This window comes from Elephas maximus, chromosome 15 (assembly GCF_024166365.1).
Source record: "Elephas maximus indicus isolate mEleMax1 chromosome 15, mEleMax1 primary haplotype, whole genome shotgun sequence".
Lineage (NCBI taxonomy): Eukaryota > Metazoa > Chordata > Mammalia > Proboscidea > Elephantidae > Elephas > Elephas maximus.
In genome coordinates this window covers 73,139,263-73,283,441 of record NC_064833.1, presented here as the reverse complement: position 1 = coordinate 73,283,441, position 144,179 = coordinate 73,139,263, and positions in this window count along the sequence as shown.

The following is a 144,179-nucleotide window of genomic DNA, read 5'->3' as shown; positions in this document are numbered from 1 at the left end:
TAAGTCTTCAGGTAATTGGAAATTAAAACAACAATGAGATATCACTGCACATGCATTGGAATGGCTAAAATCCAAAACATGGACAACACCAAATGCTGACAAGGATATGGAACATCAGGAAATCTCATTCATTGCTGGTACGAATGTAAAATGGGACAGCCACTTTGAAAGAGTTTGGCTATTTCTTACAAAGCTAGATGTAGGCTTACCATATATTCCAGCATTCATACTCCTTGGTATGTACCCAAATGAGTTGAAATCTTATATACACACAAGAACCTTCACAAGAATGTTTATTACAGCTTATTCATAACTGGCGAAAATGGGAAGCAACCAAGATGTTCTTCAACAGGTGAAAGAATAAACAAACTTTGGTTCATCCAACAGGTGAATAAATAAACTTTGGTTCATCCACACAAGGGCATATTATTCATCAATAAAATGAATCAATAAAATGAAATGAGTTATGAAACTACAAAAAGACATGGAGGAAACTTAAATGCGTATTGTGTGAAAAAAGCCAGTCTGAAAATGCTACACATGCTATGACTCCAACCATATGACATTCTGGAAAAGGCAAAACTGTAGAGACAGTAAAAATAGCAATGGTTTCCAGAGGTGCAGGAGGAATTAATAGGTGAGGCACAGGGTATTTTAAGGGCAGTGAAACTACTCTGCATGGAACTATAATGATAAATATATGACATTACGTGTTTGTCAAAATCCATAAATATGTAAACATGAAGAAAGAACTCTAATGTAAACTACGGACTTCCATTAATGATAATGTATCAATATTGGTTCATCAATTGTAATGAAATACCATGCTGATATAAAACGTTAATAACAGGGAAAAAAAAAAAAAGAGGTGCAGGGGATAGAGGGATATATGGAAGATCTCTGTACTCCGATCATTTTTATGTAAACTTAAAACTGCTCTGAAAAATAAAGTGTATTTCTGTTAATTCTGGTGAAGGGAAAGGCTATACACAATATGGGGGAAGTCAACACAATGTGACCAAGGCAAACGAAGACACTGAGAGGTATGCAACTATGGTAAGTGCTATAACTATGGTAAATAAAAAAAGGACAACTATGGGAAATGCTATAACCTATCCATTTCTGCAATAACAGTAACAGCAACAAAAATTTGTGAGGGCTTACACAGGAAGATATGTATGCTATATAAGTGTGGGAAGGAGTATGGGAGTACAGGTGCTTGCATGTATAGGTATGGTTGTGGGTATTTGTACGTACATATTTGCATAGCCGCACATATATATTCATGTATATAACAGAGTACATGGGGGCACAGTTGTGTAAACTTCTTAGACATCCAAACACCCTGTGGGACTGAGTTACAGGCCTTGAAGGCTAAGGACCATAATCTCGGGGGACAACATAATTCCTAAAGATAATGTTCTGCATCCTAGTTTAGTGAGTAGTGTCTGGGGTCTTAAAATCTTGAGAATGGCTATCTGAGATATAACTCTTCATCTCTTCCCATCTGGAGCAAAGAAAAGTTAAGGAAACCAAAGACCTAAGGAAGCGATTAGTCCACAAGACTAATGGCCCACACAAACCACAGCTTTCTCTAGCCTGAGACCAGTACAACTAGATGGTGCCTGGCCACCACTAATGACCACTCTGGCCAGGGACACAATAGTAGGTCTCAGAATGAGGGAAAAAAGTAAAACAAAACTCAAATCCATAAAAAAGTTCAGACTTACTGGACTGATAGAGACTGAAGGAACTACCGGGATTATTGCCCTAAGACACCCTTTTAACCTGGAATTGAAGCCACTCCCAAAGACCACCTTCAACCGAATAATAGATTGACCTATAGGGTTGCTATGAGCCTTTGACTTGACAGCAGTGGGTTTTATTTATTTATTTATTTTTGGTTAAGAGGTAAACAATTACACCCATGATGAGGAACGTCCTCCTTAGAACAATCAACTATATGAGACCAAATGGGCAACATTTGCCCCAAAGCAAAGATGAGAAACAAGGAGGAGCAGGGAAATTGAAGGGATAGAAACGGGGAAGGCAGAGTGGAAATGGAGAGAGTGCTGACACATTGTGGGTATAGCAACCAATATCAAGGAAACAATTGTATACAAATTGCTGAATGGGAAACTAATTTGTTGCGTAAACTTTCATCTAAAAAGCAATGAAATGTTAAAAAAAAACTGTACTTAACACAAATAACTACATATGTTTAAGAAGAGAACTCATATTGAAGTATTTAATTGAATATCCGAATAGAGATATTTACCAAGTTAATGAACAGGAAGTCTCATTGTCATTAAAATATTAATTTCCCCCAAATTGGTCTATAAATTCAATGCCGCTCCATTAAGATCCCAAAAGAGTTTTCATTGTAACTTCACAAAATAATTTTTAGAAGTCACATGGAAGGAAGGGGAGATAAGGAGAACTAAACGAATCTTAATGAAAAAGAACAAGTGATTTCTCTACCAAATGTTAAATTTTGTTATGAAATTATAAAAATTCAAAGAGCATAATAATGTCAATAAACATAGAAGTAGTACAATTGGAGAGAAAAGAACCTGATCCATGCATGGATAGAAACTTAAAATATACCAGATAAGGCTTTACACATGAGCGGTGAGAATGTGGATTACTTAATACATTTTTTGAAATTCTGTACAACTCCCTGTACAAAAAAATGAGACAAAATCAGATTACTGCTTCCACACTTCATGTGATATTGTTTGATATTTTCTGCATTGCATTGGATCACCTTTCTTCGGAATGGGCACAAATATGTATCTCTTCCAGTCAATTAGCCAGGTGGCTGTCTTTCAAATTTTGGGCATAAACAATTGAGCACTTCCAGCATCCATTTGTTGAATCATCTCAGTTGGTATTTCGTCAGTTCTGGAGCCTTGTTTTTCACCAATGCCTTCAGTGCAGCTTGGACTTCTTCCTTCAACACCATCGGTTCTTCATCATATGCTACCTCCTGAAATGGTTAAATGGTGGTCAATTATTTTTGTTACAGTGACTCTGTGTATTCCTTCTATCTTCTTTTTATGCTTCCTGAGTCATTCAATATGTTGCCCGTAGAATCTTTCAATATTGCAACTTGAGGCTTGAATTTTTTCTTCAGTTCTTTCAGCTTGAGAAAGAAATCTTCTGTTCAGCTCTTTTACGTCATCATTTATTCCATTTGCTTTAGCTTCTACATTCAAGAGCAAGTTTCCTAGTCTCTTCTAACATCCATTTTGGTCTTTTTTTCCTTCCTGTCTTTTAATGACCATTTGCTTTCTTCAGTACATTGACTGGGAACTGCCAGAAATTTAAATTGGATTCAAAAGAGAATGTGGAACACGGGATTTCTTTGCTGATGTCAGATGGATCTTTGCTGAAAGCAGAGAGTACTAGAAAGATGTTTATTTGTATTTTATTGACTTTGCAAAGGCATTTGACTGTGTTAATCATAACAAATTAAGAGTAACATTTTGAAGAATGGGAATGCCAGAACACTTAATGTGCTCATGAGGAGCCTATACAGAGACCAAAAGACAGTTCATTTGAACAGAACAAGAGGATACTGCATGACTTCAAATCAGGAAAGCTGTGCATCAAGTGTGTATCCATTCATCATAATTATTCAATCTGTGTGCTGAGCAAATAATCAAAAAGATGGACTAAATGAAGAAAAATGTGGCATCAGGATTGAAGGAAGATTCGTTAAACTATGATATTCAGATGACACGACCATGCTTGCTGAAAGTAAAGAGGACTTGAAGCACTTAACTGTTGAAGATCAAAGGCTATGGCTGCCATTACACCTCAACAAAAAGAAAACAAAAATCCTCACAACTGGGCCAATAAGCAACACCATGTTAAATGGAGAAAATATTTAAGTTGTCAAGGGTTTCATTTTACCTGGATCCAAAATCAATGCCCACAGAAGCAGCAGTCAAGAAATCAATGTATTGCACTGCGGGAAATCTGCTGCTAAGTACCTCTTTAAAGCAAAGATGTCACTTTGAGGACTAAGGTGTGCTTCCCCTAAGCCATGGTATTTCTAATCACGTCATATGCATGTGAAATCTGGACAATGAATAAGTAAGACCAATGAAGAAGTATTGATGCTTTTGAATTATGTGGTTCGTAAAGAATGCTGAATGTACCATGGACTGCCAGAAGAACAAATAAATCTGTCCCGGAAGAAGTACAACCAGAATACTCCTTAGAAGTGAGAATGGCGAGACTTCATCTCCTTTACTTTGAACATGTTATCAGGAGGACTAGCTCCTGGAGAAGGATATAATGCTAGGTAAAGTACAGGGTTAGTAAAAAAAAGAAGAGGACCCTCAATGAGATGGATTGACATATTGGCTGCAAAAACGGGCTTGAACCAGGGCTTTGAGCCAGTTCGTTCCAGTTTGACCCCCTGCATTTGGGGTGCATTTCCACCCCCAAATATACTGAATCAGAATCAGCAGTTTAACAAAATATGGTATGTATATATAATCACCACCTGGGGATCTTGCTAAAATTCTTGTGTGTGCTTTAGAATTACCTGGGGGTCTTGCTATAATTCTTGTGTATACATAAAAGTCACTTGGGGGTTTTGTTAAAATGTAGATTCTGATTCAGTACATCTGGGGTGAAAATGCCAGGTACTTTTATCAGTAGTGGCAAAGATCATTGAATAAAACAGGTAAAAATCTTTGACTTAGGAGTGTACATTCCATTGGGGGGGGGCAGAAAATAAAAGAGTAAAATATTATACACACACATAAGTAAAAGATATGTTGTGTGTGTACATACAATATATGAATTATTAGGTGAAGATAAGTGCTATGTAGAAAAAATTAAGTAGGTTGGGGAATACTGGGAAGATAAACATACCTTATGAACTAGTAATTTACATAAGGTATATATTAAAAAAAAAAAACCCACTGCCATCAAGTCGATTCCGACTCATAGCAACTCTATAGGACAGAGTAGAACTGCCCCATAGAGTTTCCAAGGAGCACCTGGTGGATTCAAACTGCCGACCTCTTGGTTAGCAGCTGTAGCACTTAACCACTATACCACCAGGGTTTATAGTTTGGATAAAACTCTCAATATATGCTAATTAAGACATACCAAGTGATGCTTGTTACAGTAATATTTGAAGTGGCAAAAAAACTGGAAAGCTCTTAGTGTCCATCAAAGAGAGGTCCTTTGGTGGTGATCCTCCTACAGGAAGATCACCAGAGTGAGTCACGGAGAACGGATGGAAGAGAGGCAAGATTGGCATCAGGGAGAGTTGGTAGAAGACCATTGAGGTTGTTTACACAAAAATAATAATGACAGCTAACATTCAATGGGTGCTTGTCGTCTGCTGGGTAACGTTCCAAGTACTTAGCATAACTCATTTAATCTTCACAACGACTCTGTGTACTATTATTGTCTGTATTTCAGATGAGAACACTAACAGAGAGTTTGAGGAACCTCCCTAGATCCCTTCAGTGGTGAAGACAAGCATCAATCCCAGGCAGCCTGAGCTCAGAATCACTGTTTTAACCAATATGCCCCATGCCGTATGTTCCCACTAACCAGGGAGTGAAGAGTTTGTGCGAAAGAATCTTCCCAGGAAAAATTGTATTTCCTTCTACCTAGTTACTATTTGTTTTATGTTCTATCATCCCTGAGAAATGGTGCTGTATTAGAATAATTTAAGTATCTTAGAAGTTGGTATTTTACTTCCCCACACGCAGCTGAAAGAGCAAAGCTCCATCTTCATCGATCTCCTCTTAGGGCTGTGTGTGGTCTTTCCTAATTAAGTTCACAAATGTTTGGAGAAAAAGAACAGGAACTTTATATATTTCATAGAAATGTAATTGTCTCTAATCTAGTCCGAGAAAGAAATTTCACAGAGTGCTGCCTTACGAGGCTTAAAATTATACACGGTATTTTTCCTTTTGTGCTGTCTCATGTATACGCTTTGATGTTATTGTTATTTTATGTAATCTAGTGTCGTTTTAAGGAGGCTTGGTGGTGCAGTGGTTAAAGCAAGAGTGCTAACCAAAAGATTGGTGGTTCGAACCCACCAGCTTCTCCACAGGAGAAAGATGTGGCAGTCTGCTTCCCTAAAGATTTAAACCTTGGAAACCATAAGGGGCTGTTATGAACTAGAATTGACTTGACAGCAAAGGTTTTGGGTTTTGGTTTAGTATCATTTTAGATGTACACTACAAATTTAACATTTTAATGAGATGGCAATGACTTAAAATTAGGCATTAAATATCCCAAATTATGATAGCCCTAGATTTTTTTTTTTTTTAGTTGCAACCATCCTTTTCCACTCCATGTGAGTTAAAATGTGTTCTGTCTAATTAGGGTGGTTAGCTCCAAGACTTCAAAAATGGCCATCTTTCTTATACAAAAAACATCAAAAATCATTTTGTACAATGTCTAGCCAAGGCCATTGATAAATTTGAACATGATAAGTCTTCTCTTAGCTTCCCCTTGAGAATGCTACAAACTACTTTTAACACATTTATCTGTAGATAGAGTTAATTTCACTCTTTGGCTATAAAAGAAAATAAAAGTCTTTTAGATAGATTATTGGATTTATTAGGAGAAGCAAATCCACTTTGGAGTAGTAAAAATCTTACTGGATCATTAAAGTCTGAAATATTAAGCATGGTGTATTTGTTTTTACAATTTTGCCTCATGTGCTTCATGCTACACTGAAATTTGTAGAACTTCATAAATTTTCTTACCTTGTAATAACTAAGTTATTAGGCTATAAAATAACTTTACTTCTTTCCAGAATGTTTCAAGCATGGGGATAACTCTAAATTCCTGTGACATTGCCCTTGCTGTAAGAAAAAAATTAATTATAACTCAACTGCATTCTCAACCCAACTTGGTTATGGGGAAAATTTAAAAACTCACTCTTTTTATATAGAATAGATGCCAAAATCTCCAGTTACCATGAGAAGGCACTGTGATTATTTTTTTATGCTTCTGTGTAGTTTTTTTTTTTCTTTTGGTTTTTTTTCTGTGTAGTCAGTTAGAGGGAAGAACAGACCTTGGTGACAGAAAGACCTGGATTCAAGTGCCACCCCTACTCCTTATTTTGTGGTTTTGGGCAAGGTTTTTTGTTCTGTTTTGTTTTGAAACTCTCTTTAGGCTCAATATCCTTGTCAATGGGATAAAAATAGTACCTACCTCAGAGAGTTGTGAGAATTAAATGAAATAATGTGTTTAGTGTGGTGTCTGGAATATATTAAAAATATATATATATTAAAAAAAAATAAATAAGAGTTCCATAAATGGCAGCTTTATCATTATTTCCACTCCATGATACCCTTTCATCCTCCAAGTTATCCATATCAATATAACACACAATTTCAATATACAAACATTGCATAGAGTGGTTTTGAGTGTATGTCACATTAAAAACTAACCTTGCCCCTAGAATACACATATCTGATGGCATTTTCTATAATAATAAAACCCTTTTTTTTTTTTTTTATAAGAATCAGCATCCTCCACACATCTGAAGAAAACTCTAGTCAGTGCAGCTAGGTGCATGATCACTTCCAGTCTTCCCCAGATTATAGGGGTCCCTGGAGGTACCTTGAAGGGCAGCTCTGAAGCACCTTGAAAATTTGAGTTCACTTAGGCAATTGCCCAAAGTCCCCAATTTCTTCTCTTGCACATACCTTCCGAATCCCCACCACCACTTCCAGAGACAACAGTGATTAAGTATTGCATCCTGTCCTCTTAGTCTAGGTCCCCAGTATTAAAACAGGTGCATGAATGAAAATAAGTTACTCTAGGTCACCTCTCCACATCCATTTGGAAGCCTCTCCTGCCCAGGATTCCCTCCACAGTCCAGCCAGAGAAGCTGATGTACTCAATTAGGGTTTTTGATTCCAAAAGCTAAATTTACTCAACTAGATTATGTGGCTTTACAGATCTGTTCCTAAGCAATAATTCTTTTTGAGATGGAATACATTATTAGCATTATTTAAAACCTACTTGGCTTAAGTTAGGAGCCCTGGCGGCGCACTGCTTAAAGCCCTAACCAAAAGGTTGGCGGTTCAAACCCACCAGCCACCCCACAGGAAGAAGATGTGGCAGCCTGCTTCTGTAAAGATTACAGCCTTAGAAACTCTATGGGACAGCTCTATTCTGTCCTGTAGGGTCACTATGAGTCGGAATTGACTCAAAGGCAGTGGCTGGATGGCTTAGTTTCTGGTCCTCTTCTGAGTTTGTGGCCTTGAGCTTTCATTAATTCTATGCTGAGAATGTTAAACCCTGTCCTTATCATCCTCCCTTTCATAGTATTTTTTTTAAATAAGCTTAAAAATGCTGCATACACTCAGCCACTTCAATCCAATAGCATTATGTCTGTGTCCAAATATTTGGTTTGTAAGAAGGGCAAGAGAAAGGGCTACAGAAAGGAAAGGCATGAGCTTTCAATGCTGTGAAAAAAATTACTGAAATGTAACACTGAAAATTATTCTGAAGGTGAACACTTTTTGGTTCAGAAATTTGGGGCCAATATTTGGTAAAATGTGTTAGCAGAAAATTGTAAGCATTATTCAGTCTTCAAGGAGCAAACATCACCACCTCTCAGAGGCCTTTACTTTGGAGAGATTTTTGCAAGATGAAGAAAATGTATAAACTCTATCCATATACTAAATCCCTTCAGCCTTTCCATTTTTTATTCCCCCTCTAAACTTATTTAAACATGCAACTCCTAATTTAAACACGCGACTCCTAGGACTCATAAATTTCCAGCAGACAGTTGCTTCTCTAGTAATAACCAGCATTTAGGTGATTACAGAACAATTTTACATACTGTTTTATTTGACAGAGTAGAAAACATAATTGTTATCATCTTCATTTTAGATATTAGGAAACATGAAATCAAAGAGTTGAAATGATAAACTGATAAGCCACAGATCTGGAAGTCAAATTCAGATTCTCTGATTCTAAATTCCCTGCCTCTTTAATCCCACTATGCTTTTTCTCAAATAACATGTTGTATCTGACTTTCCAGAATATCTGTTTGTCTTTATGTTTTTTTCATGTCTTCTTTTTGTTGTTGTTGTAGGACTTATGGAACATACAAAATGGATACCCCATGTATGATAAATCAATTTATAGAAAACATTGGACAAGACAGGATTGAAGACTTAGAACAAAATAAATGAATATGACTGTCATGGGTTGAATTATGTCCCCCCACAAATATGTGTATCAATTTGGCTGTGCCATAATTCCCAGTATTGTGTGGTTGTCCTCCATTTTGTGATTGTAATTTTATGTTAAAGAGGATTAGGGTGGAATTGTAACACCCTTACACAGGTCACATCCCTGATCCAATGTAAAGGGAGTTTCCCCGAGGTGTGGCATGTACCACCTTTTATCGCTCAAGAGATAACGAGGAAAGGGAAGCAAGCAGAGAGTGGGGGACCTCAAACTACCAAGAAAGCAGAGCTGGGAGCAGAGTGCGTCCTTTGGACCCCGGGTCCTTGGGTGGAGAAGCTCCTAGTCCTGTGAAGACTGATGAGAAGGCCAACAGAGAGAGAAAGCCTTCCCTTGATGCTGACACTCTGAATTTGGACTTTTAGCTTACTTTAGTATGAAGAAATAAATTTCTCTTTAGTAAAGCCATCCACTTGTATTTCTGTTACAGCAGCACTAGATGACTAAGACAATGACATTGAAATGAATCTAGCAGGGGATAGCACTTACATAAATAACTAAAATAAACATTAGCAGTGTTTTCCAAACACTTCCTACCATATGACTCACCTAGAGGCATTTATCAAACCTATAAATAGACTCTCCCCTGATGATTCTCATTCAGTATCTGTAGGTTGAACAAACATTCCAGGTGATTCCCATGATGGAACAAGTTTGAGAAACTCTGAATTGCATAAAATTAATGGTAATAACAAGAATCATTAAAGTTCCTATGGAATCTCTAAAAAGGTAGAGTTTATCTCCACTTGTGGAAATCTGAAAAGACTACATGGAAGAAGTGATATATATTTGTGTTAAGTCTTTATAGCCGGGTTGGATTTCAGTAGCAGAGGAGCTTCAGGGGCAAAGACAAAATATCATGAATACATATGGTAAATTTCAGAATGGAAATTATTTCAGCATAACTAAAACCTGCAATATGCGTAAAGAAGGATAAGCCCATGTTGGAGGAGGGCTTTAGGTACTTATACTGGAGAATTTTAAATTAAATCAGTGTGTAATTACAAGCAATGACAAGTTTTTTTTTTTTAAGCTAAACCAATTGATTAAATCTAAAAGTTCTCCATGTTATTTTTCACTGACTCCAAAGTAAGCTAAAAGTAATCACAGATTTTGATTTCCCTAAAAGCCAAAATAATGATTTTTTTAAAAAGCAAGGGAAAAAAGAAGCTTATGTACTTTGTTATACACATGAAAAAATCATTTGTATAAATGCAAGGTTTTGTGTTTATATATAAAAAGTAATCCTTATACATTATATGTGTATATTTTTATAGATACCTGTCTTTCTGGTTGACCTAAGCTAAGTTTGTCACACTCATCTTTGCAAGCTTTATTTATTTATTTATTTTGCATTTCCACTATCTAGTGCAATTATTTCTTTAGAGTACAGATGAAAAAGTCAAATCAAAGTATTTTAATTAAATAAAACTATTATTTATTTATTTATTTTTATTTGGGATTCTAGGTTTGTTTGTCCCATATTAGACTCATATGACTGCATTTAAGGAGCTCCAATTATGGGAAGAAAACCTACAGTGAAAACCCTTTTATTTATCTAAATATTTATTGATTGTACCAAAGCAAGAGATGGCAGGTGATGTTGATTCAATGAGCCATATTGACTGCTATCACTATGGCAATAGCCTAACTGGCAAGAGCAATAATGCCTTCTGTTGGCAACAGGGGATGTTAATGTGGCATTTTTTAGCATGTCCAGTGACACATGAATTCTAACCCTAGGCAGTCACTTCTCCCAGAAGAGTTAAGTGTGAGAAAGCAATAGCAGGCAAAGAAACATTTACAGGGATTTTACCTCCCAAGGGAAACTAAATCTATACAGAAGTAGTCTGGTTTGTGGAAAGCCAAAAATCTTCCCTTTGCCTAAGTGACCTCCTTTCTTCCAGACTTCTCTCTGGTTGCATCTTGACTTAGAGTTAGGTGTTAGGTGGCGTTACTGGATGTGTAGGACTGTGTGTGTGTGTGTGTGTGTGTGTGTGTGTGTGTGGGTATGTGTCTTGGGCACTTATTCCCAAATGAGTTTCTGAGTCTCTATTGCCTCTACTCTGGTGAAAGATGGCAATAGTGATAGTGAGCATTCACTTCAGTGGCTTAAGTATAATACATGAACTAACTCTTCAGTTCTTACAACAACCATGTATTTATATCCCCATGCTACAAAGGAGGAAACTAAAGCACAAAGAATTTAAGTAAATTAACGAAAGTTGTACATCTAGTACGGTTGTGTAAGTGGCAGAGTCAAGACTGCAGCCCAGGCAGTCTGGCTCTATAGCCCAGTTACGTAACCATCATATCACACTGCTTCTTAGTAGAAGCTCTCTTAATCAATTAAGCCACTGGCCGGAAAGATCAATGCCCTCCACTCCCTCTGTAAAGCTTAACGGTGGACTAATGCTCTCTATCTCCTGGGAAGTACAGGGAAGTATCCCAACTAGCAAGCCATTCCCTGAAATTACCAGCTTCTGTTCACACAATGAAGTACGTGCTTGCCGAGAATCAGTTGTTTTTGTCCTCAAATCTCTGTATGCCAATCAAGCTCTGTGTTGTAATGACGTAATATATTTTTTTTACTACATTAACTGATGAAGTATGGGTGGAAAAGGAAAGATAAATAGACAAAACTGAAAGGAATACTTGATTTTATAAAATGAATGCTAATTTCCTTAAATAGATAAACAAAAGTAATTTTTAAAGCATTAATGTTGAATTAGATATGGAGAGTCAATCATAAAAAAATTACAAAAGTTTAGAAGCATTTTGCACTTAGGCTGCTTTGAAAGCGTCTTTAACTCATAGCTCTTCTTCAAATAAATTTATACTGGAATTTGTAGACTGTATGAATTTGGTTTCTACAAAAAAGACAAATTCTGGTCAAAGAACATGTAGTCAAAGAAAATCTTTGTTCCTACATTAAAATATTGGTGAATGAGAGTATAATTTTGTTATAAATTAAAATAAGAATTTTATGGTATGATTACACAGTTTTTAATATGCCTTGCTATTTTTTAAATTTTACAGTTAATAGAAAAATCACCATTGCTGTATTTATCAGGTTAAGATTTCTACTAAATGTCCAGAGGGAGGGAGACATCAGTCCCCTAGGTAAACTCGAGTTTTAATTGATCTCTCCAGCCCCAGGAAAGTGACTCAATGCAATATTTTGGGCCTGCACACCCCATGTCAACACTCCTCCTCCTTGAGGGATGAACAAGTTTAGGATATTGGTTGAGAAAAGACAATAGCTGAGAGCTCCTTTAGCCAGAATACATGTAAAATAATTTTTTTCAAGGGGGAGAGGTCCATGTCTCTGACTTAAGACATCTGCTATGACCTCAGGTAAAGAGACTAGTTGTTTAAATGCCTTTGGGATGCTAATGACAACATGAACTTAGACAAGGAACATTTGTCAGGACTGATCCTCATTTGTCCAGTTTGACTTCATATGAGTGCCTGTACCTTGACAGGAAATATTTTATAGGGATAGAATCATGAATACCTGCCCATCTGAACACTTCCTATCAAAGGGTAGGCTGAAAACAGACAGAACGCTGCTTGAAATAGAACATAATCCAGTCTTTTCCTTGACTTTTGAGTTTGATTTCCTTGTAGTCTGTCGACTGCAGGTTTATAACATGGATAGTTATGTCTACGTTAAGATTTCATCCATTTTACATGCCCTTTCACTAGAATGAGAGGATAAAAGGAATACCAATGTAAGCGGTAGGGACTTGAGTGAGGTAAGGTGAGCTCTGGGTTGACTGGCTTCTGTGTGATGTGTCCCTTGTACACATGCTTTCTGAGTCTGTGGCGGGAACTCCATGATGGTAGGCAGAGAATGTGGCTTCCTACAGCTTCCTTTTCCATCCTAAGTTTACTGCTTGAGCTACGTGGAGTAGAATCTCTTCTTTTTCCGCATAACTCCGAATCAAACTCATACATGATTCCACGAAGATTAAAATTCACTTATATAGAAAAAAGCTTGGTGTGTGGTTTAAACATCTGCTAGGAAAATGGAAGACATCACTCAATCAGAAAATATGCTAAATCGTCTGGCAACTGAAGGACACAATAGCTGACAATTCCATTTCTAACCACTTCTAAAAATACGGATTTTTGTGTTCTTAATATTGAAAGGTACTGCTTTAAAATTCCACATGCACACAGATCCTTTAGAGGTCGAGATGAGCCTATTTAGCTATGAATGCTGAGATCTAGTTACTAGCGCTGAGCAGTGGGGAAACACCTCCCAGTTTGGTAACATGGTGTGTAATCTGCCTCTGATCTGGTTTCGACCCTTGCATTTTTGCCCATTTCAGTTGGGAAAAAAGCAAAAGTATTTAGTTGTTGTTTGATTTGTTTTCTTTAAAATTGGGAAAAGATCTCAAACTTTGTCAAAAGTTTCTTCAGGCTTTTGGAAAAAAAAAACTGTTACTACTGAAATTTAGTTGAAACTTGATCTTTTCATCTGTCTCTCCATTGTAGAACATCTGTGGAGCTAAGGTCCCTGTTCGGTAAACATCTACAAACTCAAATGTAATGATGGGTTGATATCACGGGGATCATACTGAAGAAGATAATGCCATTTTAGAAACTCTCAGAACTTTCCCTTCCTTCCACATTTCATTCTTTCTTTCATTAATTTATTTACTTAAAATTTCTTTTGAAAATATATTTTATGATAAGCACCACAGGTATAGCAGAACAAAACAAACACCACCTGTTTCCTCAGAGACCTTTTTGTTTAGTCATTTTAGACAGTTTAGACATTTTAGCTCACCACTGATTAATGGAGAGTCAGAAAAGAGATCCATACACACTATAAAGTGATATAATCAGATAGCCTATTTGGAAAAAGCACTCTGGCTGCAATGTAGGGAATGGATAGGAATGAGCCAAAACTGAAGAAAGGAAGCCAGTTAGAAAGTAAAGATGAGGTATGCTTGTGTGTTAATGGTGTAAACCTCATCAGTTGCCAGGTCGACTCCGATTCATGGTTACCTCATGTGTTGCAGAGTAAAACTGTGCTCCATAGGGTTTTAAATGACTGATTTTTCAGAATTAGATCATCAGGAATTCTTCCAAGGCAACTCGGGAACCTCCAGCCTTTTGGTTAGTAGCCAGACTCATTAAACTTTTGCACCACCCAGGGACTCTGTAGCAGAATGTTAATAGGCTTTAAAAAAAGTTAGTAAATTTAAATAGTATTTAGGAGATAAAAGTACCAGGCTGAGGAAGGTAACCTAGCTTTTTTTTTTTTTTTGCCCAAGAAAATGTATTAATGATGATACAGAACACAGGAGGAAACCCTGGTGGCATAGTGGTTAAGAGCTATGGCTGCTAACCCAAAATCAGCAGTTCGAATCCACCAGGAATTGTTGGAAACTTTATGGGGCAGTTCTACTCTGTCCTATAGGGTGGGTCACTATGAGCTGGAATCGACTGGATGGCAATGGGTTTGGGTTGGTTTTTTTAGAACACAGAAAAAGCAAAGTTTAGGGGGTGGATTTCACAGGGAGATCATGTGGTGTGTTCCAGAAGTAGAGTACTTGAGATGTTACTTGTTTTTAGTTACTGCGCAGTCAATTCTGACTCATGGCAACCACATGTGTGGCAGAATAGAACTGCCCCATAGGGTTTTCTTGACCGTAATCTTTACAGAAGCAGATTCCCAGGCTTTTTCTTCTGCAATACCACTGGGTGAGTTTATACCACCAACCTTTAGTTACTGGGACTCCCATATTGAAGTGTTCAGTAAGGGGCAGGTGTAGCAGCCATGGGAATGCTCCATTATCCCATGAGGAGAGAACCAACTGGAGGAATGCAGTAAGCTGACAGACTCCAGGTGCCACACCTGCACATCCACCTCCCCTGTCCCAAGGCCACGCTGTCCCCAGCTACTCCCAGCCAATAACTGAGAATGGTGGGATAGTAGGGCCGGGCATTTCCACCCTAGGCAGACCCCCTACGATAGTCAGTCTCTGCTTTCGAGCTGGCACTGGCCTGGCCAAGACTTTCTAAGAGATTTGGTATCTATTTCTCAGAGGACCCAAAAGGACAGCTATGTTTTCATCTGTATGAGCTCAAGGCAGATCCAGACTAGGCTGTACACATTTGAGAATCATTAGCAGGAAGAGGCTAGCTGAGATCTGAGAATGACTGCCTTCACTTCACAGGAGGGTGTGGAATTAGAGGGGACAAGGGCCTGTGACAGAAGCCTGAGGAGCACCACCAGATAAGGGACTGGAAGAAGAATGACAAAAAGGAAACTGTGGAATGGGCAGAGAGCTAGGAGAAAGGTAGGCAGGGTAGGAGGAAAACTAGGAAATTTCAATATTATGGAAGCCAGTGGGGAAAGACAAATATTTTAAGAAATGGCTGTTTGATTCAACAATAAAGAGGTCATGTGTATATTTGGCAAAAGCCTTTTTGTTGGCGTAACAGTGAAAGAAGCTAAAAATTGGAAGAGGTCAAGTGGAGATGATTACCAAAAAAACAAAAAAAAATCTGTTGCCTTTGAGTTGATTCCAATACATGGCGGCCCTCCGTGTCACAGAGTAGAACTACTCCATAGGGTTTTCTCGGCTGTAATCTTTACAGAAGCAGATCACCAGGCCTTTCTTCTTTGGCACTACTGGTTGGGTTCAAACCAGCAACTTTTAGGTTAGTAGCCAATGGGGAAGATAAGTGAAGAAAAAGACCAAGAAGTTTGGCTGTGAGTGGAAATGAAGAAAGCGAAACAGGGAAGCAGGTGAAGGAAGGCTGGGGTTGAGGAAATGTGTGTCCATGTTTAAGACGGGAAGATTGAGCATGTCACGTTATTCTTCAAGCTCTCATGTCCATTTGCCTCATACTTAATGGTATTTTGTCCTCTCCTTTCCCCTTATTTAATTTAAGTCATCCTGTGCTCTACTATCAGATCAGCCTTCCTGAAGCACAGGCTGTTTGAAATTCATTAGTTGCTTCTCTCATCCTACAGAACCAAGTCCAAGCTCCTTACTTAGTATGGCATGAGAGACCCTCCACTCTTCCAAATGAGCTTACTTGCCTCCATTCATCAGAAAATCTTTGCTTCCCTCAAACTAGCTTCCTGTCACTTCTTTCACAAGCCCTGAATGTTTCATGCCTCTGCACGCTTGCTCCTGCTGTGCAATCTTTCTGAGATTCCTTCTCCTCATTGCTGCCTCTTTCAAGAGGCAGATCTCCAATACCGGTCTGAAATGCCACCTCTTCTCAGTGACCCCATCTGGAAGGAGCCCTTTCTCCCCTCTGTCCTCATCACACACTGACCCTCCATTACACATTATTGTTCTAACCCTTATTAGATTCTAAGCTCTGGGGAAAAGGGACAAACTCTCATTCTTTATAGAACCCATAGTGCCCTGCATGGAGCCTCATCTACAGCAAATGTTCAACAGGTGTTCATCGGGAATTGAATTAAAATTAATTTAAAAATCCATAAATATTTAGCAAGGTTTTTGTACTATCTAAAAAGTACCCTTTTTTATCACTTCTCAGCCTTTTAGCTAAGATCAAGTGTAAAAAGCACCAGCTGAGGCTTACGAGCCTTAGGAACCTTATCGGGGGGAAAAAAAAAAATGTGAAATGGTCCTGAGAGGTACTGGAAAGAGAGAGAGAAAAAAAAGAAAAATCATAGACATTTATAAAACAACTTATTTCATTGTGAATTTATTTCCAGTGGGGTCAAACCTCAGACTTTTAAAGATCCAAAGACTCCATAATACTGCAGAAACAGAACAAAAAACAATTACTGAGCAGTGTTATATAGGAAGAACTACAATTTTGTGTAGCACAATAACTAGTAATTCTAATTTATCTTCTTCTCCAGCCTATAATGTAATAGAATGTTAGATGTATTTAACAAATGTTTAAGAATTTTTGAAGGTTTAATCTGGAAAACTTGTATCACAAGGATTTGTGAGCTAAGGATCTTTGAGAGCAAATCTAAAGCATGTATCAAAATAAGGCACTGATTTCAGAGGTCAGAGTTTTTCTACTTTTGTCATGATAGTATGCTTTTGGGGTCCATTTTTTTTCCTTTAATTTTCTCCATTCATAAATATGAATTATATTTCATTCACAGGAATGTTGGAATGTTAAGGAGCTTAAAATGAAAGACACACAGTGTTGAAAAGCCCTTTCAGTCATTACCTGTTCAGCCTCCATGAAGAATGTGAAGTATGTCTAGAATGTCTTTGTGTGTGGCCTAGACATCCTGCCTCTGCCGTGATATTTCCGTAAAAAACAAAGAATCTCCAATATGTAACAACATGGCAACAAGAGCCAAAGACTGCAAGTCAAGGTTCAGGTACTGTTCTTCCAAAGAGTTAATTCTCAGGTGGATTATCACATTTGAGTTTGTCAGAGAAAAAATGGGTGCAAAAACCTTGGAAAGGGTTCCTACCTATCTTTTCGGTTGTTTCATGAATGCTACTCATGGGCAAAAGAGGTTTGTTCTCTTCTAAGTAGTAACCCTATATTTTAGATTACCAAGATATAAACACTTTCAGAATCAATCTTAGCTGATGTTTGTTCTTTTGGAAATAGTTGCAGGAAACCATCAGATCATTTTGTGAGAAATCAGAAAACAAAAACATGTAAGCAATTAAAATTAAGGATTCTAAAAAACCCAACACTTGGCTAAATAAGAAAGTAAAATAAACTACCTCTCCACACCAAAACACATTCTTTCTATAGAAATGCTATAACCAAAATCAAGCCCATTGCCAACAAGTCAATTCTGACTTATAGTGACCCTACAAGACAGTGTAGAACTGCCCCATAGGGTGTCCAAGGAGTGGCTGGTGGATTCAAACTGTTGACCTTTTGGTTAGCAGCCAAGCTCTCAACCACTGAACAACGAGGACTACTACAGACACTAATAATTGAAAGCTTATTTAAAATGGAGGGTAAGTGATAAATTTGCCCCACCAAGGGTAGGCTAGACCATGGAGAGAAATTACAAAGTATCTTTTTGTAGGGTATGGGAGTAGCTCACAGATATTCTCATCCTATGACTGGTCTCTGACACTCAGAATAGCAGCTTTTTGGTCAGCCACATTACATTTATATGGATATAAAACTGTGTTTTCTTCTTACTCCAAGTTTCCAAACAGTGGACTGAATCACGCTTTGAAATGTTTCCCCTCTCACCAAACTTACTGAAGAAATCTTAATAGGCTCCCAATGCAGAAGTCAAAGAGAAGAAGGTTTTTGTGGTAAGGGAACAAGGTCGTTATTTTGAAGCGTCGCAAAATAGGGCACATAAAGTTTTCAGTGATTTTTGGATGGGAAATTCTGTTCCACCCATTCCTTCACATAAAAATATCTACACCACAGTATTATAATACACCGAGAAGGGGAAAATCAAGCATATCCTCTCAGAACACATTCGTGTATTCGCAGGACACAATTTTCCACTTTTCTTGAAGTCCAGTAAGGAAAAACAGACTATGACTACATTATTTTTGTTTCTTTTTTTTTTTGGTGTTGGCCAAATAATAAGCTGAACAAAAACTGGGATTATCAACATAACGTTTCTTCATCTTTCCAAGCTGAATCTGATATAGCAAAGTGGAATCAACCTCTCCTGATATTTTCTTCCTTCCTTCTTTCCTGTCTTACTTCTTTCTTTTCATTCTTTTTTCCCCCAGAGGATTTGTTTCTACTTTTTTGCATTTCAGTGAACACTTAAGAAATGTCTATTAAAATTTGGTTTTTCAGGATCCGTATTCTAAGATGGTATTCACAGGATTCTCTTATCCTGCTAAAGTGTTGGGGTTCATAAGTCTTCTTTGCATTTGTCTAGAAGTGGGCTATTCCAAAGCAAAGCTAAAAGGAAGGTCATACCAACAAAAGACCCATTGCTGTTGAGTCAATTCCAACTCAGCCAACCCGGGTGGCATGGTGGTTGATAGCTACGGCTGCTAACCGAAAGGTTGACAGTTTGAATCCACCAGGGGTTTTTTGGAAACCCTATGGGACAGTTCTACTCCTTCCTTTAGGGTCGCTTTGAGTATGAGCTATGTATGAGGATGATCATAGTCGAGACGGAAGGAAGAATTCTAAATCAGCACAGATGATAGGATCTTCTTTAAATGAAATCCTAAGAGAAGAAGAGTGTGGATTTTTTTTTTCTTTTTCATTGTTGCTATTGTGTTTTATGTTAGTAATGGGATAAATTTGAAATATCACTATTACAAGTGCAAGGGCCTTTTTCTTGTCTCATTGGGCTTAAAAAAAAAAAAAAAGCATTTCTCCAAATAGCAAAGCTCTCTTTCAAAGGATTGAAAGATAGTTCCTTATTTTTAAACGATGAAAACATGGAAGAGAAAGTGGGGCTGTCAAACATATACAATTAATACTAAAACTAAACAGTTAAAAAATTATTTTTTTTAAGATGATAAAGCCTGTAGGCATTTTAGACGAATCTGGTAAAATAAGCTTTCCAGAAATTCAGCTTCATGTGGAATAGAGCATACCCTTCTAGAGTAAATTTTTCTGAAAGGTCAGATTTATTTAAAATCAAATTAGGGAGGACTGACAGCAAAATTTTGTTTATGTAATATGGATTTACTCCTACTTTGGGCACAACCATGCCTGATTATGTCTCTGGAGTCTTACTTCCAAGTGTCACGTGCCCTCCTGAACATCAGCTGCTCAATGGAGCCTCCTCTTTCTATAGCTGATTCTAAGAATTTAAGAACTGACTCAGAAAGTACATCTGACTCTTTTATAAAATGAAATTGTGTGGACCAGGAAAAAAATCCACCAAATCTATAGCATTTATTAAAGTTATCCCATTTTTAACTAATACTCAATTATCACTTAACTCTGAAAATAAAACTTTTTTTTTTTAAGAGAACTGGAAAGAAAGACGCCTGGCTAATAAACAGTTAAGCTTTATCAACCTACGGTCTTATCGGAAACCCTGGTGGCATAGTGGTTAAGTGCTATGGCTGCTAACCAAAGGGTCGGCAGTTCGAATCCACCAGGTGCTCCTTGGAAGCTCTGTGGAGCAGTTCTACTCTGTCCTATAGGGTCGCTATGAGTTGCAATTGACTCAATGGCACCGGGTTTGGTTTCTTTTGGTCCCTCTATCTTCCCAGCTGTGTACTAGATGTTGAGACAGTGTTTTTTTCTTCCTTCTTTCCTTGCTTCCTTTCTTCCTTCTTTTCTTTTTTCTCTTTCTCATTACCAACGGACTTTTTTTTTTTCAAGCATGAAGTATTCCAATATGGAAAACAGAAAAAAATGAAGCATCTTGGGTTGAACCTGGAGTGAAGGCCTAGAGCCCAAGACTCCGTTCTCCCCTTTCTTATCCCTACAAACAACTGCTATGGGCTGTACAAGAAAAATAAGTTAAAGTCCCTGAGTTCAGAATGCATACAATTCAGTCAAAGAAGTAAAACTAACACATATGAAGCAATTACAGAATGACTGACATATAAAATGTGTTACTTTAGGCCACACAGCTTATGCCATTTGTAAAATAGTGTGTTGGAACCTTTCATCTGGTTTGTATTTTGCTCCATCCTTCATGGCAAATTTGTTTAATGTGTTACCTTCCGTCAGGATGAGAACTGTTTTTTTTTAAAAAAAATTTAAGAGTGTGAATTACTAATTGCTTTTGAAATCTTAGAGACCTGAGGTGAGGCAGCACTGGGATTCCTGGTGATCAGGGAGGCAGTCAACAATTTCACCAAGTAAGTAAGTAACCAGCCTAATATTTTGGCCAAAGGAAGGTTCCTGTAAGGCGTGCGTTTCCAGAGATAAAGTGGGATGAAAGAGATTTGATATTTTTAAAGAGACATTCAGTACACACCAACTTTTACTTTATTTTTTTTTTAGGAAGTTCTGTTCTACATGGCTTGTTCAAACACGAATATATGCATTTGCACTTACACAATCAGTTAAAATCTATGTCAGATTTCTGAGCACTGGTAGAAAAAGTTTGTTAATTCATTATGATTATTTTCTAATGTGAACATGAATATCTGTGTTTTTTAGACTGCTAAAAAAGTACAAATAATTATTTCTAAGTTTCTGTGTCCTTTCACTTAAGAATTTATTTAGCTTCTAATATGTGCATACTTACCAGAAAAGCAGATATCCCAGCAACCCAGTGGGTATAGAAATTTCATGAAACTAGAACAAACATTTCTTCACATATCTTTATGTTGAAACTTATTATACTCCATTAACATGATAATAACTAATTTCTGCAGTAGTTCGTTTTCAGGGTAAACACAAGATTATTTAAAAGAAGCTGTTTAGTTTTTTTTAGTGTAGCGGTAGCTGTGGCTTAGTTGGCTAAAGAGCCTCTCTAGGAAACAGTAGTCCTGGGTTTGATTCCCTTTGGTGCCTCTGCTGTAACGTCTGATTTTGGAAACCCTGGTGGCATAGTGGTTAAGAGCTACAGCTGCTAACCAAAGGGCTGGCAGTTCAATCCACCAGGCATTTCTTGGAAACCCTATGGGACAGTTGTACTCTGTCCTACAGGGTCTCTACGAGTCGGAATCATCTCAACGGCAATGGATTTTTTTTGTTTGGTTTAGTGTAGCAATCAGCAATTATATATACAGTTTTTTTTTTTTTCTGTTATTAACTCAAATAGAAAATACAGTGGGGTTTCTTCCCTCTGTTATAATAGTGGACATAAAGTTAAAATGTTTTAGTACAGAGTTGAGCCTAATTGTTGCTGTTTTGAAGTTTTGTATCCTACTACAATTGTTAAAATATCCCAGATTCCTGACTTGACCGTCTTGTGAGATTACTTACTCATGATACTAACTGGCTGCCTCAATGTAGCCTTTTAAACATTCTGCCTCCAAAGAAGAAATCTTACATCAAAATCAGATTTCTTCTGCTCTAAAAGGAATTACCAGTATACACGAACAACTGAAATAGTTTTCTAATCATATAAAACTGCTATTTAAATGTCCTAACCTAAAAAAAACCAAAAAACAAAAAACTTGCTAATGTATCTTACCAAAAGTAATCAAATTAAAGTACTTGCAGTAGTCTATAGATGCCATCTTTTTTTTTTCATAAGACGTAAGGTTTACTGCCACATTAATCCTTACAAACTTACTCTGCAACGTTAAGTTTACCTGTCTGTATTCCTAACGTGATAGGAGCTTCTAGAAAGCAGAAGCCTGTCTTCTTCTGTCTTTCATCAGTAGTTAGCATAGGACCTAGAATATTAGATAATATCTGACAAGTGGAATTTGAAGTGAAAGTCATTAAATGGGACAATGAGTATCATTTACTTTTTAAGGATGTACAATTCACAATGAAAATATAATAAGCAAGAACATTCTGTGCAAAATAACGTCATTGAAGCCTTCAAAGTAAAGCCATTAGAAACATACGGGAGATTGCCGGAAATATAAAAGTAGGAGAGGCATTGAAATGCCATTCTTAGTCTTGGAAATATTGATGATGACATTATCATTAATATCTGACATTTATTGCCTGACACTGTGCTAAGCTCTTTATGTGAATTATTTAATCCTTACAACAACCTCGGAGGAGCTGTGATTACTAACCTCATTTTTTAAATGAGAGATCCTAGATTTAGAGAGGTTAAATAACTTGCCCAAAGAGATAAAGCATGGTAGAGCTGGGATTCAAACCCAGGCAGAATGACTCCAGGGCCTGTCCCTGTAACAAGTATATGATTTAACTCCTCTAAATCCAAGGGCTCAGTTTTGTAAACTGCTTTTGTATCTTCTGACTTTTGAGTCAGATTTAATAAATTATATTTTTCTAGGAATATATTTTACCTACATTTTCAAAATCATTAGTACAGAATTATTCTTGATATCTATTTTATTTACTACCTTTAAAGGTCTGTAGTATTTAGGTCATATCTTCTTTGTTCCTCTGATATTTATCTGTGCCTTCTCTTGGATAATCTCACCATGAATTTAATTTTGTTTGTCTTTTCAAGGAAATCACTTTTGGCTTTGTTTATTCTATTAATTCTTCGTTTTCTACTCCATTAATGTCTTTTTTTACCTTTATTATTTTCTTCCTTCTACACTCTGGGTATATTTTTCTATTCCTTTTTTAGCTTTCTGAGGTGGATGTATATTACTAAAATTTTGAGTATTTCTTATTTTCTAATATATAGCATTTCTATATATACAGCAAGGAGCCCTGGTGGCACAGTGGTTAAAACATTTGGCTGCTAACCAAAAGGTTCGGCAGTTAGAACCCACCAGTGTGAGAAAGATGTGGCAGTCTACTTCCATAAAGATTTATAGCCTTGGAAACCTTATGAGGCATTTCTACTCTGTCCTACAGGATTGCTATGAGTTGGAATCTACTCGACGGCCCTGGGTACTGGTTTGGTAGCATTTCTAATATATAACATTTAAGACTAAGCATTTCTTTTATATTGCTTTAGCTATATCCTACAAGTTTTGTGTCTTAGTTATCTAGTGTTGCTATAGCAGAAATACCACAAGTGGATGGCTTTGACAAAGAGAAATTTATTTCGTCACAGTAAAGTAGGTTAAAAGTCCAAATTCAGGGTGTCAGTTACAGGGGAAGGCTTTCTCTATCAGCCTTCTTGTCAATATTCCCCAGAATAGGAGCATCTCCACGCTAGGATCCCAGGTCCAAAGGACACGTTCTGCTCCCAGCACTGCTTTCTTGGTGGTACTTGGTGCTTACTTCCGTTTCCTTTTATCTCTTAAGAGATAAAAGGTGGTGCAGGCCACTCCCCAGGGGAAAAACAATACCAAATCCAGTGCCATCGAGTCGACTCCAACTCATAGCGACCCTATAGGACAGAGTAGAACTACCCCATAGAGTTACTGGGGAGTGCCTGGTGGATTTGAACTGCCAACTCTTTAGTTAGCAGCCGTAGCACTTAACCACTACGCCACCAAGGTAACTCCCTTTATATTTGATCAGGGCTGTGACCTGGGTAAGGGTGCTACAATTCCATCGTAATCCTCTTTAACATAAAATCACAATCACAGAGGCGGGGCCAAGATGGCGGACTAGGTAGACTCTACCTCGGATCCCTCTTGCAACAAAGACTCGGAAAAACAAGTGAATCAATCACATACATAACAATCTACAAACCCTGAACAACAAACACAGATTTAGAGACGGAGAACGAACAAATACGGGGAAGCAGCGATTGTTTTCAGAGCCTGGAGCCAGTGTACCAGTCAGGTAACCTTCGGCGCCCGATTTGGGGCAGAGCCCAGGGGAGCAGACGGCACAAACAAGGGGCCCAGCCCTAGCCCCTGAACTCACTCCGGGAGGAGGCCCAGCCAGTTCACGCGGGCGGCGTGGCGACGCAGCCGGTGGGAGAAGTCCCCGGGAGGCAGTGACTGGTCTTGGAGCGGGGAGAGCAGCGTCCCAACCGGGGAACTGTCCTGCCGAAATTTTGACTGGGCGCAGGCACGGCATAAGGACGGAGAGCTGCTCCACCCTCCTGAACTAACCCCGGGAGGGGGCCCAGCCAGTTTGCGAGGATGGCGTGGCGACGCAGCCGGTGGGAGAAGTCCCCGGGAGGCAGCGACTGGTCTTGGAGCGGGGAGAGCAGCGTCCCAGCTGGGACACGCGGTCACGGCACAAGCACGGGGAGCTGCTCCACTCACATGAACTAACCCTGGGAGGGGGCCCAGCCGGTTCGCGGGAGCGGCACGGTGACGCGGCTGGCGGGACGAGAAGTCCCCGGGAGGCAGCGACTGATTTTGGAGTCGAGAGTGCACCGTCGCAGCAGGGGATACTTAACGTTGGGCGTGGGGCTGGCAGCAGAGGATCTGACCGTGACTCCAGCGGGCCAGACCCCCCGGGGGCAATCTCCACACAGCCAGCACACATAGGCGACGCGCCCTGTGGGAATCTCAGATATAATAGTCATTCCAAGCAAGACAAGCAACTCTGGCTATATTCTGAGGTGCTACTCTCCTAGCTCTCTGATCCCTCCCCCACCCTCCCCAGGTGGCTTCCTTAACATCCGAATAGCCTGAGCCAGAGGGAGAACTCTGATAGGGATCTGACTGCATTTTTTTTTCAACCGGATTTTCTGGAAAAACTAGTTTCCCAGTGATGGCCGGAGACAACAGTCCATATCAAACCACATAAAGAAGCAGACCATGACAGCTTCTCCAACCCCCTAAACAAAAGAATCAAAATCTTTCCCAAATGAAGATACAATCCTGGAATTATCAGATACAGAATATAAAAAACTAATTTACAGAATGCTTCAAGACATCACAAACGAAATAAGGCAAACTGCAGAAAAAGCCAAGGAACACACTGATAAAACTGTTGAAGAACTCAAAAAGATTATTCAAGAACATAGTGGAAAAATTAATAAGTTGCAAGAATCCATAGAGAGACAGCATGTAGAAATCCAAAAGATTAACAATAAAATTACAGAATTAGACAACGCAATAGGAAGTCAGAGGAGCAGACTCGAGCAATTAGAATGCAGACTGGGACATCTGGAGGACCAGAGAATTAACACCAACATAGCTGAAAAAAAATCAGATAAAAGAATTTAAAAAAATGAAGAAACCCTAAGAATCATGTGGGACTCTATCAAGAAGGATAACTTGCGAGTGATTGGAGTCCCAGAACAGGGAGAGGGGACAGAAAACCCAGAGAAAATAGTTGAAGAACTCCTGACACAAAACTTCCCTGACATCATGAAAGACGAAAGGATATCTATCCAAGATGCTCATCGAACCCCATTTAAGATTGATACAAAAAGAAAAACACCAAGACATATTATCATCAAACTCGCCAAAACCAGAGATAAACAGAAAATTTTAAAAGCAGCCAGGGAGAAAAGAAAGGTTTCCTTCAAGGGAGAATCTATAAGAATAAATTCAGACTACTCAGCAGAAACCATGCAGGCAAGAAGGGAATGGGACGACATATACAGAACACTGAAGGAGAAAAACTGCCAGCCAAGGATCATATATCCAGCAAAACTCTCTCTGAAATATGAAGGGGAAATTAAGATATTTACAGATAAACACAAGTTTAGAGAATTTGCAAAAACCAAACCAAAGCTACAAGAAATACTAAAGGTTATTGTTTGGTCAGAGAACCAATAATATCAGATATCAGCACAACACAAGGTCACAAAACAGTACGTCCTGATATCAACTCAAATAGGGAAATCACAAAAACAAACAAATTAAGATTAATTAAAATAATAATAATAATAATACACATAACAGGGAAACATGGAAGTCAATAGGTAAAAGATCACAATAATCAAAAAGAGGGACTAAATACAGGAGGCATTGAACTGCCATATGGAGAGTGATACAAGGCGATATAGAACGATACAAGTTAGGTTTTTACTTAGAAAAATAGGGGTAAATAATAAGGTAACCACAAAAATGTATAACAACTCCATAACTCAAGATAAAAGCCAAGAAAAACGTAACGACTCAACTAACATAAAGTCAAACACTACGAAAATGAGGATCTCACAATTTACTAAGAAAAACGTCTCAACACAAAAAAGTGTGTGGAAAAATGCAGTTGCCAAAAACACACATGAAAAGGCATCAAAATGACAACACTAAAAACTTATTTATCTATAATTACGCTGAATGTAAATGGACTAAATGCACCAATAAAGAGACAGAGAGTCTCGGACTGGATAAAGAAACACGATCCATCTATATGCTGCCTACAAGAGACACACCTTAGACTTAGAGACACAAACAAACTAAAACTCAAAGGATGGAAAAAAATATATCAAGCAAACAATAAGCAAAAAAGAAGAGGAGTAGCAATATTAATTTCTGACAAAATAGACTTTAGACTTAAATCCACCACAAAGGATAAAGAAGGACACTATATAATGATAAAAGGGACAACTGATCAGGAAGACATAACCATATTAAATATTTATGCACCCAATGACAGGGCGGCAAGATACATAAATCAAATTTTAACAGAATTGAAAAGTGAGATAGACACCTCCACAATTATAGTAGGAGACTTCAACACACCACTTTCGGAGAAGGACAGGACATCCAGTAAGAAGCTCAATAGAGATACGGAAGACCTACTTACAACAATCAACCAACTTGACCTCACTGACTTATACAGAACTCTCCACCCAACTGCTGCAAAGTATACTTTTTTTTCTAGCGCACATGGAACATTCTCTAGAATAGACCACATATTAGGTCATAAAACAAACCTTTGCAGAGTCCAAAACATCGAAATATTACAAAGCATCTTCTCAGACCACAAGGCAATAAAACTAGAAATCAATAACAGAAAAACTAGGGAAAAGAAATCAAATACTTGGAAAATGAACAATACCCTCCTGAAAAAAGACTGGGTTATAGAAGACATTAAGGAGGGAATAAGGAAATTCATAGAAAGCAAAGAGAATGAAAACATTTCCTATCAAAACCTCTGGGACACAGCAAAAGCAGTGCTCAGAGGCCAATTTACATCGATAAATGCACACATCCAAAAAGAAGAAAGAGCCAAAAGCAGAGAACTGTCCCTACAACTTGAACAAATAGAAAGTGAGCAACAAAAGAACACATCAGGCACCAGAAGAAAACAAATAATAAAAATTAGAGCTGAACTAAATGAATTAGAGAACAGAAAAACAATTGAAAGAATTAACAAAGCCAAAAGCTGGTTCTTTGAAAAAATTAACAAAATTGATAAACCATTGGCTAGACTGACTAAAGAAATACAGGAAAGGAAACAAATAACCCGAATAAGAAACGAGAAGGACCACATCACAACAGAACCAAATGAAATTAAAAGAATCATTTCAGATTACTATGAAAAATTGTACTCTAACAAATTTGAAAACCTAGAAGAAATGGATGAATTCCTGGAAAAACACTACCTACCTAAACTAACACATTCAGAAGTAGAACAACTAAATAGACCCATAACAAAAAAAGAGATTGAAACGGTAATCAAAAAACTTCCAACAAAAAAAAGCCCTGGCCCGGATGGCTTCACTGCAGAGTTCTACCAAACTTTCAGAGAAGAGTTAACGTCACTACTACTGAAGGTATTTCAAAGCATAGAAAATGACGGAATACTACCCAACTCATTCTATGAAGCCACCATCTCCCTGATACCAAAACCAGGTAAAGACATCACAAAAAAAGAAAATTATAGACCTATATCCCACATGAACATAGATGCAAAAATCCTCAACAAAATTCTAGCCAATAGAATCCAACAACACATCAAAAAAATAATCCACCATGACCAAGTGGGATTTATACCAGGTATGCAAGGCTGGTTTAATATCAGAAAAACCATTAATGTAATCCATCACATAAATAAAACAAAAGATAAAAACCACATGATCTTATCAACTGATGCAGAAAAGGCATTTGACAAAGTCCAACACCCATTCATGATAAAAACTCTTACCAAAATAGGAATTGAAGGAAAATTCCTCAACATAATAAAGGGCATCTAGATGGCACTAGTATGCAAAGCCAACAGCCAATATCACTCTAAATGGAGAGAAACTGAAAGCATTTCCCTTGAGAACGGGAACCAGACAAGGATGCCCTTTATCACCGCTCTTATTCAACATCGTGCTGGAAGTCCTAGCCAGGGCAATTAGGCTAGACGAAGAAATAAAGGGTATCCAGACTGGCAAGGAGGAAGTAAAGTTATCACTATTTGCAGATGACATGATTATATACACAGAAAACCCTAAGGAATCCTCCAGAAAACTACTGAAACTAATAGAAGAGTTTGGCAGAGTCTCAGGTTATCAAATAAACATACAAAAATCACTTGGATTCCTCTACATCAACAAAAAGAACACCGAAGAGGAAATAACCAAAACAATACCATTCACAGTAGCCCCCAAGAAGATAAGATATTTAGGAATAAATCTTACCAAGGATGTAAAAGACCTATACAAAGAAAACTACAAAGCTCTACTACAAGAAATTCAAAAGGACATACTTAAGTGGAAAAACATACCTCGCTCATGGATAGGAAGACTTAACATAGTAAAAATGTCTATTCTACCAAAAGCCATCTATACATACAATGCAATTCCGATCCAAATTCCAATGTCATTTTTTAATGTGTTGGAGAAACAAATTACCAACTTCATATGGAAGGGAAAGAAGCCTCGGATAAGTAAAGCATTACTGAAAAAGAAGAAGAAAGTGGGAGGCCTCACTCTACCTGATTTTAGAAGCTATTATACAGCCACAGTAGTCAAAACAGCCTGGTACTGGTACAACAACAGGCCCATAGACCAATGGAACAGAATTGAGAACCCAGATACAAATCCATCCACGTATGAGCAGCTGATATTTGACAAAGGACCAGGGTCAGTTAATTGGGGAAAAGATAGTCTTTTTAACAAATGGTGCTGGCATAACTGGATATCCATTTGCAAAAAAATGAAACAGGACCCATACCTCACACCAAGCACAAAAACTAACTCCAAGTGGATCAAAGACCTAAACATAAAGACTAAAACGATAAAGATCATGGAAGAAAAAATAGGGACAACCCTAGGAGCCCTAATACAAGGCATAAACAGAATACAAAACATTACCAAAAATGATGAAGAAAAACCCGATAACTGGGAGCTCCTAAAAATCAAACACCTATGCTCATCTAAAGGCTTCACCAAAAGAGTAAAAAGACCACCTACAGACTGGGAAAGAATATTCAGCTATGACATCTCCTACCAACGCCTGATCTCTAAAATCTACATGATTCTGTCAAAACTCAACCACAAAAAGACAAACAACCCAATCAAGAAGTGGGCAAAGGATATGAACACACATTTCACTAAAGAAGATATTCAGGCAGCCAACAGATACATGAGAAAATGCTCTCGATCATTAGCCATTAGAGAAATGCAAATTAAAACTACGATGAGATTCCATCTCACACCAACAAGGCTGGCATTAATCCAAAAAACACAAAATAATAAATGTTGGAGAGGCTGCGGAGAGATTGGAACTCTTATACACTGCTGGTGGGAATGTAAAATGGTACAACCACTTTGGAAATCTATCTGGCGTTATCTTAAACAGTTAGAAATAGAACTACCATACAACCCAGAAATCCCACTCCTCGGAATATACCCTAGAGAAACAAGAGCCCTCACACAAACAGATATATGCACACCCATGTTTATTGCAGCTCTGTTTACAATAACAAAAAGCTGGAAGCAACCAAGGTGCCCATGAACAGATGAATGGGTAAATAAATTGTGGTATATTAACACAATGGAATACTACGCATCGATAAAGAACAGTGACGAATCTCTGAAACATTTCATAACATGGAGGAACCTGGAAGGCATTATGCTGAGCGAAATCAGTCAGAGGCAAAAAGACAAATATTGTATAAGACCGCTATTATAAGATCTTGAGAAATAGTAAAAACTGAGAAGAACACATACTTTTGTGGTTATGAAGAGGGGAGGGAGGGAGGGAGGGAGAGGGTTTTTTATTGATCAATCAGTAGATAAGAACTGCTTTAGGTGAAGGGAAAGACAACACTCAATACATGGAAGGTCAGCTCAATTGGACTGGACCAAAAGCAAAGAAGTTTTTGGAATAAAATGAATGCTTCAAAGGTCAGTGGAGCAGGGGCGGGGGTCTGGGGAACATGGTTTGAGGGGACTTCTAAGTCAATTGGCAAAATAATTCTATTATGAAAACATTCTGCATCCCACTTTGAAATGTGGCGTCTGGGGTGTTAAATGCTAACAAGCGGCCATCTAAGATGCATCAATTGGTCTCAACACACCTGGAGCAAAGGAAAATGAAGAACACCAAAGTCACACGACAACTAAGAGCCCAAGAGACAGAAAGGGCCGCATGAACCAGAGACCTACATCATCCTGAGACCAGAAGAAATAGTTGGTGCCCGGCCACAATCGATGACTACCCTGACAGGGAGCACAACAGAGAACTCCTGAGGGAACAGGAGATCAGTGGGATGCAGACCCCAAATTCTCATAAAAAGACCAGACTTAATGGTCTGTCTGAGACTAGAGGAATCCCGGCGGCCATGGTCCCCAGACCTTATGTTGGCACAGGACAGGAACCATCCCCGAAGACAACTCATCAGACTTGAAAGGGACTGGTCAGCGGGTGGGAGAGAGATGCTGATGAAGAGTGAGCTAATTATATCAGGTGGACACTTGAGATTGTGTTGGCAACTCTTGTCTGGAGGGGGGATGGGAGGATAGAGAGAGAGGGAAGCTGGCAAAATTGTCACGAAAGGAGAGACTGAAAGGGTTGACTCAATAGGGGCAGAGCAAGTGGGAGTACGGAGTAAGATGTATGTAAACTTATATGTGACAGACTGATTGGATTTGTAAACGTTCACTTGAAGCTTAATAAAAGTTAATAAAAAAAAAATCACAATCACAAAATGGAGGACAATCACAGAATACTGGGAATCACGGCCTAACGAAGTTCATACACGCATTTTGGGGGAGACATAATTCAGTCCATGACATTTTGATTTGTAGTTTTTAAAAATATCATTTTGCTCAAAATATTTTATGATTTCTATATTTCTTATTTGATCATGGCTTCTTAAGAAATATCTTCTAGTTTTTGTTTTATTTTTTTAGTTACCTAGGTAAGGCTCTCTAGCTCAGCTGCATTATGATCAGAGGGTGTGCCCTATTTGTTTTTATTCTTTTAAAATTTGTTGTAAATTGTTTTATGACCGAGTGTGGTGAAATGAGTTCCTTTATGTGGCCTTTTGCCTTGGTTCCTTGGAAAAACAGCTTGAGAGATTTTTTCCCTAAGCCCTGGCAAGTTACCTTTGCCCTAGTTTTCTACCCCAGAGAGTTTGCTACTTTTGTCCAAGTTGACTGACATTTCCTGGGTAAACCGTAAACAATTTGATTTTGGTACTTTTCTTCTGGTCCTGGGCTGCAGCCTGCCCTGTGATTAGAATGTACCTTGCAGGGATTGGTCAATAGACTATGCAAATGAGGTGACTATAGCCTACTACACAAATGAAGTGTCTGTCGCCTACCTCGAGGGTCAATTTGTGACCTTCCTGCTGGGAGGGCCCCTGCCTTGAGATTGACAAGCAGTTGTGTATATAAGCAACCGACCTCACAGAAGCTTTTCAGACAGAAAGAAGCAGGAAGAAGTAGAAGGAAGAAAGAAGAGAAAAGAAGCAGAGAGAGAGTGGAGGCAAGGAACCTCCTAGAAGAGCTGTAACACAGATCAAGGGCTATAACACTGAAGACAGTAAGAGACCCAGAAGGGCCCAGCGGCAGAGCAGGTGGTAACAGATAGCAGGACCGAGAGAAACCTATTCTGCAGGAGCTGAAAGGATCCTGTCCTCAGGGAGTCAAGAGGAGCTTGTCCTCAGGTGGCTGAGAAGAAGCCTTCACAGTCAAGAAGAGCTGAGAGAGCTGTCCTGCGCTGAAGAAGGAAGACTTTGCCTACGTGCTTCCTGATCCTGATCCTGAGTTGTAGTTTGTTAATCCTGATTCCTAGTTGTAGCCTGTTACTTCATTAATAAACTGAAACTGTCAACTAATTCATTCTTGTCAAGCAGTCTAGCAAATTGAAGTCAGCCAGACACAGGATTGGAAGAACAGAAAGGTTTATTTACAGTTTGCAAACCGGGAGACAGGCAGGGTCTTGTGACCTAATGCTGCCAGCTCCCTGAACCAGGGCAGATTTGCTCCTTTTATAGGGAGTGACGTACATATGGATGAACAGTGAGGGGAGGACCTTCAGTCCCTTGATTTGTGCGCAGTCTGCATAATTTTAGTGAATGGGTTTTTGCTCATGGCTCTAAAAATACTGCACATAGCCCTGAGAAAATGGCAATGGCTCACTACTGCCACCCCAGGAAGGTCATATAGTGGGTAGATTCAGAGTCAGTGCACCTGCACCTAGGCCTCCTGCCAGGAGAAGAGAAGAAACCTGGGATTCAACCAATCACAGTAAAGTGCTATAAAAGCTGTAATAAAAATGTAGCAGGAGTAGAGTTTTCTGAAAAACAACTATTATGGGATGGTTAATAACCTTAGTAACCCTTTCATGACTGCCAGCTTCAAAACCACTTAACTGTAAGTATGGTCTGTGAATTCTGTGTGGCCGTGGATCATTGAACTCAGAAGAGAAGTAGAGAGTGGTGTGGGAGGGACAGCTGGTGTCGGAACTGGTGAAAAGTTTACAAGGTGAAGGTATGTCTGACCTTCACCTCAAGGCAATCAGCTTTGGGCTGATTCTGGTCATTATTCTCCCTAAAGTTAGATAGGTTCTGATGTACTACTACCACTACTACTCCTACTACCTCTTCACACCAAGTATACAATCCATTTCTTCTTCTTCTTCTTTTTTTTTTTTTTTTAACAATCTTCTGATTTTCTTGAAAAGAAAGTGAATTGGTACAATGGCTAAGGCCCCTTGGATAAAGTTTGTTTATCATTTCATTTATATATTTCTAGGAATATATTAGTATTATAATTTTTTGATTCAACAGTCAAACATAATTTAGAAAACTCAAGATGAGAAGGAAAGCCCATTTTATCTACCCATTTTATTTCTTACTGTGTTCTGCCTTTCTTCCTGATGTTCTAAGATTTCTTGTTTTATCATTTTATTCCTGTTTAGGGAAATTTCTTTAACCATACTTTTTGGATAGGTTAGCTGGCAACAAATTAACTTAGTTTTCCTTCAGCTAAGAATGTCTTGACTTCCATTTCATTCTGGGTATAAGATTCTGTTGACCTGTATTTTTTTCAGCACTTAAAAAATATTGTTCTGTTTCCTTCTGGCCTCCATGGTTCCTGATGAGAAATCTGATGTAACTTTAATTGTTCTTTTTACTATATTTAAAAAACAATCTTTTTCTCTGGTTGCTTTCAAGATTTTCCTTTGTCTTTAGTTTTCAGATATCTAGGTATTGTGTGTCTTGGCATGGGTTATTTATTTTGAGTTTATACTACTTGGGGTTCACTAAGACTCTTGTGTCAGCCATCATTTCTTCCATTACATGGCCAGCCTTGCCCTCCTTCTCCTCTCTTTCTAGGACTTTGATGGCATGTATTTAGATCTTTTGTTACAGCCCTACAGATCCCTTTTCAGTCTATTTTCTGTTTTTAGATAGGGTAATTTCTATTGTTCAATGTTCCAGTTCACTGATAGTTTCTTCTGTTCCTTCTGTTTAGCTGTTGAGCCAATCTACTGAAATTTTTATTTTGGTTCCTGTATTTTTTCAGTCCCCAAATTTTATTTGGTTCTTTATGTCTTCTATTTTCTTTGCTGAGGCTCTCTATTCATTTGTTAAGACTTTCTGCTTTTTCTTTCATTTCAAGTGTGTTTGTAATTTCTCACTGAAGAATATTTATCATGACTGCTTTAGAATTTTTGCTGATTAATTCCAAATCACTGTCATCCTTGAATTGGTTTATCTATTGATTTTTTTTTTTTCCTAGGCAGTTTGAGATCCTCCTCATTCTTGGTATGATGAGCGTTTTTGATAGAATCCTGGATTTTTTTATGTTATGAGACTCTGAGTTTTATTTAAAACTTCTGTTTTAACCTGCTATCTCTGACTCTACTCTGTCAGGGAAAGAAGAGCATTTTCTTGGCATTGCCAAATGGACGTAGACGTCCAGGTTCACCACATGGCTTCTTTTTACACCTAAGGTGGAGGGCTCGTCTTTGCTGTTGGTTAGGGGTGAGAGTACTGGTTCCCAGTGTGGTCTCCACTGACACCATGATTTAAGTGGCCTCATTCAAAACTGGGCAATGTAAAAGCCCTGACTCTCTGCTAGGCCTCTCTGATACCACCCCAGCAATGAGATGGAAAGGCAACTTGTTACTTCTGGGTGGAAAGGATGTCTTGACTCCCCATGTAGTCACCACTGACACTGTGGGGGGGGTATCTCATTATAAGCAAGCAGGGATAAAAGTCCTGGCTTCCTTCTGCACTCCTTGATATTTGATATCAAGGCAGCAACAAGTCTGGGACATATAAGACAAAAAGGAAATCCAAAGTACTCACCACCATGTTCTTTCTCAAGCCCTAAGTCCCTAGCTGGTCTGCCTTCTCTCCATCCTCCAGAGTCTTTGTGTGCTTGTTCTATATTCAATATACATGAATTTAGTTGTAAAAAGTGAAAAAAAAAATAGAGAAATGTAAGTCTACTCCATTTTCCCAGAAGCAGAATCTCTAATGTTAGATATTAATATTTTAATTTATTTCAAATCTCTTTCATTTTTTCATCTCTGCTAAATCTTTAAAAAAAATTTTTTTTATACTATACTGCTCCATACAGATGTTTTCCAGTTTTTATTTCTCAAACATAGCAAGCATTATTTTATATTCTATACTTGATAATTCTAATGTTTAAAATTTTGTGGGTTTCATTTTATAATTTCTCACTTAAGTTTTATTGTTTCCTTTTTTTGTTATTGTTATCATTCACTGTGAGCAAATAATCTGGGATGGAAACTATTTGTGAACTTATTTAGGCCAGAAACAAAGATGTCATCCTCTAGAGAGAATTTCCATTTGCTTCTACCTAGTATATTGGGAGTGCTGCCGGTCTAGGTGTTCTTTAAGCAAAATTCATACCTTGAAACTTATTGGATCACCTGGTGATGTGCGCTTGAGAAACAGATGCATTCCAAGACTGACTTATGGTCATCCCGTTTCAGATGTTCTTTTCTCCTCTACCCCTTCTCTGTTTCATGCCAAGCAATTTGCCTTGAAGTCCTCTAGGACAGGGAGTCAGGCAGACTGACTCACTTTACACAAATCTCCAGCCCTCCGTAGTCAGAATGTTAGGAACAGGATAGTACCCTGGGCTTGGTCTTGAGTCCTTCATGTCTTATGAGTGCATGAAAATGCAGCTGTGTTTTTTCATGGTCAGCTATGCCCTCAGGATGAAAGCAATTTAGGTGCTCTGGTTACATCTCTGTGTTAAGCCTTAACTTAGATTTTGGATTGATAGTACTTACAATCTTCTTAGGGCTTCCACATCTTAAAGAAAAGCTCAAAGACGTGCTTCACTAGTTTTTTAGCAGAATAGTAGATCTGAATAACCTACCATGAACATTCCTCAGAAATGGAAATCTTAAATAAAAGATTAACAAGTTTATTCCAACAGCTTTTGCAATAATAATATAATATGTCTAAAGAGAATATCCCTCACGTGTCTGTCAGTTTGTCGTACTGTGGGGGCTTGTGTGTTGCTGTGATGCTGGAAGCTATGCCACCAGTATTCAGATACCAGCAGGGTTGCCCGTGGAGGACAGGTTTCAGCTGAGCTTCCAGACTAAGATAGACTAGGAAGAAGGACTCGACAGTCTACTTATGAAAAGCATTAGCCAGTGAAAACCTTATGAACAGCAGCGGAACACTGTCTGATATAGTGCTGGGAGATGAGCCCCCAGGTTGGAAGGCACTCAAAAAATGACTGGAGAAGAGCTCCCTCTTCAAAGTAGAGTCGATCTTAATGATGTGGATGGAGTAAAGCTTTTGGGACCTTCATTTGCTGATGTGGCACGACTCAAACCGAGAAGGAACAGCTGCAAACGTCCATTAATAATTGGAACCTGGAATGTACGAAGTATGAATCTAGGCAAACTGGAAACCGTCAAAAATGAAATGGAAAGCATAAACATCAACATCCTAGGCATTAGTGAGCTGAAATGGACTGGTATTGGCCATTTTGAATCAGACAATCATATAGTCTACTATGCTGGGAGTGACAACTCAAAGAGGAATGGTGCTGCATTCATCATGAAAAAGATGTATCCTGAAGTATAATGCTGTCAGTGATAGGATAATATCCACACGCCTACAAGGAAGACCCATTAATACGACTATTATTCAAAATTACACACCAACCACTAGGGCCAAAGATGAAGAAATAGAAGATTTTTATCAGCTGCTGCAGTCTGACATTGATCAAACATGCAATAAAGATGCATTGATAATTACTGGTGATTGGAATGTGAAAGTTGGAAACAAAGAAGGATCAGTAGTTGGAAAATATGGCCTTGGTGATAGAAACAATGCCGGAGATCGAATGATAGAATTTTGCAAGACCAACAACTTCTTCATTGCAAATACCTTCTTTCACCAACATACACGGTGACATACACATGGACCTCGCCAGCTGGAACACACACAAATCAAATTGACTACATCTGTGGAAAGAGACGATGGAAAAGCTTATCAGTCAGAACAAGGCCAGGGGCCGACTGTGGAAAAAAAAACAAAACTGTGGAACAGACCATCAATTGCTCATATGCAAGTTTAAGCTGAAACTGAAGAAAATCAGAGCAAGTCCACGAGAGCCAAAATATGACCTTGAGTATATCCCACCTGAATTTAGAGACTATCTCAAGAATAGATTTGACGCATTGAACACTAGTGACCGAAGTCTAGACAAGCTGTGGAATGACATCAAGGACATCATCCATGAAGAAAGCAAGAGATCATTGAAAAGACAGGAAAGAAGGAAAAGACCAAGGCGGATGTCAGAGGAGACTCTGAAACTTGCTCTAGAATGTCAAGCAGCTAAAGTTAAAGGAAGAATTGATGAAATAAAAGAACTGAACAGAAGATTTCAAAGGGCCTCTCGAGAAGACAAAGTAAAGTATTATAATGACATGTGCAAAGAGCTGGAAATGGAAAACCAAAAGGGAAGAACAAGCTCGGTGTTTCTCGAGCTGAAAGAACTGAAGAAAAAATTCAAGCCTCGAGTTGCAATAGTGAAGGATTCCATGGGGAAAATATTAAACGACACAGGAAGCATCAAAAGAAGATGGACGGAATACACAGAGTTATTTTCCAAAAAGAATTAGTCAATGTTCAACCATTTCAAGAGGTGGCATATGATCAGGAACGGACGGTACTGAAGGAAGAAGTCCAAGCTGCTCTGAAGGCATTGGCGAAAAACAAGGCTCCAGGAATTGATGGAATATCAACTGAGATGTTTCAACAAACAGATGCAGCGCTGGAGGTGCTCACTCGTCTGTGCCAAGAAATATGAAAGACAGCTTCCTGGCCAACTGGCTGAAAGAGATCCATATTTATGCCTATTCCCAGGAAAAGTGATCCAACCAAATGTGGAAATTATAGAACAATATCATTAATATCACACACAAGCAAAATTTTGCTGAAGATCATTCAAAAATGGCTGCAGCAGTATATCGGCAGGGAACTGCCAAGAAATCAGGCCAGTTTCGGAAGAGGACGTGGAACCAGGGATATCATTGCTGATGTCAGATGGATCTTGGCTGAAAGCAGAGAATACCAGAAGGACGTTTACCTGTGTTTTGTTGACTATGCAAAGGCATTCTACTGTGTGGATCATAACAAATTATGGATAACATTGGGAAGAATGGGAATTCCAGAACACTTAATTGTGCTCACGAGGAAACTTTACATAGATCAAGAGGCTGTTATTTGGGCAGAAGAAGGGGATACTGATTGCTTTCAAGTCAGGAAAGGTGTGTGTCAGAGTTGTATTCTTTCACCATACCTATTCAATCTGTATGCTGAAGAAATAATACAAGAAGCTGGACTATATGAAGAAGAATGGGGCATCAGGATTGGAGTAAGACTCATTAACAACCTGCATTACGCAGATGACACAACCTTGCTTGCTGAAAGTGAAGAGGACTTGAAGCCCTTACTAATGAAGATCAAAGACCACAGCCTTCAGTATGGATTACACCTCAATGTAAAGAAAACATAAATCCTCACAACTGGACCAATGAGCAACACTATGATAAATGGAGAAAAGATTGAAGTTGTCAAGGATTTCATTTTCCTTGGATCCACAATCAACAGCCATGGAAGCAGCAGTCAAGAAATCAAAAGACGCATTGCATTGGATAAATCTGCTGCAGAGGACCTCTTTAAAGTGTTGAAGAGCAAAGGTACCACCTTGAAGATTAAGGTGTGCCTTTTTTTTTTTTTTTTTGACTCAAGCCATGGTATTTCCAATTGCATTATATGCATGTGAAAGCTGGACAATGAATAAGGAAGGCTGAAGAAGAATTGACGCCTTTGACTTGTGGTGTTGGTGAAGAATATTGAATATACCATGGACTGCCAAAAGAACGAATAAATCTGTCTGAGAAGAAGTACAGCCAGAATGCTCCTTAGAGACAAGGATGGCGAGACTGCATCTTACATTCTTTGGACATGTTGTCAGGAGGGATCAGTCCCTGGAGATGGACATCTTGCTTGGCAGAGTACAGGGTCAGCGGAATGGAGGAAGACCCTCAACGAGGTGGATTGACACAGTGGCTGGAACAATGAGCTCAAGCATAACAACGATTGTGGGGATAGTGCAGGAATGGGCAGTGTTTCGTTCTGTTGCGCATGGGGTCGCTATGAGTCAGAACCGACTCAATGGCATCCAACAATAACAACAACAAAGGGAGTATATTTCAGGATTACAAGATTTATTTGACATTTAAGAATTTAATTACGTGTTTAAGCCTTTAATTGGCCAATGTAGAAAAATATTGAATTATCTGTGTAGATAATAAAAAGTTATTTAACAAAATTCAACATCAATTTCTGTTAAAATAAAATATAATAAAATCCTCTAAATAAACTAGGAATAGATGAATGCTTTCTTAAAAAGATAAAGAATATATTTCTAAAGCCCTAAAAGCATCGCTCTTGATTTTAAAAGTCAAAGAAAAATTTAAAAGTCAAAGAAAAATTTCTGTTAATGTCATTGCAATATTGTTCTAGCAGTTTTAAGCAATGCAATAGTATAAAAACCCGTGGCCGTCGAGTAGATTCCGACTCATAGCAACCCTATAGGACAGAGTAGAACTGCCCCATAGGGTTTCCAAGGAGTGCCTGGTGGATTCGAACTGCCAACCTTTTGGTTAGCAGCCATAGTTCTTAACTACTATGCTACCGGGGTTTCCAATGCAATAGTATAATAAGAAATATTAATTATGAAAACAAGACAAAGCTTTTGGTATTAGCATAATGAGTTTTTAAAATGCCAAAAAATCAACTTTAAAACTTTAAACATAATAAAACAGGGAAATGCCTATTTAAAAAATAAATAAATATACAAATGTGGTTTTACTATACAACAGCTAAAGCTAGTTAGAAAATATATTAGCAAGAAAAACTCCCATCACAATAGTAAAATATAGATATACAAAATACCTAGAAACAAATGTAAGGAGAATTGTGTGATATCTATATCATAAAAACATTAAAGTTTTTACTAAGGAATATAAGGAAAATATCGTAGTCATCTAGTGCTGCTGTAACAGAAATACCACAAGTGAATGGCTTTAACAACGAGAAATTATTTTCTCACAGTCTAGTAGGCTTCAAGTCCAAATTTAGGGTATCGGCTCCAGAGGAAGTCTTTCTCTACTGGTTCTGGAGGAGGGTCATTGTCATCCATCTTCCCTTGATCTGGGAACTTCTCCATGCAGGAACCTCCAGTCCAAAGGACCACTCTGTACCAGTGCTGCTTTCTTGGTGGTATGAAGTTCCCAACTCCCTGCTTGCTTCCCTTTCTTTTTATCTCTTATAAGATAAAAGGTGGTGCAGGGCACACCCCAGGGAAACTTCGTTTACATTGAATCAGGGATGTGACCTTAATAAGGGTGTTATAATGCTATCCTGACCCTCTTTAACATAAAATTACAATCACAAAATGGAGGACAACGACATAATACTGGGAATCATGTCCTAATCAAGTTGACACATATTTTTGGGGGACACAATTCAATCCATGATAAAAGGGATGAATAAATGAGAAACTATATCATGCTTAATGAATTATTTAATTAATAGTGTTGGAATAATTGATTAACTTTTAGGAAAGAAATAAAGTAGGTTTTTATTTCATGTACAGCAAAAAAAAAGTGTGGTGTTTAAAGATTTAAATCTAACTTAAGTTTAAATGTTTAAGATCAAATCATAAAAATACTTGAAATAAATACTTACTGATATCATCTTGGAATTTAAAAAATCTTTGTAAGCATAAATCCAAAGATAAAAACCTTAAATAAAAATATTGATATGTTTGACTATTTGAAAAATTATCTTTAACCAATTATCAGCACAAAATTGAAATACCATGAGTAAACAAAAAATATAAAGGTTTGAAATACAGTAATAGGTAATTTATTAGTTATAAAAGTAAATGTTTGAGATACAGTGATAGATAATTTATTAGTTTACATCTGTATAACAGATTCCTCATCAACAGGGAAAATATGAACACCACAATAAACAACTGGACAAAGGGTCAATCTACTGAAAGAAGCACCAATGTCCAATTAATAAAGAAAAATTATTCAACTCACTTTTAATCAACGCAAGGCATTCTAAACTACCAGAGGTGGAACTTCTTTTTTTGTTTTTGTTTTTGAGATTAACCAAGATTAAAATAAAAATATTAATAATTGTTAATTATTAAAATTAGAGAAAAAGGCCTTAAGTTTCCTGACTGAACTTAACTATTTTCTATTAACTCAGAGTTAAAACTGAATCTACATTTTGAAACACATGCCCAAATAATTGACTGAAAAATACTTTAAAGCTTGAAGTTAAGCATTGAATGAATAGATAATACATTTAGATAGATTTTTTAAAAATTTGGAATCCAAAATATCAAGTATGGTTTTATAAGCTCTTAACCACAGTGCCACCAGGGCTCTTTAAAATATATATCTCTATGAATTAAATGTGCAAATTTGTTTAAAAAACATGCCAAGGCAAGAGGTTTATTTAAAAAGTCTGCTTAAGAGGCTCTTGCAATGACAAGGGCCTTGTAAGTTAGTTAAAATGCAAGACCACAGGTATTTAAGAGTGCCTTCATATCATTTTCATATCATCGCATGAAGGAATTTCATTGTGCATATCCTGGGGCAGGGTGAGGGGGAGAGGAATCACAGAAGGTTATCAAAAACAGGTTTATAAGGTCCCTGGATGGTCCAAAAGGTTTGCTCAGGGCTGATAACTAAAAGATTGGCAGTTCTAACCCACCCGGTAGCATTGCAGAAGAAGCAGGCTGTTGAGTTTAGTATGCCTTGCTTTGATTAAAGGTAAGTTGAGTAATTCTTCTTTATTAATTGGACGTCGGTACTTCTTTCAGTAGATTGACCGTTTGCCCACTTGTTTATTGTGGTGTTCATATTTTCCCTCTTGATGAGGAATCAATTTATACAGGTGATAACTAGTAAATTATCTATGGCTGTATTTCAAAATTTTATAATTATTCATATCAGTAATTATTTATTTGCTATTGAGAACATCAGCCTGGCGATCTGATTCCATAAAGATTACAGCCAAGAAAACCCTATGAGGAGTCGTGTTCTGTAACACATGGGGTCTCCTATGTCACAAATCAACAACAAGAACCAGTCTACAATTCTGATGGTAGTAAAAACAATGAGGAATTTAAAATATTATTAGGCTATTTTAAGATGTGTAAACATGCAGAGTGTACAGTTGACAGTCCATCTCTTGGAAAAGCACTCAAAATTATGCAGTAGTCAGTTGAAAGTGAATCAGCATAAAGAACTGAAGAAGGCAGTGGACACGATATACAAAATGATGATCATTTAAACCTGTAAAACTAATAGGCAAGTTTAAAACCCATGAAAAAGAACCTGGCATCCCTCAGTTTAAGGAATGTGATGAACTGTGAAATATTGTACTATGTTAAAAAACAATTTAGTTGAGAGTAGCTCTCTAGTTGAAGTAGAACTTCAAAAGATTTCTGGCTCCACAGAAACATTAAACATCCCAGAGAGGGAGGCTTCCTGGGGTCGAGATTGTTTAGTGAGTTTGTTGTGTTGTTGTTAGTTGTCATCGAGTGGATTCTGACTCATGGCGACCCCAATGTGTGCAGAGTAGAACTGCTTCATGTGGTTTTCAAAAAGGCTGTAAACTTTTAGAAGAAGATCTCCAAGCCTGTCTTCCGAGGTGCCTCTGGGTAGATTTGAAGGGCCAGCCTTCCAGCTGGTAATTGAGTTCTTAACCATTTATACCACCCAGGGACTCCTTCAATGAGTTCAGTGGTCCACGTTCTCTTGAGAAGCTGCTGATGTAAATTCCAGATGATCTTTGACTGCCCTTTGATAGTTAATTGCTAGGAAACCATCTCATAGTTTCCAGTTTCAAATATTTGTAAATAATATATCATGAAGTGATCATTTTAATTCTTACCAAGATTTGAGCTTAGTTTATTGGCAGCTCATGCTGCGAGTGATACATTCATATTTATGCTTTGAAAACCAAAGAACCTGCAAATTTAAGATAATGTTACTTTAATAAAATAAGCTTTTGAGGTTACATATTTTAATTTAGCTAGCATTTTAAATGTCATAAAACTTATAAACCAGATGACTCTGATCAATCTCTAAGAAATATTTACCCAGAAAAAAACTTTATGTAGTAATTGGCAGTAACACTTTTTATTTTTTTAATGAATTGAAAATATTGAGAATAAATTAGAGTTTCACCAGACTAGACTTATCAAAGGCTCTTGGGATTTTCAAATAGTGCATCCAAATTATAAAGTCTTTGCCTAGAATTATGTTTTTATTTACATCAAGGTTTACTAGATAGTTAATTTATCCAGAGGTGTTCCTATGGTTTTTAATATGACCCTATCATATATTCAAATACTTAAATTCTAGGCATGGAGTAATATCCATGAAACTAATTACTGTTAACCAATTCCTTAACTTGGATATTTATCACCTGTCCGCTAGAAATCATGTTTTAAATTTAAGCAGCAGGCTTCTGAGTTTACAACACTCATTTGTAGAAAATAATGTCTCTGAATTTTACAGGTGTGTAGAAAATTTAGATATTTTCATTCCCCAGCAGGAGCCTGCCTTAGTTACTATTTTTTGGAAAATAAATTCTGAGGCAGGCAGCATGCTTACTTTAAGGTAATAAGTGATTAATCTTCACAAATGAAGTACAAAAAGAACCCTAATAACGAATTTGATATGACTGGTTCTTTGCTATTGAGGACATCAGCAGATACATTTACAGGACAGATGAACAACAGAGAGTTGGCAGTCAAGGACAGAGGAGAGCCACAAACACACATTCATCAGGATGCTGTTTGTAGTCTGATTATGGAGGAAAGTTAGTGGTTGGCTTCAGATCCTCTGTCTCAATTCAAACCACCATTATCTAAATCATTACATGAAGCTGGCTCCCTGCCAAGAAACATACCATGTGAAATGTGGACATCCTTGTAGTAATTCAAGTGCATATGCCTAGTTTACAGATATGTATGATGAATGAATTAAGGTTTACTAGGGGTCACTCAGAAACCCTGAAGGCATAGTGGTTAAGAGCTACGGCTGCTAATCAAAAGGTCAGCAGTTTGAATCCACCCGGCACTCCTTGGAAATCCTATGGGGGCAGTTCTACTCTGTCCTATAGAGTCTCTAACAGTCAGAATCAGCTCGATGGCAATGGGTTTGGCTTGGTTTTTGTTAGGAGTCACTCTGGTGGTGCAATGGTTAGGTGATTGACTGCTAACTGAAAGGTTAGGGGCTCAGCCACTCTTTGAGAGAAAAGACTGGCAATCTGCTCCCATAAAGATTAAACCCACTGCCATGGAGTTCATTCCAACTCATAGCAATCCTATAGGACAGAGTAGAACTGCCCCATAGAGTTTCCAAGGAGTGCCTGGTGGATTTGAACTGCTGACTTTTTGGTTAGCAGCTGTAGCAATATGCCACCAGGGTTTACAGCCCAGGAAACTATGTGGCAGTTCTACTCTGTCATATAGCGTCACTATTAGTTAGAACCGACTCCACAACATTGGAACCGACTCCATAACATACAATAACAACAACAGGGGTTGCCGTGAGTTAGAATTGACTTGTTGGCAACTAACAGCAATGGTTCAAAGGAATATGTATATATATATATATATAATATCATATTATATATTTGTATTATATTGACTACTGTGTTCATCCTACAGACCTCACCAGTGACTGCATAAGTGGTTTCAATAAAGGTGATGATCAAGGCTTCCACCTAAAAAACATTACCTTCACCCTCACCTCCTCAAAATTAGGTATTTATTACTTTGAACTGAGTTTGTGATCCTCGTTGAAATGCAGACATGTCAGAAGGGAGTTATACATATGTGATGCTAATCTCAGGCAGTAACATTTCATTATTTACCCTGTATTGATATATTTTAAGCTCGCTGAATGCAGGTTTCCGTGAGTCTGAAATGGAGACGGAATAGTTTGGAGCCTAGGACCCTAAGATCAGACCTGGGTAGGGGGTCTTACAGAGCAGGGAGACATTCAAAAGGTCAAGTATTAGGACAGCAAGGGAAGAGGGTCAACACAGCGCTAAAAAGGATGTTACTGAATTGAGTTATTGGATAGACAGACTGTGTCTAATTCATATTCAAACTTTTCCCGTGGTGAGCTTTACCTGTCAGAATCAAATATTCCACCAAATCCTGGACAAACTTTGACATATGCGGTCCCAAATTTACAAATAAATTGTCCCAAACTGATTTATATACTGATTGTTTACAAAACATTTTCCTGTAGAAACAGTACTTTAAATCATGGATAGGATCCTGGTCTAGCTGTGCAATTCTATTTAAATCATGATAGACGCTTAATGAAGCTCTGGTGGCATAGTGGCTAAGAGTTTGGCTGCTAATCAAAAGGCTGGCAGTTCAAATCCATCATCTGCTCTTTGGAAACCCTATGGGGCGGTCCTAGAGGGTCTACACTGCCCTATAGGGTCTCTATGAGTTGGAATCAACTTGAAGGCAACGGGTTTTTTTTTTTTTCCAGTAGACACATAATACCTATTAGTTGTCTATTGCTACATAATAAAACACTAAAAAATTTAGTGAGTAAGAAAAAACTTTTTATTACTTTTTACAATTCTATGAGTTAACTGGTTTTTCTGCTTCATGCAATGTTGTCTTGGGCTGCATTCATCTGGGGGCTGGATGGACATAAATGTCCAAAATGGCTTAATACGTATCTGTAAATGGCTCAGTGACTGACAACTGAAGCACCTACACATGGCGTCTTGTGAGCTTTGGGCTTCTTACAGCATGGCTATTTGTTCCAAGGGGGAGCTTCCCAAGAGCAAAAGTGTCAAGAGGCAGAAAGGAGAAGCTGTTAGACCATTAAGGGTTATGCCCAGAATTGGCAAAGCACTACTTCCACCATATTCTTTCTGTCAAAGCAGTCAAAGAACCCACTAAAATTCAAGGGAATGGAGAAATAAACTCCACCTTTGTGTGGGAGAATGAGAAAGTCACATTTCAGAAGAGCATGCGGAATTGGAGAATTTGGTATGGCCATCTTCGGGAAAAATCTAATCTATGACAACTAACCACTTGCTGTCGAGTCAACTTCAACTCATGGCAATCTCATGTGTGTTAGAGTAGAACTGTCCTCCACAGGCTTTTCAGTGACTAAATTTTTGGAGGTAGATCACCAGGCCTTTCTTCCAAGGCCCTTCTGAATAAATCTGAGCCTCCAACTTCGCTTAGCAGCTGAAAGCATTAGCTCTTTGCAGCACCTTGAGACTCCCTGCAACAGCTACTATCTGCTAATATAACATAAGTGTGGAAACCCTGGTGGTGTAGTGGTTAAGTGCTACGGCTGCTAACCAAAAGGTCAGCAGTTCAAATCTACCAGGTGCTCCTTGGAAACTCTATGGGGCAGTTCTACTCTGTCCTATCGGTCGCTATGAGTCGGAATCGACTCGATGGCAGTGGGTTTGATTTTTTGGATTTTTGTTTACTTTTGTATAAGGAAAATGCTGTAATGCAGTGTATATAAGAATGAGACCCTTAAACCTTCACACCCCAGCTCTACTTTCTAAATATAGGATGCTGTGGCAACACAATTAAAAAGCCTCTTATTTAGTACTTACTTAATGAATGCTGGTGGAGCAGTGGTTAATCACTTGGCTACTAACCAAAAGGTCAATGGTCCAAACCCACAAAACGCTCCATGGGAGAAAGATGTGGCAATGTGCTTCTGTAAAGATTACAGCCATGGAAGCCCTATAGGGCAGCTCTACTCTGTCCTGCATGGTTGCTATAAATCAGAATCGACTCAAAGTCAATGGGTATTACAACAGTCTTTTGAAATGACTTACATGCATTGACTTATTTATTTCTGACAGCAGCTCTGTGAGATAAATTCTATTATTATTCCTATTTTAGAGATAGTAAACCGAAACAAAAAGGGATTAAGGAATTCCCGAAGACACATAACCAATAAGCAACAAAGGTGGCATTTTTTGGTGTTGTCATAATGATTAAATCAGGCAATACATGTAACTGTAGAATAAAATGTTATATCATCATCATTTAATCTTATAATTCATAATGTTATTTTTATAATTGAACACTTTTTCATTATGAAATACCTCGGAGCTTAAAAAATAACATAACACAGATCTATAAAGAACTACTATATGTATATTGCCTGGTAAATTGACAAGTTGTAGGTGTTCAGTAAGCTATAGTTGTTATTAGTGTAAGCAGTCTTCTATTCACATAAAACTCCCAGAATTTCAAGCTAGCTTAGGAAGAAGACATGAAACAAAGGATATCATTGCTGATGTCAGATGGACCAAGGCTGAAAGCAGAGAATACCAGAAAGAGGTTTACCTGTGTTATATTGACTATGCAAAGGCATTTGGCTGTGTGGATCATAACGAATCATAGATAACATTGCAGAGTGGGAATTCCAGAACACCTAAGTGTGCTCATGCAGAACCCGTACACAGACCAAGAGGCAGTCGTTTAAACAGAACAAGGTGATACTGTGTGCTTTAAAGTCGAGAAAAGTGTGCATCAAGATTGTATCCGTTCACTATACTTATTCAGTCTGTATGTTGAGTGAATAATCCAAGAAGCTGGACTATATGAAGAAGAACAGGACATCAGAATTGGAGGAAATTCATTCACAACCTGCGATATGTAGATGACACAACCTTGCTTGCTCAAAGTGAAGAGGACTTGAACCACTTACTGAGGAAGATAAAAGACTACAGCCTTCAGCATGGATTACACCTCAACATAAAGAAAATAAAAATCCTCACAACTGGACCAGTAAGGAACATCATGACAAATGAAGAAAATATTGAAATTGTCAAGGATTTCATTTTACTTGGATCCACTATCAACACCCATGGAAGCAGCAGTCAAGAAATCAAATGACACATTGCATTGGGGAAATCTGCTCTAAAAGATCTCTTTAAAGTGTTAAAAAGCAAAGATGTCACTTTAAGAACTAAGGTGCTCCTGACATAAGCCATGGTGTTTTCAATCACATCATACACATGTGTCAGCTGGACAATGAATAAGGGAGATGGAAGAAGAATTGATGCCTTTGCATTATGGTGTTTGGGGAGGATATTGAATATACCATAGACTGCCAGAAGAGCAAACAAATCGGTCTTGGAAGAAGTACAGCCAGAATGCTCATTCGAAGCAAGGATGGTGAGACGTCATCTCACATTATTTGGACTTATTACCAAAAGATGACCTGGGGAAAGATATGCTTGGTTAAGCAGAGGGTCAGTGAAAAAGAAGAAGACCCTCAACAAGATGGATTGACACAGTGCCCACAACAATGGACTCAAGCATAACAACAATTGTGAGGGTGACACAGGACCAGGCAGTGTTTTGTTCTGTTGTACTTAGGGTCGCTATGAGTTGGGAACAATTTGACAACACCTAAAAATATTCCTATAAAGATTATAGACCTCACTACACCTTGCAGTCAGAATAAATCATGTTAGATTACACATGAAAATTCCCTCCACACCTCATCGCCTTTCTCCACCACATTGTAGTTGGCACTAAGGATATAAAGATAGATGGAGCAAAATGAATGAGAGGAGTAGAACCATTTGTCTCCTGGGATCTGATTGTATTAAATCTCAGATTTTGTGCTGAAGGAAAACTAGGATGACCTACAAAATAATATTTGCCATGGCCCTTACAGGAGCTGGCAGATCTTTGGAATATCATATATATATATATTTGAAATGATTTTGCCTCAGAGGAACATGGATTGATTTTTGAAGTGGACCTTCCACCAAGGAATAAATGGTGAGGCAAATACAAGATGAAGTTTTGCAATGGAAGCGTGACCTTTAGAGCCATCCTTGAAATAGTCTTCTGGATAACCTGGAACTGGAGTCTACTAATCTACTCAACAGGAGATGGAGAGAAAGCAAAAGAGAAGGAAAAACAGAATAAAAGAAAATGAAAACAATTATGATTGCGCTTAATACTAGTTTTATACAATAAAATTATTTTAACGGCTTCTCAAAAAAAAGATAAATGGAGCCTAGTTTCTGTCTCCAAAGAGTTTATATACTTGCAGGAGTAGTAGTCATTCAGACAGATGACAGATGATAAAAGAACATATCATAAATCTATAGAAGTGTGCATATCATGTCATGGGAGATTAGGTGAGGGTATATCAAGGAAATCTCAGAGAAGATGAATCTTGAGTCAAGTCTTAAAAGAGGATTAAGCCAAGTAATGAATCCCTCAGCGGTGCAAGAGGGCTGAATGCTTGACTACTAACTGAAAGATTGGTGGTTCAAACCCACTCAGAGGCACCTTGGAGGAAAGGCCTGGTGATATGTTTCCAAAAGGTCACAGCCATGGAAATCCTACGGAGCACAGTTCTACTTTGAAACACATGAGGTCGTCATGAGTCAGAATTGACTTGATGGCAACTGGTTTGATTGTTTTAAGCCAGGTGAACAGAGGAGGGCTAAGGATAACAGTAGGAAGAACATTCAAACAGAGAGGGTAACAGACACAAAACCATGAAAGTTGTATGAATTTTCTATTGCTTTGTAACATATTATCACAAATTTAGTGGCTTAAAACAATTGACATTTTCATCTCACATATTCTGTAGGTAGAAGTCTGGGCACGGACATGAGTGGATTCTTTGCTCAGGGGTTGAAATCAAAGTGTCAGCCAGGGCTTCAGTTCTCATTGAGGATCAGGGTCCTCGTCTAAGATCTCAGATTGTTTGCAGAATTCATCTCCTTGCAACTGTAAGTTCAAAGTCCCCATTTTCCTTCTAGCTGTCATCCGGGGACCACTCTTAGCTCCTAGATGTCACCCTCAGTTTCTCGCCTCATGGAAATTCATAATATGGATGTTTGCTTTCTTCCTGGCCAGCAGGAGCACATCTCTCTGACTTCCTCTTCTGCCACCTGCTGAAGAAAATTCTCTACTTTTAAAGGGCTCATGTGATTAGGTCAGACCAACCCAGATAATCTCCCTATTGAAAGTCAACTGACTTGGGGTCCTTAATTACATCTGCAAAGTCCCTTCATGGCAGTAGCTACGTTAGTTTTTGATGAAATACTTGGAATAAGGTGTTTGCTCACAGGAGACAATTTTATTTTCTGCCTACCACAGAGGAGATATGTAGCATGTTCTGTTTGTAGAAGTCACAAAGAGCTCAGGATTGTGAGACCCCAGTTCAGAACTTTATTCTATAGTTCAGTGTTTGCCAGAGGTTGCCCTAGAGCCCTCTTGCACCAGAATCACCTGTTGTGCTTGTTAAAAATACAGATTTTTAAAGATCTCGGGTTACAGAATTGAATTGATTATAATCCTCAGTCCATGGCGTGATATCATTATTTGTCATTTACAAGGTCCCTCTTTCGTTTTATATTAACTTAACAAATTAATATAAAGCCTCCTCATCCCCATTCTCACACCCACTCCTACTCCCCACCTAGGCAACCACCCTAGTGTATGGAAGATGGTCCTGCTAATCTCCTTCTATGGGTTCATTAAATATATACATATATCCTTGAAAAATGAATATAATGCTGTTTTAAACAATTGTGTTTTTTTTTTTTTTTTTGCATATATGAAGTTGTGTTATAAACCTCATTTGGTTTCTTTTTACTCCACCAATCACTTTTACTTAGCGGCTGCTGCAAATTATTTTATCATATGCACAATCACATTTTGCTTATCCATTCTTCTGGGGATGGTTACTTGGAATGCCTCCAACTTCTCCTTTGTTCCCTTGTGAACCTGTGTGAGAGTTTCTCTGGGCTACATATCAAGGAATGGGATTTTGGGATTACAGGGTATATACACACACTTAATTTCAGTAAGTGCTAACAGGTTTATCTCCAGAAATATTGCACTAATTGGTCTTCCCAAGAGAAAACCATGGAAGTTTCTGTTTCCTTATACATTTCTCTGCAGTTGGTATAAAACACCATCCTAATTTTTTTTACCATCCTACTGGGTTATATGGAGCCCTGGTGGCACAGTGGTTAAGCACTACAGCTGCTAACCCAATGGTCCACAGTTTAAATCCAACAGCCGTTCCTTGGAAACCCTGTGGGGCAGCTTGACTCTGTCCTATAAGGTTGCTATGAGTCAGAATCCACTTGATGGCAACAGTTTTTTTTTTTTTTTTGTTAGGTGCCATCGAGTCGGTTCCGACTCATAGAGACCCTATGCACAACAATGAAACTCAGCCCGGTCCTGCGTCATCCTTACAATCGTTGTTATGCTTGAGCTCATTCTTGCATCCACTGTGTCAATCCACCTGGTTGAGGGTCTTCCTTTTTTCCATTGACCCTGTACTCTACCAAGCATGTGTCCTTCTCCAGGGACTGATCCCTCCTGACAGCATGTCCAAAGTATGTAAGACACAGTCTCGCCATCCTTGCCTCTAATGAGCATTCTGGCTGCACTTCTTCCAAGACAGATTTGTTCGTTCTTTTGGCAGTCCATGGTATATTCAGTATTCTTCGCCAACACCGCAATTCAAAGGCGTCAACTCTTCTTCAGTCTTCCTTATTCATTGTCCTGCTTTCACATGCATATGATGTGATTGAACATACCATGGCTTGGGTCAGGCGCACCTTAGCCTTCGGGGTGACATCTTTGTTCTTCAACACTTTGAAGAGGCCCTTTGCAGCAGATTTACCCAATGCAATGCGTCTTTTGATTTCTTGACTGCTGCTTCCATGGCTATTGATTGTGGATCCAAGTAAAATGAAATCCTTGACAACTTCAATCTTTTCTCTGTATGTCATGATGTTGCTCATTGGTCCAGTTGTGAGGATTTTTGTTTTCTTTATGTTGAGGTGCAGTCCATACTAAAGGCTGTGGTCTTTGATCTTCATTAGTAAGGGCTTCAAGTCCTCTTCACTTTCAGCAAGCAAGGTTGTGTCATCTGCATAATGCAGATTGTTCATGAGTCTTCCTCTAATCCTGATGCCCCGTTCTTCCTCATATAGTCCAGCTTCTCCGATTATTTGTTCAGCATACAGATTAAATAGGTATGGTGAAAGAATACAACCCTGACGCACACCTTTCCTGATTTGAAACCAATCAGTATCCCCTTGCTCTGTCTGAACAACTTCCTCTTGATCTATGTAAAGGTTCCTCGTGAGCACAATTGTTTTGGAATTCCCATTCTTTGCAATGTTATCCATAATTTGTTATGATCCACACAGTCAAATGCCTTTGCATAGTCAAGAAAACACAGGTAAACATCCTTCTGGTATTCTCTGCCTTCAGCCAGGATCCATCTGACATCAGCAATGATATCCCTGGTTCCATGTCCTCTTCTGAAAGCGGCCTGAATTTCTGGCAGTTCCCTGTTGATATACTGCTGCAGCCATTTTTGAATGATCTTCAGCAAAATTTTGCTTCCGTGTGATATTAATGATATTGTTCTATAATTTCCATATTTGGTTGGATCACCTTTCTTGGGGATAGGCATAAATATGGATCTCTTCCAGTCAGTTGGCCAGGAAGCTGTCTTCCATATTTCTTGGCATAGATGAATGAGCACCTCCAGCACTGCATCTGTTTGTTGAAACATCTCAATTGATATTCCATCAATTCCTGGAGGCTTATTTTTCCCCAATGCCTTCAGAGCACCTTGGACTTCTTCCTTTAATACCATCCGTTCCTGATCACATGCCACCTCTTGAAATGGCTGAACATTGACTAATTCTTTTTGGTATAATGACTGTGTATTTCTTCCATCTTCTTTTGATGCTTCCTGCGTTGTTTAATATTTTCCCCATGGAATCCTTCACTATTGCAACTTGAGGCTTGAATTTTTTCTTCAGTTCTTTCAGCTTGAGAAATGCCAAGCATATTCTTCCCTTTTGGTTTTCCATCTCCAGCTCTTTGCACATGTCATTATGATACTTTGTCTTCTCAAGATGCCCTTCGAAATCTTCTGTTCAGTTCTTTTACTTCATCAATTCTTCCTTTTTTTTTTTTTTGTAGTGGGTTTTAAAGGAGCCCTGGTAGTGCGGTGGTTTAGAGCCTGCCTGCTAACCGAAAGGTTGGCAATTTGAATCCACCAGCTGCTTCTTGGGAGAAGTATGTGGCAGCCTGCTTTTGTTAAAGATTCCATCTTTGGAAACACGATGAGGCAGTTCAACTCTGTCTTATAGAGTTACTATGAGTCCAAATTGACTTAATGGCAAAGGGTTTAGTTTCATAGAGTTTTAAAGGGTAACATGCAGTCAGGATGCATTGGTAATTACTGGTGATTGGAATGCAAAAGTTGGAAACCAAGACAAAGGATCATCAATAGAAAATATGGCTTTGGTGATAGAAACAACACTAGCAATCGCATGATAAAATTTTGCAAGACCAACAATTTATTCATTGCAAATACCTTTTTCAACAACATAAATGTCGACTATATATGTGGACCTCACCTAATGGAGAACACAGGAATCAAATTGACTACATCTGTAGAAAGAGATGATGGAAATATCCATATCATCTGATATAATAAGGCCAGGGACCAACTGAGAAACAGACCATCAATTGCTCAAATGCAAGTTCAAGTTGACGGTGAAGAAAATTAAAGCAAGTCCACGAGAGCCAAAAATACAGCCTTGCATATATCCCACCTGAATTTGGAGAGCATCTCAAGAATAGATTTGACTCGTTGAACACTGATGACTGAAGACAAGTTGTGGGATGACATCAAGGACATCATATATGAAGAAAGTAAAAGACCATTAAAAAGACAGAGAAGAAAGAAAAGACCAAAATGGATGTCAGAAGAGGCTCTGAAACTTGCTCTTGAACTTTGAGTAGCTAAAACAAATGGAAGAAATGGTGAAGTAAAAGAGCCAAACAGAAGACTTCAAAAGGGCAGCTCGAGAAGAAAAAGTAAAGGTATTATAATGAGATGTGCAAAGACCTAGAGTTAGAAAATCAAAAGGGAAGAACATGCTCACATTTCTCAAGATGAAAGAACTAAAAAAAAAAAATTTAAGCCTTGAGTTGCAATTTTGAAGGATTCTATGGGCAAAATGAAGCCCTAGTGGCACAGTGGCTAAGAGCTCAGCTGCTAACCAAGATGTTGGCAGTTCTATCTAGCTCAATTGGCATAACATAGTTTATAAAGAAAATGTTCTATATTTTACTTTGGTGAGTAGCATCTGAGGTCTTAAAAGCCTGTAAGCAACCATCTAAGATACTCCACTGGTCTTACCCCTTTGTAAGCAAGGGAGAATGAAGAAAGCTAAAGATAGAAGGGAAAGATTAGTCCAAAAGACTAATGAACCTCAACTACCACGGCCTCCACCAGGTTGAATCCAGTACAACTAGATGGTGCCCAGATACCACCACTGACTGCTTTGACAGGGATCACAATAGAGGGTTCTGGACAGAGCTGGAGAAAAATGTAGAACAAAACTCTAACTCACAAAAAAAAAAAAAAAAAGAGAGAGAGACCGGACTTACTGGCCTGGCAAAGATTGGAGAAACACGAAGACTATGGACCCCGGACACCCTTTTAGCTCAGTAATGAAGTCACTCCTGAGCTTCACCCTTCTGCCAAAGATTAGACAGGCCCATAAAACAAAACAGGACTAAAGGGGCACACCAGCTCAGGGTCAAGGACTAGAAGGCAGGAGGGTACAGCGAAGCTGGTGATAGGGAACTCCAGGTTGAGAAGGGAGAGTGTTGACATGTCATGGGGTTGTTAACCAATGTCATAAAACAATATGTGTACTATTTAATGAAAAACTCATTTGTCCTGTAAACTTGCATCTTAAAGTACAATTAAAAGAAAAAAAAAAGGTTGGCAGTTCAAATCCACCAGCCATTTCTTGGAAACCCTACAGAGCAACTCTACTCTGTTCTATGGGATTGCTATGCGTCAGAATCAACTTGACAGCAATGAGTTTAATGGGTATGGACTAAATATTGAATGACGCAGGGAGCATCAAAAGAAGATGGAAGGAATACAGAATCACTGTACCAAAAAGAATTGGTGGATGTTCAACTATTTTGGAAGGTAGCATATGATCAAGAACTGATGGTACTGAAGGAAGAAGTCAAAGGTGCACTGAAGGAATTAACCAAAAACAAAACTCCAAGAAATGACAGAAAACCAATTGAGATGTTTCAACAAATGGATGCAGCACTGGTGGTACTAACTCATCTTTGCCATGAAATTTGAAAGACAGCTACCTAGCCAAACCACTGGAAGAGATTCGTATTTGTGCCCATTCCAAAGAAAAGTGATCCAACAGAACGTGGGCATTACTGAACAATATAAATTTTGTTGAGATCATTCTAAAGTGGTTGCAGCAGTACATAGACAGGGAACTGCCAAAAATTCAAGCCAGATTCAGAAGAGGACATGGAACGAAGGATTTCACTGCTGATATCAAATGGATCTTGACTGAAAGCAGAGAATACCAGGAAGTTTACCTGTGTTTTATTGACTATGCAAAGGCATTTGACTGTGTGGATCATAACAAATCATAGGTACCATTGCAAAGAATGGGAATTCCAGAAGCACTTAATTGTGCTCATGAGGAACCTGTACATAGACAAAGGGGCATTTGTTCAAACAAAAAAACGAGATACTGTGTGGTTAAAAATCAGGAAAGGTGTGCGTCAGAATTGTATCCTTTCACCATACTTATTCAATCTTTATGCTGAGCAAATAATTTGAGAAGCTGGACTCTGTGAAGAAGGAGGAGGCATCAGAATTGGAGGAAGACTCATTAACAACCTGTGCTATGCAGATGACACGACTTTGCTAACTGAAACTGAAGAGGATTTGAACCACTTACACAGGAAAATCAAAGAGTTCAGCCTTCAGTATGAATTACGCCTCAACATTAAGAAAACAAAAATCCTCACAACTGGACCACTAAGCAACATCATGGTAAAGAGAGAAAAGACAGAAGTTTTTAAGGATTTCATTATAGTTGGATCCACAATCAATACCCATGGAACCAGCAGTCAGGAAATCAAATGACGTATTGCATTGCGCAAATCTGCTGCAAAACACCTCTTTAAAGTGCTAAAAAACAAAGATGTCATCTTGAGGAATAAGGTGTTCCTGATCCAAGCCATGGTATTTTCAATATCCTCATATGCATATGAAAGCTGGACAACGAATAAGGAAGACGGAGAAGAATTTACGCATTTGAATTATGGTGTTGGTGAAGAATATTGAATATACCATGGGCAGCCAGAAGAACGAACAAATCTGTCTTGGAAGAAATACAGCCAGAGTGCTCCTTGGAAGCGAGGATGGTGAGACTTTGTCTCTCATACTTTGGACATGTTATCCAGAGGGACCAGTCCCTGGAGAAGGCATCATGCTTGGTAAAGTAGAGGGTCAGTGAAAAAGAGGAAGACCCTCAACGAGATGGATTGACACAGTGCTGCAACAACGGACTCAAACATAGTAACCACTATGAGGATGGTGCAGGACCAGGCAGTACATAGAGTTCCTATGTGTCAGAACTGACTCGTTGGCACCCAACTACAACAACAACAAAGGGTAACTTATATGTTGAAATACATTTATCTGATTACTGCTGAGGTTGAATATTTCTTCATAATCTTCGCCCGGTATTCTTTTGGGCATTTTGTCTTTTTCTTGCTGTTTTAGAGGAGGTGGTTGTATATTTTAACTCTTAGACCAGGGCCAGTTTTAAATATTGCATATATCCTATCCGATTCTGTCACCTCTCTGTTAATTTTGTCTTTGATGTTCTTAGTTCAATAGAACCTATAATTGTGATGTTATTGGATTCCTTAATGCTTATTTCTGTTTATGCAAGATCATAAAGTTATTATCCATATTGCTTCCTTCTGCTCTTAGCTTTAAATATTTGCCTTCCACATTTAGATCTAGAATTCATTTGAAGTTCCTTTATGCAGTGTGATATGGGGATCCAAGTTTAAATTTTCTCCATATTGTGAGCTAATTTTCCCACATCATCACTTAATCATCTCTTATTTCTAAAACTTTGTGTAATGCCATCTCTATCAAATTGTCATATATAAAAAGAGCCTGATGAGCTCTCTATTCTGTTCATTAGGGCTATTTGACAGTTCTTTAACAGAACCACATCGTATTAAGTATTAGGGCTTTGTATCATGTCAACAGCCAATAAAGCAAGCCCCTTTATTTTCTTATACAGGGGTATAATATTTTTTAATTGTCTTTTAATTTCATTTATTCTCACATATTTTAGAATCTGTTTGCAAGTTTCAAAAACAAACATGATTGTATTGCATGTATACAGTAATTTGAAACTGTTATATCCTTTAATACTCATTGCCTTTGAGTTGATTCCGACTCATAGATCCAAATAGATTTAAAAAATTTGTAATAGATGTCTTGTGATTTTTTAAGTTTATCCCTAGACTTTATTCTTTTTTTGTTTGTTTTAGATTTTAGTTTTCTTTCTCTTATGACTTGCTTCTTGTTTTCTACTATCCTCTGTACTGCTTGTTGCTGATATAGATAAATGCTATTGATTTGTGTTTTTTCCTAATCATGTTGCTGAACTCTCTTACACTCTCAGTGCAATAATTCATGTTTTCTGTGGGGCAATTAAGGACAATTCCAGAAAATAAACATCAAGGGAGAGAAAACTTATTAAATTGCTTACATTGTATCCCTAAGAAATACCTTTGAGAGGAAAAAGAGAAAACATATCACAGATTACAAAACATTTCTCCACAAATTGCTACAAAAATACCATTTTGTCAATTTTTAGAAGCCATTATATATTTTTTTATTATAAATGTACTTAATGAATTTTTTCCATAACACAAGAGGTCATGAAACAATATGTATATGTGTATTTACTCCTTATAAAACAATGTTTTTAAATATTGGGTAATGCGATATATAGTTCTTTTTCACTTATAATATGTGGATATTTTCATTTTAATGATTTTTTACAAAAATATGATTTTTAAGTATTTAACAATTTTTTGCTGTTAAATCTTATTGAATGTAATATATATGTTCAGAACAATGAATAAATCATTATTCTACAGTTTGATAAATGAAATGTTCAGGAAGGTAAAACATTGGTATAACCAGCAGCCAGACCAAGAAACAGAAAATTAAATCATATTTTGAATGTTGAGATTGTTTCAAACTTCCCAACACATACAACTTTATTTAGAATTCTGATTTTATTTCCTTTGGAAAGACTCCTATTAACCGAGTTGCTAGTTAAATGATATAAGGATTTTTAAAGTTCTTTATATATCTTGGTAACTGCTTTCTGGGAAAGATTAAATCATTCCACAGGAACCCATGGAAAAATATGTGTCACTGTAGAGTGTTATTGCTTTGTTAATATTTTCCAATTTGATGGATAAAAACACTTCATTATTGTTTCAACTTTTATTACTAAAAAGATTATATTCTTAGCATCTCTTACTCTGTGAATTATTTCTCCTCTGGCTGTTTTTCTTTCTCCCTACTACTGGAGTGTTACTGATTTTTAACATTAATTTAAAAATAGCTTATATTTTAGTATATTAGCCTAGGGCAGTCCATATGACAATAACTTTTCCACTTCTGACTATTGGTTTTAAATTTCTAGATCTTTTAAATTCAGTTTTAATTTTTAAAAAGATACAAATGCCAATAATTTAAAGCTATTCCAGAAAGCTTAATCATTCTATCTCTATCTACCCACCTACCTGTCTGTCTACCTACCTACCTACCAATCTACCAGCCTACCTACCAACCTACCTACCTACCTCTTTATCTATCTGTCTATCTGTCTGTCCGTCCGTCCGTCCATCTATCTATCTATCTATCTATCTATCTACCTACCTACCTACCTACCTACCTATCTATCTATCTATCTATCTATCTATCTATCTATCTATCTATCTATCTATCTATCTATCTATCTATCTATCTATCTATCTATCTATCTATCTATCTATCTATCTATCTATCTATCTATCTATCTATCTATCTATCTATCTATCTATCTATCTATCTATCTATCTATCTATCTATCTATCTATCTATCTATCTATCTATCTATCTATCTATCTATCTATCTATCTATCTATCTATCTATCTATCTATCTATCTATCTATCTATCTATCTAATCTATCTACCTACCTATCTACCTACCTATCTCCCAGTCTATCATGTAGGTCTCTCATCATAAATGTCTCCTTTCTCAGAGAGATTGGTGTTTTTTAGCTCTTTCTTTTGGTATCCACACCCGTAACTCTAAATGGCATACTTATATTGCTCTTTCTTGATTTTTTACTCAGTTATTGGCTTTTTATTTCCAATTATGGAAGATAAAGATTTAGCCCTCTTTTACTGCCCTACCACCATCCACTTTCCACAAACATTCTATCCATCTGCCCATACCAATACATTAATACTAATAATATTCTTCAGGTCAACATTCACTGTTTACCTTATTTTGACTATATAATAGTATTTATAGTGAACCATGTATAGATTCACCATGTATGATTATTCTTTATTATGACTTTTTTGTTTTCCCCAGAGTTAATATTTCTTGCTTTATGTTTAGTTTTCTATGTATTTATATCTAATTCATTCCAAAACTCCTTGAAGTGTGTGAATTTCTTTGTAATATGTAGAACAATGATATGTATTCAATCAGTATGATCTGCCAAAAAGACATCTCTTCTAGAACCTCTCAGCAGCTGCAATTTGTCCCTACTTTTCTCTGCAACTGCTGAGGAGATACCATTCTCACATGTTTTTTTACCATCCTCCGGGTAAATTCCTCACCTGTCTCATATGCTTGAACCCTGACTTCTGAACTCAGTACTTTATCCTCTTTTTGTTTAATCCCTTGCTTGGAATGAACACTGCTTTAAAAGGGTGTGTATATTTTTGAGGCTCTGCATATCTGAGAATATTTTCATTCTTCTCATTTAATTGATAGTCTGTTAATCTGAAAATTTTTCAGTAGACGTATTGAAAGTTGAATTTATCACCCCCATACACTCATCTCCTGTACTCAGCTCACAGAATTCTGGCTACCAGTTTATACCCTCCAGGCAGAAGATTAGAACATTCTTTTCTGTGAAATCTTGACCAGTCCAAAAAGAAAACTAAAAATACTGATATCCTCAGCTCCCCAGTGAAATGGAAGAAACTGCCCAGAAAATTATCCTACAGTTGACAAATTCTAGTTGGAATTTTCCTAAGAATTTGGAAGGCACTGTTCCATTTTTTTCTAGCTACAAATGTTACTGTTGAGAAATCTGTATGAATTCCAATAATTTTATCCTTTGACTAAAACCCAATTTTTTTTTGTTTTGTTATGTTTCCTTTCCGTCTCCTGTGTTCTTGAAATTTTATAATGTGGTACCTTGGCAATGGGTTTGGTTTGGGTACCTTGGTGTAGTTCCATATTAATCCATTTATAGTGAATACTCAATGCGCTCTCTCAATATGGAAACTCCCATCATCCAGTTAAGGAAAAAAATCTGGAAATATATATGTTTTTTTCCTTGAGTTTTCTCCCCTCTATTTTCTCTATTCTCTCTGTCTCTATCTCTATCTCTTGTATTCAAATATTAAGTCTCCTGGACTCACGCTCTGATTTGCTTAATTTTCCTTCTTATGTGCCATCTTTTTACCTTTTTTTTCTGCTTTATCTTTATCTTTCTTTTTTATTTTTGCTATTATTTCATACTTGCCAAGATTTTTCTTTGTTCTCGAAGTGGTCATCTTTTTTAAGTTGTTGTAGTTATTGCTGTTAGGTGCCGTTGAGTCAGTTCCAACACATAGTGATCCTGTATACAACAGAAAGAAACGCTGCCCTGTCTAGCACCATCCTCACAATTGTTGCTATGTTTGAGCCCATTGTTGCAGCCACTATGTCAGTCCAGCTCCCTGAGAGTCTTGGAAGAAGTGCAGCCGGAACGCTCTGCTTTTTAAGTAGAATTTTTAAATACAATCTCGTTGATATTTCTTGGTTGCCACATTTCTTTTTTTTTTTTTTTTTATTCCTCTGAGAATGTTATTTATATTTATATTCATTTTTATATCCTACTTCTCTGTTATCTTGGAATAGCATTTTTTTCTATTTATTTTTCATGTTAGAGTTTCTTCTAGATGTCCAGTTTTCCTTGACTTCCTGTTAATGTGTGAGAGGGAGACACTAAAGCACTAACTGGAATCTTTCTGTGCATAGACTGTCAGATATTGGCGTACCTATAGGGTATTAGGCTGATGGTGTTCTTGTTTCATTGATGAGCTCGTGATATAAATATCTTTACGTTTCCTCTTGGGCTGTTTCAATATCCCACAGAAAAGAGTCTTCTACTCTCCAGACTGGAGGGTATAAACATTTCTGCCAAAATTCTGTGAGATAAGTCCAGACAGTAGGTGAGGAAGTGATTTCTTAACATTCAAAACATATATTTTCACTTAATCTGCCTGTTTTCAGCATAATAATCCTGCTATAATTATGCTTGGTGTTCTCTAGTCTGGAGAATGTCTGTTTTGTACTCCGAAGGTTGAAAGGAGTTTTCCAGTTGCTTTTTGTACTGGCAGTGATTGGGAATGAAGGTAACTGCTTCTTATACAGGCCCTCAACAGGGCTTAAAACCAGTTCAGTTATGGCCAACAAAGTGAAACCAGAAGAAATCTGAATTTTTAAAATTTGGGTGATCCAGAATCATAACCGGAACAGTAAAAATTATGGGTCGAAGCCCTGGAATGGGAGACTTGGATTATTGCAGGACTGAGGAGAGCAATACACATTCAAGGTGGCATGGTAGGCCTCCATCTTTGAGAGGGCACCACTGTTTCTGACTCTGCGCAAAATCCGACAGGCAAGATTTGGTTGCTGTGAAATGCGTGCACTGCCCTTATTTTCTAAGAGGGAGATTAAGTTTCTAGGAGGGCTTTGACCTGTAATTTTTCCTGTTCTAGTTCTGGTACAGTTCACCCAAAATTGGATCTGTTTTGTTGTTACTTTCTCTGCCATTATTGAACAAGGAAGAACTGATTCGAAGCCCTGCCTTCAACCTATCCTTTTCTTTTCAGCTCAAGTTTCACTCTCATTTCCACTCTCACATCAGTTCCTGATCCTCTGGGGTCTGCAGTACAAACCAGGTTGCTCTGAGCTTTCTCTGCTGTTGACTTAGAACTCTTTGTCCTTGTGGATCTACCTTTCTTTCCTCTTATGAATTTATTTCATTTTAGTGGATTTGAGAAAAGGAAGTAAATGTTTCTGTTCAATCTGTCATCCTCAACAGACTAAATGTAAAAAAAAAAAATTTCTTTTTATAAAGTGGCATTTATCAATCTTTTTCTCGATGACTTCTTCCTTTGTTTTTATGCTTAGAAGTCGTTATATACTCCAAAATCAATTACATGTTCGCTTATGTTTTCTACATTTTATGATTTTATCTGCATTCCACTTTTAAATCCACCTGAATTTCATTTTTATATGTATTTTCTTTAATTACTTAGCCAATTTTCCTATCCCATTTGTTGAATAATTCATTATTTCCCCATCGTTTGATAAAATTTTCTTTATTGTTGTTTAATGCCTATAAATTCTGGAGTTTGGTTTAAAAATGCCTTTTCTATTTTACTGGTATGTGGATTTACTCTCCTGGCCGTACCAATAGAGATATATAAGGGTATTCTTTAAAAACAAACAAAACAAAATTTTGTGATTATTTTTCCTGGGAGATGAGAAGATAACCAGGTGTCAAATATGCCTAAATGCTGTTCTTAGAACACATAGTAATCTTTCACTTTATAATCTTTCTAATCTAGGACTAGCTAAACAAAAGAACTACTACTTTAAAATTTAAATTTAGTGAACATATTTGCAGATATTTTATTGAATGGAAGAACAATGAGTTCAAAATAATCAAAAGAAACCTTGCAGCTTAACTCCCTTAAAATTTATTTAACTTTAAATTGCTACATTTTCATTTCATTAATTCAGATTCACTCTTTTTAATTCCACTCGTAGTTGGAATTAAAAAGATTTAATTTCTTTCTATATTAACCTTGAATCAAATATTTTTCTACTTTGTGGCAGGAGATGTCTGCCATGGTGTCCTTTACATTAAATGGTGTGGTGGAAGTTGAGGGCAAGAATAAGTGGGGCGGATAGGTTTGTAAAGGATCTGCACACTTGTCCCTTCAAGTTCACTGGACGTGATTAGGAAAACTGGCATCATTGTATTTTTCTTTATTTAAGAAATCCTAGTTGTAGCCTACTAATTGATTTTATGACTCACTAATGATGGTGCAGTGGTTAAGCACACAGCTGCTATCTAAAAGTTTGGTGGTTTGAACCCACCAGCTGTTGTGCGAGAGAAGGATATGGCAGTTCTGCTTCAGCAAAGATTTACAGCCTTAAGAATCCTATGGGACAGTTCTACCTATCCTACAGGGTCACTATGAGTAGGAATTAACTGGACGGCAATGTTTTTGTTTGTTGTTTGTTTAATAGACCACAACACAAAAGTTAGAAAACACAGATTTGGTCCACTGTCCCAGGAAGACTCAAAGGGGAGGTCGTGTATCTGGGTAGACTCAAACCTCCAACACGGTGATTAGCAGCTGAGCATGTTAACCATTTACACCACCAGAGACTTTTATCCCCCCCTTCATTTGGCTTTGTCATCTCCGTATTTTTATATAAATCAGTAGATTTGCATTTTCCCTTGGTGTAATTTCACTTGCCTCATATGCCTCTCCCACTGCAAGCCAGCATGACCTGCAGTTTTGCCACCGTGGTCGGCCCTAGGCAAATCACTTCTTCCCTCTGGACCTTCTTCAGCTGTGAAATAAAGAGTTTGGGCGAGAGTATCTCTAAGATCGCTGTCTCTAGAAACTTTTATGTTCTATGTGTAGTATCTCTAAATACATGTTTAATTCCTTGGGAGTGAACTGTTTATTTAATTTCTTCATAGTGCCAAACGTTTCAGTTCTTCAGACATTTATTACATTATTAAATGTCTACTATGACCCCAGCAAGGAGCCCTGGTGGTGCAAATGCTTAAGCTCTCAGCTGCTAACCTAAAGATTGTTGGTTCGGACCCACCCAGAGGCTCTGCTGGAAAACGACCTGGCTTCCATAAAGATTTACAGCCACAAAAACTCTGTGGGGCAGTTCTACTCTGTCACGTGGGGTCCCTATGGGTCGAAATGACATAATAGCAACAGCATGAGCCCAGTGCAAATTATCTGATGAAGAGAGTCAAGTTATTCCGATAAAGTAATAATTTTTAACTTCTGTTGTTGCGTGCCGTCAAGTCAGTTTCGACTCAGCAGAGTAGAACTACTCATAGGGTTTCTGAGGCTGTAATCTTTATGGGAGCAGATCACCAGGTCTTTTCTCCTACAGAGCAGCTGGGGGGTTCAAACTGCTGACCATTTGGTTGGCAGCCTGGGGCTTAGCCGTTTTGCCACCAGGGCTTTATCTTTTAGAATCTACATATTGTAGCGTGTTCTTCCAGGTTTTTGTTTGTGTATTTGTTCATTTTTGTTTATGTAACAGAAATATTACAAATTAAAATGTTTTCAGGTACAGAATAGATAATAAAACCCACAAATTATTCTAAGACTATAATTGACTTGGTTATGGTAACACTTGAATAATCTTGGCCAAAAAAAAAAAAAATCTAGACAAAACCATCTCTATACATATTTAACTTATTTTCCAGCAAAGGCAATGTTGTTACATAAAATAACATACTGTCATAACCAGTTTAAGACCAATACAAGCTGAATACACCTGTGTTTAGAGCCTATAAAAAAAAGGGCAAACTTAACTAAATTTAAGCATGTGTTAAACCCTGACTATATTTTTCAGAATTAATGGAAATGCAAACTTCATATTGAGCCAAATCTCTGGGTGTGATTCTGCCAAGAAAAATAGATCTTTGAAGGGTAAAAGCAGGTGGGAAATAAATGTCTTTCTAAAAATCATTCAATCATATCCTACTTAATGAGGAAAAAGCACTAGTGAAATTCAATTGCTCTAACCCAGCAATTACGTTTTTATACCAAGGATATGGATTATTGTACCAGATGAGATTGCTGATACCCCCATAATAATCCAACTAACCTATTGACCTTCATTTTAGTCATCTGAGAAGTGTTTATATGACAAATGTCTTGTTGTAAGTGCTAAGTCAGTGGTGGCTTCAAAGAAGAGTTGATAGTTCACTTGAGCCTTAGAGGCTGCATAGGATTTCACTAGGCAAGACATCAGGAGGAGGCCATGAGAGCTAGAGCAGTTCTATGCTAATAGTTTCTCCACATGATAACAAGGCCTTCCATAATCTGGCTTTGTCCCTTGCCTATCTCCACCCATCTCTTCCTCGCCTCTACATCATAAAGTTGGATCATCCTCAACTATCAGCTCTTTACTGCCATGATTTTCACATGTGGCTTTCTGTGCTAGTTGCTTGAAATCACACTCAACTTTTAAAAACAAATTCAAGTATCAGTTCTTCATTGACTCTTTTTTGTTCCTGTCCCTCAACCCCAATATGAACCTCAACTTGCTTTGTGCCCCAAAATACTTCATCATATTTATTTGTTTACATGTGAGTCTTCCTTTCTAGCCCCTTAAGAGCAGGGCCTCACTCTTCAACAGTCAAGAATCCCAGTGCTTGGCACAATGGAGGCCAATACATGTGTATTAATAAATAGCATTTATTTGTTTATGGAAAAAGTGTATCAAATGCCTTAAGAGGTTCAACGCTTCCCTACAAGTTGAAAGATTTTGAAATAATTAAAATGAAAACATGCTATCAAAACACTTCTCTCAGGGCTAGACTGGAGAGGATTTTATTGGTTAGTCATTTGGCTCCATGAACTTCTCTATGCATAATTTACTTCAGAAGAAAGTCTGAGGTTTTTTTCCAGATTCAAAAAGGGAATGGAGTGCTGCCTTCATGTGGGAGTGGAGAACCCAGTGTCTATTTCCTCTTCTATATTTAATTAAAACTAAAGACAGCCAAGGTCTACTAAAATAAATAAAAATTGTGTGGAGTTTTACTAACTTGAAATTTGAGAATGACTAGAAAAACTTTGAGCAATAAGATAGTTATGTGACTCCAGATAGCTATATCTGTATCGATATCAGAAGATAATTTTGTGATTGGTCAGAGATAATCCAACTTGACAGCCAGGTACATATCTATAAACTATATAATTCCACTTTGAAGGATCTTCTAGCAAGATTTATTAATTAAAATTACACATTTTCTGTAAAGTAAAATTCAAGTAGTATGCAGAAAAGGACAAAGAAGAAAGTAAATATTTTCCGAAATACCTCCTCACACATACAAGAAATAATCACTATTAATATATTAAATGTATCAGTGAACATCTTTCCTTATATTACTTTATTATTTGTCTATGCATTTTCTCTCTCACTCATATGTAGGTATGTAGGTGTGTTTATATATATGTATTTATATTTAGCTAGATAGAGAGATATAATTTCTGTTAGTTGGCATTGAGTTACTATTTTAAATATAATCTTTTTAATTGCATTATTAATATCTCCAATGTAATATGGGTTTCTTTCTTTCAATCCTGCTCTTAGGAAGAATGTAACCAATATTTCCACATTATGTAAAATGGTAGCTTGGGTGCTGGGGGGTGTGTGTGTGTAAAAGTATCTATTGATATTTCAGGAATATCCCGAATATTTTTCAGTGACTATAGATTCCATATATGGTTTTTCTCCAAAGAACTGTTACTATGGCAAATCAAACCAATGAATTTCCTAATATTGAGCCATTCTTACAATCTTGAAATAAATGCAGTCATCATGATTACTATTTTTAATGTGTTACTGAATTTTGTGTGCTATTATTTTATTTTGAAAATTTTGCATTGATGTTCGTAAGTAAGATTATTCTGTAGTAATCATTTTGCACAATCCTCATCCTGTTTTACTACCAATAGATAAGAAGTTATTGGTTTCAATGAAAAAATGCCTAATTTGTGAATATAATTAAGAGAGAATAGCCAACAATGATAATCTATACTTGGATAGATGACCAAGTGAAATCAAGAATATTTTTCCAAGTTTCTTTCAGAAATAAGATACAGATCTATCAAAAATAATGGATATTCCCTATGTCATGAAGATTGACTCTTCAATGAGTATTCTTTCCTCGGAATTTTTTTCTTTTATATAAACACCAACCTTTTGCATATGACATTTTATTTTCATTATCTATTAAATTAAGCCGCATCCTTGATTATTTAGTGTAAAAAAATGGTAAACCTAGTAAAGATATAAATACACTCACAGGCCACAGAATTAGTAAAACAACCAAAACAGTTAAATACTTTACAATTTCCCTTGTTACTCATGAAGCTCAACATAAGGGTTGAATTCTCGTTTTACTTGGCTCCGATATTAACATTATCATTGTATTGAATTCCATTGTGTGTTGCAAAGCTGAACCTCAATATGGAGGATTATATGGTCATAAATTAGAATTATTTGACATGTGTCAATAAAATAACATTGCCAAGTACTAAAACACTTTGGCTTCATGTCAAGTCTGAGGTCAGGGTTTGTAAGAATGACATAGTACTTTTTCTGGCCTGCTTATTGCTGTGGCCCCGGGGCTGTAGTAACCAGATGTCTGGCACTTATACTTAAAGGTCTCACAGTTTTAGCAGATAAAGCCTCAATTTTTCTTCCTTTAACTCATAGTTACACTGTTTCCATTACCCTCTCCTTTTTATTAAACTGAGTTTTTTCTTTTTCTGTAATTTATCATTAACAAATGAAATATTAAAAAAAATTACAACTTATTGTACATTTAAATTACTATTTTCACTAAAGGGTCAAAAAAAAATACATTTAATTTTCCCTCATGCTACTTAGACTGTAAATCTTGCACTATAAATCGTGTAGATCTTGAGTACTGTTTGAAATAATCTCCTGATGTTGTACCAGCAATTTGAAGGTAAATTCTGTATCTTATTCATCTTGGGATGAAGAAACAGTTTCTAGAACTTAAAGGATGCCCGATAAATATGCTGAGTGAATAAATGAATCTAGGATTAACATCATTTGAAACCAAGACTTTTTAAGAGTATCTCAGTATCTTGATTAAAAAAAAAAAAAGTTGGCCTGCACTAGTTTGTTGAAAGATTGCTGGCTGATTTGGACAGTGGTGTGGAGAATGTACAACTGGACTGACTCTCATAGCCAACAAGAATCAAATCTCATAGGCTCTCAGCTATACCTTAATGGGATGTATGGAGAGATGAGGATCCAAAATGTACCCTTAGGGAATACTGCAACTTCATAAATCAGTCCCCTTTATTAAATTTTAAAATGAAATTTTATTATGGTTATTATGAACAACCATCTGGGTTTTATCTAAGAAACTCAAAGTCTATAAGGGGTCTGCTGTATCTACAATAACCCTTATTTCAAGAAAAAAAAAATGCCCTTCATAAAATATAGGAAGAGGTTGAAAACACTATCTAATGAGAAGTTGAATTCCAGACGGTACTGTCAAAAAGACAGAGGCCATAAAAGGACCAGAGCTCCTTAGAGAACTGGCAGATTCCAGGTCCAGCACAAGAGATACATGAGATAAAACTGGTACTTCTTGTTGTGCCAGACACCAAGGAATCTGATGTTAAAGATTAAAGACCACTTGAAGGTATATCAAAGGACACAGGGACAAGGAGAAGAGGCTTCCGCTGGCCAAAGATGGGGCAATTTGAGCATTCAAAACAAGAATAGGTACAGTATTGTTAAGGATTGATTGTGTTCCCCCAAAATATGTGTTGAAATCTTAACCCCTGTACTTGCAAGTATGACCCTGTTTGGAAATAGGGTTTTTTTATGTTAATGAGATCATGCCAAAGTAGGGAGGGCCCTAAACCTAATCACTTCTGAGTTGTAAAGAGCAGAATAGGTACAGAGATTCATACAAAAGAGGGAAGACAGCCACCAAGGAATACCAAGAACGCCAAGGATCTTCTGGGGCTACCGAAAAAGAAATACTTCCCCCCAGACTACCTGAATTCCCACTTCTACCCTCCTGAATTGTGAGGAAATAAATTTCTATTCTTTAAAGCCACCCACTTGTAGCACCTCTTTTTTTTTTTTTTTTTATGGCCTACAGCAGCACTAGGTAACCTAGACAAGTGTATTAAAGCACTGTTGTTGTTATGTTGTTTTTAAGGTGCTATAGAATCGATTTTGACTCATAGCAACCCCATGTAACAGAGTAGAACTCCTCCATAGGGTTTTCTAGGCTATAATCTTTACAGAAACAGATAACCAGGTCTTTCTCCTCCAGAGCTGCTTGGTAAATTCAAACTACCAGAGCCATGGGTTCCTCTGATACACGTACATGTGCCTCATTGTACTTATTGGTGACCTTTGCAGTATGCTACACTAGCTCAGTATTTTGAAACCCGGTAATAAACTGAAACTGAAATAAGTATTTATTCTGCCTTTCCCATATGCACTGTGCCTCAGAGTAACACCCTAGGTGATAAAGGGAAGTTTCTTAATTTAGAAAAGTGAAGAAGGAATGATAGAATTAGACTAGTACTATTCTGGCACCAATTATGGACTAATAAATCTAAGAAATCACTATTAAATGGCAGTTATCACCACAAAAAGTGAGACAACCATACTTTGTTGCCTACTGATGGAAGTATATACCACCACCTAGGAAGCTATCATGCCAAAAAATGAATTCTGAATCTTATCAAGGCTCTAGATGGACTACCAGCATTCAGGAAATACAGAAGACAAAGGGACATGTTGAATGACATCCTGGGAATGCAAAGGGATCCACACAGACAGCTGCGTACTCTAAAGAAGTGCTTCCAATGATAAGATGTATGAAAAACAAAGCAAAACAAAACAAAAAAACCAGATGGTCGTAAGTGCTGTTGTAAGTACTGACTCGAATACATCAATAAGTTGGGGTCTACCTGATTTGGTGTTCAGCTAGTCAAGTGGGTATCATTTGGGCAAATGTTTTCTAGTCCTATGTTCTACTTGGCACTTCCGGGAGACCAACTTTTAAAGAACTTTGGAAAGAAATTTGTTTATACATACAAATTCACAGAAAGAGCAGAAGGTAGCTTTTCAAAAGCTATATTCTGGACTAAGAGTGTGAAGACAAAAGGAAAGAAAAAGGAGAAAGTGCAAAAAAGAGCCCAAAAAAAGAAAAGAGAAAAGCTGAGAATGGGTGGCAAATAAATGACCCTCTTCTCTACCTGGACTCTTAAATACAGTAAATGCTGCTGGGCTACTCAGTGAAGAGATTTATGTCTTATGCCTTCAATACATTGTCTGCTGCCCTGGTCAGTTGGTGACTGGGAAGTCACTTTTGTAATATAGCTAGAACCTAAACAAAACAGATCTCATTCCTAAAGAAAATCATAGTATAAGAAAAAGAGAATGATTTCTTGTCAACTCTGAAGAAGTGAGGACTCAAGATTTCCTAGAAAAGGATTCCAGGGAATTCAATTCAATGGAAACTAAGTGTATCTACTGTTCACAGCCATAAGTTTTGTTGGCAGTTCTTAACTCTTGGCACCACTCAGCGTTTCATCGATGGCTAGACAACTCAGCGTTATCCTCTCAGCGCCTCCTCTGAGTGCAACGTATGGTCCTTGCCTGCTGCTTCCTAGCAGCTGCTGTCATGCTCCAAGAAATTCCCCAAGTTCTTAAGAGTTGCACTTGGGAAATAAGCCTGGGAAGGGCCCAGTGTCATCCCCTGAGATGTTCTCTAGCCTTTTAATGCCAGAGGCTTGACATTTAATCCCACAATATTCTGAAATATTTTGTGGATATAGAATATCCAGTGAATGAGTGATCACTCATTTCAGGGCAGATAGGGAGTGGATGTAAGGATGGCGAGTGAGAAGTGTGTTTATTTAACAAACATGTGAGAATGCATCTTCGTTTAGAAGAGTTATTTCTTAAAGAAATATAAAACATTCCTGCTCAAAGAATTTTCACAATAATACCAAAGATGATAAAATTTTACTGTAGAATATGATACATGTTTATAATTTCAGCTTCATGTTTTTTTCCAGTGATGGTTGGAAAGGAGATTAGATGGCACATAAAGGGAAGGAAAAAGGATTGAGTGACCAAGAAATATATAATAGAATGGAGAGGAAGAAAGCAAGGGAGAATACAAAAAAAAAGAGAGAGAAATGAAGAACAGTATCAACTCAGTTTTGAGCAGAGCTTCGAACTGGTTCATTTGGTTCAAACCCACGCTGAGACTTTGCATTTCTACCCCAGATACAGTAAATCAGAATCTACAGTTTAACAAGATCACCAGGTGATTCTTACGTATAATAAATTTTGAGAACCACTGCTCTACTAGTAGGAGCCCTGGTGGTTCAGTAGTTAAGAGTTCGCCTGCTAACCAAAAGGGTCAGCAGTTCGAATCCACCAGCTGCTCCTCGGAAACCCTGTAGGGAATTTCTACTCTGTCCTATAGGGTCACTATGAGTTGAAGCGGACTCCACGGCAATGAGTTTGGTTTTGTTTTGGCTCTACTAGTGGTTCTCAGAATTGGCCCCTAACCAGCAGAATTAGCATTCCCTAGGAAATTGTTAGAAATGCAAATTCCCATCAGGAGAATGAGCCAATTCGAAGCCCTGCTTTTCAGGTGAATGGTAGTAGATTTATTTGGATTGCGTGGAGTTATCTGAGCTTTGGCAATGTTAATTAGCAGATTAGTCATTGCCTGCAGCTTTTACTTCTTAAACTTAAACCTAACATGCTCAGTCCTGAGTACACATTGAAATCACCTGGCACTTTAAAAAATACCGATGGCTGGATCTCACCCCAGAGATTCTGCTTTATTTTATCTGGGGTTTTTGAAAATTCCCCAGATGAATTTAATGTGCAGCCAAGGTTGAAATCACTGCCATGAGACACCCATGACTGACAAAACCAGAGCACTCTCGTCCAAAGTAAGGAAGTAACATCACCCGCAGAACTGTGGAACCCACCTGTGTTTTATACCAGTGGTTCTCAAAGCATGTTGTTGTCCTTAGTTGCTGTCGAGCAGGCTCAATTCATGGCAACACCATGTGTAACAGAATGAAACGCTGCCTGGTCCTGCATTGTCTTCATGGTCGTCGGTATGTTTGAGCTCGTTGTTGCAGCTCTTGTCAATCATTAAGGATTTCCCATATGTTTGCTGACCCTCTACTTTACCAACCATGAAATCCCAAAGCGTGGTGTGCATCAATATCACCTACAGAGCTTTTTTAGAGTATTGATTTCTGATCCTCGTACTAGTGATTCGAACTCAGTAGGTTTTGAGGTTTTGCCTGAGCATTTGTGTTTTGCAAAATCTTCGCAGTTGGTTCTGATGTAAAACAAAGGTACAGAGTCACTGCCTTTGATGTCCAAAATTCAGCTCACTTGGGAATGAGAGGCAAGTATTAGAAAGAGATGGTCTTCATCAGATAACGCCCTTTTTGTCCAAAAATACATTCATTTTCAATAACCCAAAATAAAGAACAGTTTTTTCACATTTCATTTAGAGATTGAAGAGCCCCAAATTGAGTCATATAGTCATTGGTTAGTGTGTTTAACTGGGATACTTTTATGATTAGATGCGATTATTACATCTACTAAATGAAAAATAGGGTTTTCTGACTACAAGAATATTCTGCAGGTGATTCCTGCATTGTCAATCTCCAAGAAATTAGAATTCAATAAAATACAAGTAATACTAAGTGTTCTGAACTTAACCTAATTCTTACTTGAAATCTTACAGACTTTAGAGAGCAGAAATTGGGTTCTGTAGTTCATTTATTGATCATTCTGATGAGATAAAGCTGCATTTAAGACATTTTACAATTGTTTCTCTGCACAAACGTCAATGAGGACTTTATAACCTGCTGAATTTGGAGAAGGCACTGGCTTAGACACAGCTTTAAATTAAGATGGATGATGATAAAACAGTGTTATCTTCTTCTTAAAATATCAAGTTTTCCCAAGTGAAAAGTTTCTATTGCCACTTTCAATGCCCTTAAATTCTTTTCTGGCTTTGCAATAAATTTGTAGAGATTGCTGTAACTCTGAGAGTAATAGATATTCTTTGTGATTTCTTCAGTTATCAAGATCATTTTTGGCTCATATTCTCTTTATTGTCCCAGATTTTTTAACAACTGAAAACAGGTTTTAGGTCATATAGGGTTATCTGTGATGATGAATTTGACCTAAAAAACCAGCAAAACGTCTAGCTGATTAAACGGACCCTCTTAAAATAAAATATAGGCCATTCTATTTTCTACCCAATGATTCTAACTTGAAGTTTTTGACAAAAAATGAGAACCTGTTGTTTAACGTGTCTAACTCCCATAACGTCTGAATCGAGGCATTCAGACTCTTTCAGGATATCCATGTTTTGTGACTTTTCTTGGGAAAAAAGAAAAAATAACATCACCTTATCAGCACAAAGGAAGCTGTAAAGCGAGCATGGTCAAGGTAGCCAAAACAATTAAATTTGAGAATTAAACACATGAAGAAACAGTGGAAGTATTCTAGCTGAGGGAGAAGGAACCAATAACCAACCAGTTGCCATCAAGTCTATTCCAACTTATGGCAACCTCATGTGTGTCAGAGTAGAACTGTGCTCCACAGGGTTTTCAGTGACAGACTTTTCAGAAGTGGAGCACCAGACCTTTCTCCAAGGTACCTCTGCGTGGACTCACACTTTTTGTTTAGCAGCAGAGAGCATTAACCGTTTGCATGACTGAAGGGAGAGGGAATGGCTGAAATTAAGATAACTATTTTTATGTCAGCTTCACTGAGAACTGTCATCATTTGCCCTATGTGAACAAGGATGTTGTAGCAAAGGCTTGAGCCAAAATATTAAAAAATAGGCAGTGGGATTTGGATTTGTTCTGGTTTTTCATAATTTCTCTTTGGGGACCTTGCTTAAAGATGGAGTTCTGTCCTGAATTCTAAGCACCCAGCCTCCCTGAAGTGATGCCATATTTTGTAAGATAGGGAACAAGGTGTGTGTGTGTGTGTGCACATGTGTGTGTGATTTTTGGATTGTATGAACATTGCCTTCCATTGATGTACAAAAGTAGCATAGTTTATATGCACATATTTTCCACCTAGAGAGAAATGAACCAAGAATTGAGGAGACGTTTTGGCTAAGCGCCTCTGCTGGGATGTGGAAAGCAAACAGAGTAGGGTTAGATGAAGGTTAAGCTGTGTTGTATTGATGTAGTAATGTTGTCTTTAGAACAAATTAGCTCACTGGGACTTGGTGACACAGCGGAGTATTAAACCCTTCTTTACAAAAAGAACATGTGCAGATTGTTCCTAGCTTGAAAAATGCCAGTGAAAAAATCACACAAAGAGCAGGCTTGAAAAAATGTTTGCTTTGCAGAAAATCATTTAAAAATGGAACCTCAATTTTGTTGGCAGCTCAGTTTTTTAAAAGGGCTATTGATGCTAGACTCCTGCAGCATATGGTTTATTGCCGTTTATATGGTGTATTGAAACTGCATGAACTTGGACACCTCTGGGAATGTTTGTTTTTATTTTTTTAAAGGTGGTTGGACTGAAATTCAGTATGAATCATATAAGGGCGACTTAGAAGAACGTGAAGATAAATGGTTCCCAGGTGACCCAGAGCAGCACATCTGGAAGGGGATCCTATATAAATAAATACCTGGAAAGTTTTCACAGATATCAATAAAGAATAGGACTGCTTTTATTTATTTTTTTTTTAATTGGAGAAAGCAATGTAGTTTTTATATTTAAAAAAATTGCATCTTCTCATGTAATTTCTGGAAGCTCTGCTAGTGGAGACACAGGCCTATAATTTATTCTTTCATTGATTCACTGACTCATTTGTTCAACAAAACACCACTGATCATCTACCTATTATGGCTGTTACTTTAGAGATGTAAAAATGAGTAAGGCATGCTTCTTGACCGAAAATACTTCTTAGTGATCAGTAAATTTATTTTTTTAGCACATGGCTTTTATGTGTGACAACTAATGTCCCCTAGCATAATTGTATGTTTTGAGAGCCTAGAACGATATAAAGGATCATTCCTAACCTCTACCCTGTCTTGTAAAGAATTTCTCTTTAAAATCTTTTTGCATGATATAACAAAATTCACATCCGCTTTTTCTTCCCTTTGCCAAGAATATTTCTATATGTCTTGGTAATTCTTAAAATGTACTTTTTACTCTTACTAAGTACAGACAATATTAATAAAGTGAAATACAGTCCAAGTTTGAATCAAAGAATTTTCCTATTTTGCTCCTTCTTAATCATTTAAGAATATACATATTCTATAAAAAAAAATTACATATGTGTAAATATTTATTTTTTACTTCCAGTTTTAGTTCAGAAAGATGTCTCAGTGTTGTTGTCACTGTTGTTTTATTTTAAAAATTAACTAAATATTGAGCTTTTAGTTCTATGGAAAGTAACACTTCCATTTCATTCTGTTTTTATCAAATAAACAAAATATATTTTTGTGAGTGTGTTAAATTTCAAGTTCTTGTCTTAAAGTATAATACTCAGTGCTTTCCAATACAGTTTCCCCAGTCCAGCAAGGCATGTTTGAAAGCACTTAGGACCTTCAGAAAGTGTGCAAGCAGACAATCAACACTGAGGAAACTGGATAGCAACCTTCTTTCTCTTTGAATAACATGACATCAAATGTTTGACAGAATAAATGTATTTACTTAAGGCTTATAAAAGACAAATATTTAGGAAAATGTATAAATAGAATTAATTAAAAGAAGTGGGTAGCTCCCATGACAGAGAAGCTTCATTTTCTCTTCATAACGTACAGATTAGCATCCTCATTTTCTCTAGAATTCTATCAGTTATTTTTCTTAAATTCTTCTTAAAAACTTTTTAGAATTCTAAGCAGTGGTCTCTTTCCTCCCCATAGTCTCTCTTCTATTTTCTTACCTATTCTTGAAATAACATTGGAGAAGAGAGAAAATAAAAGCAGTCTTTTAACCAGCCACAAGAAACCATCAACGTGATTAACACAAATCTCTTTTCTAGAAGAGAATGACATCTTAAAGCCTGTTAAAAGTTCTTTTCTAAGGTTTCTCGGTTTGAGTAGTGAAGTCTTTTATTGTAGATTATTGTTTTTATGTTTTTGTTTTGGAAAAGTAAAATTAATATAGCTGGATCTACTATTCTTGGCATTTGATAGATGAGCTTGTTAAAGGGAAGTTTCTTTTCTCATGAATAGTATCATTCCTTACATGATAGTACCTCACTGTTCTAAGAGCATTTTCATAGTAAGGAATTCAAGTTTTACAACCGTATTAGTGAGGAGAAGCTAGGTTGATTGCTAAAGAGATATATTTAGCTGATCTTTATAACGGACTTTGTTTTAGTTATCGAGTGCTGCTATAGCAGAAATACCATAAGTGGATGCCTTTAACAAAGAGAAATTTGTTTTCTCACAGTTTAGGAGGCTGGAATTCTGAATTCAGGGTTGCAGCTCCAGGAGAAGCCTTTCTCTCTCCGTCAGCTCTGGGGGAAGGTCCTTGTCATCAATCTTCCCCTGGTCTAGGAGCTTCTCAGCACAGGGACCCTGGGTCCAAAGGACACTCTTAGCTCCTGGCTCTTCATTCTTGGTAGTAGGAGGTTCCCCTGTCTCTCTGCTCACTTCTCTCTTTTAATATCTCAAAAGAGATTGACTCAACATAGAACTTAATCTTGTAGATTGAGTCCTGCCTTATTGACAATACACTCTCTAATCCTGCCTAATTAACGTCATAGAGGTACGATTTACGACACATTGGAAAATCACATCAGATGACAAAATGGTGGACAATCACGCATTACTGGGAATCATGACCTAGCCAAGTTGACACACATTTTTGGGGGACACAAGTCACTCCATAACAGACTTCATACCAAAAGCACTTGCCCCAAGAACTTCAATATAATCTAATAATTTAACAGATAGTATCTCAGTCCATAAATTTTTATTTTATTTTCATTTGTTGACATGGTATTTTTAATTCTCCCCAAAGTTTGGTCATTAAGGATATGATCTACTTTTTCATTATAATTGCATATGGGACACTGATCTTCTATAACATCTAGGACTAAAGACCAAATTTAGTTGGATCCTTTCCAAAAAGCATTTCTCCAATTAATTAGGGTATTTTAAACCCTTCTAATAAATTATACTAATTCTTTTGCTTGTCTGCAACAGTCTTTATTTTAATAACTATTGAATCTACCATTTCTTGCCTTATGTGCCCCAGTTTCTTCATCAGTAAAAAGGAGATGACAATTATCATAGTGTTCAAGAATTAGATATATTCAGTCTTACTTGGCACGGTGTCTGGAACAAAGCAAATAATGTTATTTATCATTATTTGCAATGAACTTCAACTTCACAGGTGTCGCTAAGACACAGAAAGAAAAGGAAAGAGAATTTGTGGATATTTAGTATTTATACTGCACCAGCTTCTATGCTGGTACATTGAAAAAAAAAAGAGTATCTTTATTCAGTCTTAACCACAACACTTTGAGATGGTCGTAGTAGTCAATATAGGCTGGATACTGTAACTAACTTATCCCAAAATTTCAGTGGCTTAATATAATATGTCTTTTCTTCTCATTCACATCACAGTCTGATGCAGGTCAGTGGGTGAATCTACTCCATTCATTCAAAGAACCAGGCTCTTTTTATATAATGATTCAATTATCTTCTAGGGCTTCATACCAAATCAAAAACTCATTGCCATCGAGTCAACTCTGACATGGCAACCCTATAGGACAGAGTAAAGCTGCCCCATAGGGTTCCCAAGGTGTCAATCTTTATGGAAGCAGGCTGCCACACCCTTCTTTTGCAGAGCAGCTGGTGGGTTTGAACTGCTGATCTTTTGGTTGGCAGTTGAGCACTTAACCACTACACCATCTAGAGTTTCAGAGTCCTCAAATTGATTCTGTTTCCAGGAAACAGACAGGGAAGAGAGGTCCAAAGTAGAATGAAGTCTGTAATTTAAACCCAGGGTCAAGATTTAAAACTCTATCTGTATACCTATTCCTGTCTGCATTCCCACCCTCTCGCATTAAGCATTTGTTCATTTGATTATTCATCCAACAAATGTTTATAGCAAACTATTCCCTCTTGATTCACACAATACATGTTAGTTGAATGAATTAGATATTAAATTCACTATCATGTAGTCACTGCATGCTTACAGATATTACTTAGAAAGATAAAAATTTGTAACAGATTCTCTCTTGGCAACTTCTTCCACATTAGGTTTACACTCATGAGCCGATACATTTAGTGTCATAATTTAATTATGCTAAGATTAATTTATTACTTGAAATTAGAGATATTTTATTTCTAATGAAAGTGAAAAAATAACAGAGTATTAGGTTATTTTCTATTTTGAGCTTTTCTAATGAATCAAAAAAGAGAAAAGTTAGCCTCTATTTAGATTTCGTGCTTTAAAATAAATCTCTTTGCTCAAATGACCCTTTTTCCACCTAGAAAAGATCTAAATGACAAGAATTCTGATTTCTAATGGTAACTGTAAAACCCAGAAAATTTCTTTCTTACAAAGGGTGGTTTTTTTTTTTTTTTTTTTTTGGTTAGGGTAGGATGTTGAATATAAAGTGCAGGAGAGAGATTAGACCAGGGATGTCCTACTAGAGTTGACCAAAAAGAAAACCCACTGCTGTTAAGTTGATTCCGATTCATAGCAACCCCATAGGGTTTCCAAAGCTGTAAATTTCTATGGAAGCAGGCTGCCACATCTTTCTCCTACCAAGCAGCTGTTGGTTTTGAACTGCTATTTTATTATTTTACAGTTAAAACAGAACAAAGATTAAAGGGGTTTCCATTAGGATTAGTAAAAAAAAGAAAAAATCATTTTCTCATAACCATCATGGATTCTTTCTAGGCAAAAAGTAAGAACAAGATAAAACTATCAAAGAAATTAGTAGTTAGATTTTTTTTTCACTCTGTTATAATTTTATACACTTCAGATCCACTGCACATGGAATGCTAAATGTGTACTACATTCACAATCCACTTCTTAGGAAATACACTCAGTCGAGCTGGGTAATTGATTGGCTACCAGGTACAGTAGAGAGACGAGTCTATAGTGATACAGGTTTTTTATGTAGATGACTTTGTCTTTGATAATACAGTCAAAAGAAAGAGGGCATCCCGAAGAAGGGACTAATATGGAGAAGATAATGAGTTTCCATTTAGATATGATGAGTTTAAAGCATACACTATACATTGGGATGGATCTGCTAGAGAAGAGTGCTGGATATAAATTACAACAGACAGATTGGGCTAGAGATAAAAATTTGGGATTCTAAATTTATGAATTATTTATAAAGCCATGATATTAGGGTCTCTCAGCCTACAAATAGGTTTATAATGAGAAAAGTGACCAGGACCCCAGAGGACATCAATGTTTACTGTGTAGATAAATCCTTCTGATCTAACCCTACTATAAGTGAGTATTTAGAGTCTCTGGCTCACTCGTCTATAGGACATACTGTCCTAAAATTTCCACTTCAAAAATATTCACTTAGACCCTAGTTCTGCTGCATTTTTCAATCATCAAAGCAGTCTTGTGAGATCCTGAGGTCTCACACTTACTCTTTCATTTTATATAACTTGTCAGAAAATCAACACTAATTTGGTTTTTATATTGCTGATGAACTGTTTTAAAAATGTTGATTTTGAATTGTTCTAAATGAAAAATTTGGACAGCTATGTTTCTACTTAGGACAAGGTTGAATATAGGAATGAATGACTTCCCAATAGACAACTAGGGCTACTCCTGCTTTTGAGAAAGACTTCCCACAGAAAATGTGTTTCATGGAATTCAGTTAACAGTAGAGAATTATACAAAGTAGGAGATCCAAGAGTTTGCTATCAAGGTTAACATGAAAATTTTAAAATCACTGAGCTGAAGCAGAGAATAAACAAACCAGCAAGTTTTATATAGACATTTAACTCTTCAGCTTTTAGCTACATTTATTTGTACACATTTCAAATCATGTACATAAATGTATGTACACATTTACTCATTTAATGGCATCTTTATTTATATATTATTTTGCAAACCACAAAGGAGTTGGCAGAGTACTTGTCATAGAGGAAAGGAAAGATAAAAGCTAGTTGTCCTTTTTATTGCTGTTGTGAAGCCCCTTGCGTTGTCTCATTTAATACTCACAACCAGGCAGTGAGTAAAAAACGTTGCCGTGGAGTCTGTCCCAACTCATGGTGACCCCATGCGTCAGGGTAGAACTGTGCTCCGTAAGATTTTCAATGGCTGATTTTTCAGAAGATCTCCAGGACTTTCTCCCAAGACATTTCTGGATGGCTTTGGTTAACAGCCAAGTGTGTTACCTACTACTGCTGCTTTTTTACAGAGGAGGAAATGAAAGCTAAGAAAAGTTAAACAATTTTCCCTTGTTCATACAGGTTATTCCTAGTTCTGCTGGGAATTCCCTTCAAGTCTTATGATTCTGAGTGACTCCTATTTATACTAAGTCTAATCTGTTAACTGACTCTTTTCTCATATTTAGGCATGGTCCACCTTGGAGCAAAATCCATTCTTGGGCAAAGGATACAACTTAAAGAGCAGTCATAGTTGTGGATGGACCACAGTATACATCACTTCAGACATAATTATGTCTTCATTGGAAATTAGAGAATGAGCAAATTTGTGAAATGTAGGCTTTTCTTAGCATCCATTAAGTAGAAGGTTCAAAATGTAAATAATGGTTGCTTGGATTCTAATAAATTATTTTTGAGAAATAATATGTCCAGTTTTTAATGATCATTCAGATTAAATATAGACTTTCCTATAATCTTATTTCAGCTAATGATATATGAAATCACTTCCTGTTATTAACAGCCATTTCTATAAATGTCAGTATTTATGTTTCCAATATGAAAAAAATCACAGCCTTCTTAGTCTCAGTGTACTCAAATTTAGCACCAGGTTGCCAGATGAACCCCTGAAATAACACCTGGCCACCTACCTTAGTGCATAGACCAATAAAACCTATCGCCTTAAAAATGCCATCGCCTTGTTTGACTACACTGAGCTGTGAAACGTGGGAGAATGTAAAAACCAGAGAAGGCTGCTAAGATGAAATCATCTTGCTAAAGGGACAATTTGTAATGGGACATTGTGCTGAAAGGCCTGAAGCCTATAGTCTAAAGTCAGTGTGTATATATGAACTCAAAATAGATGCTGTGTGTGACAAAAAGAGCATTATGCTCAAGAGTTGAGGGAATTTGATGGATATTGCTTCTTTTAATGCTGGAAAAAGGAAAACTGCGGTCCTATGGAAAGGTCTATTCATGCAGCATGTTCTGTTTTCTTAAAGATAGAGGGTGTACATAAAAAGAATGGTCTATACATGTTTGTTGAACATGAGGTGCTATCTCTGATTTTGTTTTCTAAACAATACTTTTTTTAAAAAAAAATCTATATTATCTGATGAAGATTTTTTTCCTGACCATCGAAAAAGGCTTACATGAGTGTAAACATCAAGCCATATTCGACAACATACTGCTTTTAGTGAAAAATGACTGCAATTAAATTGAATAATATTGTCCTGGAAAATCTAAGCTGAATAGTTTATGTAGAATCTGATACTTGCTTGAGAGAAATTGCATAGTGTGGTGAGCATTCTCAGGAAGCATAAAGGTTTCTTCTTTATATAGACTTATGTAGAATCATTATGAACAAGGTTAGTAGAGTTTCACATTTGACATTTTAAGATTGCGAAGCAGAAAGGTACACATAACCCTCATGAACATAGGTGCAAAAATTCTCAACAAAATTCTAGCCAATAGAACTCAACAGCATATCAAAAAAATAATACATCATGACCAAATGGGATCCATACCAAGTATGCAGGAATGGTTCAACATTAGGAAATCAATCAACATAATCCACCACATAAATGAAACTAAAGAATCACATGATCATCTGAATTCATGCAGAAAAGGCTATACTAGATCTATACTAAAGACGCCCTTTATTATATCAAGGAATTTCCCTTCTATTCCTATTTTGTTGAGAGTTTTTATCAGGAATGGGTGTTGCACTTTGTCAAAAAGCCTTTTCTGCATTGATTGAGAAAATCCAGGAAACCCTGGTGGCATAGTGGTTAAGTGCTAAGGCTGCTAATCAAAAGCTGGCAGTTCAAATCCACCAGGTGCTCCCTTGGAAACTCTATGGGGCAGCTCTACCCTGTCCTATAGGGTTGCTATGAGTTGGAATCAACTCATTGGCAATGGATTTGGTTTGGTTTGGTTTATACTAAACCAACAGCCAGCATCATTCAAAATGGAGAGAAACTGAAACCATTCCCCTGAGAACAGGAATCAGACAAGGATGTCTTTTATCACCACTCTTATTCAACATCATGCCGTAAGTCCTAGCAAGAGCAATAAGGCAAGAAAAAGAAATAAAGCTCATCCAAATTGGTAAGGAAGAGGGAAAACTATCCCTATTCACAGATGATACAATCTTTAACACCACAAAGAAAACCACAGAGAATCCATAAGAAAGCTACTGGAACCAATAGAAGATTTCAGCAAAGTATTAAAATACATGGTTAACATAGGAAAATCAGTTGGATTCCTCTACACCAAAAAGGGAACTTCAAAAAGGAAATCATCAAATCAATACTGTTTAAAATATCCCCCAAGAAGATAAAGTACTTAGGAATAAATCTAACCAGGGACATAAAAGACCTATACAAAAAACTACAAAACACTACTGCAAGAAACCAAAAGAGATCTACATAAATGAGTAAACATACAATGCTCATGCATAGGAAGTCTCAACGTTGTGAAAATGTCAATACTACCCAAAACAATGTACAGATACAACGCAATCCCGATCCATATTCCAACGACATTCTTTAACTAGATGGAGAAACAAATCCTCAACTTTACATGGAAAGGGAAGAGGCCCTGGATAAGCAAAGCATTACTGAAGAAGAAGGACAAAGTGAGACCTCACACAACCTGATTTTAGAACCTATTATACAGCCACAGCAGTCAAAACAGGCTGGTACTGTTACAACAAGAGTCCCACATAGACAAATGGAACAGAATTGAGAACTCTGACAAAAATCCATCCATCTAGGAGCAGTTGATATTTGACAAAGGCCAAAGTCTGTTAAATGGAGAAAAGATAGACTCTTTAACAAATGGTGCTGGCATAACTGGCTGTCCTTCTGTAAAAAAAAAAAGGAAATAAGATCCATACCTCACACCATACACAAAAACTAACAAGAAATGGATCAAAGACCTAAATATAACACCTAAAATGATAAAGACCATGGAAGAAAAAATACAGACAATTCTAGAGGCCCTAATACGTAGCATAAATTCAATATAAACCATAACTAACAATGCACAAACACTAGAAGAGAAACTAGATTAACTGGGAGCTCCTAAAAATTAAACTACTAATGCTCATCAGAAGACTTCACCAAAACAGTAAAAAGAGAACCTATAGACTGGGAAAACATTTTTGGCTACAACATATCCGACTAGGGTCTAATCTCTAAAATCTATAAAATATTCCAACACCTCAGTAACAAAAAGACAAATAATCCAGTCAAAAAAATGGGCAAAGGATATGAACAGACACTTCACCAAAGAAGACATTCAGGCAGCCAATAGACACATGAGGAAATGCTCATGATAATTAGTCATTAGGGAAATGCAGATCAAAACTACAATGAAATACCATCACACCCCGACAATACTGGCACTAATCCAAAAAACACGAAATAACAAATGTTGGAGAGGTTATGGAGAGATTAGAACTTTTATGGACTTCTGGTTGTATCATGTAAAAGGATACAATCATTTTAGAAAATGATATGGTGCTTCCTTAAAAAGCTAAAAATAGAAATAACATACGATCCAGTAATCCCACTCCTAGGAAAATACCCTAGAGAAATAAGAGTCTTCACAGGAACAGACATACGCACAGTCGTGTTCACTGCAGCAGTATTCACAATAGCAAGAAGATGGAAACAAGCTAAATGCCCATCAACAGATGAATGGATAAGCGAATTATGGTACATATACACAATGGAATACTAAGCAATGATAAAGAACAATAATGAATCTATGAAACATCTCACAACATGGATGAATCTGGAGGGCATTATGCTGAGTGAAATAAGTCAGTCACAAAAGGACAAATATTGTATGTATGAGACCACTATGATAAGAACTCAAGAAAAGGTTTATACACAGAAAAAAATATTCTTTGATGTTTATGAGGATGAGGAGGGAGGGAGATGGGAAATCACTAACTAGGTAGTAGACAAGAGTCAACTTCCGTGAAGTGAAAGACAACACACAATATAGGAGAAGTCAGCACAATTGGACCAAAGCAAAAGCATAGAAGTTTCCTAGACACATCCAAACACTTTAAGGGACAGAGTTGCTGGGGATGGGGCCTAGGGACCATAGTCTGGGGGGACATCTATGTCAATTGGCATACATATTTCATAAAGATAATGTTCTACATTCCACTTTGGTGAGTAGTGTCTGGGGTCTTAAAATCTTGCAAGTAGCCATCTAAGATACATCTATTGGTCCCATCGTGTCCGGAGCAAAGGAGAATGAAGAAAACCAAAGACACAAGAAAAATATTAACCCAAAGGACTAAAGGACCACATGAACCAGAGACTCCACCAGCCTGAGCCCAGAAGAACTAAATGATGCCCAGCTACCACCACCGACCGCTCTGACAGAGATCACAAGAGATAATCCCTGACAGAGCAGGAGACAAACACAGAACAAAATTCAAATTCACAAAAAAAAAAAGACCAAAGTTACTGGTCTGACAGAGACTTGAGGAAGCCCCAAGGCTTTGGCCCCTGGACGCTCCGTTAGCTCGGAACTGAAACCACTCCCAAAGCCAAGCCGACTTTTCAGACAAAGATTAGATGGGCCTGTAACACACACACACAAAAATAACACATACATGTGAGGAATATGCTCTTAGTTCAATCAAATATACGAGACCCATCTAATGGGCAACTCCTGCCCAAAAGCAAGATGAGAAGGCAGGAAGGAACAGGCTTGGATGAATAAACACAGGGGACCCAGGGTGGAAAGGGAGACCATTCTGTCACATTGTGGGGACTGCAACCAATGTCAAAAAACATTATGGGTATACATTTTTGAATGAGAAATTAACTTAAGCTGTAAACTTTCACCTAAAGCACAACTGAAAAAAGAAACAAAACACTACTTGATGCCAGTTTTGAATGATGCTTTTTTAAAAAAAAAAAAAACTCATTATCAAAGATTTGTCTAGTTTAGATTTCCAGATTCCTTAAAATCAGATGTGCTTCATGTTAATTTATAGACCAGACAATTCCTCCTGTCTTAGTCATCTGATGCTGCTATAACAGAAATACCACAAGTAGATGGCTTTAACAAAAAGAAATTTACTGTCTCAGGGTTTTGGAGGCTTGAAGTCCAAATTCAGGGTGCCAGCTCCAGGGGAAGACTTTCTTTCTGTGCAGGCTCTGGGGCAAGGTCCTTGTCATGAATTTTCCCCTGGTCTAGCAGCTTCTCATAGCAGGGACTCTGGGTTCCAAGGACAAGTGCTCCTGGCTCTTCTTGTTGGGTGGTAATGAGGTCCTTCCATCTCTTTACTGGCTTCTCTCCTTTGTATTTCAAAGGAGATTGATTTAAGACACAACCTAATCTTGTAAATTGAGTCCTGCCTCATTAACATTACTGCCTCTAACCTGCCTCATTATCATCATGGAGGTAGGATTTACAAGATATAGGAAAATCACATCAGTTGACAAAATGGTGGACAATCACACAATACTGGGAATCATGGACTAGCCAAGTTGACACATATTTTCGGGGGCATGATTCAATCCATAACACCTCCCCTTTAGTAACAGCAGATTTCATTTTCCTTGCTGGGAATTACTTGCCCTTAAATTCTTCAGCAGCCCTCTAGGATGTACTAAAAATCAGAAAATGAGAACTATAACCCTAGCTCTGCCAAGTCAGTTTCTCTCTCCATATCTTATCTTTCCCATCTGTAGAATGAAAGATTTGAACTCAATAGCAATAATAATAATAATAATAATAATAAAATCCCAGTGCAATCAAGTTGATTCTGACTCACAGCAACCCTACAGGACAGGGTAGAACTGCCTCGTAGGATTTCCAAGGAGTGGCTGGTGGATTTGAACTGCCCAACATTTCCTTAGCAGCCAAGTTTCTAACCACTGCAATATTTATTTAGCACCCTCTGGGTAGCACAACTGGCTTGTGCTTGACTACTAACCTGAAGGTTGGCGTTTCAAACCCATCCAGAGGTTCTGTGGAGAAAGCCCTGGTCATCTGCTTCTCTGAAGTTTATAGCCAAGAAAACGCTGTGAGGCAGTTCTACTTTGCAACACATGCAGCCTGCATGAATCAGAATCAACTTGATGGCTACAGGTTTAGCATTTTTGGTTTATGTGTCAGGCACTGTTCTAAATACTTCACATTTTAACTCATTTTTCCTTTATGACAGCTCCACAAGGTAACTCCTAGGGCTTACCCCAGTTTATGGATGAGAACATTGTCTAAAACACTCACAGGTAATAAGTAGTGAAGGCTGAATTCGAGCAAAGGCAGGTGACTCCAGACCCCAGGCATAACTACCATCCATCCTGCTTCCCCAAGGAAGCTTTCTAGCTATGAGAAATGTACAATTCTACATCTTACCTTTGTCATAGTTTGTTGTTTAAATCTTTGTGCTTGGATTAGAAGTATGCCTTTCCATACCCTCCTATAGTAAACAATCTACTAAAAAGTGGGCGAGTAGAGAACCCCTGAGGGAGCAGGAGAGCAGGGGGATGCAGACCCCAAATTCTCATAAAAAGACCAGACTTAATGATCTGACTGAGACTAAAAGGACCACGGTGGTCATGGCCCCCAGGCCTTCTCTTGGCCCAGTACAGGAACCATTCCTGAAGCCAAGCCTTCAGACATGGATTGGACTGGACAATAGGACAATGGGTTGGAGAGGGATACTGGTGAGGAGTGAGCTTCTTGGATCAGGTAGACACTTGAGACTATGTTGGCATCTCCTGCCTGGAGGGGAGATGAGAGGGTGGAGGGCGTTAGAAGCTGGCAAAATGGATACGAAAAGAGAGAGTGGAGGGAGAGAGTGGGCTGTCTCATTAAAATTAAAAAAAAAAAAAAGTGGGCCTGTAAAGTAGAATCACATGAAGTGCTTGTGATGTGGAGTTAAAGTGATCTGGGCAAAATAGAAATCATTTAGGTTTTGAAAATAAGAATTGACCTAGTTCCTAGACTCACAAGTGAACAAAGAGAAAAGACCTGACAGTTTTAAGAAAGAAAACCATTTCTGGGAGGAAAAATGGAGGAATATAATGATCTATTTCTAATTAAGAAGTCACATTTCAGTAGCAGTCTCATTAGATAGTAAATCACTTAATTTCTACTTGCCTAGTTCAGCATTGGGGGCTAGAGAAGCCAAATATTCTGATACTTTTGAAAGTTGTATCTAATAGATGAAAATTCTAGCTAAACATATGTAGATGCAATTAACTTTATGGAATAAAGTCATGTGGGACAGACAAATAGTAATTTAGATGGGTCTGAGTGCTTTGAAGTACCCTAAACCACATACTCAATTAGAAACACTAGTTCAATTGAAATGGAAATACTGGCTGGGCCTAATTTCACACTAAAAAAAAGAAAAGATTACTCTGAAGTTTAGTCCTGAAAGCTAAATCATTGGATATTGTCTGGTTTAAAAAAGAGTATCGAATTTGACCAAATTAGCATATATATCCTATTTCCTTACCTCTTGCCACCTGTTAATGGAGAATCCCAAACCATGTCATAGGATGTTTAATGTGTGCTCATAAGTAGATCCCATCATCTACCCCATGAAGCCCACCTATTTCTTCCTGTTCTGATTTGCTCCCTCTGATTATACTACCAGTCTGACAAACAGTCCACTAGTTTCTAATCAATGGTTGATTTTCAGAAGTAGATCACCAGGCCTTTCTTCCACGTTGCCTCTGAGTGAACTCAAACCTTCAAACGGTTGGTTAGCAGCTCAGCACGTTAATCATTTGCAACACCCAGGAACTCTGACTAATCAGAAAGGATTCCACTAGTCGCTGCTGCCTTTGCTAAGAAAGCCCTGGCTCCTGTGTCAAATACCATCCCGTTGGCCAAATTCGTCTACTATTGGGCATTTGAGAGCCCCTATCTTTCAGTGCCAGGGGACAATACCTCCCTCCCATTTTTTATTACATCATGGTGACTCAAGTTCTTCTATTGGAGGGTAAAAATCTCTTTTTCCTCATGTTCAAATACAAGTCCATGGAAGACTAGATCACTGCCAGCTGAGTAGCAGAGTATATCCTTTTCTGGTCATTAGTCTAAACTTCCTTGGTTATTTTTTTTCTCAGTCTCTTCACCTTTTTCCAAAAACAGGCCTCGCTTCTTTAGCCAGGTAGATGTCTTGTAGGTACAGCAGTACATCAGACAGACACAGACAGGCCTAAATCTCAGCAGCAGACACAACCAATGCCTTGCCTATATTTAGAAAAGTAAATTTCAATCAGAAGGGTAGCTCTGACTCAGGTAAACATGCCCTTAATTAGGAGTCCTTTCTGATTAGACAGAATCCCTGGGTGGTGCAAATGATTAAGGTGCTGAGCTGCTAACCAAAAGTTTGAAGGTTTGAGTTCACCCAGAGGCAACTTGGAAGAAAGGCCTGGTGATCTGCTTCTGAAAATCAACCATTGAAAACCTTATGGAGCACTGTTCTACTCTGACAGATATGGGGTCACCATGAGTCAGAGTAAACTCCTTGGCAACTGGTTTGGTCCTGATTAGACAGTGTACCACGGAGCTTAAGAGTGACAGATCTGGAGTCGGATTCTGGCCATCCTGGGCTTTGCATGCCAGCTCTCCTATTACAAGTTATGTAATTGTGCCCTGTTCTTTTTGTCTTCAAAATGGAATTTAAATCTATTTCATAGAGATGTTATAAGGAACATTGGGGGAAAAAAATGCTTGTAATCCATCTAGTATATTCTAAGTATTCAATAAATGATAGTTTTAAATTATGTCTGAACATTTTTCATTTTCTGTAGAAGACACCAAAGGACGACCTAATAATTATTAATCACTCAGTATGTGCTAATGTTTTGTATTGGATATATTGATCTAAATTGTCATGTTTAAGATTTACTCTCCACAGCAAGAATGGAAAATAAGCATTACTATCCCAATATTGGAAACCCTGGTGGCGTAGCGGTACACCTGCTAACCAAAAGGTCAGCAGTTCAAATCCACCAGCCGCTCCTTGGAAACTCTGTGGGGAAGTTCTACTCTGTCCTATAGGGTTGCTATGAGTTAGAATCAACTTGACAACATCAGGGTTTTTTTTAATCCAATATTGGAGTCCTGGTGGCACAGTGGTTAAGAGCTTGGTTGCTAATCAAAAGGTCAGCAGTTTGAAACCACCAGCCTCTCCTTGGAAACCCTTTGGGGCAGTTCTACTCTGTCCTATAAGGTGGCTATGAGTCCCAATATTGTTGATAAGGAAAACAAGGCTTAAAAAATTATATTAACTTTCCTTTGGGCATATAACCTTTACGGAGCAGAAACCAGGTTTATTTTATTCCAAAGCCAATTACTCTTTAGTGAACTAGCTGAATGAATATAGTTACTGTATTTAAAGACATTTTTAATTAAAAGACAAATAAAATAAATTTTCAGGATTCATATCTTGATGAATCTTTTCTTAACTCCCTTCTTTCTGTTTCAGCACACTTGGTTCTCCCACATTTTTACCTTCAGTTTTCTCTAGCAGGGTACCATGCACAGGATTCCATCTATATGATAATGAGCAATGTCATTTATTTCTTTATTTTAAAGTAAAATGAATAAATGTTAGTCTTGTCTCTGTCATCATCAGGTAGTCGCTTGTCCCATGGAAAAAGCAAGATTGTTGGGCATTGGAGACAAGTGAACTGTGGTGGAGGGATCTTCCTTACTGACAAGGCTATTCTGGAAGAGAAGGGAGGAAGGCCTCTGGTTGAATGGAGTTGTGTCCTTATGAGAAATTTGAAGGCAGAAAAGTCAGTCTGAAAATAGCATCGGACCATGCAGATCAAAACACATGGAGGTAATTCTAGACTGCAAAGAAAGGAAAGATTATTTAATAAGGATAATGGCATGGTTTGTTAAGTATTTGCAGAAAACAAAATATTCAGTTATAGTTTTATCTCTATTACACGCCTAAATAAATTCCACATGCATTAAAGAATTCAATGTCAATGCTAAACAAAAACCAAAAAGGGAAAAAAGAAGAAAATACTGATAAAAATTTACCAAATCTCAGAATAGTCATGAAATATATTAGTTCAAACTGATGGAAGAATTTATAAAGGATAACTATTACAGAGATTTTTCCATAGAGAGTTTTAAAATTTATGTGGCTCAAAAAAAAAAAAAGCACCATAAATAAAATTAATAGTCAAATAAAATTTTTCATAACAATATTTGCTCATATAGTGAAAAAAAAAAGCTAAGAACCTTAATGTATAAAAGCTCCTTTAATGAGTAAAAACATTGAAAATAGTAAATAAATTATATAAATTTTAAAATGCAATACCAAGCCTGGGATAACTTCTATTTATGGGCAGATGACGTAGACATACTCTTCCCTCTTCCTTTAAGGTCTAAAAACTTTGGACCTTATATATTACAAAAACATAAATCAAAACCTGTGGCAGTTGAGTCGATTCTAACTCATAGCAACCCTGTAAGACAGAGTAGAAGTGCTCGATAGGATTTCCAAAGAGTGGCTGGTAGATTCGAACTGCTGACCTTTTGGTTGGCAGCCAAGCTCTTCATCACTGTGCCACCAGGGTTCCACATAAACATAAGACTGAACTGTGGAGAGAAGAAAGACCAGCTGGAAAACCTAGGGATCTGAGAAACAACATGGTGGTGAGTTTTCTGGGTTTTCTTTTTTCTTCATATATCCAAGACTTGGAGTTGAAAGGTCAACAACCCGGAAATGACAATGGATGCAGATAGAAAAAGCTCCAAGAAAAGATTGCTCTCTCTAGTGTAAGGACCAGCAAAGGGGCAGCCTATCAAGATAGGAAACTTTAGACAATAAATATTCCGATTGTAGTCAAACACTCAAGAAAAAACTGTAGCCCCATCTCTGTGCATGCCAGCAAAGATCAACTGGAAAGACTAGAACTCCACACTTACAAGGTTATAATGCAGTGCACCTACCTCCCAGCAGAGGTGGTGTTGGAGGACACTAAGTAGGAAGCAAGGACTTTCATCACCGCTAGGCACTGACGGTGTTACTGGAGAGTACGTGGGAAGTGGCTGGGCTTCCAAGGGTACAGCAGTCACAAGGCAGCTTTCACCATGTCCAATGGGGTGGCATCAGAAAAGTCCTAGTGGAGTGCGAGGAATTCACCACCACTTAGCAGTAATGTGGAAAACCTGCTGGTGTAGTGGTTAAGTGCTACCGCTGCTAACCAAAAATTTGGCAGTTCAAATCTACCAGGCACTCCCTGGAAACTCTGTCAGACAGTTCTACCCTGTCCTATAGGGTCACTATGAGTCGGAATCGACAGAACCGCAACGAGTTTGGTTTTTGGTTTTTTTAGCTGTAATGAGGCAACAGCTACCATGCTGTCCTGTAGACCACAAGAGGTTACAGAACAAGTATCTACGTCCAACTGTAATGAGGAGCTCCTCTTTGAGCATCTGTGGAGAAAAAGGGGGGAGACTGGACTTCTACCTCCACTTGGTTAGGCAGTCATGGAGGAGCTTTCCCTCTTCCAAAACAGTGTCCAAAACATGTAGCTAAAACAGAAGGTTTAAATAAGATCTAGAGACTCAGAATATAATACAAAAAATGAAATGATTTCAATTAAAAAATCACTCATTATGCCAACAACAAGAAAGATTTCAAAGACCATGAACAGCTAAGGTGCAGTGATTTGAGAAGACCAGAAGCTATGCCAGATTGGGGAAACCCTGGTGGCATAGTGGTTAAGAGCTATGGCTGCTAACCAAAAGGTCAACATTTTGAATCCACCAGGCTGTCCTTGGAAACTCTATGGGGTAACTCTAGTCTGTCCTATAGGGTCACTATTGTTGGAATCGACTTGATGGCAGTGGGTTATGCCAGGTAGGAGATCTCTGCTTTGCTATTGCCATTCACACTGCATTGTTGGCCTGTATTTGTTCTTAAAGTTAAATTAACATGGTGCTGGGTGAAGCCTATTTTGTGTCATGAATTTTATCTATCTATCTAACTTGAGGACGCTCTGGTGGTGTAGTGGTTAAGAGCTACGGCTGTTAACCAAAAGGCCAGTAGTTCGAATCCACCAGGTACTCCCTGGAAACCCTATAGGGCAGTTCTACTCTGTCCTATAGGGTCGCTATGAGTTGAAATCGACTGGTTGGCAACAGTTTGTTTTTTTTTTTTTATCTTGAACTTTAGACTGCCACATAGAATAATTTAGTCTTCTTCATGTCATCCTTCACCCATCTTCTCTTAGTATCAATTTTTTATTAAATTTTTTCTGTTCAAGAAGCCAGTGTGGATTTTGTCTCCTGACAGGACCTTGACTAATTTACATGCTATCTTTATTTCAAAGATGGATAAAAAGAAAAATATATATATTTTATACACACTGTGTTATATAATATATGTAACATATGTATTATCGACATACATGTGTATACAAACATATATATATGTGCAAGTTTTTAAAACGTAAGGAAAAAGTCTACAAGTATTGAAATTCATCAAATGATGTGAAATGAAGACTATTTGTGATGTAATCTAATAAACAGGTAAAAGAAATACAAAATAGGAGACCAAAACAGAAATGAAATATGAAATAAAATTTTTACTCATAGGTAACAACATCTTGGTACCAAAATAAAAAAAACCAAGTTGGGGTCCAAAAAAAGTAAGTAGAGAAAGAAAACATAACAGTGGGATTAAAAGAAACTATAACAAACTGAATGTGAGTAGGAACAGGCAGAGAATACCAGGAATCTGGACAATATAAGAAAAACAATGTCAAAGTTTAAAAAACAACGTAGCAAAACTAAAATCCATACTGTACAGAGAATAAACTGATTTTGGAGAAATGTTCACGGATACACTGGAGAAGTTCTTGCCAAATGCAGAAAAAAACAATAACGGATATAATTAGCAAAGATAATAGAATACCAAAGATCAAATATAAGTGATTTTTCTTCTTAATAAAAAAACAGAACAAATGAAGCAAAATAATCAGAAACAAGTTAAATAAATCATTTGAGCTAAAAAATGTAAGATGCTACACTGTTCCAGGGAAAGTCATGAGAGAGTAACAACTAGTCTCATCCTGGAACTAGATACCACATGAAAAGGAAAAAATGTTCACAGAGATTTGAAGAGAAAAAAATTTTTATGATCCAATAACCCTGAATTCAGAGAAATTATTACTTATGTGGAAAACCCTGAGTGATTCAAGTGCTTAAAAATATAAAATGTATTTACCTTTCCTTATGAAAAAATACTCAAAGACATGTGCCAGCTAACTAAAAGACTAATTCAAGTAAAGACTCAGAAATTGGGAAAGTATAATATGAAAGGAGGATTGTTTCCACTGAAACCAAAGAAGTATACAGAATTATTAGAGTAATTTGAATATAAATTTGAAAATAAAACTACCCACAGAGAAATAATTTGGGAAAATGTTGTCATCATCATAACTCTCTTTCTCCTCATCAAAGTGTTAAACATTATGTTAAATTAGTATATTTGAGAAACTACAAGTAGTATTAAGGGATATAGGAAATGAGAACAAGCTAACCTGAATTATTTCCCTACAGAAAGCAAATCAAAATATAATTTTCTTTTTAACTTGGATAATTAGATAAACGCAGGTCCAGGTATGTATTTTTTAAAACTTAGTGGTAAAAAACCTAACAGTTAAAAATAAAATGTCTTCTTTTCAAATGACCACAGCAGGTAAAAGCAAATAAAACACAGTCATCATCACAAAGAGATAAAATAAATTAGCGAAAGAGCACAATGACATTATAGAAGTAAAAGCAAATATATATGTTATGACATTAAATGTCTATGGTTAAAACACCTAAAGGCAAAGAAGTTTGGATTAATTTTTATATTGATTTAATTTTATGCTTCCTAAGAAAGACATGGAGCCCTGGTGGTGAAGTGGTTAAGAGCTTGGCTGCTAACCAAAAGGTGGGTAGTTTGAATCCATCAGCCACTCCTCGGAAACCCTATGGTTGCTACTCTGTTGCTCTGAGCTGAAATCAACTTGATGGCAACAGGTTTGGTTTTGTTTTTTTGTAAGAAAGACATAATATAAAATAAAATAAAAAAAGTTAAAATAAAAATATAGAAAAATACATACCACGCAGGTTAAAAAAAATTAGTAATATAAACATCTCATAGTAAAAGATTTAGAGAAGAATAGAATTAAGAAGAAGATACAAGACTTAGTTCTTTGAAAAAAAATCAGACTGTGGAATAAAATTAAGAAGGAGATATTATAAACAAAATTAGAAATGATAAGTAAATTTAAAATAGTTAATATTTCTTAAAAAACTCTTTACATATACAGTTATGCTAGTAATTTTTAATAGACCAATCAAATAAAAAATTTCTGGAAAAATATAATTAAAAATAGAATCAAAAGCAAGTGGAAAAGCTGAAAGATTGGGAATACAATTTTGAAATGATTAAAATAACATATGTATAGTTAAATGTCCAGGCAATTTAATTGTTATTAGAGAACACATCAGAAACGTATGCCATTTAAAATAAGCCATTCTGAAGGAAAATGTTTTAATAGTGCTTCAGTAAAAGAAAACTAAAAAACATTCTCATGTATAAATTTGAATAAATAAAAATGATAATAAACAAAATAATTGCTTTTTTTTTTTTTACCAGCTGCTAGCCTTATTTTTAAGGACTCCCGGTGGCGCACTGGTTAAGAGCTTGGCTGCTAACAGAAAAGGTCAAAGGTTGGAACTCACCAGCCATTCCAGGGTGAAAAGACCTGGTCATCTGCTGCCATAAAGATTATAAGCCTAGGAAAATCTAAGGAACAGTTGTACTCTGTCCTGTAGGGTGGCTATGAGTCAGAATCAGCTGGACCGCACACAATAGCAACAACAACAGGCATAATTTTTAACAAATATATTGTAAATTTTCTTTCAATAATGAGGATCAAACTATATCTACTCTTTTTCTTTGTAGAAACAAGACCTTCATCATCTTATTATCCATCCTCCATACCGTATTTGTTGAAATCATATTAAATTTAGTTCCAGATAGGTTTTGTTTATATTTTCATAAGGTCTATATTTTGGGGGAATCTTTTTTATGGTTGTTTTAAACTTTAGAATTACATTAGTAGATTATTTAGCTATTCCTATGTGTTTTCTTTTTCTTTGCTCATCACTTTTTTAAAAATATATGTCACCTTTTTCTTCTATTCATTTTTCGTTTCTCCAGAGTCCACTGTTGAGTAATTTTGGTCAAAGACTGGGTACACTGGTATATATTTCCTAAATACTGGCATATTTGAGGAAACCCTGGCGGCATAGTGGTTAACAGCTACAGTTGCTAACCAGAAAGTCAGCAGTTTGAATCCACTAAGCACTTCTTAGAAACGCCATGGGCAGTTCTACTCTGTCCTGTAGGGTCACTATGAGTCTGAATTGATGCAAGGGGTTTCGTTTCTTTTTGTTTAGCATATCTGAAATAGTATTTTACCCATATGTATCCCTTCCCCTTAGAACTTCAAAGACATGTTTTCTTTATCTTCATGCATTGTGAGTTTCATATGAAAAGTTTAATGAGAGTAGCAGTCTCATCCCATTGCAGGGAATATGTTATTTGATTGTTCCTTTTATTTTCAGGTCAGGAATTTCACGTCTGCTTAACACTTGGTGGACTCTTTACATGCAAGGATATGGGTTTGTCTTAATCTCAGTATAATTTCATGTATCTTGCCTTTGATTGTTTCTTCTCCCAAATCCCTTTTACCTTGTTCTGAACCCCTGTTTTGTAGATAATAGATACGGCTTTCCTGTGTCCATACTTGGTGATCTTTTCTCTTTTACTTCACCTATGATATTTTGCTCCACCTTCTGAAATATAACTTTAACTATAGTTTAGATTTCTAATTCAGCCATTAAAAAAAAAAAATTGCCTGTTATTATTCGGCCCTTCTATGACATTTTTAATTATGGCCATCATGTTTTAATTCCCAAAAACTATTTTGTAGGTGTTGTTTACTCTTTTTTAATAGCAGTTTGTTCCTGTTTCATGGATGTATAACCCTTTCATTCTCCTTGAGAGGACAAATTATATATTTTTATTCTTTTTTTTTTCTATTTTTGTTTGTTTTACCATTATTTTTATTCCCTCTAAGGTCAGTTGTTCTGACTTCACCTTTGTTTCTCTTTTTTATGTTGTTGGCTTTCTAGGGGTTCTTCCAGCCACTTACTGCTTACTAAGCTTTCTTTTCTCTGGCCTTCTTGCCAATGATTCATACTTGCTCTGATAGAGGTAGTATTCTAGAACTTTGTTAGAAAGCTCTGGCCTCATTTCTCTAGCAGTCTTCTCTTTGCCTCTGTCTCCCTTTTGTAGCTCCATGTTCGTCTGCTTTCTATCTCCCAGGACTATCTCAACATTTCTGACTTAGTAATAGTAATCTTATTTTCTTCTACTATGCCACTATTGTGGATTAATTTCTTTAAAACATAGATATGTGTATTATGTTAAGCTTTTAATAGGATTTTGGCAGTGAGAAATGGGAGATAAAACACACGAGTTTAGTTGGCCAAATTGAACCAGGACACCTGAATTGCTATTTCTCAGAAAATCCTTATCTGCATATCACCTTTAGAATACTATGTGCGGAACTGAAGTCTAGTTGATGCATTTCCTGGGAAATAAAATGTTTTATCAACTGATTAGTAGAGGGCCTAAGAAACAAATCTAGGGATGTAAGACAGAATATACTTAAGTTTATCTTCAGAGTGAAGACAACTTTTACAAGGCAGTACTGGAAGGTTAAACAACTGGCTCTCTGTGCATTCTTGAGAGGCAAAAGTCATTTTTGCTTGTCTGGTTTGTTTCTCTTGAAGTGGCCAGTACTTAAAAAAAAAAAAAAGTACTTAGTAGAGTGTAAATTGATGTACCCTTTTTGGGAAAAAAAAAATTAATATCTTTACAATCAATAAATTTTATTAAAAATAATCTAGAATATAAACAGAAAAGTGTTCCTAGTAGAAATAAATCAAAATATTAACTATGGTAGTCTTTGGGATTTGCTATCTCTTTGTCTGGTTTTGTTCTATTTTCCAATATTTTTGGTATAATAAGCTCCATTAAAAAAAAAAAGTACATTACAGCTTTCTATAGATGGCAAATAACATTAACGGTGATACTCGCAGCTGGCATCAATGTTACAGTCACCATTTTCATTCACAATGATAACATTGTTAAATGAGGATCATCTCTGGAATTCATCAATACACGCAAAACAATTTAGGTGCCTGGGAAAATTACCTATCATTTGAAATTTTGTGGAGTTGATTAATGAATGGCAGAAAGTTTAGGTTTAATAGAAAGTACAAGGAATCACTGTCACCGGCATGTATCTCATGATCGTGTAATGGATGCCCTTGTTAACTTACCTAATAGCCATTACTTCTGATAAAAGAATTAAGTAATGAGAATTAAGTAATAAGCCTAGGCTGGTCACAATTGGCTGCCTTCTTTGAAGGAAACAGTTTCAGGTACGCACTCTGAAACAAATTAGCTACCACACTTCAGTTTTTCCCCATTCAAGTCTAGAGGATTTCAGCTAATCATTGTTTGCTCCTTGTTAGCATTTTCACCAAAAGATATAAAACTGTGATTTTCCTTAAAGAAATGGAATGCTACATTGGTGGTTAAAAATACTTTAAGACAGATGGATAATCATGACAAATATTTTAAAAGAAAAAATGCAATAAATTCTATATCTCTGTTATGATATTTACCCACATGTGCTGTTTCCCAGGGATCATCAGCTACTTTTACCAGCATTTCCCACAATGTTCTCTGTAAACTTCCATCAGCAATTATGTTATACTCTTCTAGTTATTTAGTCACTGGTCTCTTCCTCTGCTGTTTTGTGTAAGGAAGTTTCTCACAGTAGAAAATATGTACTGTAGCTTTGCAAAGTACCTTGTCAACCCATACTTATTACTTGTATGCTGAACAGCTAAATGCATATTTTCAATATTTTTTGGTCTTTAATGAAGAAAGAACATGGATTAAGGATTTATATTTGGGAATTACATCTGGCAATTTACGCTAATTCACTGGCATCAACTTGTAGTTGTATGCCGTTGAGTCGATTCTGACGCATAGCAGGCCTACGGGACAGAGTAGAACTACCCCATGGGCTTTCCAAGGAGTGTCTGGTGGATTCAAGCTGCCGACTTTTTGGTTAGCAGCCTGAGCTTTTAACCACTTTGCTACCAGGGCTCCAATATCAAACTAGCCACTATCAAAAATCTCACAGCATAGAAAACTTGTCTTTGCTATTTTATTGTTTTACCACTTCACTGTTTAGACAGACAAACCGAAAAAAAAAAAAAAAAAAAAGCTGCCAGCGCATTATTTGCTTTTAGTATCTCTTTGAGCTGTATCAAGAACCAAAACATTTGCTATACTAGCAACTGGTCTTCCTATGTTGGCAAAAATACAAGCTATATTATAACAACAAGATGAGATTGAGCAAAAAATAGCCATAAAAGGATTTAATGATTTAATTACTCAATGTCAGCATGGAAAGTAATTATAAAGAGAGTGAGGGATTGATTCATTCCTTTTTCTTTCATTTTTTTTTTACCGAGGTCCTCAAAACCTCGTCATTTTCACCCAAATACTGTTCTCAACATTTCTATATACTTAACGCTTCTCTGCAGTAGCTGAAGAGCTTTGTAGGTTTTGTTCTCTTACTTTGTCTAGGGTAGGAAACCCCTCTCTCTGCATGTTGGATGCACCCTTGATTTCCACAGGCTCTAAACAACCTCCAGGACAGTAACAGTAAAATACAGATAACAGCAATGAAACGAAACAAACAAAAATACAGCAATTGTGTGCTAAAGTGCAACTAATTTCATATTTGTTTTATCCCAGAGAGTACAATGTCATCCTTTTGCTCTCAGTTAACTGAACGAATGCTTGGATTCAAAAGAAATACAGATGTGCCCTAAAATGTGACTTTTAAAAATCATTGGCAATGGCGCTTTATCCAGTACAAAGAGCAAGAGAGTTTGTCTACAAATAAGAAAGAAACTTGGAGCAAGTGGTGCTATACAATAAAGAGATGGACTGCCTCCATGATTCATAAATTCCATGTCCCCAGAAGTATTCAACAGCCCTTTATTGAGAAAATTAGAAAGTTAGATAAGATGATTACTAAGTGTCTTTTAACGCTTCTGTTATAGTTTACTGTGTGTACAATGAGAGGTAGAGAAGATAAGGACCAAAAAGAACCCACTGCCATTGAGTCGATTCCAACTCATAGTGACCCTATAGAACAGAGTAAAACGGCCTAGCCCATAGGATTTCCAAGGAACTCCTGGTGGATTTGAACTGCTGACCTTTTGGTTAACAGACGTAACTCAACCATTACGCCACCAGGGTTTCCAGCATGAAAGATATATTTAACAGTCTCACTTTATGAACTCAAAGAATTTACCCTCTAGTTGGATAGACAAGACAAATAGAAAAACAGATTCAGTGCTGATGTCATTGGTACTGATCAGTGTTCTAGAATTTCAGAGGAAACCAAGACTGAGAAGTAAAGCAATCAGATTAGGCTTTGAGTAGAAGCTAGACCATTAGCTGTTACATCAAAAATGGTTATGGATTAATTGGGTAGAGTGGAAAGAACCATATTACAGAAGAAGCAGCACAAAGAACCAAGAAGGGAGGAGAAAATGAGCATTGTAACCAAGGAAACCTGTTGGGTATATTGTTGGGTGTTTTGGGAAGACAGAGTCCATGAATTAGTTTTATTCATCTCATTCCATTAACAGAGACACTAAGATTGACCACTCTGAAACAATCAAGTTTGGGGGCTTTCCCAAAGTGTTCCATTTAGTGCTAACATTCCACTGTATTCTACCCTTCAGCCTTACCGTCTGGGCCTTGTGTTGTAAAGGGTGTTCATGCTACTGTTCGTGAAAACCAACTGATCTGTAAGAGTTTGAAAAGAAAATTTTTACACCAGTTCATCTTGTTATTTTATTGAATAGTCATATTCAAAGTCGTTGACAACATGACTGAGCACAAACAAAACAAAAACAATAGCTGTTTGTTGAATGAATGAATAAAGTGTGATTCTTAAGGTGTTTACAAAAGGAAGCATTTGCCTCTGAAGCTTCAAAACTCTCTAAATAAACATGATCAAAATCCAGTAGCAATCATCTACTATTAGTTCTTGTTATTTGAATGACTAATAAGCTAAAAATGGTATATTAATATTGTAACTGCAGGAAAAATTCTGCATATCCGATTATGGTTCGCAGCACTCTTTTCCAGTTTTTTTAAAAAATAGCTTTTTCTTTAAGTAACTAGCCTTTGAATTCACGTTTTGCAAGCCACAAATTGGTTTTGGTTTACATATAAGCCAGACGTCCGATGCTGACTTCAGAGGTTAACTATTAAAGATTCAATCAACAGAAGCCTGCGTGTAAGAACACTGTAATAAAAAGCAAGTCTCAGAGATCATATTCTCATTAGGAAAATCTCCGTCTCTTTGTAATTTCTGTGAAACAATGTTTTGAGTAACCTTTGAAATCCTGATGGAGGAAAAAACAAACCAGGCTTTGGCTGACATTTACGGCAAAATCAGATCCTTCATCTCAACTGGAGTGTGGGTAATGAGTGGGTGTTTCAGGGTAGACAATGGACGGAGTTCTTCAAGTCTGCTTTACATCGGTTAGTGTTGGCAGGTAATGCCTTTATTCCTGCCACTATTTTGTTAAGAAGGAAGAATGTGGTATAAATCCTCTTAAAATTAAAAATAAGGTCCCAACACTCCCACTCCCCAACATGAGTTCATTTCACTAAATGACTTCTTTTAGAATAGTTATGGAAGGCCTCTGACCCACACCTTTCTCCACCCAATTACTGGAAGTCTTTTTTTTTTTCCCCCTTCTGTGGGCTTCACGGTGACAACCGTAGAGTGGAATGGGAATGCCTTTTCTACAACCTAAGTAATGAATCATACCAGATTTATGAATAATGCCTAGGCTCAATGTGAGGCAGAAGCAAACAAGCCCGGGAGCCCAGAGTGAAGGGAACTTTGACTGAATCAGATGAGGTTCTTTACTGTCAATATTTGAAATGAAATGCAGCCAAAAATCCAAGGTGAAAGCACGCTGCCCCAAGATCACAGTTAGGCCATCAAAACCAATTCCTTTTATTTCTAAATCAATGTAGTTGTTATGTGACCTATTTGATTTTAGCAACTGTTCAGCTAGTTCTAATTAGGAGATCATAAGTTCACACTGAAAAGAGAAGAAACAATAATTGATAGCTTTTAGGGTGAAGAATAAAACCTTTTATATAGCAAGTTGCCATTCTAAAGTTAGCCCTTAAGAAGAATTCCAAGGACAAAAATAAAGAAAAGCAATTGCCTTTCAGAATAAATAAGATAAATTTCATCCAATGGATTTTCAAGGGCTAAAAAAAAAAATGTAAGAATAATCTCTGAAGTAATTCAAATTTTAAAACTTTAGGCAAGAATAGTTTGATTCTAAAGTAATTGTTTATTGCCTTGCAAAATATTATGTGACAAAACCAAGGATATGTGCATTTTTATCTCTGTTTGAAAGGTATACTTATTTTTAAAAAAGTGATTCTGGCTTTAGATCCTTAATATACAAGAACTTCCTATAATAATCATAAATGTGTGTAGGTGAGCACTTATTTCTGGTTTCTGCTTTTTTCAAATTTTGATGGGTTAATGAATTATTGTGATTTCATAATACTAGAGACTGTAAACACACAGAAGTTGTCAGGAAGCCAAAAAACAGAACATAAATCATTCCCTCTGTGCCCTGCCCCCATCATAGTAAGTACTCATATTATCCTGAAGGGAGTATTTGTATGTTAGCTTGTCTCGGGGATCTTAGATTATCTCACTTAATTGGATCAAAATCCTGTAGAACAGCCATCGCTAGTAATGGCTCTCATTTACTAGGTCCTTAATATGTTCTGGAAACCCTGGTAGCGTAGTGGTTAAGTGCTACGGCTGCTAACCAAAAGGTCAGCAGTAAAAATCCGCCAGGCGCTCCTTGGAAACCCTGTGGGGCAATTCTACTCTGTCCTGTAGGGTCGCTATGAATCAGAATCGACTCCACAGCAGTGGGTTTGGTTTAATATGTTTTAGAATCCCTGGGTGGTGTAGATGGTTAACATGCTCAGCTGCTAACCAAAAGGTTGGAGGTTTGAGTCCTTCCAGAGGTGTCTGAGAAGAAAGGCTTGGTGATGTACTTCTAAAAAATCAGCTATTATAAGCCCCGTGGAGCACAGTTCTACTCTGACATCCGTGGGGTTGCCAGGGGTTGGAACTGATGTGGCAACAACTGGTTTTTTGGCTTAATATGTTCCAGGCAAAGTGCAAGAAGATTATGTACGTCACCACATTTGTGTTTTGCAAAAATCCTGTGAGAACGATCTTATTGTTATTTTCAGTTGATTAAGGAAATGAGATCAGAAATGCTAATTACCCAAGACAATAAGACTAATAAGTAAGTGATAAAGATAGGATTCAAACCCAGATCCATCCGATAAGAGTTCCAGGGTTTTAGCTAATATGATATATTGTCTGTACACTGGTATAGTATTTGGTTACTTGGGGTGAACAAAAATGGTATGTGAAGGGAGTTTACTATAGGCACAAGAGTATACTTTGGGAGCTAAAGATAATCCAATTTGACTAGAGTGAAAGCAATATATAGTTATATATAGGAAGAAAAGAAGGGGAAAAAGAAAAGGTTACGGTATCCAAGGTAGAAAGTGATTAATTGACCACATAGTTCTTTGAAAACGTGGTCACTATATCATCTATCCATTTTCTTCTTCAACCACAAATAACTGAGTGCTTATTAACTACTCCATACTGTAAGTCACCACAGGGACCAGAAAGATGATTCTATCATGGTTACTGCTGTCAAGGGCCAGGTTACAGGGGATGATTTGATAATGCCATTAGAGAGGTATAAGCCAACTGCCAGGGAAAACCCTCCCAAATGTGAAATGTGATGTAGGTCAACTCCACTAAAAGTATCTAAGAAAGAAGAGACTAAAAGCAAAGATAATCAGTAAAAATAAGACTGAATGAATTCAAGCATGAATGGAATTGAGGACCTGAAGTCATCTCTAGGTCTGGAGGAGGAGAAACTTTAATGATTTCCAAACAGTCAAATAGTGTGTCTCTGAGAAATGTTGGAAAAGAATGAGTAAGGGAGCGATAATTTAGTAGTATGAAGTATGAAGATCAGCTGTAGGATTAGAAGAAAGTAATTAATTCCTTATTCATAAGAATTAAAATAAATAAGGAAGTGCATTGGAATGAATTCTTCCAACCAGTACTTCTTGAGTGAACACATTTCAGGGCATTGTGGTTTATATTAAAGTGAATGAGTCATAATTTCAAACTTCAAGAGGTTCCCACCCCAGTAAGAGAGAAATAAGTATGGTGAAATAACACAAATCCCTCTTCAAGGCAAAATGGGGAAGTGTCACAGACAGGTAGAAAGTGTAATTTTTTAAAAGTTGCCATCTAGTTGACTCTGACTCATAGAGACCCCATGTGTTACAAAGTAGAACTGCTCCATAGGGTTTTCTTGGCTGTAATCTTTATAGAAGTAAATCACTAGGCCTTTCCTCCAAGGCACTACTGGATGGGTTCTAACCATCAGCATTTAGGTTAGTACCAAACAAAAAAGCCCATTGCCGTTGAGTTGATTCTGACTCATAGCAACCCTATAGGACAGGGTAGAACTGCCTCATAAGGTTTCTAAGGAGTGGCTGGTGGATTTGAACTGCCAACATTTGGTTAGCTGTCTGAGCTCTTAACCACTAAGTCACCAGGGCTCCTTTAGGTTAGTAGTAGAGTACAAGCCACCTAGGAACTTTAGGAAGTTTAATACATGATCAAAATTCTTGTCAAGGTGACAGGAAGATACTATTGAAGAGCTGTGCTTGAGAGGCTAAAAAAAAAGGGTAGGATTAAAGAGTTGGAGATGCCAAGATAAACAAAATCAATAAAGGCAGAGACATGAGGAAAAAAATAGGTATTTGGGGAGAAGGTTGATTCTGAGAACATAAAGCTAATGTTGGGAAAAAGGAGAAGTCAAGATTGAAAGAATAGGATGGGAATTGACCTCAGAGGACCTTAAATACTAACTTAAGGTATTTGGAGTTCCTTTGGCAAATAAGAGCCTTAAGTCCTTGAGTCCATAGAATGTGATGTAGAAGAGGCAATTCCTCAGAGAATAAGAAAAATGTGAGTTATGCTTACGACTGATTATGGTAACCAAGACGTGCTTTTCAACTAAAGGCACAATTTTGAGTATTTCAACGTGCTTGAATGTGAGAAACTAAAATGGATCCGGGTATACAGCAAGTAGGTAATACTAAGCAGCAACGAGGTTAGGTTTTAAAGAAATTTAAGTATGAAAAATGTATTTATGAAACCTGAAGACTGTGAATTAATACCTGAAATTCAATGTCGTAATATCTGTAGGCTTAGAAAATGAAGGAAAAATATTTGGTAATAAATAGATTCCCATATAAAAGATGGAGGAAATTTTTTTTTCAGTCTAGTTCCAGGAAACTAGGATATGCTATTGAACAGCAGGAATATCAAAATAAATATATGCAAATTTGTAGTCCAAACTGGATACGTAACATGTAAGTGAAGAAAAGCAGGCAGTTCTATTTTATAAGTATATGTAAATATATGGAGGTATTCATACGTGTGTGTGAATATACATACGCACAGAATTATTTCTCCATATGCTGGGATGGTTATATTACGTGACAATCATTTTGCTGCTGACAAAGAGCACACAAATAATGGAAACCAGATATTTATATTAAATCTAACCCAGGAAAGAGGTCCATAACCAGTTATTTTGACTGTTTATATGCATGAAAATATTAATTTTCCCCTGTGAGATAAGGAACAAAATTAATTAGTTAAAAAACATGTATATCCATACAATTGAATAAACTAAGACTGACAGTTTTCCTTTATTACTGCCTTGATAAAATGATTATATTATAATCTTAAATTTTATGTAGAAGCAATTGTTAATCAACATTTTTTATTTATATTCCAGGTGTAATGAGGACATTGCAAAAACTATTCTTCAATTTAAAACAGGGGCCTTGCGGTTGAAATTAAGCCTGAATCTACCAGTCTTCAAATTGGAGTTCAAATTTTACAAATGCTTGATTCCGAAATAGCTCAATTTTCTTCTTCAGATTTGTGAATGCAAACATGACAGTATGCATACATTCTTATCAACGGCCCTTTTTTTTTTGTAGTTATATTACACGGCCTTCAGCGTATACTTAGAACTGAACTTATGCTAAAGCAACTTTCCATTGAGCAAATTTACTTTAGACGTGAAATGCATACATTGGTTTGACCCGAAACTCATGGTCTCCACATTGTAAGGGGGTACCTGTCTATCCTGGTCAACATAGAGAGTACACAGATCAAAGGCATGGTTTGAGTGTCAACTCCAACTAGCAAAGGTGTGGTTAGGTAGTCAAGGGACCCATACCATGTGAGGAGAAACCAACATCATGTAGTGAAAGATAGTATGAATCAAATCTAGGCTCAAGTTGACTAACTCCTGGTTTACCCAGGTCTGTCCCAGTCTTAGGAGTCCCTGGGTGGCACAAACTGTTAAGTGGCTGGTTACTAACTTAAAGGTTGGTGGTTCCAATCCACCTGGAGGTACTTCAGAAGAAAGGCCTGGTGATCTACTGCTAAGATCAGAGCTGCTGAAAACCCTATGCAGCACAACTTTACTCTGACACACATGAGGTCGCCATGAATCAGAAATGACTTAATGGCAACTGGTTTTGGTGGTCCCAGTGCTAGCACTGAAATTCCCGTCCTCCTGGAAACCCTTCCTGGGGATGAAAAAATTCTGGTTTTCAGTGATGAGCATAAACTTTGAGGAGGAAAGCACAATATCCATACAGAGGCCTCATAAAGCAGAGGCTAAAAGCACCAATGTTTTTAATGTGAAATAGATATGGTAGAGATAATTGACCTTCCATAATCATTACTGTTTTTTCTCCCTGACTGCTGATGTTGGCAACCATGATTTTCGATTTAAAATACAGGACCATCCATTATTGCATCATTCCAAAGGATATGACTTAAGTGTGAAACTTAAGTGCTTCACAATTAGTAGCATTAAGAGTTCATCTTTGACTTTGCTTGTGGATCAACTGTTGTGCTTTATATCAAGATGTTATTGTCGTTGTTGTTAGTTGCCATTGAGTCGATTCTGACTCGTGGTGACTCCATGTGTGTTATATCAAGATAACAATAGTTTAGTTTTTAACATTGAAAAGATTGACCATGTATTCTAAGTGTTTAGATAATAAAAATAATTACCATACAAACAGCACGGTCTGCACATTACTGAAAAAGGAAGGCTAAATGACTGTGTTATTTTAATGACAGGTGGAAGGACACAGATAGCTGGATTAGAGAGGTAAATAACCAAAATAAGGCACGTTGCATTTTGTACAGAAAACACTTTGGGCTTGAGCATGATGGAGAAAAGCATGGGAAGACATACACGGAAGACAAATCTCAAGAGTTCAGGATGAGATAGACAAGTACCTCCAATCGATCAAAAGTTTTGTTTGTTTGTTTGTCTTTTGTCTCCCCAGAGACATCAAGGCTCAGTCAAAAAGAGTAGCCAATGAATTAGATTGTCCGTAGCACACCAATGAACCCAGGTTATCATATGGTTCCCTCAATTGCTCTGAGTAAATGATAGTGAGTTATGATACTGATTAAGGTCACATTTCTTGACTCAGAAATTACAATTAAAATTCCCTATGAACAACAAAAAAAAAGGAAGATATTTTAATAACAGATGTGTTGGCCTCTTAGAGTGCAGAGCTGAGTCTGTCAGATTTTACCATGCTTTCTGTAAAATAACAAGTGAAGTGTCAGATTGTGTTAACGACAACAACAAAAAAAATGTTCTTCCCTGTTAGGTACTTTGATTGGAATAATAGTTTCTAATCACATTCTTGATTTCTGTGAAGATTTTAATGAAAGTGTAGTGTACATATAGCAAAAAAAAAAGTTGATATCCATATATAAACTTTGCTCATCTATCTCCATATTCAGTGGCAGTGTAAACATAAATTTTGGCAATTTCCATTTAATCTATAAAATTCTTACCAAAAAATAAGTAGCATAGATCTCTAAACACTCAACTACTAGGTGAAAAGTTGGCGGTTCAAAACTAACCAAAGGCACCTCAGAAGACAAACCTAACTTTCTGCTTCTAAAAGGTCACTGCCTTGAAAACCCTACTAGCAGTTCTACTCTGCACCTATGGGGTCGCCATGAGTCAGAAACAACCAGACGGCAACTAATAACAACAACCTGGCAATTATCTGGCATATACTGCACAAATCTGCTAAAAGGGGGTGTGATTTGCTTACCTGTGATCTTGAAACTTGATATTGAAAGTTTTTGGTCACTTTTCAGTACATTCTAAACGTGCAGTTGCACTTCATAAAATGTGCAAGTGCACTTTATAAAAATTAAAGAAAATAGCCTCCTTAGTGCATGTGAAAGCTGGACAATGAATAAGGAAGACCGAAGAAGAGTTGACGCCTTTGAATTGTGGTGTTGGTGAGGAATATTGAATATACCACGGGCTGCCGAAAGAACAAACCAATCTGTATTGGAAGAAGTGCAGCCAGAATGCTCTTTAGAAGCAAGGATGGCGAGACTGCGTCTTACATACTTTGGGCACGTTGTCAGGAGGGATCAGTCCCTGGAGAAGGACATCATGCTTGGCAGAGTACAGGGTCAGCGGAAAAGAGGAAGACCCTCAACGAGGTGGACTGACACGGTGGCTGCAACAATGAGCTCAAGGATAACAACGATTGTGAGGATGGCGCAGGGCCGGGCAGGGTTTCGTTCTGTTGTGCATAGGGTCGCTGTGAGTCGGAACCAACTGGACGGCACCTAACAACAACAACAGCCTCCTTAGACATGGGCCTACAAGCTATCATTGTGGCAGGACAGAAAAAATACTAAAATGTGGATCTTCTGTAAAACCATATTTTTAAAGTGTCGGGTAAGAAGAATGTCTTTTTCTAATTTAGAAATGTATTGAGGATGAAATCTCAGAGGAAGATTACAATAGAACAGAAATCTATATGCTATTTCTCCAAAACTGTTTGCTGATTTTTGAAAAGGTCATAAAGAGCCTAGCAAAGGACAAGCTGACTGCACCTGAGCTGTTCAGTGTTACCTGTAGATTGTAAAACTCATACAGGAAAAAAAAATTTACTTGTGTAGGGAAGAAAAAAGACTACGTAAGGACTGAAAAAATCATCAGCAGCAAAGGGCAGCCAAATTAAAAAGAACTTTCTCAATTTCTGTACTAAAACTGTAACTTCTTTGGAACCCAACTTTGACTTCACAAGCCGTACTTTGAAACTATTTTCCTTGAGAAAGAAAGGCATAGCTTAGGATGACAGTGAACGTGCTTCGTAGTGTTTAAGTGAGAATGTTTTAGACATAGGCAGCCTATATAAGGAACATAAAGGACCTCATCAACAAAACAGCTGGTCTACCAAAACAGGGTTGTAGATACAAAGTGAATGGATGATTTTGAGATCTGGAAACTAATTTCTCTAAGTCTAAACACCTGCTGTTGCTCTAAAGTAAAACTCTAAGTATTCCATTCTCTAATGCCTTTGTTGAGTATATTTACCTTGATGTCATCACAATGGACTGGCACCAGGAATCAGTGCAAGCTGGGCTTGATAAGAACAGAGATACAAGTCAAAGTGCATTTTATATTTGACTGTATTAAACTTTACCACTACATAAAAGAAAAGAAGGATGTCCTATAGCCACAGGCAGTTCAGAGAATTACTGTTGAAAAAGGAGACAGCAATAGTAAAAATATCCTACTGTAACAGGAGACAGAGAAAAACACTATAGAAGTATCATTAAACATATCATTTGTTTAAATAGTCCCACCATTGATTATTACTACTTGCCAGTGGTAACTACTCTTATTTTTGTTTTGTTTAAATAACAGCATTTATGGAGCCCTTAGTGGCACAGTGGTTAAGAGTTCGGTTGCTAACCAAAAGGTTGGCAGTTCAAATCCACCAGCCACTTCTTAGGAACCCTATGGGACAGTTCTATTCAGTCCTACAGGTTGCTACAGTTTTTTTTTTTTTTTTTTTTTTTGGTAATTCAATAAAAGATAAATAATACAAAATAATATACAATTTTAAATAACCATCTAAATTTTGCATTTATATGTTAACAACTATGCATGTACATGTATGAATAGTTGTGTGCGGTCGAATTGATTCCAACTCATCGGGACCCTGTAGAACTGCCTCATAGGGTTTCCAAGGCTAAAATCTTTATGGGAGCAGATTGCCGGGTCTTTTCTCTTGCTGACCAACTGGTAACTTTTCAAACCTCTGATCTTTTGGTTAGCAGCCAAATGCTTAACTATTTTGCCACCAGGGTATATATATGTATATGTGTATGTGTTTGTGTGTGTGTGTCGTATGTCTGTGTATTCAATATGTGGATAATTATTTATTTATTATATTGTTATATGCTTTTTGTTTGGTATAGTCGTATCCTAGATTGGCTTTCTAAACACCTGACACCCTCTATCAAGGTCTGAATTCTGGTTCAGTCATTTCCTAGCCACGTAGACTTGGGCAAGTTACTTAACATTTTCAGCCCAATATTCTTCATCTTATTAAATAATTATAAACATTAATAACCCTTCATAGGTTATTGACTAATGATGCTAATAAATGAATATTAGTTCCCTTTTTTAGTAGGATTGTCCCACCAGAAACTGTAAATCCATAGCTGGTCTTCCACAAGGGTTTTGGTCTCCATTGTGGGGCTCATCCTTTCTTGGCTCTGTGGCCTCAGAGCCCTCAGATTACTAATTCAACCCTTATCTTGCAACATATTGGTTATAGAACTTAGGTTTAGACTGAGTCATGTCTGACTCCTTCTCTGGCCAATTCTTGAGTCTGTTTGGTTCATTTTTAATATTTCAGAATGCTTTTCATTCACATCAGCTCCTTTCCAGGGAAACCCTATCACATCTGCTTCCCTTTCCATCACTTTGGTCAAGTAGGTCTGCACTGTATATCAACTAAAGTCATATGCAAGGGATGCTTGCAGCTCATGAGAAGGAAATTATTGGAGCCTGGAATTACTGAATGGGTTCTCTTCAGAAAAAAAACAGTGATTTGAGGGAAGAATTTTTGAATCAGAGCCTTTTGTTTCTTACCCTAAGACTGCTAGCAGGAAACATTTCTAACTGGAGAAACAGGAAAACACCAAAGAGAGAGAGATTGCTGGGTTTGTTTTCTAAAGGGGTAATTTTTTTTTTAGTGGCATTCTACCAGGAAGCTGGTTCATTCCCACAGTTCTTTCCCATCCCTCAAACACTGTTGCAGACCATGTTCAGGGTCAGCGCAAACTGGGTGATCATTCAGAGAAGCCAAACTGCAGAGAAATGTCATGTTTGGTTTGTGGTCAGAGTGCCCACAAGGCCGGACTGATTGGTGGTGCCAGGGGTTCTGTGTGGTATAATCAGAAGGAGACAAGGATGTGTCCAATGTAATTATTTGTTTTATGGCTCTCAGGCCAACATGAGGTCTTTACAGGATGAGGTGGCCTGACCTGAAACCTCTCTTAAGAGAAGAAGTGGACAAAAAGAAAATAAACTCTGGAAAAAAGAGTGCACTCCCCAATTACAGAGTCTTACAGAAAGAAGAATCAGAACAAATACATATCATGCAAAAAAATAACTATGAAGAAAAGAGGAGCACATACATTACCTACCTATGCTTTCCTTCAACATTTAGACACCTTTGACTTGTGGTGTTGGTGAAGAATATTGAACATACCAGGGACTACAAAAAGAACAAACAAATCTGTCTTGGAAGAAGTACAACCAGAATGTTCCTTAGAAGCAAGGATGGTGAGACTACGTCTCATATACTTTGGACACGTTATCAGGAGGGATCAGTCCCTGGAGAAGGATATCATGCTTGGTAAAGTAGAGAGTCAGTGAAAAAGAGGAAGACCTTCAACAAGATGGACTGACACAGTGGCTGCAACAATGGGCTCAAGCATAGCAACAATTGTGAGTATGGCGCAGGACCAGGCAGCGTTTCATTCTGTCGTGCATAGGGTCGCTATGAGTAGGAACCAACTCGATGGCACCTGAAAGCAACACAAGTCGATGGAAATGCCCATGAGTCAGAGGAAGTAGTCCTTAGAATGTTAACTTACTGTTCAGTCAGAGAACCCTCAGAAGAGTTGGCATGGGTCTTATGGGGTCACTGAGGGCACTCTCCCCCACCACTGAGATTATCAGTTGCATTAACCAGGAAATGAACGTTAATTGGATTCTGTGTTTTTGAGACTTTAACTCCAAGATCTTAAGATCTTAATCTTTGGTGTGGGAAATAAGATGGAGAATCCCAGTCTGTGAGAGACAAGATGCTTACTCATTACTCCTGCTGCCTTAGGTATATGGTTGTTGGTGGTGGTGTGGTAGTCCCCACAATTCACTGAAAAATTCAGGAAGATTAGGAGACACTAGAATTCTTGCTATCAAGGTAAGTATGGAATCAAGCAATTAAAATGAAAATTAATAGAAGTAGGACTATGTTTTCATCTTAAGGTTGTAGAGCACTTATTCAACCTACAGCAAGCAAGAACTAGAAGTTTATTTTTAGAGGAAACTGCATTAAAAAAGCAAAAAAAAAAAACTAGGTTTTAAAGATATGACTAGAATCTTCTAGAACTACTAGAATGTAAGTTCCACAAGGGTAAAAAAAAAATCAGTATTATATTCTCAGGACTTAACAATAGAGTAGGCTGTCAATAAATATTTGTTGTATAATAAAAGATCTACTCATTATATTTTGAACTTTATAAATACTAAATATATAGGTGATTAAAAACGAATGGTGAAAAAATACAAACACATTGGTTGATTTTGTTTGCATTTCAGAGATAATTAAATATTTTTTGTTTATCTAGCCCTGGTGGCACAAAGTTTGGTGGTTCAAACCCACCAGCTGCTCCACAGGAGAGAGATGTGGCAGTCTGCTTCTGTAAAGATCCCAGCCTTGGAAATACTATGGGTCAATTCTACTCTATCCTACAAGGTCACTATGAGTTGGAATCAACTTGAGGCAATGGGTTTGGTTTTGGTTTTTAACGATGAATATGAAGCATAATTGAATTCATTTTCTGTAAACATTTGTTGGGTGCATATATTATGTCAGATAACCCTGCTAAAAACTTAATTGAAAGAACAACTTCCCATTTTTAAACAATCTAGTGGAGAAGATGTGCATCCAAAGACACACAGTAATTCATTTTAACAAAGATATATGGTGAGTATCCTGGAAGACTTCAAAGGTTTACCTAAGCTTATAGTTTTTTATGACAGGCTACGTGGAAGTGATGACAGAGCTGACTCTTAAAGCAGGGAAAAAAGAATAGTCAGCAAAAAAACAGAATGCTATTCCAAGCATACACAAAAGTATATTCAAACCATAAATAAAAAGAGAACCTAGTGTTTTAGAAGAGCTAAAAGTAGTCTGATATGCCTACAGAAAAGTCTGCAAGCAGGGGAGCATCAGTCAGAAGCAGAACCACTAGGAGATTTTATATACATATATAATTTGACCTTATGCAATTGTGGGAACTGATTAAGCCATGTTTAATCAGTTGTCTTTTCCTCTGATGCTGGAATTCCATAGGAGTTGGGAAGGAAAGATGGACTTAAAGCAGGAAATAACAAGCACACCCTGGGACCTATAGGCAGATGGACTGAAATCCACATCAGTTCTTGGTGCCTCTTACCTTTACGACGAGTTTGTACTGCAGAAGCCCAGGTCCTTAGTGATGGAGCTAAACACACACACACCCCTATCCTTGGGGTTCAGAGACATTGAAGGAAGAGCCAGAAGAAAGTGAAGCAGTTTCAAGGCTGGACTCCACCTCGTGCCAATGAGGTCAGTCAGCAGATTAGCAACAACATATTCTCCTTCACATCTCCCATAAGAATCCCGCTTGTGGCCCAGGCTACCAGGAAACATACAGGAAAGGGAATCCCAGGAAACATACAGGAAAGGGAATCCCAGGAAACATAGTTCAGACTAGCCAGCTGACACATTACAAAGGCACAGCAGGGGAACCTTCGAAGTTGCCAGTTCCTATATTCTGTAGGTTTTCTGAGGTGATGGGAAACAACTGAAAGATTTTGAACTGCAGTAGGGTGGGAAATTGAAATTTGACCAAGGTCATGTTTTCAAGGAGGCATGTTTAGAGCAGGGGACATGAGTTAGAAGGCTGCTGCAGCAATTAAGGTGAGAAATAATAAGGGCATTGGTCTCAGAAGTGAGTACATTACATATATATATATGTATAATATATATGAGGTAAAAATACTAGTTTGATGTTCGGTAAGAGTTGGGGGGGTGCTAAGAGAACAAGAAGAATTTAGGGGCTATCTATGTGAGAAGTGAGTTTCTTCTTCTTGATAGGAAATAATAATAGCTAGAACTTATCATGCTTTTCCTACCTGCTAGGCAACATGTTAAACAATTCATGGGCTAAGCTCTCATTTATCTCACAGTGAGGTTGATACTGAAAGTTCCATTTTATAGATGAAGAATTTGAAGTTAAAATGGTAATGACATTTGCACAAAGCCACACAAATTGTGTAGGATTCTAGGATTCAAATTCAGGTCTAAAACCTGTACCCCAAACCACTGTGTTATACCTTCTCCACCCCAGATCTAATAAGCCTGTCTCATTACCACGATGGTGCCCTGTTAGAGTCATCTCTTCATTGGAGCCCTGCTGGCGCAGTGGTTAAGAGCTATGGCTGCTAACGAAAAGGTTGGCAGTTTGAATCCACCTGCTGCTCCTTGGAAACCCTATGGGGCAATTCTACTCTGTTCTGTAGGGTCACTATGAGTTGGAATCGATTCGACAGCAATAGGTTTTGGGTTTTTGTTTTTTCTTCATTGGACATCAGCGAATCTTAGCACTACAAATGATGTATAAATAAGTTAAAGTCATTCATTAAAGCTGACATCATGATCTAGCTTATTTCATTCGGCGTTAGTTTTTCAAGGTTTATCCATGTTATAGCATTGTCATGGATTGAATTACGTCCCCCCCAAAAATGTGTGTATCGCCTTAGCTGGGCCTTGAGTCCCAGTATTGTATGATTGTCCACCATTTTATGTGATTTCCCTATGTGTTGTAAATCCTATCACTATGATGAAGTGCGATGGATTAGTGGCAGTTATATTGATGAGATATACAAGATTAGATAGTATCTTAAGCCAATCTCTTTGAGATACAAAAGAGAGAAGCGAGCAGAGAGACAGGGGACCTCATACCACCAGTAAAGCGAGACTAGGAGTAAAGGGCATCCTTTGGACCTGAGGTTCCTGCGCTGAGATGCTCCCAGGCCAAGGGAAGATTGATGACAAGGACCTTCCTCCAGAGCCAACAGAGAGAGAAAGGCTTCCCCTGCAGCCGGCCTACTGGACTGTGAGAGAATAAACTTCTGTTTGTTAAAGTCATCCACTTGTGGTATTTCTGTTATAGCAGCACTAGATGACTAAGACAAGCATGTATCTGGACTTGATTTCTCTCTATGGATGAATAGTATTTCATTTTATGTATGTACCACATTTTCTTTATCCATTCATCTGTTGATGAACATTGAACCTCAGTTTTTACTTTCGCAGATTATAGACAATAGTAATAACTCCCACATAGGGTTGGTACAAGCTTAAAAAAAATTTTTCTTTCCAGTCGATTCCAACTCATGGTGATCCCATGTGTGTCAAACCCAAACCCAAAGCCACCTTCAACTTTGGCATTAGTGGTTGGTGGGTAAATTGAATAGTAGGAGTATTAACTGGTCTTCCTTGTAGGCATTTGAATATTATCCTATCACTGACAGTGTTGTACTTCAGGATAGATCTTGAAATATTCTTTTTGACAATGGATGGGTCACCATTTCTCCTCAATTTGTCATTCCCAGTATAGCAGACTATATGACTGCCTGATTCAAAATGGCCTGTACCAGTCTCATTTCAGCTCATTAATGCCTAGGATATCCATCTCTATGCATTTCATTTCATTTTGATGACTTCCAATTTTCCTAGATTTATACTTCATACATTCTGCATTCTGATTATTAGTGGATGTTTGCAACTGTTTCTTTTCATTTCGAGTTGTGCAACATTAGCAAATAGAGGTCCCCAAAAGTTTGACTCCATTCATATCATTAAGGTCGACTCTACTTTGAGGAGGCAGCTCTTTCCCTGTATATTTTGAGCACCTTCCAACCTGAGGAGCTCATCTTCCAGCACTATACCAAACAATGTTCCATTGCTATTCATAAGGTTTTCACTGACCGGTTTTTTCAGAAGTAGACGACCATGTCTTAGTCTGGAAGCTCTGCTGAAATCTGTCCACCATGGGTGATCTTGCTGGTATTTGAAATACCAGTGACATTGCTTCCAGCATCACGGCAACACGCAAGCCACCACAGTATGACAAACTGACAGATGTATGGTGGCCTGGCTTTATAATACTGCATAAAAGCCAGCACATGTGATCATCGTTTCCCCCGGTGATTCTGTTCTGAGAGATAAGCAAGGATGTGAACCGATATTTAAGGTTGTTGAGAAAAAGAGAGGGTTTAAATTAAAGTTGTGATTAACAATATAACAAAAACAAAACACTTGCATATCCAATGCACTTGGGGGATGTCCTTCAAACAAGACTGCACAAAACAATTATAAATTTATTTGAACCCCTACTCAGTATAATTAAGAGACCCCAAGCCTGCCAGATTGCCTACTCTTTTCCAAGAGTTCCAGGTGCTCTCCTTAGGGAAAAAGCTTTTCTATGGCTTCTGACACTGGCATCCCACTGCTCCACCATACCTGCTGGCCTTGGACGAAAGCTGGATTCTGCCTCATGCAGTCACCATTGCCCTTTTTTGGCTTTTTTTGTAGCTGCTGCCATTTGTTCCAGCTTTATTCTTCATAGCCTCTCCTCCTGCTTTTCTACTTTTCCAGTTATGATGCCACCTCTTTGAGTTTGCTGATTTTGGGGAGGCTTCTCATCATTCAAAGTGCTTTATCAACAGCCACAATAGTTTCTGAGGTACGTGGAATATATTTTGCCCAGGATAAAATTTGGAAGCAGACATCCGAAAGACTCAAAAGCACGTATTTCCACTGATAAACACTAATGCATTGGTATAGGTTTATGTGTTTCTGGTTTGTCATACAGTAGAAAGAGTGTCCTTCTCTGTTAGGGCACCTGTCTTCCTTGGAAGCTCTATGGGCAGTTCTACTCTGTCCTATAGGGTCACTATGAGTTGGAATCGACTCGACCACAATGGGTTCTGGTCTACCCACCCTTCCCCACCCTCACCTTCTCCCTACCAGCCTCATAGACATTGGAGTAGCCACCTATCCCTTTGGTCGAGTGTTAGTTCCAATACTAAGGGTCTATGATTTGCTCCCAAAACTCCCCTACAACCATTCTGCCAGGTGTACGAGAGTCCTTGGTTCTTCAGACAGGCAGGAATGCAGATTAACCCTGGTATCCATACCACCTATCACCTATCACCCCACCAGAGTTTCCATATACATGCGTTTCCAAAAGCCCCCTAAATCTTTATTCCACTAACCAGCCCCTTCATATTAAAGTAAAAATTACTCTACCTTTTATATATAAACCCTAAATTTCAAAGCTTTTATACTTCAAAAATTTCAACAAAATAGCTCTATTTGTCCCTTTCCCCACTGACCTTTGTTTTTAATGCCAGTCATTCAATATTAACTTTAAAAACAATTTAATTTCCCTATTTGTTATTCAGTTTGTTGCTATGGGTTATCTCTTTGTTACTATCTTACTACCTTGCGTTATTGTAATAACATTATTTTCCACTATTTTTTGTAGCAAATATGATCTAGCCAAGGAACATAATCAGGCATGGGAAATCTTTGGGAAAATGTGTTTCAGTATCCAAACGACTCTAATAAATTTCTAAACCAACTTTTTGTAATGTCACTATTTTCTGCAGTCTTTTTTAAGATTCTATTAAACTATCAGTTGTAAGCTAAATTCTAAAACTGCTAATACTGACTGAAAATTTGTTATTAGCAGATGAAAAATGGTGATATTTTGAGAATGGAGCCAAGATTAAAGATAGATTGAAACAAACTTTAAAAAAAAAAAATGTAAAAAGGCAGCTTTATAAGAGAGAGAAATGCCATGGAATTTTGGCACTGAAGAAAATTTCAATCTAGTCCAACCACTTCCTGTGTGAAGAATTTCCCCTTCAGTGTGTAAGATGCTCAATTAATATATTAAATATGTTGAAGATAACATGAATTAATTGATTCTGACTTATTCATCCTGGTTACTATGTCTATAATGCCCATTCTATTTTATTGCTTAAACAATTTTGCTGGATCTTATAAACGAGATGAGTCAGTAGCATCAGACACACGTGTGCACACATGCACTCACACGCACACACACATATTACTAGACCTATATGTAATAGATAAAATATGCCCCCTTTTTAATCCAAAAATCTATTTAAAAATAAAATTCTTAAATTTCCATGACTAAAGTTAAAAAAAAAAAAAAAACTTAAACTTATTTCTTAAAAAAGGTAAACGTAACCCTTGACTGTAAAAATAGTCGTAGATTATAGGAGTAAAAGATTCATATTTTTTAAAAGAGCCAGAGCTATTTAATCTGTTTGAACATAGCATTTCAGTTAGAACAAATCCAGATTTTACCACCAAGGAAAGGTATCCAATGTATAAAACAAGCCATTTTTCTTCATAAATTTCTGTCATTTTCCGCATTTTCAACTTTTCAATATACTATCCTTTGGGAATGTGTAGTCAGAAAGTCCCAGCAATTTTGATGTAGATCCAGAAGGTATTATATACTCCAGATGAAAATGGAGTGAGGACACTTTGACATATCATCAAAGTATTTCAGAATCGCATACCTCTCCTGAACATTTATTTCAAACTTAAAGCAAAGTGAAAGTAACTCTCTTTTTCTCAGAAAACCTCCAAGTCAACTGCCTGCAGAACACCTATTAAAGAAAATTTTTGAAATAATTTCATATTTAGTACTTGATTTGCATCGTTTCTATTTCACCTAAGTGTAGGCCGTATATTCCTGCCAGACATCAATTTCAGCTAATTGCTGTATAAGAATTGCGAGAAACTTGAGAAATTAATTACAACCACTTATCGTTCTTGATAATTAACAGAATCGTAGCTATACCAGACAATTTCTCAGAAAGTACTTGAATTGTGGGCTCAATTTACCTACTTCCTATTTTTTGACAGCTGTAGCCAAAAAGGTTGGTGTTTTTCTTCAGCTGCCTTTTAAACTGCACAAGCAGAAAAACAAAAGACAAAGGAAACTTAATCTATAAACATGCCCACTTAGACTGGCTTTTAAAAATGTGTTTACTGAATATACGCATAGAGTTGAAACCAACTTAGCCTTCAATTTGTGCAATTTATTTTATGAGAGCTGGCTTATTTTTGGACATTTTAACTTCTGTTTCTGGTAAGACATACCGATGCCACCTGCTTACAAAAGGAAATTTGGATTCTGGTATAGTGTCAGACAACACTATGGGACACTTTAGTTCATTATTTTGTTTTCCTTCACATAAGCTCTTTGGAGTAACATTGCCACAGTCATTACTTAGGTGAAGTTTGATTTTGTGAAGGATTATAATATGGTCTTGATATAACCTTCCTTCCTTAATTTTGCCCCTTTTCGCAGGCCACTGGACAGAAAAGAAGGTTTCTCTTGGGACTTCTCTGTCCATGACTGCTGTACAGTTCAGAGATTTCAGCTGCCATCGAGTCTAAGCCAGGAGATACAAGAGAAGAAAAAAACAAGAAAATTTTTGCTGTATGGATACTCTTCTAGGTTTTCTTTTTTCCTATCTAATTTACCTGCTATTACTTCATTTCAGGATCTTGGGTAGCTGATTTATATGTCTTGCCTTGAGTTTTTAGTTGTGAGCAGATGAGCAGGTAGGGTGGAGTGCGCTTACTGCATTTTAGCCAGAACCAGTCAGTGCCCATGCCCCAAGGTGGGGAGCTAGGGCATTCATCCCCAACCAATAACTTTTTATAATAAAGATTATTTTGCAACAAGAAAGCAGAGTAGCACCTGTGCAATTCTGCTTCTATGTACCTAATAGAGTGCCACACACAAAAGGTCACTTGGTAACTGCATTTTAACAAGAATCCAGTGATGCTCCTCCATTAGAGGAGGCTTTTTTTTTTTTTTTTTTTTTTTTTTTCACTAGTTCGAGTCTCCTGTTTTTGGATGGCCAGGCATGAAATGTTTTCCCATCTTCTATTTTCTCTATAAATCAACAAAGAAATGTCAGCGTGGAAAAAGGGGAGTAATTTAAAATAAAGAGTACACTTGCACTATTAATCCTACAGTAATATTTTTTTTTTTCTTCAAACTAGCACCACCTGCAGATAAGTTGAAAATTGTTAATGGTACCTCAGCTTTCAAGGTTTGAAACTACCAGCCCATCCGAGGGACAAAGACGTGGCAGTCTGCTTCAGTAAGATTTACAGCCCGGGAAAACCCTCTGGGGGCAGTTCTACCCTGTCCTGTAGGGTCGCAGTAACTTGAAATTGACCCAATGGCAATGGATTTGGTTTGGGTCTTTTAAACGTTCAAAGACAGAACTAGAGTATATGAACTCCATAAAGAATGGTGAAAATTCACTTCACCTGTAATTCATTTATGGTATCTTTGTAAACAGAATATCATTTTTATATATGTCCCTTCTGAGTGAATGTTGCATGCACTAACTAGGGTTAAAGTTTTAGCTTGTGAGAGACAAAACTAAGACAGGGAGCAAAGGCCCGGAGATCAGAGGTTGCCTGTTTGAGAAATAGCGAAGAGACTGGTGTGGTTAGAGGAGAAGCAAGTAAAAGAGATATAGACTATATTATCAGGGAGGTAATATGGGGTTGAGTGCGGAACCTAAAGACTTATTAAGACAGAGGACAGAGGGGCCCCAAATCTGCAAAGTAACAAGAAATGGGCCAGAGCGCAGAAGCAAAGGCATTCCCTAGAACAATGGGACAGGGTATCTAAAAATAGCTGCAAACTTCTTTAAGGCTGCCTTTCAGAACCAGCTGGAGAAAACCAGGCCCAGGGACATGTGCAGACCATCCATCTGTGAAGAAAACCAGGCCCAGGGACATGTGCAGACCATCCATCTGTGACTGCTGTGTGACCTTCCACCAGGGGCAGTGAGGGACAATTGAAACCAGGGGGTGAGAGACTGCACAGGCATGATACCCCTGCTACAAATCCCAGAGGCCTCTGGGACAGGAGCCATCTTGGAAAGCTGCTGCACACACGGTAGTCAACATATCCCCACCTGTGCCTATGAATAAATATAAATCTTTTCCCGCCAGATCTTTTAAAATCTCAGACCTGTATTTTGTTCTGTGAGACAGGGGTATGCATTGCTCTAGGCCCTCCTTGTCTCCGCTTGCAAGCCTCTGCAATAAAGCTTTGCTCATGTGGAAAATTACGTGCCTTACTTGCTCATTCTTCACCAGTCCAGTAACAATTCTGGCGAACCAAGAGCCAGGAGGCACAAAGGGATCCTGCGCATCCCGTTCTCAGATCCGAGGCAGTGGAGAGAAGAATTGCCTGACCCTAGCGGATGAATGAAGCAGCTGCCGAGACTATTCTCGCGTTTCTCCGCTGGGTAAGGACTTCTCCCCCTTACTCTTCATGGCCGGACCTTAGTTTCATTTTCCTCCTGAGCAAACTTTGTCTTTCTGTCTGTTTTACCTTGGAAACGTGAAGCGCAATGATGAGGACTCAATAGAAATCTGAGCGGTGGGTGAGTCACTCGCCCTGGAAGGCTACCCGGGAGTCCCCCACGGATGGGTGTCTCGTACAGTGGGGGCCGAGACACTAGTGAAGGGCGAAGCTTCCCCAGAGAGATGAGTCTAAACTGACTTTAGGGACCAACGGACGTCTTCTGAAGGGTCTCCAGTGCGACAAGTCTAAATTGACCCTAGGGACCAAGGGACACCTTAAACCTCGGGTTATAGGGGTCTCCCTGTCAGAAATTTCTACAGAAAGGTCTATGGACTGTCCCCAGTGCAACGGGTCATTTGACCCTAGGGACCAAGGGACGTGTTCCACAGAAGGTCCCCAGAGCGACAGGCTTTTCAAACCCTAGGGACCAAGGGACGCCTTCTTTTTTGACCCCAGGGAGTAGGAAATTTCTGACCTGCAGGTAGTGCACTGTTGGCAGGAACTGCAGCCTGCCCCTTTTCCTCTCTTTCCTCTCCTCTCAAGCGGGCCTTTTGTCCAGCCACTTGTTTCACCCGTTGACACCCTGTTTCTGGGGGGAATGCAAGTAGAGGTCTCTGTTTGGATTGAGAGATTGAAGCCTCTCCATTTGGTATTGGTGGGGGATGAGAGATAGCTGGAAGATCAAAGTAGAGATTCAGATATTCCTTACTTGTCTGGTCCAAGCGCCCTCTGTTCATCCTATGTGTGATGGGGCTGCCTGGGAGGTTGAGATTACAGGATCGTTTCAACCGCCTCTGTTTAAGACTCCCTCCAGCTTCCAGTCTCCCAAGCTAACAATTGGATTCATTTACAAAATTGCTAAAGGGCTTTGGCATTTACTGGGTAAATAGCCTTTCAAAATGCGTCTGTATATAAATGAATCAGAATGAGCTAATCTTGTCTTCCACCTTGAGTTAAAAGGTAGGTAGGGTGGGGCAAAATCAGGCCTCTTTAGCCCCCAGCCCTCAGCTGCCAAGGCCACAATTGAACACGCCTGAAAAAGGCCTGGAGAAATGTTAGTCAGTTGAACAGAAACCTTGTGATTTCCAAAGATTGGAAAAACGTGAGAAATAGTAAAAGTCAAATGAAAAATTGGAATAATTAAAGAAGCTTTATTTCAATTAGTTATGTTTATGGTATACAGGGTTAAAATAATTTCTAAGATCTTTTAGGTAACTTATTGATGTTCAATTGAATCTGCTTCAAAGACAAGGGTTCAGTCTGTCATTAGAATAAGATTCCTGAGTCAGAAACCAAGCTACATGGCTTTAAGAAAACAAAGCTATGGGTTTTATTTTAAGATCTTTCATTAAATAACGAAAGTATTGTTTCTTGGTAACTTATGATAAAGTCCTGACAAGTTTGAAAGCCACGAAAATTTTTATAAAGAAAAAGTGCTAAAAAGGTTTATTTAACATGATACAAATTACATGGAACATGTTGTTAAAGTCATAAGAAGTGCCTGATTCTTTCTCTTTGGGTTATTGCCAACTTGGTTGATTTATTTTTTTGAATCTAATATTATTAAGTCCAATAGTTCGATTGGAGAATTCACATCATTTATGTATGAAGTCATTGTTATTACTATTCAGGTATTTAGAAACTTGATAATCTTGGTGTGTTCTTGGTATATCTTGACTGTATGGTGTTGTGTCTCGTGATTATGTGTTCCATCTGAAGTTCTTTAAAAATGTGGTTAATGGTTATTAGAAATGCTTTTATCTAGAGTTTTTCTTAACTGATTTTATTTGGCCTTTACGTTGTGCTCGTAATTGATTTCTGTCAGGTCTTTCACCAGTAAGAATTATGTTTACAAATTAATCATGCCTTTATTAAGTTTTGTCATCTACGGATAAGTTTTTACTTTACTGATTTCCTGAAAACACTTGACCAAAATATCTAAACTAAAGGGTACTATGGGTTTTATGTGAGAATATTGCTGATGTTTTAAGGTCCTGCTTTCTGGAGATAAGAAACCATATTCCTCTTTTCTCCTAAACTATCTAACTACCCAGACCCAGTGCCGTCGAGTCAATTCTGACTCATGGCGACCCTAGTGCGTTTAAATATTGTAACTCTTGAATTAGAAGTTCTTGTCGACAAACTTTAACAGTGTTATAAACATCATAACCAGAAAAGCGCCTGAAATTTGAGCTATGATTTTACAAATTAAAATTGCAATCTCAGGTTTGGCCGAATGTGGTTGCTGCTGAGGCACATAAAAAACAGTTACTGAAGCTGCTTACGCGTGAACGAACACCTCATGATATTTGTTTCCTTGGTTCAGAGGCCTTAGGGTCACGGCTTCATCAGTTATTTCAGACAATTGGCATAATATTATTGTTAGTGTTTCTATTTTACCTCCTGATTTGCTGTATGGTGCCTGAGATCTTAAAAACAAATAGTATTGAACATTTTTAATCGAAGATTCTATAACAAGATCATGACCCAAAAGAAAGAACCATGAGAGAGTTGTACGTAATTCTCCTGAAATCCAGATTTCTGTCTTTCATACAGGCTGAGGCAACCCACACAGGCCATTGCCTTTGGACGTCCCTTTGCAAACAATTGTCCAGATAAACTAGCAAGACCATTTGGCTCTGGCCATTGTGCTTTTTTTTTTTTTTTTTGGAAGAATCCATCCTGTTTTGAAAAACTGACTCCAAAGATTAGACTGAGAGTTATGTTTAGGGTAAATCAATAATCATTTTAATCAGTATTCTAGACAATGTTGCATGAGATACCTGTATAATGTTTGTAATCAAACTTACCTTCTTGCTATACAGAAAATTATGTATCTTAAACCAGGTTCTCAGAGGAGATCAACCTCATGGCTCAGACTCCGTGTTGTCTTAGATTTCACTTCTGCTTCTGAATAAGTGACCCATGATTGTTAATAGGTAAACCAAAGAGGGACAGCTTTCCCTCGGGGAGAACGCTTAGTACGTTTTAGACGGATTAACTGAAGGCCTCCAACAAGAAAAGCTGGTAATGAAAATTTAGTTGTCACATGTAAGTTTTCTATATTTTCTGTTTTCTCTGGACAAACTTTGTGTGTTAAAAGTAATGTTAAATTTGTCATCCTTTGTAAAACAAGAGTCAGAAAAAGCCCATTGTTCCAACACTCAGGGTGTGGTTGGTAACTTAAATTATGTTCTTGTTAGGTGCCGGCAAGTCGGTTCCAACTTATAGCGACCCTAGGCACAACAGAATGAAACACTGCCCGGTCCTGCGCCATCCTTACAATCCTTGTTATGCTTGAGCTCATTGTTGCAGCCACTGTGTCAGTCCACCTGGTTGAGGGTCTTCCTCTTTTCCGCTGACCCTGTACTCTGCCAAGCATGATGTCCTTCTCCAGGGACTCATCCCTCCTGACAACATGTCCAAAGTATGTAAGACGCAGTCTCGCCATCCTTGCTTCGAGGGAGCACTCTGGTCATACTTCTTCCAAGACAGATTTGTTTGTTCTTTTGGTAGTCCATGGTATATTCAACATTCTTCGCGAACACCACAAGTCAAAGGTGTCAACTCTTCTTCAGTCTTCCTTATTCATTGTCCAGCTTTCACATGCATATGATGTGATTGAAGATGCCATGGCTTGGGTCAGGCGCACCTTAATCTTCAGGGTGACATCTTTGCTCTTCAACACTTTGAAGAGGTCCTTTGCAGCAGATTTATCCAATGCAATGCGTCTTTTGATTTCTTGACTGCTGCTTCCATGGCTATTGATTGTGGATCCAAGTAAAATGAAATCCTTGACAACTTCAATCTTTTCTCTGTTTATCATGATTTTGCTCATTGGTCCAGTTGTGAGGATTTTTGTTTTCTTTATGTTGAGGTGTAATCCATACTGAAGGCTGTGGTCTTTGATCTTCATTAGTAAGTACTCCAAGTCCTCTTCACTTTCAGCAAGCAAGGTTGTGTCATCTGCATAACGCAGGTTGTTCATGAGTGTTCCTCCAATCCTGGTGCCCCGTTCTTCTTCATATAGTCCAGCTTCTCATATTATTTGCTCAGCATACAGATTAAATAGGTATGGTGAAAGAATACAACCCTGACGCACACCTTTCCTGATTTGAAACCAATCAGTATCCCCTTGTTCTGTCTGAACAACTGCCTCTTGATCTATGTAAAGGTTCCTCATGAGCACAATTAAGTGTTCTGGAATTCCCATTCTTCACAGTGTTATCCATAGTTTGATATGATCCACACAGTTGAATGTCTTTGCATAGTCAATAAAACACAGGTAAACATCCTTCTGGTATTCTCTGCTTTCAGCCAGGATCCATCTGACATCAGCAATGATATCCCTGGTTCCATGTCCTCTTCTGAAACTGGCCTGAATTTCTGGCAGTTTCCTGTCAATATACTGCTGCAGCCGTTTTTGAATGATCTTCAGCAGAGTTTTGCTTGCGTGTGGTATTAATGATATTGTTCTATAATTCCCACATTCGTTTGGATCACCTTTCTTGGGAATAGACATAAATATGGATCTCTTCCAGTCAGTTGGCCAGGAAGCTGTCCTCCATATTTCTTGGCATAGACGAATGAGCACCTCCAGCGCTGCATCTGTTTGCTGAAACATCTCAATTGATATTCCATCAATTCCTGGAACCTTGTTTTTCCCCAGTGCCTTCAGAGCAGCTTGGACTTCTTCCTTCAGTACCATCTGTTCCTGATCATATGCCACCTCTTGAAATGGTTGAATGTCAAGTAGTTCTTTTTGGTATAATGACTCTGTGTACTCCTTCCATCTTCTTTTGATGCTTCCTGCATCGTTTAATATTTTCCCCATGGAATCCTTCACTACTGCATCTCGAGGCTTGAATTTTTTCTTCAGTTCTTTCAGCTTGAGAAATGCCAAGCATGTTCTTCCCTTTTGGTTTTCCATCTCCAGCTCTTTGCACATGTCATTATAATACTTTACTTTGTCTTCTCGAGAGGCCCTTTGAAATCTTCTGTTCAGTTCTTTTACTTCATCAATTCTCCCTCTTGCTTTAGCTGCTCGATGCTCAAGAGCAAGTTTCAGAGTCTCCTCTGACATCCATCTTGGTCTTTTCTTTCTTTCCTGTCTTTTCAGTGACCTCTTGCTGTCTTCATGGATGATGTCCTTGATGTCATTCCACAACTTGTCTGGGCTTTGGTCACTAGTGTTCAGTGCATCAAATCTATTCTTGAGATGGTCTCTAAATTCAGGTGGGATATACTCAAGGTCATATTTTGGCTCTCATGGACTTGCTCTGATTTTCTTCAGTTTCAGCTTGAACTTGCATATGAGCAATTGATGGCCTGTTCCACAGTTGGCCCCTGGCCTTGTTCTGACTGACGATATTGAGCTTTTCCATTGTCTCTTTGCACAGATGTAATCAATTTGACTTCTGTATGTTCCATCTGGCAAGGTCCATGTGCATAGTCACCGTTTATGTTGCTGAAAGAAGCTATTTGCGATGAAGAAGTCGTTGGTCTTGCAAAATTCTATCATTTGATCTCCGGCATCGTTTCTATCACCAAGGCCATATTTTCCAACTACTGATCCTTCTCCTTTGTTTCCAACTTTCGCGTTCCAATCACCAGTAATTGTCACTGCATCTTGATTGCATGTCCGATCAATTTCAGACTGCAGCAGCTGATAAAAATCTTCTATTTCTTCATCTTTGGCCCTAGTGGTTGGTGCTTAAATTTGAATAATAGTCGTATTAACTGGTCTTCCTTGTAGGCATATGGATATTATCCTATCACTGACAGCGTTATACTTCAGGATAGATCTTGAAATGTTCTTTTTGATGATGAATGCAGCACTATTCCTCTTTGGTCATTCCCAGAACAGTAGAATATATGATTGTCCGATTCAAATTATAGTATAATCAAATTAGAGAAATCTTTGAGAAATTTATCACTATGGGACTAGAGGCAAAACCCAGGTTCATGTGCTATTTTACTTAAGCCAGTGCAAAAAAAAAAAAAAAAAAAAAATTAGTGTGTAGACTACCCTGAGAGGTTTAAAGATGAGTTCATGAAACACAGCTTGAATTTTAATTTGACTTGGAGAGATGTGATGGTCATTTTAACTCACTGTTGTAGTACGGATGAGAAGACTAAGATCCTGGCTGAGGCTACAGAGCAGGCAAATGCCCACAACCAGCAGATGCTATTTTCAAACTGGAAGAAGAAACACAGTCACCGATGTGGAGCCGAATTGGAATTATAGAGATAGTAAAAAAAGAGCCAAATATTTAGTTGCATGTGGACTAGGTGAGATTTAGAAATGTATAGCCAGGCCTGTTAATTATAATAGGGTAAAAGAAATTACCCAGACAACAGAAGAAAACCAAACAGTCTTCCTCACCGGGCTGACTGACACATTTAGGAAATATACTAACACTGACCCTCAAAGCCCAGAAAGAAAGACTTTGCTAGCTATAACAGCAGGTATTAAAGAGAAACTGCAAAAGATAGAGGCAGGACCCCAAACTCCACTCTCACGACTAGTTCAGGAAGGCTTTAAGGTCTTTAACAACAGGGACCTGGCAACAGAGGATGAAAAAAAAAAAAGGTCCCAATTGTTGGCAGTAACACTTCAGGGCCTACCTCAAGGTAACCCTACAGATCCTGAAGACCAAGACCTCCATGAGAATTTCTTCATTGGCCGGTGAGTATCAAGCCAGACCAACGTGGGTATTGAGAAAAGAGAGGCCATTAAAAAGCAGATTGTCCTGAGCGTTCTATAACAGGGCGCCCAGTTGACTTCCCCCAGAGGCCAGTCCAGGCAGGCCCACAGCGCCTAATGTCCCTCTCAGAGGAGGAAGAAGAGCGGCCCTATTGACGGGGCCCAGAGGTCCACTCAGCTCCCGGCTAGAAAACCATCACTATTTCCACAGTACAGCCTTGGGTTACTCTCGACGTGGGAGGTAAGGAGACTGAATTTTTGCTAGACATGAAAGCTGCCTTCTCTGTTTTAACCCCAAATCCAGGCCCACTCTCCAGTCATGACTGTACAGTTATTGGGATTGACAGAAAGCCTAAGGTAAGGAACTGTACGTACTTCTCCCCTTTCCTGTGAATTGGGCCAGAGAATGTAAAGAAACAAAAGAGGGGGAGGCCAAGATATTTGGTGGACAGTGTAGAAAACACTCCCCTCTATTATTTGGTTTCTACCCTTTTGGGGCCCTCCTCCTAGATACCCCAGAGTTAAACTTAAAAGTGTGCCAAACTTTGAACCCTGCCACCCTTTTATGCAATTGTCAGCCAGACTGGTATTATTGAGACAAGAGCATTACTACTAGGAACATCAGCCCCATAAGCTGAGCTAACTGCCCTGGTACGTGCCCTAAAGGAAGAAGGGTTAGTAAAAGAAGTAATTCCCCAAGTTAGACTACCAACTGATTCCCCAAGAAGGGGTCCCAATGGTGCCAGGTAGCGAGAGACTTCTACTCGGTTAGGCAGGAACAAAACCCCAGTCCAGCATGAAGAAGTTACAGAAGCAGAGACCTCCATCCACATTCCCATAAAGATTTATGGGGTTGAAGTCTCTCAGGGGGGAGTAAGACAGGGAGCAAAGGCCCTGAGATTGGAGGGTGCCTGTTTGAGAAATAGCGAAGAGACTGGTGTGGTTAGAGAGGCAAGTAAAAGAGAAATAGACATACTATCAGGGAGGTAAGAGGGGATTGACTGCGGAACCTAGAGACTTAGTAAGACAGAGAATAGAGGGGCCCGCAAATCTGCAAAGTAACAAGAAATGGGCCGGGCACAGAAACAAAGCCATTCCCCAGAACAATGGGGCAGAGTATCTAAAAATAGCTACAAACTTCTTTAAAGTTTCCTTTCAGAAGCAGCTGGAGAAAACCAGGCCCAGGGACATGCGCAGACCATCCACCTGTGACTGCTGTGTGGCCTTCCACCAGGGATAGTGAGGGGCTACAGGCCCAGCTGGAGAATCGAACCCAGGGAGCGAGAGACTGCGCAGGCACGATACCCCGTAATAAGTCCTGCTATGAATCCCAGAGGCCTCTGGGATAGGAGCCATCTTGGAAAGCTGCTGCACGCACGGTAGTCAACATACCCCCACCTGTGTCTATGAATAAATATGAATCTTTTCCCGCCCAAGAACTTTTAAAAACTCAGGCCTGTCTTTTGTTCTGTGAGACGGGGGTGTACGTTGCTCTAGGCCCTCCTGGTCTCTGCTTGCAAGCCTCTGCAATAAAGCTTTGCTCATGTGGAAAACTACGTGCCTTACCTGCTCATTCTTGACCAGCGAGAGGCAAGAACCTTATTCCGGTAACAAAACTAGGGTGAGACAAAGCTCTCAAATAAATATTGGATAAGAACAACTCAAGCTTTGGTGTGGAAAGCAGAGATTAATGAATAAGTGAGACCAGAGGGAGAAAAAGAGGGAGAGAAATTATCTTTCTTTAGAAGCTAAGGAAATGAGGGAGACTTTGGGAGGATTAGGTTAAGAGCAACAGTGAGCAAGAGACAGAGATGGGAAATCAGGCTTAGCAACTGCTTCCTTGCAATCCAGAGGAAATGAATCAAAACTCACAATTGTACTTGAGACAGAATCAGAGTGGAATCAGAGAACAGAGGCTTCCTGGAGATCTTTAAAGGGAAAGAACCAGCAGGAAAAGGGTAGATTCGGGGAAACGGACAGGTAATCTGAACGAATAAGCACTTGTTCTTCCAGACTCCTCCTACCTGGAAGGCAATAATGTTTTCTCCATGAAGATCAGTGGCCTAAGATGGTGTTTTCAGTCCAGTCTTGCTGTCTATGGTGTGTGTGGGGCTCAAGTGTGTGGAGGAAGTTGGGCTACAACCTCCAAGGAGCAAGTTCTCAAAGGGTTGTAGTAGCAGAAGAGACAGGAAAGGCAGGGTCCCTGGACTTCTTGTACCTACACGCCACCTTTAGTAGCATTTATGAATAATAAGACAGTAATGAGAGATCTTATAAAACACTTTTTATTTTCATCTTGTTTTCATTGTGCTGCCTCTTTTTTTAAAACTAAAACTCTAGCATGAACTGGGACAGGATGACTGGCGAGTAATGCGTGTTTTCGTTATAGCTATGTTTTCCAAACCATACTTTACAGAAAGATAAATGACCGAAAACAGACTATAGATAATCTTCTATAATTTTTTTATAGATAATTTTTTTTTTTGGTGTTTTTTTGAATCTTCTTTATCACCTCCCTTTTGTTATTTGTTGTACTGAGGTGGCTTGCATGTGTTGCTATGTGGCTAGAAACTATGCTCCAGTATTTTAAATACCAACAAGGCCACCGATGGTAGACAGGTTTCAGTGGAGCTTCCAGACTAAAACAGACTAGGAAGAAAGGCCTGGTGTTCTACTTCCAAAAATTAGTCAATGAAAACCTTATGTATTACAACAGAATATAGTCCAACAATGCTAAAGATGGTAAAAGACCAAGGCAACATTTCATTCTGTTGTACATAAGGTCGCCATGAGTCAGAGCAGACTTGATGGCGACTAACAACAATGGTCTTCTATATATAGCACTTTATTGACACTTAAAGGAACGCTTTCCACTTAGTAACAACGTCTGTCAGCATTAAGATTTGAGGACTTGTTAAAAGATGTTCTAAAAATGAAAGCTCTTAAAGCCGAATCTGTAGCCACAAGCTAAAGCAAAGAATGTGACAGGACAACATATGATGAGAAATCCGATATAAATTACCACCACATGAAACGCTGTGACTAGACAGATACATTATATTTTACTATCAGAAACGTGCTTTGTTCAGTGTTGCAACATAGAGCATCTTATTGGCAGGAAAAGAAAAGGCTCTTGGGTTTGCCCCAGCGGCACACTTAATGGGGCCCCACAGCTGCTTTGTAAGATCCTTCGCGGTAAACCATTTAGGGAGAGAGAGAGAGAGCGTGTGTGTTTTATCATGTTCTTCCCAAGTCTTTCTCCACCGTAGACTTTTTCCAAAGTGCAGCTCTTGGCCCATTTTCAGAAAGTAAAGGAACTAAAGTTTTGCAAATGAGGTTTAAATAAATATTTTGGACTTTCGAGTCTTTGTCAGTGAAGCAGAGTGAACCAGAAGCTGGTAAACCATGGAACAGATGAGGGGCACCTAAACAGCCCTCCCCTACTCCCCTCTCCCGACCCCTACCACCAGGCAGTAGCTTGGCTTAGGCAGTGCTGACAACTGTTAGAGTCGCCATTCACACCCAGCCCCTTTAGCAGCTAAAGTGCTCTAACCATTGTAAATCTTCCCAGGTGGGTCAACAAAGCCCAGTCACGTGTCAGAAGGAATTGATAAAGTAGCCACATAGCTACACTCTGGGCCACCACAGAGATCTCAAAATTCCTGGGCTGATAAGACTGTTGGCCATATAACATCCAAGGAAAAGAATACTATATGCTGAAAGGTTGAAAACTTTAATGAAGAAATCCCCAAACATTTTGGACAATTTGCTTTTCACTGAAATTGATACGACCTTTTAATACAAAGCAAAAGCAAGTTATATTCTAGAATACCCAAAATAGTCCCACCAGCTTCTTCCTTTGGCCATTACAAGAGAGACCTTTGAGGCAGGCTTCCCATTGCAGTTCCCTTTTGCATTGACTTGATTAAATTGTGGAATATGATTTGTGGTTCTTGCTGCTCATTTCATGCTTTTAGATTGAAAATAATAATTTCCTGACTTCCTATTTCATTCTTATCCATTTTTCTAAAACCAGACAGTAGAGTGAGGGTAAATAAAATGAAGACTTTGCCAATGGTGGGTCTTTTATCTACCCCCAGAAAACTCGGCTACCAGCTTTTGAGAAGCATGCAGGAGTTTGGCATCTGCTTTCTGCACACAACTTTTCTGATTATTTACTGGTTTTTAGTCTGTTCTATTGGGAATTGTGACTGAGATAATCTATCACCTTAAGTTTATGGTAGACAGTATGTTCTCCCAAGAACCTAAAAACATATGTAGCCATATCTCAGGGATTGCCCATAAACTTAATCCTTTTCCCCTACATACTGGTAGCCCCTTATGACTTAAATACCATCCAATAGCACCTCCAATAGGTGTTCCAGATCTTGGGGAGAGGTATAACAAATCACACAACCTCTCTTTTTACTGGCAGGCAATCCTGATGGAGTCAATAGTTTGGTGGCAGTAGCAGGGCAGTGGGAGTGGGGAAAGAGAGTGGGAAGTAATGGCTGAAATGGGTCAAAAATAGTTATTGATGCACTCCTGCTTCTCGCAGTCTTTGACAATAAAGATTTGGTCTCACAATATTTCTCGCTAATCCAAGTAGCAACTATAAGATGGCTCGAGGCAAATTTAAAACTTCTATTTATATGGAGGAACAGAAGTTTTAACTATGAAATACTGCTCTCAGAGGTATCAAAAATATTAATACCATTCCAAACACTCGGTATGTGTTTAACCAAAACCAAACCAAACCCATCGCCACTGAGTCAATTCCGACTCATAGCAACCCTATAGGACAGAGTAGAACTGCCCTACGGTGTTTCCAAAGAGTGCTAGGTAGATTTGAACTGCCGACCCTTTGGTTAGCAGCCATAGCACTTAAGCACTACACCACCAGGGTTTCCTAGTGGGGTCTTAATGCATCATAGCCATCAATTACTTTAAAAATATATGACTGAAATTATTCGAAAATGAGGCTTGGAAAAGATAGAATATTACTTGCTTAATTAGTTTAATCTTTCTGGATATCTGTATTTATGGTAAACATCGCAATGGTTTCTGACTTATCCTTGATATTATGGAAGTCAAATAGGATTTTCTAAACTATTTACCAATCTTAGTTGCCCATATTTTAGTATTCCTAAATATTTTTGTTTCAAAACCTTTTGCCTTACTTTTGTCTACCTAATCTTTACATAGACTCTAAATATGAGAGATGACACAATAAAATTTGTATGATTGGTTGATTGATTATGTATCCAGAATTTCACAAAGTCACAGATGAAACTGGCACAAAACTTTAAGACTAATAAAGCAAAAGACATTTATACAGTAACTATGGTATAAAATTGGAAGAATAAATGACTAAAAGGATGACTAGAAATGTGATATATGTTCTGTTATGTATATGAAGTACTAGTCAGAATATAAGGAGCCCTGTGGTTAAGGGCTCAACTGCTAACGAAAAGGTCAGTGTTCCAACCCGTCCAGCAGTTCCCTGGGAGGAAAGACAGGGCAGTCTGCTCCGGGAAAGAGTACAGCTTAGGAAGCCCTGTGGAACAGTTCTACTCTTACCATAGAGTCACTGTGAGTTGGAATTGACTTGACGGCACACGAAAACAGCAATCAGAAAATAGAGTCACCTTGGAAGATAGTCCCAGCAACCTGCCTCCGAAGGTCATGGTTCTGAAAACCCAAAGTTCTATTTTGCACACAAGAGGTCACCACGAGTCAGAATTGACAGGACAGAAAATACAACAACGTGTAGAAAATGAAATTTTTGCTAATAATGTATACATGTAAGTGACTGGGGAAAGGCTACTTCACATAACATTATATAAAAGCAGTACTAGTCATGTTCACTCTGTAGGGAGGTAATTTGAAAGACTATGTTTTTGAAATCATATAAAGAAACTCAATAATACTTATATTAAAAACCCATGTCTCTATTTCATAAATCATTATAAAATATATAAATAAAAAATTCCACAAAAATAATTTCAGATCATTTAAAAGTCTAAGATGAATTCTTACTCATTTTCATAGATAAATATTACAGGAGAAGAGGGATTCCTGCAAAACTCTGAGTATGATAAAGAATTCACACAGGAAGAGTAATTTAAATGGGCTGTAAGGAATGTGTAGTATCTAAGCATAAAAAGAAAGAGGAAAAGTAGTCGTGGCTGGAAAGACAACATAGGGAGCAAAACATGAAGTCAGGGAAGTATGGGTGTATGTGGGAATACTGGGTAGGCTTGTGTTATGAATTGAATTGTGCTCCCAAAATATATGTGTTGAAATCCTAGCTCCTTTGGCTGTGAATGTGACCCTGTTTGGAAAAAAAAAAAGTTTTTCTTTTGTTATGTTAATGAGGTACTAGAGTAGGGTAGGTCCAAAACCTAATCCCTTCTGAGCGATGTCTTATAAAAAAGGAAAACAGACACTGAGAGAGAGACACACACATACAGGGGAAGAGACCATGTGAGGAATTGGCTACAAGCCAAGGGAACACCAGCACTACCAGCCATGAGAGAGCCATACTCCGATTTGGCCTTCCAACTTCCAAAACTGTGAGACAGTAAGTTTCTGTTCTTTAAAGCCACCCATCTGAGATATTTTTGTTATGGCATTACTAGGTGACTAAGAGAGCATGTTTGCACCTTAAGGGGAGTAATGGTAGATTTGATTGGACAGGTAGGTTGGGATCATTTTGTAGAAGGATTTGAATACTGGGCTACATGGGATAGCAGCTACTGGGATGGCAGTGAGAAGCCACTGAAGTGTTCAAACAGGAGAGTACATGATATTCAAGTTGTTCTTTAAAAGTACTAAACCAACTGCAGTATTTTGAATGCATAGGAGTAAGGAGATTTGTTTAAATGTTACTATAATAGTTTTGGTGAAGACTGATGATTAATAATTATTGAGTGATTGAGTGAAAGTAATAGCAGTAGGACTAGAAACTAGGGGATGTTATTGTAGTGACAAAATTAACCATACATTAAGCAATGTGAAAAACTTTACCTACTTTATTCAGTGTGCCTTGAAATACAAAGATAACCCTCACTTTGGAAGAGTATTGAACAAACACTGAACAGAATCAAATAATGGGCCACATGAATCTTGGAAAGAGATATAATTATCATAGCACATCAATTGAAGTTTCTTCTTGTTCTTGCAAAAGAAAAAAAAAGAAAAAAGGTTCAAAGTTATGCATTCAGAGTACTTTTAATAGTACCGTGCAAGTGTCAAGCTGACTAAAAGCATGCATTTCCATCTCATGTCAAACACACTGCCAAGGCTTAACTTTACAATGAAACTGCAGTGTGCCAAATAGAAAATCAGAGAGCCATGTTTCCTCTGAATTCAAATGTTCCAGTTGACCTGCAGATGTAAATTGTTCTAGTTTGGGAATTAAGGAGGGGTCCTCACTAATGCCATTTGGCTCAGTTGGGTGAATATGCCTGTCTATGTGACCTGATATTTTTATGTCAGTGATTTACTCGACTGTCTCTTCAAATTATACTTCCACTACCCTACCTTTCTTTATGTCAGTTGTTCTTGCTGAAGTCTAAATAAAGGAAATTTAATCTAATCAAACTATAGACTGAAAATAAACACTAGAGAGGAAAAGTAAGCAGCCTAGGTTATTTGAATTCCAAGGGTTCTTTTAGTTCAGCCAACACTGCTCCTATTGGGGAGCCTCCAGTGGGACCTTTGGTAAGTGTATAGACACAAAGCCAAGTACTATCAAGTCATTGTCTGGCAATATCAGAAAATTTCCATCTTATTTAAAAAGAAAGTATCCACTGGTGTCAGTGTGCATAACCTAATAGTGAGGAAATCCATATTGGCATTCAATGGCTTTTCCCCATTAAGCCATAAAGAGCAGGCTGAGTTATGTTCCTGCCTTGCCAAACAAGTTTCAGTTGAAGTCTGCAAAGTGGAAACTGCCTGGGCATTTGACTGTTCAATGGAGAACACCAGATATATTGAGAGACAAGCAAAAGGCAGCAATTTATTGACTGAAAAATCCACTCAAATGGAAATCAGAAGACTGACCAGAGAATAGATTTTCCTACAATAGTTTGCAACTGAAAGTTCCTGGAAAGACCACCTTCCCAGAGAATTCGGAATTACTCATGCGTGCATGGCAGAGGCAATTTGAATGACCCAAGTTTTCAACCTAGATAGTTTAGGAAATTATATGACTGGATTATTAAAACCTCAATTTCTACTTCATACATCACAAAACACACCGTTTTTTTATCCTGTAATCTTTTAAGTATGAGATTCCACAAGAGAAAAGCTTAGTGAAAACTGTTCTTTTCAGACCTTTGAGACATTTTCTTACTAATTTGAAGTAACGGGAAAAATTGTGAATTATTGAACAGTCTGGATCATAGATTGTTTCTAAAGCAGTTATTGTATTAAAGAAGAGCAGGCAGGGAAGGAAAGAAAACTAACCAGTCCTTTGCACATGTCATTAATATACTTCTCGGAGTCATCCACTGGACTCCATTTTTTAGATGAAGAAAAAGAGATTAAGAGAAGTTAAATAAGTTGTCCAGAGTCACAGAGACAGGAGAAGTCAAAGGTGAGGTTTTCTCCCTAGAAACTTCTGACTCATAAGCCCTGCACCCCTAGTGTTTTCCACGCCATCCTCAGCATCCCAAGAGCTGGTAAGGAAAGCTCTTTGGGCATTTGCTTAATGACTAAAAAACTAGATGGCATTTATTTTTTACTATTATTCCAATTGTTTGTATTCAATTGGATGATTTCAAAGTACTTAAAAATGGCATGTTTCACAATTCACAATATTATTTTGAAGATGAAGATGTCTTGTTCCGATTCTGCACGATTCTGCTATGTGATCTTAGTCAAGTTTCTTAAGCCATCGAAGACTCGCTTTCTTCACCTGTAAAATCGGAAAAATAAAACTGATGTCATAGATCATTGTGAGTATTAAAGGGCATAGTCCACGTGTGATCGTTAAGGTTGTGTGCCAACTTGGCTGGGCCATAATTCTCAGTGGTTTGGCAGTTATGATGCAGTTTGGCAGTCATATCATGATGCAATCACCTCCATGATGAAAGCTGATATAATGTGCTCATCTCTATGATGGGGTCTGCTGTGAGTATCCAATCAGTTGAAAGAGAGTTTCCTTTGGGGCATGGCCTGCACCCAATATAGGTGGATTTTCTGGCATGGCTGGCAAGAGCTTTTGCTCACTCTGGATCCTGCAGCTGGCTCCTGTTCCTCTAACCCCCCATTCGCGGAACTTGAGCTAGCAGCTTGCCTGCCCATCTTCGGATTCCTCAGCTTCTGCAGTCTGGATCTTGGGTTTGTCAGCCCCTGCAGCTACGTGAGTCAGGAGAAGCCTCCAGCCTGACCCATGAACTTGGGACTTTCCAGCCTCTACAACCGTGTGATCCATTTCTTTGAAGCAAATCTCTCTCTCTCTCTCTCTGGAAACCCTGGTGGCGAACTGGTTAAGTGCTACAGCTGCTAACCAGAAGGTTGGCAGTTCAAATCCACCAGGCGATCCTTGGAAACTCTATGGGGCAGTTCTACTCTGTCCGATAGGGTTGCTATGAGGCGGTATTGACTTGACGGCAATGGGTTTGGTTTGGTTTTATATAAATACATAGATGCTTCACTGCTTTTGCTTTTTTAGAGAGCCCAGCCTAAGACACCAAGTGGTGATAATCAGATAAGTTTAGTGATGATAACCAACTAGGTTATGCTTCCTTAACAAACAACCAACAAAGTATCAGTGGTTTAAAGCAACATTAATTTGTCATTCACTTAAATGTCAATCATTGTTCACTGGCTCTAAATTATGCCCACTCAAGATCCCAGGATGAAGGAGGCTTCATTTCAATGTGGCACATGTGTTCTCGGGTACCTCCATAAGGGAAGTGAAACTAATGATTTAGATGCTGGTTCTTAAAGCTTTCACCTCACATTTCATTAGTCAGAGAAGGCTTTATGGATATGCCAAATTCAAAGGAGGTAGGGATGTATAATCCTACCATGTGCCCAGAGCCAGAACAAACACAATAGTGATTTAAAATAATTTCCACCACTGATTTGCAAAAAAGGATATAAACCTAAATCCTCTTTATCAAAAAATCATAATCAAATAATTACTAATGATCCTATATTATATTAGCAAATGCAAGTATCCCTCACTATCTGAATTTATTAATTTCCAGTTTCAATTTGCAAGGTTGGAACAGAGAGGCATCAGTACTTGAAAACAAGAGAGACGCTACACTAAATTCAAGACCTTCTACTCTTTTATATACTCTTCACAGAGGTATCCCAATATCTTAAATGTAAACATTTTATTACATTTACCTTATCATACTGTCTCTCAATCAGTCAGTCAAAAACTTGCAGCTAACTTCATACTTAATGATGAAAGTTTGAATATTTTCTCATATATTGGGAACAAGGCAAGGACGTGCACAGTTACCACTCTGTTCAGCATAGGATGGAAGTTCTAGTCAGTGCAATAAAGCAATAAATAAATAAATAAAAGGCAAAGAGAAATAAAATTATCTCTATTTACAGATGACATGAGTGTCTATGTAGAAAATCTCAAGAAACCTATCCCCTCCAAAAAACAAACTCCCAGAACTAAAAAATGAGCTCAGCAAAACTGTAGGATAGACCAACACACAAAAATCAGTTGCATATCCACATGCTAACAATGTAGAAACTGAAATTATTTACAATTTCTCTAAAGACAATGAAACATGTAGGTATAAGAGTGGTAAACATGTCCAGGATCTATGTGCTAAAAATTATAAAATACTAATGAAAGAAATCAAAGAAAACCTAAAAAAATGGAGAAGCTTAAGTGTTCATAGATTCGAAGACTCTACATAATAACAGTGTGAATCCTCCCCATGTTGATCTTTCAGTTCAATACATTTCCTATCAAAATCCCAGCAAGGTTTTTATATTTTTTAATATAGATAAGTCTATTCTAAAATTTATATAGAAAGGTACAGGACTTATAATAATTAAAACAAGTTGGAAAAAGTAGAATAAAGTGAAAGGATCATCTCTAACAGATATAAAGTCATACCTTCATGCTACAGTCATCAAGGCGCTGTGGTATTGGTGAAGGGACAGTCACACAGATCAATAAAACAGAATGACTTATTCAGAAATCAACCCACACGGATACACTCAATTGATTTTTTTTTTTTTTATAATAACTTTTATTAAGCTTCAAGTGAACGTTTACAAATCCAATCAGTCAGTCACATATAAGTTTACATACATCTCACTCCCTACTCCCACTTACTCTCCCCGTCTTGAGTCAGCCCTTTCAGTCTCTCCTTTCTTGACAATTTTGCCGGCTTCCCTCTCTCTCTATCCTCCCATCCCCCCTCCAGACAAGAGTTGCCAACACAATCTCAAGTGTCCACCTGATATAATTAGCTCACTCTTCATCAGCGTCTCTCTCCCACCCGCTGACCAGTCCCTTTCATGTCTGATGAGTTGTCTTCAGGGATGGTTCCTGTCCTGTGTCAACAGAAGGTCTGGGGAGCATGGCCGCCGGGATTCCTCCAGTCTCAGTCAGACCATTAAGTTTGGTCTTCTTATGAGAATTTGGGGTCTGCATCCCACTGCTCTCCTGCTCCCTCAGGGGTCCTCTGCTGAGCTCCCTGTCAGGGCAGTCATCGATTGTGGCCGGGCACCAACTAGTTCTTCTGGTCTCAGGATGATGTAGGTCTCTGGTTCATGTGGCCCTTTCTGTCTCTTGGGCTCTTAGTTGTCATGTGGGCTTGGTGTTCTTCATTTTCCTTTGCTCCAGGTGGGTTGAGACCAATTGCTGCATCTTAGATGGCTGCTTGTTAGCATTTAAGACCCCAGACGCCACATTTCAAAGTGGGATGCAGAATGATTTCATAATAGAATTATTTTGCCAATTGACTTAGAAGTCCCCGCAAACCATGTTCCCCAGACCCCCGCGCTTGCTCCGCTGAGCTTTGAAGCATTCATTTTATCCCGGAAACTTCTTTGCTTTTGGTCCAGTCCAATTGAGCTGACCTTCCATGTATTGAGTGTTGTCTTTCCCTTCACCTAAAGCAGTTCTTATCTACTGATTAATCAATAAAAAAACCCTCTCCCACCCTCCCTCCCTCCCCCCCTCGTAACCACAAAAGTATGTGTTCTTCTCAGGTTTACTATTTCTCAAGATCTTATAATAGTGGTCTTATACAATATTTGTCCTTTTGCCTCTGACTCATTTCGCTCAGCATAATGCCTTCCAGGTTCCTCCATGTTATGAAATGTTTCAGAGATTCGTCACTGTTCTTTATCGATGCGTAGTATTCCATTGTGTGAATATACCACAATTTATTTACCCATTCATCCGTTGATGGACACCTTGGTTGCTTCCAACTTTTTGCTATTGTAAACAGAGCTGCAATAAACATGGGTGTGCATATATCTGTTTGTATGAAGGCTCTTGTATCTCTAGGGTATATTCCGAGGAGTGGGATTTCTGGGTTGTATGGTAGTTCTATTTCTAACTGTTTAAGATAACGCCAGATAGATTTCCAAAGTGGTTGTACCATTTTACATTCCCACCAGCAGTGTATGAGAGTTCCAATCTCTCCGCAGCCTCTCCAACATTTATTATTTTGTGTTTTTTGGATTAATGCCAGCCTTGCTGGTGTGAGATGGAATCTCATCGTAGTTTTAATTTGCATTTCTCTAATGGCTAATGATCGAGAGCATTTTCTCATGTATCTGTTGGCTGCCTGAATATCTTCTTTAGAGAAATGTGTGTTCATATCCTTTGCCCACTTCTTGATTGGGTTGTTTGTCTTTTTGTGGTTGAGTTTTGACAGAATCATGTAGATTTTAGAGATCAGGCGCTGGTCGGAGATGTCATAGCTGAAAATTCTTTCCCAATCTGTAGGTGGTCTTTTTACTCTTTTGGTGAAGTCTTTAGATGAGCAGAGGTGTTTGATTTTTAGGAGCTCCCAGTTATCGGGTTTCTCTTCATCATTTTTGGTAATGTTTTGTATTCTGTTTATACCTTGTATTAGGGCTCCTAGGGTTGTCCCAATTTTTTCTTCCATGATCTTTATCGTTTTAGTCTTTATGTTTAGGTCTTTGATCCACTTGGAGTTAGTTTTTGTGCATGGTGTGAGGTATGGGTCCTGTTTCATTTTTTTGCAAATGGATATCCAGTTATGCCAGCACCATTTGTTAAAAAGGCTGTCTTTTCCCCAGTTAATTGACACTGGTCCTTTGTCAAATATCAGCTGCTCATACGTGGATGGATCTATGTCTGGGTTCTCAATTCTGTTCCATTGGTCTATGTGTCTGTTGTTGTACCAATACCAGGCTGTTTTGACTACTGTGGCTGTATAATAGGTTCTGAAGTCAGGTAAGGTGAGGCCTCCCACTTTCTTCTTCTTTTTCAGTAGTGCTTTGCTTATCCGGGGCTTCTTTCCCTTCCATATGAAATTGGTGATTTGTTTCTCTATCCCCTTAAAATATGACATTGGAATTTGGATCGGAAGTGCGTTAAATGTATAGATGGCTTTTGGTAGAATAGACATTTTTACTATGTTAAGTCTTCCTATCTATGAGCAAGGTATGTTTTTCCACTTAAGTATGTCCTTTTGAATTTCTTGTAGTAGAGCTTTGTAGTTTTCTTTGTATAGGTCTTTTACATCCTTGGTAAGATTTATTCCTAAGTATCTTATCTTCTTGGGGGCTACTGTGAATGGTATTGATTTGGTTATTTCCTCTTCGGTGTTCTTTTTGTTGATGTAGAGGAATCCAAGTGATTTTTGTATGTTTATTTTATAACCTGAGACTCTGCCAAACTCTTCTATTAGTTTCAGTAGTTTTCTGGAGGATTCCTTAGGGTTTTCTGTGTATATAATCATGTCATCTGCAAATAGTGATAACTTTACTTCTTCCTTGCCAATCCGGATACCTTTTATTTCTTTGTCTAGCCTGATTGCCCTGGCTAAGACTTCCAACACGATGTTGAATGAGAGCGGTGATAAAGGGCTTCCTTGTCTGGTTCCCGTTCTCAAGGGAAATGCTTTCAGGTTCTCTCCATTTAGAGTGATATTGGCTGTTGGCTTTGCATAGATGCCCTTTATTATGTTGAGGAATTTTCCTTCAATTCCTATTTTGGTAAGAGTTTTTATCATAAATGGGTGTTGGACTTTGTCAAATGCCTTTTCTGCATCAATTGATAAGATCATGTGGTTTTTGTCTTTTGTTTTATTTATGTGATGGATTACATTAATGGTTTTTCTGATATTAAACCAGCCTTGCATACCTGGTATAAATCCCACTTGATCAGGGTGAATTATTTTTTTGATGTGTTGTTGGATTCTATTGGCTAGAATTTTGTTGAGGATTTTTGCATCAATGTTCATGAGGGATATAGGTCTATAATTTTCTTTTTTTGTAATGTCTTTACCTGGTTTTGGTATCAGGGAGATGGTGGCTTCATAGAATGAGTTGGGTAGTATTCCGTCATTTTCTATGCTTTGGAATACCTTTAGTAGTAGTGGTGTTAACTCTTCTCTGAAAATTTGGTAGAACTCTGCAGTGAAGCCGTCCGGGCCAGGACTTTTTTTTGTTGGGAGTTTTTTGATTACCGTTTCAATCTCTTTTTTTGTTATGGGTCTATTTAGTTGTTCTGCTTCTGAATGTGTTAGTTTAGGTAGGTAGTGTTTTTCAAGGAATTCATCCATTTCTTCTAGGTTTTCAAATTTGTTAGAGTACAATTTTTCATAATAATCTGAAATGATTCTTTTAATTTCATTTGGTTCTGTTGTGATGTGGTCCTTCTCATTTCTTATTCGGGTTATTTGTTTCCTTTCCTGTATTTCTTTAGTCAGTCTAGCCAATGGTTTATCAATTTTGTTAATTTTTTCAAAGAACCAGCTTTTGGCTTTGTTAATTCTTTCAATTGTTTTTCTGTTCTCTAATTCATTTAGTTCAGCTCTAATTTTTATTATTTGTTTTCTTCTGGTGCCTGATGGATTCTTTTGTTGCTCAGTTTCTATTTGTTCAAGTTGTAGGGACAGTTCTCTGATTTTGGCTCTTTCTTCTTTTTGTATGTGTGCATTTATTGATATAAATTGACCTCTGAGCACTGCTTTTGCTGTGTCCCAGAGGTTTTGATAGGAAGTATTTTCATTCTCGTTGCTTTCTATGAATTTCCTTATTCCCTCCTTGATGTCTTCTATAACCCAGTCTTTTTTCAGGAGGGTATTGTTCAGTTTCCAAGTATTTGATTTCTTTTCCCTCGTTCTTCTGTTATTGATCTCTAGTTTTATTGCCTTGTGGTCTGAGAAGATGCTTTGTAATATTTCGATGTTTTGGACTCTGCAAAGGTTTGTTTTATGACC